This window comes from Rosa chinensis, chromosome 1 (genome assembly GCF_002994745.2).
Source record: "Rosa chinensis cultivar Old Blush chromosome 1, RchiOBHm-V2, whole genome shotgun sequence".
Taxonomy (NCBI): domain Eukaryota; kingdom Viridiplantae; phylum Streptophyta; class Magnoliopsida; order Rosales; family Rosaceae; genus Rosa; species Rosa chinensis.
Genome location: NC_037088.1, coordinates 53,850,829 through 53,954,369, shown reverse-complemented (window position 1 = coordinate 53,954,369; position 103,541 = coordinate 53,850,829). Strand labels below are relative to the sequence as shown.

General features: G+C 38.1%; 10 protein-coding genes across 16 annotated transcripts; 7 read left to right on the top strand and 3 right to left on the bottom strand.

Annotated features, from left to right (window-relative positions):
- Nucleotides 1-14,603: 14,603 nt before the first annotated feature.
- LOC112182291 (protein NUCLEAR FUSION DEFECTIVE 4) lies at nucleotides 14,604-18,216 on the top strand. 2 transcript variants are annotated; one of them, XM_040513281.1, is made up of 2 exons: nucleotides 14,604-15,081; nucleotides 15,745-18,216. In XM_040513281.1, exon 2 carries the CDS (start codon nucleotides 15,778-15,780, stop codon nucleotides 17,536-17,538), a length of 1,761 nt encoding a protein of 586 aa, XP_040369215.1. In that variant the 5' UTR covers nucleotides 14,604-15,081; nucleotides 15,745-15,777; the 3' UTR covers nucleotides 17,539-18,216. The 2 variants fall into 2 exon arrangements, with proteins under 2 accessions (XP_040369215.1, XP_024176496.1); XM_024320728.2 differs by having other exon boundaries at nucleotides 14,605-15,086.
- Nucleotides 18,217-19,078: 862 nt separating this feature from the next.
- Nucleotides 19,079-21,268, bottom strand: LOC112169726 (disease resistance protein RUN1). Its single transcript, XM_040512943.1, has 3 exons — nucleotides 20,334-21,268; nucleotides 19,925-20,203; nucleotides 19,079-19,837 (listed from the first exon to the last, which is right to left on the bottom strand). Exons 1-3 carry the CDS (start codon nucleotides 21,237-21,239, stop codon nucleotides 19,583-19,585), a joined length of 1,440 nt encoding a protein of 479 aa, XP_040368877.1. The 5' UTR covers nucleotides 21,240-21,268; the 3' UTR covers nucleotides 19,079-19,582.
- A 307-nt stretch (nucleotides 21,269-21,575) lies between these two features.
- LOC121049640 (disease resistance protein RUN1-like) lies at nucleotides 21,576-22,939 on the bottom strand. Its single transcript, XM_040507482.1, has 3 exons — nucleotides 22,342-22,939; nucleotides 21,750-21,891; nucleotides 21,576-21,608 (listed from the first exon to the last, which is right to left on the bottom strand). The coding sequence occupies exons 1-3, from the start codon at nucleotides 22,917-22,919 to the stop codon at nucleotides 21,576-21,578; spliced, it is 753 nt and encodes a 250-aa protein (XP_040363416.1). The 5' UTR covers nucleotides 22,920-22,939.
- Nucleotides 22,940-29,491: 6,552 nt separating this feature from the next.
- On the top strand, nucleotides 29,492-31,478 carry LOC112173224 (protein NUCLEAR FUSION DEFECTIVE 4). Its single transcript, XM_024310816.2, has one exon. It carries the CDS (start codon nucleotides 29,528-29,530, stop codon nucleotides 31,319-31,321), a length of 1,794 nt encoding a protein of 597 aa, XP_024166584.1. The 5' UTR covers nucleotides 29,492-29,527; the 3' UTR covers nucleotides 31,322-31,478.
- A 2,276-nt stretch (nucleotides 31,479-33,754) lies between these two features.
- On the top strand, nucleotides 33,755-43,878 carry LOC112182278 (protein RNA-directed DNA methylation 3). Its single transcript, XM_024320722.2, has 19 exons — nucleotides 33,755-34,059; nucleotides 35,158-35,411; nucleotides 35,536-35,691; nucleotides 35,806-35,964; nucleotides 36,035-36,115; nucleotides 37,609-37,676; nucleotides 37,753-38,196; nucleotides 38,285-38,336; nucleotides 38,430-38,585; nucleotides 38,695-38,838; nucleotides 38,934-39,030; nucleotides 39,115-39,264; nucleotides 39,366-39,417; nucleotides 39,511-39,575; nucleotides 39,863-39,932; nucleotides 40,719-40,755; nucleotides 40,879-40,939; nucleotides 41,045-42,133; nucleotides 42,443-43,878. Exons 1-19 carry the CDS (start codon nucleotides 33,873-33,875, stop codon nucleotides 43,585-43,587), a joined length of 4,467 nt encoding a protein of 1,488 aa, XP_024176490.1. The 5' UTR covers nucleotides 33,755-33,872; the 3' UTR covers nucleotides 43,588-43,878.
- Nucleotides 43,879-44,061: 183 nt separating this feature from the next.
- On the top strand, nucleotides 44,062-47,227 carry LOC112182281 (serine/threonine protein phosphatase 2A 57 kDa regulatory subunit B' beta isoform). The gene is made up of 2 exons (XM_024320724.2): nucleotides 44,062-45,349; nucleotides 46,699-47,227. The coding sequence occupies exons 1-2, from the start codon at nucleotides 44,300-44,302 to the stop codon at nucleotides 47,023-47,025; spliced, it is 1,377 nt and encodes a 458-aa protein (XP_024176492.1). The 5' UTR covers nucleotides 44,062-44,299; the 3' UTR covers nucleotides 47,026-47,227.
- Nucleotides 47,228-48,332: 1,105 nt separating this feature from the next.
- On the bottom strand, nucleotides 48,333-53,789 carry LOC112182279 (probable pectate lyase 18). The gene is given in 5 exon segments (XM_024320723.2): nucleotides 48,333-48,641; nucleotides 50,760-50,965; nucleotides 51,564-52,458; nucleotides 53,060-53,090; nucleotides 53,093-53,789. Coding segments are annotated over 5 exon segments (1,488 nt in total). The 5' UTR covers nucleotides 53,196-53,789; the 3' UTR covers nucleotides 48,333-48,388.
- Nucleotides 53,790-71,833: 18,044 nt separating this feature from the next.
- LOC112175917 (SHUGOSHIN 2) lies at nucleotides 71,834-74,848 on the top strand. 2 transcript variants are annotated; one of them, XM_024313663.2, is made up of 12 exons: nucleotides 71,834-72,015; nucleotides 72,555-72,727; nucleotides 72,824-72,861; nucleotides 72,954-73,062; nucleotides 73,172-73,195; nucleotides 73,308-73,376; nucleotides 73,469-73,513; nucleotides 73,616-73,709; nucleotides 73,812-73,869; nucleotides 73,969-74,055; nucleotides 74,132-74,218; nucleotides 74,313-74,848. In XM_024313663.2, exons 1-12 carry the CDS (start codon nucleotides 71,958-71,960, stop codon nucleotides 74,602-74,604), a joined length of 1,134 nt encoding a protein of 377 aa, XP_024169431.1. In that variant the 5' UTR covers nucleotides 71,834-71,957; the 3' UTR covers nucleotides 74,605-74,848. The 2 variants fall into 2 exon arrangements, with proteins under 2 accessions (XP_024169431.1, XP_024169426.1); XM_024313658.2 differs by having other exon boundaries at nucleotides 71,835-72,015; nucleotides 74,310-74,848.
- A 3,124-nt stretch (nucleotides 74,849-77,972) lies between these two features.
- LOC112182069 (regulatory protein MIG1) lies at nucleotides 77,973-79,425 on the top strand. Its single transcript, XM_024320498.2, has 2 exons — nucleotides 77,973-78,364; nucleotides 78,470-79,425. Exons 1-2 carry the CDS (start codon nucleotides 78,314-78,316, stop codon nucleotides 79,187-79,189), a joined length of 771 nt encoding a protein of 256 aa, XP_024176266.1. The 5' UTR covers nucleotides 77,973-78,313; the 3' UTR covers nucleotides 79,190-79,425.
- A 9,563-nt stretch (nucleotides 79,426-88,988) lies between these two features.
- Nucleotides 88,989-99,774, top strand: LOC112182259 (pullulanase 1, chloroplastic). 5 transcript variants are annotated; one of them, XR_002929370.2, is made up of 28 exons: nucleotides 88,989-89,259; nucleotides 89,597-89,738; nucleotides 89,824-89,876; nucleotides 90,029-90,137; nucleotides 90,225-90,361; nucleotides 90,444-90,643; nucleotides 90,821-90,970; nucleotides 91,398-91,458; nucleotides 91,758-91,878; nucleotides 92,511-92,601; nucleotides 92,699-92,792; nucleotides 92,964-93,059; nucleotides 93,209-93,349; nucleotides 93,692-93,742; nucleotides 93,825-93,895; nucleotides 94,051-94,143; nucleotides 94,572-94,662; nucleotides 94,940-95,011; nucleotides 95,428-95,484; nucleotides 95,829-95,897; nucleotides 96,548-96,604; nucleotides 96,685-96,759; nucleotides 97,616-97,704; nucleotides 97,961-98,038; nucleotides 98,163-98,301; nucleotides 98,869-98,978; nucleotides 99,064-99,263; nucleotides 99,393-99,501. XR_002929370.2 is itself a non-coding variant. In XM_024320704.2 (28 exons), exons 1-28 carry the CDS (start codon nucleotides 89,017-89,019, stop codon nucleotides 99,558-99,560), a joined length of 2,958 nt encoding a protein of 985 aa, XP_024176472.1. In that variant the 5' UTR covers nucleotides 88,989-89,016; the 3' UTR covers nucleotides 99,561-99,774. The 5 variants fall into 5 exon arrangements, 3 of the variants coding, with proteins under 3 accessions (XP_024176472.1, XP_024176473.1, XP_040367535.1); XM_024320704.2 differs by having other exon boundaries at nucleotides 99,064-99,163; nucleotides 99,393-99,774; XR_002929371.2 differs by lacking the exon at nucleotides 98,869-98,978 and having other exon boundaries at nucleotides 99,064-99,163; nucleotides 99,393-99,530.
- The last annotated feature ends 3,767 nt before the right edge of the window (nucleotides 99,775-103,541 follow it).

Below are 103,541 nucleotides of genomic sequence, written 5' to 3'. Positions count from 1 at the left end.
ATACGATTCTCGAGCCTAGCCAGGACGTGCTAACTGTTGAGCAAGCTCAAGCTTTGGAAGCAAATAGAGCAGCCTTAAAGGCAAATAAGGCGAAAGCCATCATCCTAATGACTTGTCATATGGATGATTCGCTCCAGTACGAGTGTATAAATGAAGAAGACCCCAGAAGGCTGTGGGTCTCACTCGAAGATAGATTTGGCAACGTCCGTGACCCCTTCTTCCTGACCTAGAAGTGAGATGGCATAGCCTCCGCTTCTGTGATTTCAAGTCAGTTCTTGACAACAACTCGGAAGCACTTCGCATTAAATCCTTAATGGAATTCTGTGGTAAAGAGATCACAAATGCGATGTTGATTGAGAAGACTCTGTCTACTTTATCCGTCTATGCATTGATGGTTGCTAAGAACTATCGAATCGATGTTACTGCAAGACGAATCACAAGGTTTCATGAGCTCATTGGAGCTATGAATGTCGCTGAAAAGCATGACAACATCCTTGTGAAGAACAGAGCATATTCTAGAATCCAATTATAGTTGCGCCCCAAAGAGAGGGCGCCAAGAGTGAAACCCTAATCTTAGGAATACATTTGGACGTTCTGGTCCATATAATCGCTCTACTTGGGAAGGTAATCGCCAAAATAGGCGAACACAGAACCGAAGAGGTAAACATGGAAAGAGAGAGGGAGGCAACGCCTCTGGCCATGTTGGTGGCGCCACCAACACTAAGAGCCATCTAAATGACACTTTCAAAGCGCCTCAATCAATGGAGTTTGACCAAAGACATATATGTTCTCGATGTGGAATATCTGATCATTGGGCACACATTTGTAGAGCTCGTGAAGAAATTGTCACCGCCTACAAAGCATATTGTGAAGTAAGAGAAGCTCACTATATGGAACAAGAAGATCAAGAAGATGATCTAGAGTGACGGGTTGAAGACTACAAATCTGGCTGGGATCAATAGATCGCCAATTCTGTTTAAGTCTTTATTTTTCCAAGAGATGTAATAGGCAATTGCCATATATTTTTGTAGTAAATGCCAATGGTTTAGCTTTTCTTCAAAGTAGGCTCACTCAAAGTAAGTGTGATGTCTAAGAAGGTTCTGAGATTAGTGGTACTTAAGCGAGCCTTGCTCCACCGACATCTCTCTACTCACCTGGTCACATTTATTTTGGAATTACCGAAAGAAGTTAGATGACTACCATTGTTTTACATTAGCTATCATTTTGGATTAGATTTTGTTTAGTCAAAGAGACAATGATGTAACTCCGTTGGCTTATGAATAAAATTTCGAGTTCTTTATGACTCCATTTTGATTCTGAGCATATGACTTTTGTGACTATGATGGCTGGGCCATCAATATTAATTCAAGGACATTGAATAGCCCAATTTCCACTTGCCAAATGACACCTTAATTACTGTCACAGAAACTCTCTACGCTTCTAGGGCGAATTACACCTATGAATAGCCGACGGATTCCATGCGAAAACGCATGTAGAGAACGGAAATGAGTTCCTTTGCAATACGTCTAATGATTGCGAATAAAGGCGCATCTTAGAGAAGTTTATGTGTCTTTTTAGCAGATCCAATAAAGTTACGAGAGAAGATCTCTTGGATTTAGACACATATTGGCTTTGTCACGACAGGATAGGTCATCCTGTTCATGATATGATGATCCGTCTACTAAAGGCTTCACATGGACATCATTTCTTTCGAGCGAAACGAAGCATAAATCAAAAGTCGATTTCTGGACTAAGTGTAACCGACGCAGCTGCCTAAGGCACCGCCTCCATCCACCCCCAACCTAGGGCTGGCGCAATCCCTATCCATAACACCATGGATAGCGTCCATCATGGTGATAGCGCCCCAGGTGATGTTGCAATCACCAACTTGCTTTAAATAGCGTTTCAGACGCTCAGGCCTAACCAAAATACTCATTGGTTGCTTCTAAAGCCTCTCGCAAATTTTACAAAGCCCGTTCCTTAGGGAAATTAGGACTAAGACCGTCCTATGCAAAGGAAATGAACATACTCATTCTGTTCTTACATAGAATCCATGGGGATTCTGTGGATTGATTCAACCAACTTGCGGATGCTTAAATATTTCATGATGTTGGTTGACACGCAAACACGCTGGCCACGTGTTGTGCATTGTCCACCTATAAATGCTGCTTCTGCTACACTCCTAGTACATATCATATGACAACGGGCTCACTCTCCAGATCATCCTATTCAGTCAATTGGATTTGACTATGCTAGAGAGTTTACATCGAAAGACTTTCGATGGAAGTTGCAATGGGACTGATGTTGGACATCATGTTCCTATATACAAACCCAAATGGTCTTGCGGAAATGACTACGATGATAGTCCGAACATTGGTAATGCGCACCAATCTCCTTATATCCGCTTGGGGTGATGCAATATCGCATGCAGCTATGCTAATTCATCTACGACCCACCACCACTCAATGTACCTCTGCGTTACAGCTAGTGACTGGGTACAAGTATCGTACTTACGCATATTTGAGTGAGCCATTTATGTGCCAATTGCGCCACCACAACGCTCTATGATGGGTCCTTACAGACGAATGGGCAACTACGTTGGATTTGAGATTCCAACAATCGTCCTCCACTTAATGCCCTTGCAAGGCGATCTCATTATTGCTAGATTTGCGGGTTGTCACTTTGATGAGACAGTCTTCCCGTCGTTAGGGGGAGATAAGAATGATACGCCCGAAAGCAAGCGCATAATTTAACCCTGAAATGTCATTAGTAGTACGTAATAAATAGGGATCGTTCTATTCCGGGGATTGAGGGTACACCTGTCATTGTCAAACAATTAAACAATTAAAATTAAAACAAAGTATAATATTTACAAAGATATTCACAAGTATAAACATTATTTACGAAAAGGGGGGAGATTTTGTTTTTGGGTTTTCGAAAATAAATTAAGTAAACAAAAGAATTAAAATGCAAAAACATAAATACAAAGATGGAATGAGAAAACAAAGATCAAAACCGAAACTTTTGATTGAAATCGATTCAAACCCTAATATTGTTCATCTAAGTCATGAGAAAGGAGTTGATCATGTGAAACATTCGAAAGCAAATGATTTCCCATATTTTACTTTTCAATGCTAATTAACCTAAGCGAAAGCACCTAGATTAATCCTATCAAACATGCAATCAAACCCTAGAAAGCTAGTCAATCATGTCATGTTTAACGCATTACACATAGAGAAAGGCTATCAACTCAAGTGTACAACTTAGTATGGAAAAGTCCACCTAATTGCAATTCTCTTTAATTAAATTCGATCTTTGTACAAAACCTTTACTACTTTGATTCAAGTTTACACAAAACGAAAAGTCGATTTCATGCTCTTAAACCTAGCATCATTCATATCAAAACCCTAAGTGTTTGCAACCACATAAGATTAAAATACAAAAGTTATCTATAACGCAAATTTAATTAAACAAACTCACATAAGCAACTCTCGAATCACAATATATGAATCTGAAAATTCTCAATTAATCATAAAATTCCAGAAATTAATATTTGTTCAAACACATATGTCAACTAGTTCATAACCAACGAAATTCAAAGCAAAGGTTACAAAGGAGAATCGGATTACACCGTGAGATGGAGATGGTGATGAACGATTGATGTGGTGGTCTCTTGAATCTCGAAAGCAAGCTTCAAGGTTGGAGATGGATGATGGATGCTCACGGCTATGCTTCTTCTCCCTTGGCCTTGCTTGAACTCGTGGAGATGACTAGAGGATGGAGAGAGGAGAGGAAAACCTCACGGCAACAAGAGCAAAATTTCTGATTTTTCTAAAGTGTAAATTGTGAAGGAAGAGGAACCCCTTCTCAACGTCAAAGAGGTGGGTATATATAGGAGCACGGCTAGGGTTCACAAAGCAATGAGAAATTTCCACATAGCTTCCACCAATAGGAATTCGCCAAGTAAACTTTGTGATGTGGTCCAACCAATCATAGAATGCCAAGTAAGCCTTGTGATGTGTACCAACCAATCATAATTCTCTAAAATACCTCCCTAATATTTAATTGCCGAATTTCCTTGAAATTATTCTGATTTTCTTCATGAATTTCGGCCAACATTCCTTTAGGGAATTTAGGGATGAATCTGGACGCCTTTTGAGCTTTTCCTTGGTGCACACATATTTTCCTTCTATAAATATCTCCCTTGAATCTCTCTTTGCGTCATCTCCTTGATTATTTCTGATTTTCATGTTGGCAATCACACCAATTTACTCCTCCAACAATATTTCTTTCCATAAAAATCTCCCAAGAAAATCTCCTTTGATTTATTCCACGTGAAATTCTCAATCAATCACCTTAATTCCCACGTTGTCACCTTGTTTTTCCTTAAGTATTACACGGCAAATTTAATCCCCAAGGAAAATATATTTTCCTTTTTTAAAAAAAACTCTTCCTTGATTCTCTCCTTGCCATGTCATCTTCATGAAGCTTCTCGTTCCATTTATGAACTCAATTCAGCTTATTTATTCCAAAAACCTGAAAATAGAAGCTTTCTAAAATAAGAAATGGAAACTTTCAAAAAAATGGAAAATAGAAACTACAAAACGGAAACTTTCTACAATTAGGAACTTTCCCATTCGAAGAATGGAAACTTTCCTAAACAGAGTTTTATTAAGGAAATAACGCAGAAAATATAGGGAAATAACAGTTAAAACGTCGCATTAAAATGCTCCTATCAAATTCCCCCACACTTAGCTTTTGCTAGTCCCTTAGCAAAATCACAAAAAGACTCAACTAAGACTCAACGAAAATTTAAAGACTCTACACAAACAATGACTCTATTGCCCTTCAACTTTTTGTCTCAGAAATCTTTTACTTTCACAACATCAAGATTAGCACTCCACCAAGAATCAATGTTTAGGCATTCGAGAGTTAATTAAAACACATAATTTACATATACACAAGTAGGACTTGGTTGGAACAATGGTGATGGTTTCTGTTAAGCATGCTTCAAACAAGTATGATTCAAATCCTCACAAGGTGTATCCACTCTTTCTTCTCTCAGAATTCAAGGCAATGCTTAAAAGCTTATAATCACTCAATTATATGTGAGAGAAAATATTTTGAGGCAATCAAATAGCTCACATATATAAGAAACGAAAAGCACTTTGTGAATATAATTTTTTTTTTTTTCAAAAGATCTCATGAAAGATACCAACTACTTGCACGGATGGACCCAAGCCATAGGTTCAACTCTTGTAACTCATCTCCACATCAAAGGTTGTCCCATCTTAAGGATCAAGAAGGTCTTCTCAAAGGTTGTAATGGGGCTAAGGCTCAAGGTTTTAAGAAATGAAAGATAAGGAATTTAACAAAGTGTTCTAAAAACCTAGTAGAGCTCATGCAACTATAGAGACTTCTAGAAATCCACCAAGATATATCCAAACGTCCCATCCCAAAGAGGTAATGTAAAGAGGCCAAATGTCTTCATTTTGGGCCCTAACTTCACTCTAAACTTCCTTTGAACTCTAGTGAATTGGACAAAGGCCAAATTTTTCTGTAATGGGCCTTCAATTTAAAACAAACTCCAAACTCACCAAGTATGGGGAACTAAAATCCATAGACATTTTTCTTTCTTTCTTTTTCTTTCTAGCCGTGTACAATTTTTTTTTTTCATTTCTTTTTCACGGCTTTCACATACATTTTTTTTATGGACAAGTCTACCCCCACACTTGAACTTTCACCTCTTCTCAATTTTCATTCTCAATGCCAAATCCTTAAGTAAAGTCCCCAAAAGATAGCTCCACTAAGTTTTTAGAACAAAGGGTAGGAGTGTAGCTATACTAAGGTTCAGGGTTAAGGATTTTAAGGGTGATGAAAGAAAAGGCTTTATGTAGGCTCAAAGGGGTTTATCTAAGGGAGTCTCACGACGGGCACAAAAGGGGACACAAGCTTATATGGCAATGGTGGTAATTCCTAAGATGCCTCTATCCTTTCCAGAATCAGGGCCATGTATTGATAAAATGTCTCAACAAGCACAAGAGCGAATTCTAGCATTCTCTAGTCCATCAAACTTAATCTATGGCAAGCAATCAATCAAATGAAAGAATAATGAGATCATCAAAACATCGCCAAGAAAATAAGAATATATATTTCATTTATCACTCCAAGAAAAAGGGACATGGCTCAAATATCTCACATGGGTTTTTATGAATCAAAACTCATCTTAACATGCTCATATTCTATACCAAGGTTACGAAATCCATATCCACTACTCATGCACACATTTTTCATATATCTCAATTAACCAAAGAATACCATTTTTAAATCATCTCAATCTTGTGATCCTCTCTTAGCCATAATTTCAGAGATATAGAATCATCCTAGACAGTTGAAAGGGCATCCTATGACTAAATAAAAGCAACAAATTTTTTTTTTAATTTTTTGACATTTTTTTCGATTTTTTGTATTTTTGAATATATATGACTCAAGACAAAAATATAAATCCCTTCCCCCACACTTAAATATTGCATTGTCCTCAATGTAATCAATTATAAACATGCAATGAAACAAATAAGCATAGATAGAAGATATTTACGAAAATAAAAACAAAGAAGAAAAATTAAAAAATAAAAATAAAAAGAAATAGGAAAAGAGAAAGCAAATCTGTGTTTGTAGTCTCCAACACAGCTACTTCTGAATTGGGTTGCCTCCCAAGCAGCGCTTGAGTTTAACGTCTTTCAGCCAGACGGAATAGATATTAAAAAGTTAGTAACTATAATTAACAAAGAAATACAAAAAAAATATAAACAAGTAACAAAGAATTACAAACTACAAATATAATTAACAAGTGTATTGTACACAAGAAACAAGTTAGGTACACAAGTGAGTAAAAAAAAAAACATGAAAAATATTTACACAAATGTTTTTTTTTTTTTTTTTTTTTTTTTTTTTACCTTAGTGTATCACAACATTTTGTTACATTTTCTTTTGTTATAAATATTATTGATATCAAATCTAATTCCAAGCGGTAAATCAAGTTGGACATGCGGCCCAAGTATAGTCGTCTAGACACAAAGTCCCTCTTACATCCTTTGGGCAACCTTACTGAAATGGCCAGGTGGGGGAGGACGAACACAAGAGGAAAAATCCATTTTGGCATGAGCTACTCCCACATAGTGGTTTAGGCCCATTTGTAAGCACTTCTGGATTCAAAAACCCGTCATGAACGTTGTCCCCTTCCTAGACACCATTCCACATAGGCTATACTTACTAAGATGAAAAAAATCCTAAGTGTGAAGACAGTTCAACAAGTGTTAATAAAGGCCGCCCTCAACCTTAAGGGACCTGAACTAGGTACCAATAAGGGGTTTAGGCCAATATTAACAAACGCGACTTCACCTATTCCATTCAATTTACAATTTACAATTAAAACTCGTATTCAACAATATAAAAAACAACCTAAGTAAATTAATTAATCTATGTTTCGAACAAAATATATACAACAAATATTCACAATTTAACAAGTGATTTTTCAATCCCCGGCAACGGCGCCAAAAATTGATGCGCTCGAAAGCAAGCGCATAATTTAACCCTGAAATGTCATTAGTAGTACGTAATAAATAGGGATCGTTCTATTCCGGGGATTGAGGGTACACCTGTCATTGTCAAACAATTAAACAATTAAAATTAAAACAAAGTATAATATTTACAAAGATATTCACAAGTATAAACATTATTTACGAAAAGGGGGGAGATTTTGTTTTTGGGTTTTCGAAAATAAATTAAGTAAACAAAAGAATTAAAATGCAAAAACATAAATACAAAGATGGAATGAGAAAACAAAGATCAAAACCGAAACTTTTGATTGAAATCGATTCAAACCCTAATATTGTTCATCTAAGTCATGAGAAAGGAGTTGATCATGTGAAACATTCGAAAGCAAATGATTTCCCATATTTTACTTTTCAATGCTAATTAACCTAAGCGAAAGCACCTAGATTAATCCTATCAAACATGCAATCAAACCCTAGAAAGCTAGTCAATCATGTCATGTTTAACGCATTACACATAGAGAAAGGCTATCAACTCAAGTGTACAACTTAGTATGGAAAAGTCCACCTAATTGCAATTCTCTTTAATTAAATTCGATCTTTGTACAAAACCTTTACTACTTTGATTCAAGTTTACACAAAACGAAAAGTCGATTTCATGCTCTTAAACCTAGCATCATTCATATCAAAACCCTAAGTGTTTGCAACCACATAAGATTAAAATACAAAAGTTATCTATAACGCAAATTTAATTAAACAAACTCACATAAGCAACTCTCGAATCACAATATATGAATCTGAAAATTCTCAATTAATCATAAAATTCCAGAAATTAATATTTGTTCAAACACATATGTCAACTAGTTCATAACCAACGAAATTCAAAGCAAAGGTTACAAAGGAGAATCGGATTACACCGTGAGATGGAGATGGTGATGAACGATTGATGTGGTGGTCTCTTGAATCTCGAAAGCAAGCTTCAAGGTTGGAGATGGATGATGGATGCTCACGGCTATGCTTCTTCTCCCTTGGCCTTGCTTGAACTCGTGGAGATGACTAGAGGATGGAGAGAGGAGAGGAAAACCTCACGGCAACAAGAGCAAAATTTCTGATTTTTCTAAAGTGTAAATTGTGAAGGAAGAGGAACCCCTTCTCAACGTCAAAGAGGTGGGTATATATAGGAGCACGGCTAGGGTTCACAAAGCAATGAGAAATTTCCACATAGCTTCCACCAATAGGAATTCGCCAAGTAAACTTTGTGATGTGGTCCAACCAATCATAGAATGCCAAGTAAGCCTTGTGATGTGTACCAACCAATCATAATTCTCTAAAATACCTCCCTAATATTTAATTGCCGAATTTCCTTGAAATTATTCTGATTTTCTTCATGAATTTCGGCCAACATTCCTTTAGGGAATTTAGGGATGAATCTGGACGCCTTTTGAGCTTTTCCTTGGTGCACACATATTTTCCTTCTATAAATATCTCCCTTGAATCTCTCTTTGCGTCATCTCCTTGATTATTTCTGATTTTCATGTTGGCAATCACACCAATTTACTCCTCCAACAATATTTCTTTCCATAAAAATCTCCCAAGAAAATCTCCTTTGATTTATTCCACGTGAAATTCTCAATCAATCACCTTAATTCCCACGTTGTCACCTTGTTTTTCCTTAAGTATTACACGGCAAATTTAATCCCCAAGGAAAATATATTTTCCTTTTTAAAAAAAACTCTTCCTTGATTCTCTCCTTGCCATGTCATCTTCATGAAGCTTCTCGTTCCATTTATGAACTCAATTCAGCTTATTTATTCCAAAAACCTGAAAATAGAAGCTTTCTAAAATAAGAAATGGAAACTTTCAAAAAAATGGAAAATAGAAACTACAAAACGGAAACTTTCTACAACTAGGAACTTTCCCATTCGAAGAATGGAAACTTTCCTAAACAGAGTTTTATTAAGGAAATAACGCAGAAAATATAGGGAAATAACAGTTAAAACGTCGCATTAAAATGCTCCTATCAAAGAACACCGATGTTCACCAGGAATGACAGGAATTGTCGTGGCATGTCCCCACTATGTCTCATCTCAATCCCTGTTAAAGTGATGAGATCACACAAATATGTTGTAAAGAAGCCTGCAAGGAAGGACGTCCCTACGAGACAACGTAGGCCACCCTACACGGAGGTAGGCATGGCGCCAACGCTAAAGAGAGTGGCACTCTGGCGTTACAGGCCATGGCCCCAGCTAAGATACGTGGGAGACCCGTAGCTTCGAAGGACACTTTGGCACATTCCAATCCATTGATCATCAAGACTCAAAATCCGTCTCATGAGAATCTTCCGGGTTAGGGTTATCGTTAGGGGACGCCTCAACATTAGAACCTATTCCCGAGAATATAGAGTTCTATGAAACTTACACTAGTGTACTTGAGACGTGGGATATAAACTTCATCATAATTGATGACGTAGTTGCACATGAGTTTGTTGAGTCAGATGATATCGAACCACGCTCCGTTGATGAATGAATGTCAACGTAGAGAAATTTGGCCTAAATGGAAAGATGCGATCCAGGTTAAGATGGATTCTCTAATGAAGAGGAAGGTTTTCGAGCTAGTGATGCCAACACCTCTTAACATAAAACATGTTGACTAATGGGTCTTCGTTAGAAAGCGTAGTGAGAAAAAGAGATGGTAATCTCTCCTTATGGCGCACCGCTTCTCATAAAATGCCCTGAAATCGACTACGATGAGACATATTCTCTCGTAATGGATGCCATTGCACTCCACTACCCTGTCAGTTTGGTAGTTTCCGAATAACTGAACATGTAGCTTACAAATGTGGTCACTACGTATCTCTATAGTGATCTAGATAGGGAATATACATGAAGGTTCATAGTGAACTTCATTTACCTAAGTCAAGTGGCTCTAGACCACGAAGCACGTTTACAAAGAGGTTGAAACACTCGCTAAAATGACTACTTGATTGGGAAGGGATATGCCCACGCGTTTCCATAACAAGTTTCAGATTCCATCGCGGTTCATGTTGGACATGATCTTCATTAGAAGCCCTTAAAGAGTTAAGGGAAACCGCTGAACACTTGAAATCAGATTTTGAGATGAAGGATTATGGGAGAACACGATTATGTCTCAGTTTGGAACTTGAGCATCGTGTCGATAGATGCTTAGGCATTTTGACAAGGTCAAACCTTCAAGCACCCCTATGATCGTCCGTAGTCTTGATCCTAAAAGGACCCTCTTCGTCTGAAGGATGATGACGAAGATGTGCTAGAGGCAGAAATGCCTTACTTGAGTACAATAGGCGCATTATTGTACTTAGCTCAATGCACATGACCAGACATCTCGTTTGCAGTGAACTTGTTAGCTAAAGTATAGCTCTGCGCCAACGCGACACCATTTTGATTGGTGTAGAAGATATTTTTCAGTACTTGAGATGTAAGATTGATATGGACTTGTTCTATCCCTATGGAGAGAAGATGGATTCAGACCCATCACACACGAAAAACGCTGCCAATGCTGGCCTGTGTTCTCTATCCCCATCCCAAAACGATATAAGTGTTTTGAAAGGTTTTGCTGATGCTGGGTACCTCTCTGACCCACACAAAGGTCGCTCCCAAACTGGTTAAGTGTTCACTATGGGAAAAGACAGTGATATCTTGGAGGTCTACAGAACAGACCGTCGCTATATCTTTTAACCATGCAGAGATTATTGCTCTTCACGAAGTGGTTCGTGAATGTTTATGGATTGGATCCATAATCACGCATGTTTGCAATTGTTTTGAAGTCTACCGAGCCTACGAGCATTTAGGATAATGCTGTTCGTTTTGAACAAATGAAGCAAGGCTACATCAAAAGCGACAACACCAAGCATAATCAGTAACAACAGACTCTCCTCAAATACCAAAGTGAACTAGGTTCGATATGAGGATAATGTGGCAGACTTGTTTACTAAGTCATTGCCCAAATCCACGTTCGAGAAACATGTGGCAAGAATTGGCTTGCGGAAATTATCTGAACTTCCATGATCGTAGTCATCAGGGGGAGACGCAGACATCAAAGGGAGATGTCTACATGTTCATCTCGAAACGTGAAAGGTGTGTTGTGCTCTTTTTCCCCTTCGACCGAGGTTATTTTTGTCCCACTGGGTTTTTGTTACTCGGCAAGGTTTTTAACGAGGCAACGAGAGAAGCACCGCGTTTGGACAACACAAGGGGGAGTGTTCAAGTAAACCCTAATTTGTGTTTGGCCCAAACTCTAGATTACTTGACCTAGTGGCAATAGAGTTAAATTAGAAGGATCTAGATTCCTATTCAATGTACGATTACTTTCCTTGTATGATTGAGATTCTATACATTGTAATCCTATATATAAAGAGGCCCCTATTATCAATGAGAATACACAGCGATTTCCTCTCAATTTCAGTTTCTCTACAACATGGTGTTAATTTTTGTAATTTTTTCTGATACAAGTTGCACAAAATTCAACAAAGGGTCGACCATTTTGTATTAGTCGATCCACAGCCGGACATGTGGTGGGCTTCAAGGTTGTCTGACCCACATGAATGCTTTGCGGGGCCCAGCTCGGGGCCAAAACTTTCAGGGTTGTGTCGCGTGTGGTGCACACGATATGCCCTTTCTTTTGTCTCATTTGCGCGTAAAGCTCATCCATGCCATGCATGCTTTCTTTCTCCCATTTGTTTTTAGTCTCATCCACCAGCTGTGGGCCTCGCAGTCTCAATTTGAGGGAGAGCCCATAATCAAAAGTGGGTCTCAAAATAAGATTTGGCCTTAACTGTTGGAGTTGCCCTAAGAAAGAAATCTGGGTTCGTCATTTTTTTTGTTTTGTTTTTTGAAATGGAATCTGGGTTCATCATTAACTAGGGCAAAAAAAGAAATGGACAGATTGATTGATTATATAAATTCAATTTTTATAATTTATAAATTTGATGGCAGTAAAGTTTAGGATTTGCACGGTATATTTTCCTCATTTTTTTTTTTGAAAGGGCTATTTTCATATTAAGAGTCTTATTCATCTACTCAATAAATTTCATGTTTAGTTGTGCTCAGTTCTCATTGGATCTAAATCACACTTTGATAAATCAAAATATATCACTAGATCGAGTACTCGCAATAAAGTTAAAGACAATGAAATTAACTAATAGATTCCAAATCAATTTGCTTGGCGTTTAAGCACAACGAGAAAGTTAATCGCCTTTGTTGGGTCAAAGATAGAAGGCTTCTCTTCAAGTTTTGTACGGTACAAATCAAAGAGCTAGCTCATCTAAGATTTCATCTCCGAATTGCTGCTGGAAGAGAACCTCTGTGACAGCTCTAACGTGAGATGCAATCAGTTGGGGACTTTCAGTGACATTGTCAATTGTGGAGAGACGAGGTAAATTTTCCATACACTCTATGGTAAAACGTCCATTTAGTTCTACAGCAGCTTTCAGTTCTTGAGGAGACATGTAAAACATAGTTTTGTGTGCCTAATCAAACTATGAGTAGTATAGGAGAGAATGTTCTAGAATTCCTAGTTCTATTCGGATTAGATTTCCTTGTAACATTAGAACATGTACTTTGTAATCCTTATATATAGGGTTCCGCCTATTCTCAATAATGAATGACAATTCTCTCATCAATCTCTCTCAATTCTATTATTCTTAAACAGTATGGTACTGCCATTGGCAAGCTTTAACTGATGATCGCTTGTGATGCTATTCTACACTAAAAGCAGCTTGAAATACCATTCATCGACTCTTGTGTGTCAAAAGTTTGTGTAGAGTATTTACCTTGTTTCTAGAAGCGTAAACTATTTCAACTTGTAGAATATCCCCCATGAGAATCCAACTATTGAAATTAGATTGATTTTGCTTCAAGAAAGAAAAAAAATCTATATTGACTGGTAGATTGCAATATATGTAAAGTAGGTCAAAGATAGCAAAGTTTAATTGCTTGATTGAATAATAGATAATGGAGTTTTTTATTATTGTTGATCACACAAAAACAAGATATTTTTGTGTTGTGATTCTAACACTAGCTAGCTATATGTAGGGTTTGAAATATCAGTTGCTATTCTGTTTACAATATATTCAAATTTTGTCCATCACATGAACCTTGTATGAGATTTTACTAGCTAGCTCGGTGCACCATGCATCAAGCTCAAGTTAAATCTCATATCATATGTACATGAATGAAACTTAACACCACCTTGTGTGTATGAAGATCACCACCTATTTACAATTGTCGCATACAGCGTCTTTGTAAAAATAAAAAAATAAAAAATTTGAGCACAGTCAGTCGCCTAGGCCTGTTGTCTTTGAGAGTGACCGCCTATCGTTGGTCAACACTCTAAAGTCAGGTGAAGAAGATATGTTGATCCCACATTGGGAGGGTGGTTGATGAAATTCCGATCCAGCTTACTAGACTTCCATGCCAGGTTCATTTTTCCAAACATGCCTATCGAGAGTCCAATATGGCTGCACATAAAATGGCTAAGCTTGCCATTTCTTCTGGGTAGGCTCATTAGAAGGGACCTCCAGTCATTGGAAGTTTTGTGGTTTCCCATTGTAACGTTTGAAATCTTTGAGTAATAAAATTTCTTTCGTCTTGCTGTAAAATGAAAAAAAAAAAAAAAAAACTTGTATTGCTTTGAAAATAATGATAATATCCGTAATATTTAAACTTTTCACTCATTAATTTTTATTTATTAGTCAAAATTTCTCTTAAAAGAATTATGTACATTTTATATTAAACTTAAAGACATTCTAGGAAAGCTTTGAATCTAGTTCAATCGATGTAAGTCGGTCCTCCTTAGCTAGCTGAATTAATTGATGCAAACTATAGTGTAAGAGCTTGAAGGGGCAGCTCTCCAGTTTGGGGACTGTTATTACCTCAATCACTCAATGCTAGTATTAATAAAGTTCATTTTTAATAAAAGAAAGAAAGAAAAAAACTTAAAGACATGCTCCTCCAAACTTTGACTGTAAGAAAGCGAAATTATGCAAAAAAATATACTAAACTTCGACAAGGTTCGTATATTCAGGAATCATATGTAATTGTGCAATCATGGTGACAGTGGTGATGCTGGTTATGACTTAAGAGTAATTACTCCAACCTCACACGTCTTCCAAGTTCCGAGTAGATAGAGACCATTCAAACTTCAAAGAATACCACACATATGCCCAAGAGGCAAAGAAAACAAAAACAAAAGGAAACGACACCATTCAACTGTAGTCCTAAAGTCCAAAGAGACGTCTATTGATTCCAAACACTCGACAAGCTAAACCTCATATATTCTATATATAATCTTCATCTTCATCACCTCAGACTCAAGCAGCTGAAACCCACCACCTTAATTACCACAAACCCAAATCCAAAGAGCCTGAGGCAACCGCTGCCACTGCCTCGCCATATATCGCTGCCGTCGAAGACGGAGAGCCAACGGCTCCTCCGCCGCAGTACATATATCTTTGCAGTGTTTGCCACCGGAAATTAGTTGCCTTGATTCACAAGTTGGGTAAATTCACTGCTCTCTGACTCTCTCTATATTCCTTTCACTTTTCCTCATATTCCTTATCCAAAGTTATAAAGTTGCCTGCCTTTACAGACTATGAAGGTGCCAAAAAATTAAAAATAAACAGATGTACTTGCATGTATCTAGTTTACTTTCTGGTGTTTGAACCGCTTTAACCATGACTTCATGAACCACATACATCAACAACCATAAGTTCAACACTCAAAAATATAATGCAAAAAGATTGGTCACTTGACCCTGACACATCTATATGTACGTAGTCTAGCTAAAGAGAAAGATAGGAGCATGAGATTTATTATTTTTTTTTTTTTAAAGAGAACGATAAAGATAAATTTTGACGCCTTAGACAAAGTTACCTTTGATTAATTTGAAAGATTAGCATCAAATAATATATCTCTATTACATAAGGGGAAAAATAGTCAATACATGGTCCAAGTAATTCTAATTGTGAAATAGATGTTCTAAACACAAGTTTATTGTTTCCAGTTTTCGATTAGTTCGTTTATCATTTTCTTAAGTCGCCATTGTCATTTTACGTCCATTAGGCTTGTTTATTGGGTAACCCAGCTTGATACTAAAGGAAAATATAAATCTTCAAGGTTCATGTGTTTCACAGATACTAATTTCACTTAAAAAGCAGGCTTTGCTCCAGAGGTACTTCTAATCGAGAGGAATGGGTAGTTGGACAGACATGAAGGGCTTCACCCTCCAAGTTCTTACAGGAAGGTGGCTCATGTTGTTTGCCTCATTTCTAATGATGGCTGGTGCTGGTGCAAGCTACAGCTTCGGCCTCTACTCAAATGACATCAAGTCCTCGCTCGGTTACACCCAAACAACGCTCAATCTCATCAGCTTCTTCAAGGACTTGGGCGCCAACATTGGCATAATTTCGGGGTTAATCAACGAGATCACTCCCCCATGGGTAGTCTTATCAATCGGTGCAGCTTTCAACTTCTTTGGCTACTTCATGATTTGGCTTGCCGTGACCAAAAAGATAGCCAAGCCCCAAGTTTGGCACATGTGCATGTACATAACAATGGGGGCAAACTCGCACACTTTCATCAACACAGGAGCTCTAGTCACATGCGTGAAGAACTTCCCCCGAAGCCGGGGACTCTTGTTAGGCCTTTTGGAGGGGTACATTGGTCTAAGTGCAGCAGTAATAGCACAGATATACCATGCTTTTTATGGTGATGACACAAAGTCCTTCACATTGTTCGTCGCATGGCTTCCTTCTACTCTTTCTTTGATATTTCTCCGAACCATTAGAATCATGCCGGTTATACCAAGCAAAAATGACCGCAATGTGTTACATAAATTCTTTTTTATTTCACTTGGACTTGCTATGTTCTTGTTGGTAATAATCATAGTAGAGCAGCAAGTCGACTTCACACAAAGTGAGTACGCTGGGAGTGCTGCTGTAGTGGTTTTCTTGCTCTTTCTCCCACTCGCTGTTGTTGTAGCCGAAGAGCAAAATATTTGGAGGAACAATCGACTAACTAGTACGGCAGAATATATCGATTCATCAGGCCAAAACCAGCTGAGTATAATTTCGTCCCCAGTGCCATTAGTGTTAACCAATGATGACAAGAAAGTTTCTTGTTGGAATTGGAATCACATATTTAGTCCGCCACAGATAGGAAACGACTACACCATACTCCAAGCAGTGTTCAGCATCGAAATGTTAGCTCTGTTCTTGACAACACTATGTGGCCTAGGCGGCATGTTAACAATGATGGACAACTTGGGTCAGATTGGAACTGCATTAGGATACTCATTGGGAAGTGTAACCACATTTGTGTCACTCACAAGCATATGGTGTTACCTAGGGGAAGTAATGGTGGGTATGCTCTCAGAAATCTTCGTCACAAAGTACAAATGTTCTAGACCTCTCATGTTCACTCTAACCCTCTTGCTATCATGCATTGGTCACCTTCTGATTGCATTCAATGTCCCCAACGGTCTCTATGCGGCTGCGATAATCATTGGGTTTTGCTTCGGTGGACAGTGGCCACTGATATTTTCAGTAACTTCTGAGATTTTCGGGCTTAAGCACTGCTCTACTCTGAACAATATTGGGGTAATGGCTTGCCCACTGGGGTCATATTTGCTCAATGTGAGGGTTACAGGGTTTCTCTATGATAAGGAGGCAGAGAAGCAACTGAAAGCTTTGGGATTGAAGAGGAAGATTGGGGAGGGGTTAAATTGTAGTGGGGGACAATGCTACAAATTGCCCTTCATTATAATCACTGGAGCGACAATGCTTGGTGTGCTTTTTTCACTTGTTTTGGTACTTAGGACTAGGAAGTTCTATAGCAGTGACATTTATAAAAAGTTCAAAGATGAGACCAAAGCAGCAGAGTATGAAACTGTGGTGGCCAGAAACCCAATTGGACTAGAAAAGTCGAGTGAAAAGTTAGAAGTTGAGACTTGAGACTTGAGAGTGATTCAATAAGTATGTAGCAGAAGAAACCAACCTCAAGACTTCTGAGGTTAAAGGTGTAAGGTAGAAATCCCGGGGTAAATAATTCAAGTAAGCAATTATTAGGAAATAATTGAATTGTGCTCAACTAGAAGATGAGTGTTTAGTGAAAGTTAGTTAGATAATGAACGGAGTGTGAGCATTCAGCATAGTTATGTTCCTGTTTCTTACTGTGTTGTGAACTGCGGATAGCAGATATTGATGCCTTTTCAAGTCTAATGAATTTCTATCTTCCTATTGTTAAGTGTATGGGATTGGAAACTAAGCACAATTCTAATTTAGGATTGAAAACTAATATCAGTCCTAATACAGGACTCAAGACCTGAAGAAGAATTCCAGCATATCCAGCAATCTGAGCAAACATACAAACAATGCAGTGGACCATCAGACAAGATACCATACCATATCTGAAGCACCAAAATAGACTGAAGCAATTCTGCACTGTACTCACAAGCATGCCACTGTCCATCCTTATGCTACGAGCCAAGACAAATATGGAGCAAATACATCAAGACAAAAACCTTGTCTGCCATGCCTTGTTTGGCATCTCTATGCTTGTAGTAGTTTAAATATGTGTTCTCTTTTGTAATCAGCTATCCACTTCAATCAAGCAATTTCAATTTCTCTTCACCTATGAAAACCAAAAAGTATTCTGGTGCCGGATGGATTGATGAACAACCTAAACCTCAAACTAATCATATTCATTGTGTTAAATAAGGTTCCATAATGGAAGCTATGAGAAGTTGAGAACGAACCTACACAGGCTATTTAACAAAAGTGAATATGAATCATCATTTAGTCTGCGCGCCAAGCTTAATTAGCATGGTCCCTCGTCAGCCATGATTTACACTGCCTTATTGCAGTACTAGTTCAGCTCCAATCAAATGGCTAAGCGTTTCCGATACACAGCTAGTATATATGTGTCTGCCGTAAATGCATGCAGATTAGTCTCACACCCTAGTTCCCTCATATCAATTACCAATTGCAGTTGTTTGGTAAGTGCACAACTGCTATTGCATTTCCATTTCTCAGTAACATCATTCAGCTATGGCTTCTTTCAACCCGGGTTATGATCAGAATGTGCTATAGTACAAGAGCCTAAACAGGCCTCGACAATTGAATGTTCTTTCCATCAAAATGGTCTCTCGGTTGACTGAACTGTTCCCTGCCTATATCGACTAATAAGACTAAATAAACGTTCAAGTCCAGTAGACTATACAAACGTTTTTGAGAATTTCTATCGTGGTATAAAAATTAAATAAAGGTATTCCATTTCAATCTAACCAGGTTGTGTTGTGCTAGACTATAAACGTTTTCTAGAATTTCTATCTTGTTATCAAAATAAAAAAGTATTCCGCTGTCAGGAGTCGAGCCTCAGATACGTACTTGAATCTATTTTGTTGCTTATTTAAGCCCAGTAGACTATATAAACGTTTATAAAAATTAAAAAGTCAACGTATAGAAAGCTCCGACTATTTTGAAGCTAATAAAATTATTTTTATTGATGTTGATGAGGTGTTCAGGAACTTCAGAAATGCTGCAGCCACTATGATCCAGTTTTCTTATATAATGCAAACCGGGTGAGTAAGAAGGGTAATGACAAAGCCTTGGGATCAGTAGAAGAAGGTGGTGGAACACTTGCATCCTTGGAGAGATAAAACTCTTAAGATTTCTCAAAAGAGAAAGGCTGGAAGCTAGGCGGTTCTCTTATGGCAGTTCCACTCATATCAAGCCTCTCCAAACTCTCTGCATGACCCAACTCTTCCGGCAGTTTCTCAAGCTTCGAACAACCAGAAAGATTAAGAACTTTGAGAGATTTTACGCCTGATAAACTCGTCGGGATACTCAAAAGTTCTTTGCAATCTCTCAAGTTTAGCAAAGTAAGACCTTCAAGCATTCCAATAGAGGATGGTAGCTCTCTTATGCCAGTGCCACTCATATGAAGTTCCTCCAAGCACTCTACAGAACCCAAATCTTCTGGCAGCTTATTTAGCTTTCAACAACCGGAAAGATTAAGAACTTTGAGAGACTTTAAGCCATATATGCTTCTTGGAAAAAGCAGTAAGTTTCTGCAATCTTTCAAATTCATCAAACCAAGTCTTTCTAGAGATTCAATTGATGGATCAACCTCATATAACCGTGTACAACCTTCAAGAATCAAAACCTCAAGGTATGGCATAGCTCTGAAGTTCGGCATGCTGAGAAGATTCAGAGAGTGACTGAGATTGAGTGTTTTCAAGTTGTACAAAGGCTGTCAAGTAAAAGTTCAAGAGACATATTAGCTTCAATGCTCCGGCAATTCTACAGGTAGTAATATTAGAGTTAAGTCACAAGACACCTTTATTCCGGTCCGAAAATGATAAATGCAACTATGACGCATGCTAAGTTCTTGTAGCTTCTCTGGGTTGAAACTGGATGGGAGTGAAGTTGAGGGATATCCAGTCCATTTAAAAATCTGTACACTGTCGGGAAGATGCTCAAGACCATTAGGAAGGTTCACATTATCAATCTCGAGGAACCTCAAGTTCTTCATCATTGAAAAGGACTTGGCATTCGCATGCACATTTATTCCTGGCTCAGCTGGGCGCAGAACTATCCCTTCTATTGCTTCTGTTTCCTAGTAAAACATGAATACAGAATAGTGAAAGCTCATAACTTGTGAAAAAGGGTAAGTAGAGTACCTTGTGTTACAATACATTAGCTGATTAGCAAATAGCAACTCAAAAAACTTATGCCTATTGACTTACAGTATTTTTGCTCAAGACATGATTGGCATCTTCGCGTAACCACAACCTGCTGCGCCTGCCTGGTTCAAAAGGAGATTCGCGGATGACAATTTCCCGACCCATTTCTTGCAGGGCATCATGCATGTATAGTTTTCCATTCAAAATAGTTAGGAGTGATCTCTCGATGAGAACTTCTATTCCAATGACTTCAGAGACATCACAAGAAGCTATTACTTGATCTGTGTCCTTCCCATTGAAGAAACATGCAATGTCAAGGAATATTTTCTTCTCATCATCATTTAGACCATCATAACTTATTTCGAGTGTCTTCAAAATTTCGACACTACACACTTTCCCTAGTTTGTCCAACACACTCTTCCATTCACTTGTACCTTTTCCACTCAAAAAAGACCCCAAAACTTCAAGAGCTAATGGACAATTGACATAATTCACAACACGATTAGACAAAACAACATAAGATGGTTCAGGGTAATCTTTTTCAAAAGCTTTCCGACTAAAAAGTTGAAGAGCATCATCACTATTCAGTCCCTTGACCTTAATCCTTCTCTCCAGACCATGCTTGAGTAATATATCTTCATCTATAGTTGTTATAAGAACTCTACTCCCACAACCAAACCAAGTTTTGTTGCCAACCAAATGTTGTAATTGATCCAAATGGTTCACATTGTCAAGAACGAGAAGAACCTTTTTATGACAAAAGAATCTCCTTATCATTGTGGTTCCTTCATGGAGGTTTGATATGTCATTTTTCATATATATCCCAGAAAGAAGTTGCCTTTGTAGGCTAACTAGTCCACCTCTTTCAACAACATTTCTAACGTTGTCAACAAACATACTAAATTCAAATTCACGAGATATTCTCTCATAAACAACTCTAGCAATAGTTGTCTTACCAATACCACTCATCCCCCATATCCCAATAAAGCGAACATCATCCACACATGACGCAGTCGGATTGATAACTAGGTTTACCAGCAATAAACCTAAGCAAAAGATTCTGGAGTCCACCAGAGATAAAAGAGAATAATCTCAATTTAATTGATAAAAGATGAAAGATGCGTTCTGCAGCCGCTTGCGGCTGCATAAATAAGAGAAAAGTACCCTAGGGCGACTAACAACGAAACCCTAAGGCCCATGGATAAAAACGAAAACAATCCAAAATTAACTAAGAAAACCAAAAACGGGTAAAATAGAAAAATGCAGTTTTGAGGCCCTAAACGACCCCGAAAGCCCGAAAAAAGGTCACACGTCGTGGCATAGCGACGAGTTTGATTTCTGGCGCGATTCCCTTTCCGAAAAGCTAAAGTGCGTCCCAATCGGACTCCGGAGGCCCATTTCACGTCTACTAGTCACTTTTCGGTTTCCACCTTTAGCACGATCCAATTGTTCTTGAAATTGGACCGCCATCTGTTCTACATCAACACATCTGCCTAAGAGTGAATTGATTTGTTTCAGTCTTGAATTGATTCCAACTAGGTTCTCAACTGAATGACACTCTGTAGAGCGCAATTTTGTCCATATCACTTCAGCAATATCTTTGACAAGCTGTGATTCATAACTACAACAACAAAGAACATATGGTACAAATTATGTTATTCATAGGATTAATATTCAGTACCAGTGCAGATATGGCTGTACTACTTTATACTTGTAGACAAAGAAATCGCGTCTTAGTAGGTTTCTATCATGAGGCCTGAAATCTGGTGAAAGTAAGCCAACATCAATCTTTGCCTCAAATCAAATTATTTCTATGACTTTGAGCTTCAGATTGGTCATCTTTCTTACAATACTACTTGTGACTTGAAACAAAATAAAGCATATCATATCGAATTCATCTATAACATTATGCAATTTAGCATTATCACCAGTAATATTCTTTCAACTACAACTTGCAAAGATAACTGGTTCTGTTTTCTTTGACATACATTTGAAGTCCCCAATAGTATTATATATAATCATCAACTCTGTAACCATTTTTTTAGTGGAAAGAGTAGAAAGAGTATTATATCTCTCCTTTGAATTCCACCCAGAGAGATTTGCCACTCTTGTTAAAGCATCCCTCCACCTTTGCACCTTCTTTTTCTCATCCCTGAACCTTTTTTCATGTTTGATAAAGGCTTCCGCAAAAGGTCCAGTTTGTTTTCGTACATCAGAGGGATTGACATGATAGAAAATTGGCAGCACTGCTTCTTTTGCTTCCATGCATTCAAGAATTTTTTGAAGTTCATCCAAGCACCATGTTGATGACCCATAATTTTGTGAAATAATAATCAGAGCAAACCTTGATTCTTCAATTGCAGTTGAGAGTTCTGGAGAAATAGCTATCCCTTTTCCAAGTTCAAGGTTATCCCTGAAAGTTATTATTCCTTTATCTTCCAATGCAGTGGATAAGTGGTCTGTAAAACCCTTCCGAGTGTCATCACCTCTAAAACTGAGAAAGACATCATATTTCATTGAGGATTTGAAGAAGGGAAAGAAGTAAAGGTGCTGCGTGTGCTCATTGCAACTGGAACCCATATATGTTCTCATTTGTGGCAATGTATCGAGGATTGTTTCCAAGGAACATAAGGGTAATCCAAAAGTCATCCATTATTGTTTTAAGGTCTGGCACTGGCATGGGAAGCAATTAAGGCAATTCTTTTGGTTTTTCTACCTGCATACCAACCGCAGAATGATTTCCTAGCTAGTGAACTAAATATATGTATATCATATATAATTCATTATGGAAAGAGTCTCTAGTCCCTACTATGTTGCAGCTGAAAATTGCAGATATCTGGTACAATATCTATGAAGAGGTGAAGAATGAGGGGTACAAGTTATTCATATGGTAAGATGTTGAGAATATATACATCCCACATGGAAAAAATGGGACCAATTGCCTATGAATTTATAAAGGTTTGGGCCACTTCATCCATTGCCAGTTTTGGATGTGAACCCCAGATTACTTTAGCATAAGAAGTTTCTAATTCATGATTGGAATTAGCGAATAGCTGGGTTACAATGAAAAATGATATTGCATAACGAATGTTCACACAGTATAGGATACATATCATTTTCCCGGAATGGTAATCACCCAAACACACAACAATTACTATGAATCCAAAAATACATGCAGAAATCTAACAGAATTCAAAAATAGCTAGGCTAGCTGAAGTAGATAGACCTTAACCTGGTTTCTACACAATTTGAAGTGCCATAAGTGTGAATTGGAACTGCCATCAGATATGTGAATTACTGAGCATGCAGCTAAATAGGTCTTGAACGTACAGACCATTTCATTGATTTCCAAGAAGAGAGGTTCAATAGGAAAAAAATAACAAAGAGAAGGGAGGATTTGAGAAAGTGAGCTACGATTATACTAATAGTGGAGACTAATAAGAACCTACATATAGGCTAGAATTGTACAGATTGAAATGTCCTGTTTTTCGTCAAAGGCAGAAGGATTCCATGTATCTGCTGCTAGCTAGTTGGACTTTTAATCTGCAGCTGTTAAAAAAATTCTGAATGCATGCATGTTCCTATAAACTAGGCCCACAGTCCTGGACGGCTGGACTATTGTTGTTATGTTGATTAAAGAATAAGGGGGTGAAATGAGTTTTTCTATTGGAATCTTTAAATTTACTCATTTGACCTCTATATTTTTTACACTTTTTATCAAATTTTCAAATACTAAATTTACTCACTAAATCTCACTAAATTTCCTCAAATAACCTCACTCATATAATTTGCAAATAAATTATTATCTTTAAAATAAAAAATTTAGTTATTTCAATGATTTAATCACTCTATAAATCTTAATTAAATATATATTTCTTAATCAAACTTGAGTTTTAAAAATTAATGTCTAATCAATAAGAAAATGCCATGAACTATTCTGTTTTTTTTTTTTTAAATCTATTTTAGCTGTGCAAAAAAAAAATGAAGAAGTCATTTGTTTTTATTCTCAAAAAAAAAAATTTGTTTTTTAATGTTTATTTTTTTTTCTATATTGTTTGTACCACATGATTAATTATTTAAATATAATTATATTTTTAATTATTATTATTATTATATATGAATGTTTTAATGAGTATGTAGTGAAATTGGAAAATGAAAATGAGTATGTATTAAATATATATATATATATATATATATATGAATGTTTTAATGAGTATGTAGTGAAATTGGAAAATGAAAATAGATAAGGAAAATAATAAGAAATACAATCTAATATTATTGAATTGGAAAGTCTACATAAAATAAATATAATATTTTTTGGTATAATTATTATCCTTAATAGTCATTTTATAGTAGGTTATATATGTCATTTAATAATTCATAATAGAGTGAGGTCAAGTGAGTAGATTTGAAGGTCTCAATAGAAACTCTCGGGTGAAATTTGCACACCTTATATTGCAAACCACACACCCTTATATTATTTTAATAATATTTTACCTCACATCTTTTTTCACTTCCTAAAATGCCCTTGAGTCAGAATTTTTTTTTTTTTTTTTTTGGTTTTGGTCTTTTTCTTTTCTCTCTCTCTCTTTCTCCTCCAAACCACAATCCTTGTTCTTCTATTGCTCCGTCTTCCTTGGTAAACTGCAATTTTGCTCAAGGCTTGGTTTTTTCCAGTTTTCTCTTTGGTCCTCCCCTCCGGTGGGGCCCCGGTGCCCGCATGAGCCTCTGGCCTCACTAGTGCGTGGTGGTTACTGCCAGGTGGGTGGTTAACGGTTTCTTCATGGTGGAGAAGAAGCAATTGTGATCCATGGCTAACTGCTTCAAGGGAAGTCGACGGCGGCACGTTGGGTTTGAATTTTCCAGATTGGATGGGGTGTTCTCATAGGTTGTTCTCAAGGTGTCCAAATTAGATGGGGCGTTCCCATGGCGGGTTTGGTTGGGATAGTGGTGGATATCTCATGGTGGTTTAATTATGGGGTATTCTCTACTAATCAGATCTCGTGCAGGAGAAATTGCGGGTACGAATACCAATCTGGTGGTGGTGGCTCTTCGTGGTCCAATGTCGGCTTTTTCTGGGTCGAACTCAAGCAGCAAAGCAACAACGGCACAAAGCATAGATGTCCTAAAGCTTGGTTCGATTTTGGATTCTTCAAGGTTGGTTCTGATTTTCCAAATTCAGTTACTTTGTTCGATTTTCTGGGTTCCAATTGCATCTGTTTTGCCTTTTGCCAGTGTATAAATTCATTAAATTGAGATAAGAGTAAGGGACATTTTTATATCAATATATGAGATGAAATTTGTATATGAGAATTGAGATGAGAAATTGTATCGATTCCTGGTTCCGCCACTGCTGCGCCCTTGCTTCGATTTCTAGGTTCGACTTTCTTCAAACTTGGTTCGAATTGCATCTGTTTTGCTAATACATATGAGATGAAATTTGTATATGTAGTCTGTTTTGCCTTTCTGGGTTTCGAACCTCACGGATGCCCCTTTCTATTTCAAAATTTGAAATTGAGTTGCATTTGTAGTATAATCTACCTGGCCAACATCATAGCCAAGAATAGGATAAAAATCCCTGTCGTGGTTTGGAGGAGAGAGAGAAAAGAAAAAGAAATCTGACTCAAGGGCATTTTAGGAAGTGAAAAGAGATGTGAGGTAAATATTATTAAAATAATATAAGGGTGTGTGGTTTGCATTATGGGGTATGCAAATTTCACCCCCCAAGAAGAAACATTCTACTGTATTACTAGTCAACTATCTTGAAAATTGGTTTTGTCCTCTTTTCCCACGACAGAAAGCAGAAGATTAATTAACTTAACATGGTTAGCATGGTAAAATAGCTCATTCATCTCCAACTATTAAAACATATAGCTAGGGATTTTGACCAACAATTGATAAAATAATCTGGGGTTCATATTCAAAACAAATTGGCAATGGATGGAGTGACCCAGACCCTTATAAACCAATAAGCAAGTTATATTCTTCCAATGTAGGAGTTATATTTTATCACATTCTCAACACGTCCGTGCACGTGTGGTGATTTCTCAAGTCATACACGTGGACAAGTTATATTGGATGACGGTGAGTACGTGTGGTCATCGCTGAAATCAAACACATGGGTAACCCGCTCTGATACCACGATAAAGTAATTTGGAATTCACATCCAAAACCAATTAGCAATGGATGGAGTGGCCCAGGCCCTTATAAACCCATAAGTAAAGTTATATTTTTCCACTGTGAGAGTTATATTTTATCACATTCTCAACAATGAACCAACCTGATATTACAATTAGAAAAAACATTAGGGATGAACTTTATACCTCTTGTAGCACTCTTAGATGAGGATCTGAGCGAACGAGGATGTTTTCTCCCGTTGGGCACAAGCTCTCCAGATTACAATAAGGATTAGAAGAAATGGAGAAGAGACATGCATCATTGATTTGGGTTGCAGGTGTGGAAGGAACCGAATGAGAGGATGACCCTCTTGGCCGTCCAACTTTTGAAGAAAGAGACATTTAGCGTCTTCATTTTCTTCTTCATTTCACCTCATCCCTCTGGCTTTGCTTCCCTCGAATATTCGGCTCCACCAAGTGAGGAAAAAAAATGGTCAGAAAGAGAGGACTGGGAGAACCTTCTTTTCGGCGTCCAAGTAACTGCTGACCATTTGAATGAGTAGGGTCGCTCACTCGCCCGCTCAAAGTATTGATTAGTTTTACTGTAGCAAAATGCCAAAATGGGGAAGGGAAGACTGAAGAGGGTTTGGATAAATTATGCGATTAATTTTGTTGAATATAAAAAAGAAATAGAAAGTAATTGAACATTTTTTTTTTGTCAATTAAAAATCCGTGAATAAATTATTATTCCTCAATTTCTTTTTTCATTCTCCGGAGATCAACAAAAACAAGTCAATTATAATTCCCAACCTTTTGCCGGTCCTCTTGATCTCCAAAGTGAAATGTAGGAATAGACTAGGGAAGGGGAATGAGCCTTTGGATGAATTACTTGATCAATTTTGTTAAATAGACAAAAGAAAAGCAAAATAGTAGTGAAACAACCTTGGTCGAAGACTCATTAGTTAGCTGAAAATAAGATGTTCCCTAATTTCTTTTTTCTTTCTTTAAAAATCAATCAAAAACGATTCAATCCCCCCTTTTAGTTGGTTTGCACGAACTATATAAAATTAAAAATCGGAACATAATGGGAGAGGGAAGAGGCCTTTTGCACGGATTGTGTGATTAGATATGTTTTTCTTTCTTTAAAGATTAAATTTTCAACCGTTGGTCGGTCTTATTAATCTCTAAAATGAAAAGTAGGAACGAGACTGGAAAAGAGGACTTTAGATGAATTATGTGATTTATTTGTTGAATTTAGAAAAGAAAAGAAAAAATAGCAATGGAACTACATTTGCCCATGTACTCATCGGCAAAAGGTTGTTCGATCCCTAATTTATTTTCCCTCTCTTTGAAGATAAATCAAAACTAGTCAACTTTTGACCATTAGTTGGCTTGCTTGAGTTCCAAAATGAAAAATAAGAACAAAACAGGGAAGGAAGAGGCCTTTGAATGGGTTATGTGATGTTGTCAACCTTTTTCTAGTCCCCAACAAGTAGCATACTCACTAACACAATAATGAGACTTTGGAATCTCTTTCCATTTTTCAAAGATTGGTCATAGCTTAATCAAGAGCATTGCATAGTGCTAATTGTTCAGCAAAGATGACATTGCTATTGCATAAGATACATGTCACAACAATAAGGAGAGATGAACCTTGCTGGGAGTCACAGATGACAATTGACAAATCCAAATGGGAAGTAGCCTCGTTTTTGTTGACTATTGAGCCATCAAATTTAGCATATTTTTTTTTCTTATTCTGGACGACAATTTAACTCCCCACCCCATCTCTGATGTCAATGAGATTTGAACTCATAACCTCTACGGTGTTAGTTAGCCATCGAATTTAGCTTCATGTTAGATGTGGAGTAGATTGAAGTTACAAGAAAGGAGGTGATGAGCTTTATGTTCCCCCGTCTTGATGTAATTATTTTTTCCTTTTTAATAAAATTTTCTTGTCTCGGTAAGGTTCATTCAAAAAATAAAAAATAAAAGAAGAAGAAGAAGAAGAAGGAGAGAGAGAGAGAGAGAGAGAGAGAGAGAGAGAGAGAGAGAGAGAGAGGATTTTCTAATTTCCAGTAGCCATGGAATGCTTTGTCTTGTGTTTGTAGCAAATATCACCCTACTTCTTACGTTACGTAGTTTTTTACACCTAAAAGGAGAACCAAAATCCTCTCCTTTCGAGTTCAACTTCACAGCTCTAGATCTAGCAAAAAGAAAGACCGAAACCAACTTCATCAGCTTTGAACCGCCGTGTGAGGTGCGATAACCGATATTTTGGCCGGCCAATGAAAACAACTATGCCACAACGACAATGGTGATAAAAAGGAATGCCAGGTTAAATTTGAAAAAGATCATACATAGAAGAAGGTATACTCATGCAATTTCTCCAATGGAAGCCTCAACTTTTGTAGAACTCGTGGCACTAGGGATGATAGTGGTAGTGTAGTGGGTATCACTTTATGTATTAGTGATGAAACAATTAACACTTTAACAGTAGGCCTACCAATAAAGGTGGTAATCACTATCATGACCATAAGAACATAGTGTTCGTGGTACACGTTCCATTAGTAAGTTGGATCAGGCCAACTAGGTTCCTCTGTTTTTTGTTTTTTTGTTTTTGTTTCTTGTGGTATGAAGGAAATAAAATAGTCACCGAATCAAAACGTTTGGAGGCCAATTAAGCTAGAGCTACGGATGGAAACTAAAATGTTCAAGTTAATATATTATTTTTTGAGATATGATACTGATTTGCAATTGGAATTAGTTCACGTCTTGCAAAAGAATTTATCTTTTAATTTAAAGAAATATTTTTTGCGATATATATGAAATTGATTTGCAATTAAAATTAGTTCCCGTCTTGTAGAAGAGTTTATCTTTCAATCCAAAGAAATACATTAGAGATCATTTACAGATGAAATTGAACAACTCTTTCCTATTCCTATCACTTTTAATATTGTATTTAATTTTAAAATTGCCGCACCCTACTCCTAAAGCTCTCGATTCTTTATATTTTCATTATTTTGACTTGAAAAAAAAAATCCAAAATAGATATTCCACTATGAATCTTGAGTATCCACTATAAACACATATATGTACTTTGCATATCATGCACATATACTACTGTAAAACAACCGAGAAGAAATGGGAGCTGCTAGTATAGAAAATTGGGTGGACATGAAGAGCCTTATCCTGCAAGTCCTGAAAGGACGATGGCTCATGGTATTTGCTTCATTTCTGATGATGGTCTCAGCCGGTGCCAGCTACATGTTCGGCCTCTACTCCAACGACATCAAGTCCGTCCTCGGCTACGACCAGAGCACACTCAACCTCATTAGCTTCTCCAAGGACGTAGGTGGCAACATCGGCATCCTCTCCGGCCTCATCAACGAGGTCACACCCCCCTGGGTGGTCATATCCATCGGTGCAGTCCTCAACTTCTTCGGACACTTCATGATTTGGCTAGCAATAGCTAGAAAAATCCCTAAACCCCAAGTTTGGCACATGTGCATGTACATGGGTATAGGGGCTAATTCGCACACTTTTACCAACACCGGAGCTCTGGTTACCTGCGTGAAGAACTTCCCGGAGAGCCGTGGCATCGTGCTAGGGCTTTTGAAGAGCTATACTGGTATAAGTGCAGCTGTGGTGGCACAGTTGTACCATGCTGTCTATGGTGACGATACCAAGTATTTCACTTTAGTTGTGGCTTGGCTTCCGACGGCTATTTCTTTCGCTTTCATCGGAACTATTCGGATCATGAAGGTTAGTCGTAGTGGCTCAAACGAACTCAAGGCTTTTTATCATTTCCTTTATTTTTCACTTGGTCTAGCTGCATTTTTGTTGGTTATAATTATAGTGGAAAAAAATGTCAGCTTTAATTCAAGTGAGTATGTTGGAAGTGCAGCTATAGTCCTCTTTTTACTCTTTTTACCTCTTACAGTGGTAATTATGGAAGAGTATAAGGTTTGGAAGAGCAAGAGATCAGTAGTAACCAATGCCCCGACACATTCTAGCCGTGCCGAACCTGAGACTTTGGGGCACCAAGGTGAACCGTTAGAACATTTTGTTGTTGTTCAAAAAGAAGTTTCTTGGCGGAAAGACGTATTTAACCCGCCGGAAATCGGGGAGGACTTCACCATACTCCAAGCCGTTTTCAGCGTTGAGATGGTGACTTTACTCTTTGCAACAATTTGTGGCCTTGGAGGCACCATGACCATGATGGACAACTTGGGGCAAATTGGTACATCTTTTGGGTACCCTCTGAAAAGCATAAGAAACTTTGTGTCCCTAACAAGCATATGGAACTATTCGGGCCACATTGCTGCTGGTATAGGCTCAGAAATATTTATCACAAAGTACAAATGGCCTCGCCCTCTAATTTTCACAGCAAATCTTTTGCTCTCCTGTGTTGGTCATCTTCTAATAGCATTCAACGTCCCATATGGTCTCTATGTTGCTTCAGTGGTTACTGGGTTTTGTTTTGGTGCTATTTGGCCTTTGATCTACACCATTATCTCCGAGCTTTTTGGCCTCAAGTACTACTCGACTTTGTACAATATTGGTGGATTGGCTAGCCCTATTGGGATGTATCTACTCAATGTGAGGGTTACTGGGCATTTGTATGATGTGGAGGCTAAGAAGCAAATGGTAGCTTTAGGGCTTCAAAGGAAGGTTGGGGAAGAGTTGAACTGTGTTGGGGGGGAGTGTTTCAAATTGTCTTTCATCATTATTACTGTGATAACTTTTTTTGGTGCGCTTGTTTCTTTGGTTTTGGTGATGAGGACAAGGAAGTTTTATAGGGGTGATATTTATAAGAAGTTTAGAGAAACGGTTGTTGTGGTTGATGAAACAAAAATAGAGGTTGCTAAAACTTCAGCTGGAGTTGAAACTACTAATCTTGAAAGGGACCATTCCCAACCCAAAGGTCAGTGTTAATTAGAAATGGAGAAATTGTGTGTTATGTTGTAAATATAATAAATTGTGGTTGTCTACGTAAATTCTCATATTTCATGTCTTTATGATGTAAACTTAACTCTTATATAAAGGGATCCATGAGAATGAATAAGACACACACATCTACATTTCCTGCTTACTATCTCTCTATATTCTCTGATTCCTATCAACATAAGTTTCTAGTTTATAACATGTTAACTATTTATTCAAATTCGGGTATCAAATTTTACTTAGTGTAACGTTTACGCCTTTAAAATTATAGGTCGTGTAAGGAATACAATAAGCTAAATTAGTGAATGTATGTTCATGAACTAAAATATTGTAGATATATCGCACATATTTTATTTTTAATTCTCATAATAACTTTTAACATGCAAGATCATGTCCAACACAATAAAACTATAAAAAAAATTAGAGTTTATTTATTTATTTGACGTTTTATAATGTTATGAAAAATTATGATCACGATTTACACTATTGATAATTCAAACTAATAGTGATGTAACTTAGTGAGATAAAATATATGTTTTAACAAATATCACAGTTACATGAAATCATGAATGAAGTGCATGCCTCCCTATACGTTTGGTTTCACTAACTGTGCATAGTGGCACGGTGGGTGTATGTCACGTAGCAATGATGATGTTGATCTTGTCATGTAACAATGATGATGTTGACTTAGCCTACGGATAATGGGAATGCAAAAGGAACAGGGAAAGAGAATGGCATGGGAATATTACATGTATACACATATGATTCGCATTTGAAACTTTACAATAATTCTTTTAGCATGCTATATTTTCTTTATGTTGTTACCTAAGAAAGGAGGATAGATAAATATTTTAATAACACCAAGACCTAATCAATCAAAGTTATAGACAAGGTAGTCTTCTCAAGAATCATATGAATGAAATCATTCATGAATATCTTCCACAACAATAATCTTTCTATGAGAATATATGATTAAAGTTAATTGACTCAAACTAGATGTTTACAGTGAGTGTTTCCAATTTCCAAAGTTGTCATGGCCTCCACCCGGCCTTTATAAAATCAAATAGATTGATATCTCATTTCGAGTCATATTAGTCAAGAATAGTAATGTATTGACATTACATGAATGAGACAGACCAGCAAATTAAGACACAATCCCTTTTTCGTTTTCTGTGACATGGGAAGAAATCACGCTCAGCAAATTAAATTTGGCCGCCAAAATATTAGTAGCTTGGAAGACTTGCCAGTAAGTAAGGCCTTCAATTTTGCCATCTCACTTGCCAACTTTAGCTTCCAATTCAGCCACTTTCATTTCATCATTTGTCTACATGGCATAACCAAACAAATGTCAAATAATTAGCATATGTTTCTCATCGTAGACATAATTCATTTTTGAGTTTAATGCAAAAACAGCCCACCTGAAGGGAAAACCAGCAGATGGTTATACCAATCCTACATAATGACGTCCCCATACACCGATGTTTCCCAAATGGCATCAACCACGTAAGATAAACCAAATGATCCAAACACAGGAATTATAATTTTTAATTTGTAAAACTGGATCTTTGAAAGCAAAGGGCTCTCATCAATATTACAATTTATTGAGAGAGAGCATCTAAACAAACCTCCCAAGTAGATAAACAAGAAAAACGTAGAACCTTGTCAAAATTACAATTTATTTCATTTTCACAAAATTCCAATTTCCGTTTTTTTTTTTTTTTTTTTTTTTTGTAGAAACAGATCGATTGGATTGTACTATTTACCCTTACAACAGTGTATCAAAACCAAGCACAAAATAGGAGAATTTTGGGCTTGGCCCGGTGAGCTCTAAGTCTATTTTCTATGCCCTTTCTTCTTCGGCTTTGGGCTTGGTCCTCTATGTCATTCCTTTAGTCGTCGTCTTGGCAAACTACTTTGATGATTTCATAATTTTCCGTACCACAATTGTATGTCTTGGCGAGGACTGTGGATATCGGGGTCGTTCGTGTAGGAATGTAGGATTGAGAGTTTCTTATATTCTCTTACTATTCTGGAATAAGTGTGCAAGTCAGTTCTTTAATGAAATTTACTCGCAAGGGTCGAATATGCTAACACACTTTCATACTTCAAGAGTTTAGACTTCGATGCATGTAATTTTTCTGACAGTAACTCAGTACAGTTCTGCAAATATATAAGTATTCATTCTTTAAACCACAAAAAAAAAAAAAAAAAAAAACGAACACTAGGGTAAAAAAAATAAAAAAATCTAAAATTTTAAAAGCCGAAAAGGTGAAAAACCAAACGGGTGAAAAAGGGTAAGGTAATTACGGCACTCGCCCAGAGTAAATGGCAAAGCCATTCCAAAGCACACCGAAGGGCAGAGTCGTAATTTCACGCACAGAGCTCACTGGCACCAACATACAATTTAGCCTGCGACCCCGTCACTATTCACGGTACGAGAGAGAGAGAGAGAGAGAGAGAGAGAGAGGAGCTCAGGGAAATTCGAAACGTTTCGCTTTCTCTGTCTACATGCAATTTGAGCTCTGAAACCCTCGCATTGCTGATGGCCTCGAAGGAAAAAGGGAAGGCGATCGCCACAAGCGGATGGTCCGCCGCCGGCAAGCGGAAGCCCGGCGATGATGACAAGTCCGGCGGCGGCGGTCGGAAGCGGAGAAACCCCGGCGCTCTCCAGTTCTTCGAGCACTCCGCCGCCGAAGCTGACGGTTCGGACGACGACAGCGACTTGGACGGTATATTCTCCCTCTCGCTCTCCGACGTCGTTTCTGGTTACGCATTTCGGATTTCAAGGGTTTTGGAAATGGATTTGGTTTAGTGCTTGCTTTGTTTTTGTAAATGTGGCTAGCGTTTTCTGTAGGAAATTTGGTTAATTTTTTTTTTTTTGGGGTGGTTTTTTTGGTTTCTTCTTTCTTTTCAAGTTTGAAAGGCTGGGTTTGTGTGGTTACCTGGACCTGGAATAGAGATTTTCTTTCCTTTTAGAAAATTAGGGTCTGTGTTTTGTAAATTTCGAGCCTTTTTAAGTAGAGATGGTAAAAAATGACGGTTTTTGGAGACTTTGTTTGAGATTACTGGCGGATATGGATTTGAAGAAACTCTCCTGGTGATTGTTGAAGCTTTTAGGGCTTATTTTGCTCAATCCAGGACCATTTGAGGCTTTTGAGTGGTTTTACTTTGTTTCTGGTGTGGCCTTCCTTTGGGTATCTGTGTTTTTGTTGGTAGGAGTGGTGTGGTTTTTATGTAAATGGTTGATTTTTCTGGTCCTTTTGGGCTGTGTGTGAAGGTGTGCTCAGCATGCACTACTGAAGTTGCATGTTGTGTCAAATGTGGTACGATACTGCTGTTGCATGCAGTGCCTCCGGTAATATATATACAATGCTAAAGGGTTAGTGATGACTGTAATATGATTGTTGGCTGTGGTCGTTGATTCCATGGAAAAAAGTCGGCGCCTTTGTGGTAGATTAGTGAAACTTTGTCTTGGATTTATGTGGACAATTGTGTGATGGAGTTACTAGCTGCATATAAGGCTGTTGTATATGAAGATACAACACAAAAGTTCAAGCCTGGATGGTTGTTTTGAATTGCAATATAAAGGATGATTACATCTATGGTTATATATTTCAGTAAAGTGTCTTATATTAGTTCTTGCCTGCTGTTTTATGTCTTAGCATGCACTTTATGAAATGAACCTTGCTTTGTGGTGATAAGAGTCCTTCTTACCAAAACAATCCTTTAATATGTGATGTGCAAAAGTATCATCATAACAGAAGTTTTATTTCATCTTTGAAATCTGTATTCACTTTGGCATTTTCTTTTAAAATTATTGAGAACAGATTTTATGGAAGAAGAACTTGAAACAGAACCTATAGTCAAGAGTGAACCGGGGAAAGCCCATAACCTTCCATTTGTTCCCAAAGAGGAGGATATCGATGGGGACGAATTTGAAAGAATGATGGAAGAACGATACAGGACTGGTTCTACATATGTTACCTATGCTGAAGATAATTATGAAAACAAAAGATCGGTTGATGGAATTGTGCTTGAGCCTTCTGCTAAAGATCCTGTTATCTGGAAAGTAAAGTGTGCGGTAAGCATCAGATGTTTTCTTACTTATTAGTGTTGTATATCGAAATTTCTTCTAGAGCCATCTATCTCTTCTCTGCCTGTAGAATAAACGACAATCCTTTCTCACTTAACATTTTTGGCCGTAGGTTGGACGCGAGAGACACTCAGCTTTCTGTATGATGCAGAAGTTTGTTGACTTACGATCAATGGGTACCAAGCTGCAGATAATATCTGCATTTGCTGTTGATCACATCAAGGGTTTTGTTTTCATTGAAGCTGATAAGCTATGTGACGTTCAGGAGGTGATCTATGTTTCCAATGTTTACAAGTTGCTTGTTGTTAATTAGTACTAGTAAAGTAGCCCTTTCGGGTCAATAACATTCTTAATAACTAATATATAACATTGTTTTTCTTAGGCATGTAAAGGACTTTGTAATATATTTTTATCCCGAGTAACGCCAGTTCCCAAAAATGAAGCTCCTCATTTACTGGCTCCTCGGACTAGAAACAGTGAAATTGCTGTGGGTACATGGGCCCGTGTGAAGAGTGGGAACTACAAGGGTGACTTGGCACAGGTATGATATATCCTAAGTTGGGCAGGTGATCTTTGACCAATTTACACTTATCTGAGTTTTGTTTTTGTAGGTTGTGGCTGTGAACGAAAAGAAAAAAGCAACAGTAAAGCTGATACCAAGAATTGATCTACAAGCAATGGCTGCAAAATTTGTAAGGAATTGCTTGCCTCTCTAGTTTGTGTTTGTGATTTTTATTGTTATATTTGCCAAACCAACTTCCTCTTTTAATTGGTAACTGCTAACTATCATAGAACAACATGGGGAAGTAAATTTTTATGTTATTGTTTATTTCAAGGAAATGGTAGCACCGGTGCATTCCATACATATTTTGGTGAACTACCTTTGACAGTTGTACCCTAGATGCGTGATTTCAGTCCTTGATGCAAATTTATTGTTATTGTTATTTTTATGTTATTGTTATTGTTTATTTCAAGGAAATGGTAGCACCGGTGCATTCCATACATATTTTGGTGAACCACCTTTGACAGTTGTACCCTAGATGGGTGATTTCAGTCCTTGATGCAAATTTGAATTATTTTTGTTCCATGCTGTTCATTTTTACACTCGATAACAATTTTTGTGCTGACTTGTTAGATCAGAATGCAACTGTCTAGCCTTAAATGCTTCTTTTCCCCCATGAAGAACTGGTAGAGTTTATTTTGTAAAAGTGATTATGTACATGTCATACCATGACATAATTGCTATGCTTTCAATTTTTTTAGTTCTTCCTAAAAGCTGCTTCCAACAACTCTTGCTTAACTTTGCTAATGAAAGCATCGTTGTTTGCAATTTCATGCCATTGATCTCCCAGTGGGAGGGTTCTGATGCTGTAGATGCTCATCCACAGATTTCTTCCTTTCAACCATTCCCTGTAATGGGCAGGAAGGTTGTAATTGAAATGGTTGAAGGGAATGTGGTTTGGGGTTCTTCCTAGGCGATTATATTCTCTGCTATGCAAAAAGCATTCGATTAGGTGGGAAGAAGGCCAAAGTCTTTTTGGTCTGACAGAGTCAAGTTTTGTACTTCCCTTTGGCTTTGGTTACTTTTGAGTTCAGCGAGTTCTCTTTAGCTACTTTAGGGACTGAATACTGCAGTACCCTGGTCTGTCTAAGATCTGACTTTTTCTTGCTGTAGGCAGTTTGCTTGTTTTCCAGCTTTTTAGTTTTCCTGAGATATCTTTTGGTGTGGATTTCTTTCTTATCCACTGCTGTGTATCCTCTCTTACAATTCTTAGCAATAAAGTCTTGTTTCTCTGAAAAAAAAAAAAAAAGATTCAGGATGGTTTTGACCATCATTTTGATAATCTCTTCAAAATTTTGTTGGTACTTACAAGAACATCTTGGCAAAAAAAACTGTCAGTATTTTGATACGTAAAGTAAGATGTGGATTATGAATGGTGTTGTTCATTGGTAATTTCTCAATGGGATTAATATGAAATCAACCAATGCAAGTTCTAAGGTAGTAGGTTTAGATTTTGAATGCAAATTTTTAACCTTATATTTACACATTCTTCCATTTATAGTTAACCAGTAATTAGTTTCCTTTACTGCTGGTTTGGTTGGATCTATTGTCTGTCATGTTTCTGTGGACCTGCACCTTTGCAAGAAGATGTTCTTAAGAATTTTCATTCCTTTTACTCTATAGGGTGGGGGAGTTACTAGAAAGAAACTGCCTACTCCAGCACCAAGATTGATCAGCACAAACGAACTTGAGTAGGCCACAACATTTTTCTCTGGTAGCTCATTATTTGATGCCAGCTTCTGGTTCACTAATTTATTTTACTTGTAGGGAGTTCCGCCCTCTCATTCAGGACAGGAAGGATAAGGATACCGGATTGCGTTTTCTCTGTCTTGATGGTTTGCTCCTTAAGGATGGATATTTATACAAAAAAATGCCATTAGATTCATTAAATTGCTGGGGTGTCATGCCATCAGAAGAGGAGATACTGAAATTCAAGCCTTCTGAGAACAATGAATCTGCTGATCTGGAGTGGCTTTCGCAGCTTTATGGTGACAATAAGAAAAGGAAGAGCATCGGCAGTGATAAAGGGGATGGCAAAGGAGAAGGTTCAGCAGGGTGTGGTGGGAAAGGAGAAGGTTCATCAAAGGGTAACGGGAAAGGAGAAGGTCCTTCAGGTGGGAAAGAAGGTTCTTCAGGGTTTGCTGGGAAAGGAGAAGGTTCTTCAGGGTGTGGTGGGAATCTCTATGAGCTGTATGATCTTGTTTGTTTCGGGTGAGTCCTGTACAAGCTGTTGTGGCCTTGGTCTTTTCACAACGAACTGATTAATATTTAAATGATATTTGCTTATTATATATTGCAGCAAGAAAGATTTTGGTCTTGTGCTAGGCATTGAGAAAGATGATACTTACAAGGTACGTAATATAGTTAATGTGCTCAGATTACATATTCTGATCAATGTGCTCATGTACTTAATATTCTGACTTACATTCTTTTATGTTTCCTAGATTCTGAAAGAGGGTGTGGAAGGATCTACTGTTGTGACAGTTCAGCAGAATGAGATAAAGAATGTACTTTCTGATGTAAAATTTACAGCTTTAGATCAGCGCCTGAAGCCCATTTGCGTCAATGATACAGTTAAAGTTTTGGAAGGACCATTGAAGGTGCACCAATTTGAGATCATGTATCATAGATATTAGAAATTTTTTTACTGAGAAACATGTGCTCCTAAAGGCTGTGGAACACTTAAAACTGGTTTATCTCACTTTTCAGGATAGGCAAGGAATAGTGAAGCTAGTCTACAGAGGCACAATATTCATGTTTGATGAGAATGAGACAGAAAATGGTGGTTATTTCTGCTCAAAATCTCAAATGTGTGAGAAAATCAAGCTTTCCATTGACGTTATCCCAGAAAAGGTTGGAAGCACTTTTGAATTATTGGGAAATAGTCTTTTATGTCTATTATATGTTAGTATGAGTATACTAACGATGATATTCTTTTCTACATTCAGGATGGGGATTCGGGTGCTTTCGGTTTTGAAGATTTCACATCATCACCTAAATCCCCTCTATCGCCAAAAAAGCCTTGGCTAGGAAGGGAGAATAACTGTATGTATGAGTTTTTAGTATTGTAAGTTCTCTACTGTTATATCAAGGTTTGTGAGTCAGGCTGATAAGTTTTTTGGGCTGCAGTCAATCAGGGCGATACTGACGGAATGTTCTCAATCGGTCAAACTTTAAGAATTCGTGTTGGTCCATTAAAGGGATACCTCTGTCGTGTCTTGGCCATACGCCGTTCTGATATCACAGTTAAGCTTGATTCTCAGCAAAGGGTTCTTACAGGTTAGTCAATCTCAATTTAATGCCAAGTGTATTTTGGTTGATTGATCCAATGAATGTGAATCTATTGCTGTTATCATTTTTTGTTTGTCAACGTTCTGCAGTTAAAGCTGAGCATCTTACAGAGGTTCGTGTAAAGAGCGCTGCCATGCTTAGGTACTTCTTACATTCAATGAATCATTTATATCAAGATGTTGGTTACCTACCGTCTTTTCAATAAGTTTACTGATGTAATCTTTCTCCTGATAGTGAGGATCCGGAGTCCAGCTCTCTTAAACCATTTGATTTACTTGGAACTGAAGGAGGCTCTAAAGGTGTGAATCTCTTGGAAAGAAGTTCTCTGCTTCAACTGATTTGCTATTTCAATTTGAGCTAGTTATAGGACACTGTTTTCTTGAAGACAGTCTGCATCCTATGCTGTCTAACTGTGAATCTCGACCACTCAATAAAATCAAAATCTAATAGAATGGATCAGAATGACAGTTTAATCTCAGTATGCTATATTGTCTCTTTGTCTCCTAGTCCTTTTCACATTCATTTTTTTTTTTTTACTCTTCAAGATGTATCTTTATGAGAATTGATGTGGTTGTTGTACTTGCAGATTGGACAGATGGAGCTGGGACATCAGCCGGGGGTGATGGGTGGAATGTTGGAGGGTCATCTGGTGAAAGGTAACATTCTGTTCCTGTCGACTAATGCGCTCAATATATATATATATATATATTATTTTTTGATACCTTTTATGCACCCAATATCTTTATGCACAATATTAATCAGTAATTGAATGCCTTATATTTCATTGGTTGGGATTTAAATGAGAAATGTGGATGTACTAGTTTTACTCAAGGATCTCAATATTTCCTTAGAATTGTTAACAGAAGTCAGGCATAATTCTTTTGTATTCAAATATCTACGCCATAAGTTAAGTAACTAAATGATATAAAGTAGTTTTGGATGATAAAACATTAAGATCCCAACATAATACACTTGTTATTGGAACTCTTGCAAAATTCTTTGTACCTTGCAAATGTTCATACACTAATTACGTAGGTAAGTAGGAAAAATTACTGGTGGCTGTGGGGATACCCTTTGAACACTTGACTTTCTATTATATTCAAAACTGTTCTTGACAAATGGTTGCAGCAACTGCTCATTCAGCTGATATATCTCAAAGCACTTCAATGTTTTTTTTTTTATATATTTTGTGTGTGTGTTTATTTTGATGTTTTAAAATCAACCTTATTATTTAATTAATATTAGTCTTCATGTATGTTGAATGTCTCATTTGTGGGTAAGTGCTTCAATTTTTCATAGATAAAGCCACATTGGTAAATAGACAAATTACTACATCTTGAAAAGTGCTTCAACTCTACTCGCGATACCCATCCAGACCTAGTTCTGTATACTTTGTTTGATTACTTCGACTCTGAAAGTATTAAATGACCACTTCCTTGCAGGAATGCTTGGCCTAGTTTCTCTGCCTCGGGCAATTTGGTAAGTCTTGATCCCACACAATTCTCTCTCCCTCCCTCCCTCCCTACCTACAACAAACAAAATCATCTATATGTGTATGTATTTGGTCTGTAACCTAATCAGCGAGTCTTTTGATGCTTCCAGCTTCAGCCTGAGTCCAGCTCTGCGAATCCTTTTGAATCTGATGGAAATGGTGCTAAAAAAGGTAATTTTCAGTTCTCCAAGTTTCAAAAAGGCAATGCCTTTAGTGATAAGTTTAACCCTTGTCCGGAGATGTTCATTTATTTCCTGTCATAACCTGTGGATGTAGAGGATAGTTCTTGGGAGAGGAACGTGGCTCCAAATAACAACTCATCCTGGGGTGTTGCAGCAGCAGAAAACAAGGATCAAGTTGCTGGCCGGGGAAAAAGCAACTCTTGGGGCACTAAAGTTGGAGATGACAGCACTTCGTCAGATACTTGGCAAAAAGCATCAGAACCTGCCAGTTCATCCTGGGGTGTTGCAGCAGCTGTAAATAACAAGGATCAAGGTAATGGCTGGGGAAAAAGCGATTCTTGGGGCGCTAAAGTTGGAGGTGACAGCAGTCTGTCAGATACTTTGCAAAAAGCATCAGAACCTGCCAGTTCATCCTGGGGTGTTGCAGCAGCAGTAGATAACAAGGATCAAGGTACTGACTGGGGAAAAAGTGACTCTTGGGGCGCTAAAGTTGGAGGTGACAGCACTTCGTCGGATACTTGGCAAAAAGCATCAGCGCCTGCTAGTTCATCCTGGGGTGTTGCGGCAGCAATAGATAAGAAGGATCAAGGTATTGGCTGGGGTGGTAAGACTGGATGTGACGGCACTGCATCAGATAGTTGGAAAAAAGCATCAGAACCTGCTAGTAATTCGTCCTGGGGTGTTGCAGCAGCAGCAGATAACAAGGATCAAGGTTCCGTCTGGGGCGGTAGTGGTAGTCAAAAACCGAGTGTTGCAGATGATAGTGGTGACAAAGGTTCTGCTTGGAATAAGCCAGCTGAAGGTTCTTGGAGTAAACAAACTGGAGGATCCTCATGGGGTAAGCAAGCCGATTGGAGCACTAAAGAGGGATCAAGTACTGGTGATGCAGGGTGGAAAAGTTCAACGCCTTCAGTAGAGAATCAGACTGGGAGCAGGGGTAATGCAGGTGGCTGGGCAAAAGCTCAAGGCATATCTGGTAATGAGAATCATAAAGACAGTTGGAAGAAACCAAGTGGTATAGATGACAATAAAAATGCTTCGTGGATCAAGGAAGATGGAGGTTCTACCTGGAATAAACAAGATGGAGGTTCTACTTGGAATAAGCCTGCTGGAGGTTCTTGGAGTAAAGGTGGGGATCAAGGGTCTGGTGGTGGCTATGGTGGTGGTGGTAGAGGGGGTGGAGGTGGGAACTGTTTTAAGTGCGGTGAGTCTGGACACATGTCTAGGGAGTGCCCTCAGGGCGGCGGTGGTGGTAGAGGGAGTGGAGGTGGGAACTGTTTCAAGTGCGGTGAGTCTGGACACATGTCTAGGGAGTGCCCTCAGGGTGGTGGTGGTGGTAGAGGGGGTGGAGGTGGGAATTGTTTCAAGTGCGGTGAGTCGGGACACATGTCTAGGGAGTGCCCTCAGGGTGGTGGTAGAGGGGGGAACTGTTACAAGTGTGGTGAATCTGGACACATGTCTAGGGAGTGCCCTCAGGGCGGAGGGGGTGGAGGTGGTAACTGTTTCAAGTGCGGTGAGTCTGGACATATGTCAAGGGAGTGCCCTCAGGGCGGCGGTGGTGGTCGAGGGGCAGGAGGTGGTAACTGTTTCAAGTGCGGTGAGTCTGGACACATGTCTAGGGAGTGCCCTCAGGGCGGCAGTGGTGGTAGAGGGGCTGGAGGTGGGAACTGTTACAAGTGTGGTGAGTCTGGACACATGTCTAGGGAGTGCCCTCAGGGTGGCGGCGGTGGTGGTAGAGGGAGTGGGGGTGGGGCTGGGAACTGTTTCAAATGTGGTGAGTCTGGACACATGTCTAGGGAGTGTCCTCAGGGCGGCGGTGGTAGAGGGGCTGGAAGTGGGAATTGTTTCAAGTGTGGTGAGTCTGGACACATGGCTAGGGACTGCTCTCAGGGAGGTGGTAGCTATGGCAACTTCGGTGGTGGAGCAAAGTCCACTGATTCATGGAGCAAGCGTGCTTGGGGTACTGGAGATGGTGGAAGTGGCGGTGATGGAGCAAAACCAGCAGCAAGCTCTTGGGGTACCACAGATGGTGGAAGTGGCTTTGGTGGTGGAGCAAAGCCCACTGATTCATGGAGCAAGCGTGCTTGGGGTACTGGAGATGGTGGAAGTGGCAGCGGTGGACCAAAACCAGCAGCAAGCTCTTGGGGTACAAATGGTGGAAGTGGCGGAGCTGGTGGTGAAGCAAAACCAGCAGCAAGCTCTTGGGGTAAGGGGGATGGTGGAAGTGGTGGACATAGTGATGAAGCAAAACCAGCAGCAAGCACTTGGGGTACAGGAAGCTCTTGGGGTAAGGCAGATGGTGGAAGTGGCAGAGCTAGTGGTGAAGCAAAACCAGCAGCAAGCACTTGGGGTACAGGAAGCTCCTGGGGTAAGGGAGATGGTGGAAGTGGCGGAGCTGGTGGTGAAGCAAAACCAGCAGCAAGCACTTGGGGTAAGGGAGATGGTGGAAGTGGCGGAGATGGTGGTGAAGCAAAGCCTGCTGATCCATGGAGCAAGCCATCAGCAAGTGCTTGGGGTAAGGGAGATGGCGGAAGTGGCGGAGCTAGTGGTGAAGCAAAGCCTGCTGATCCTTGGAGCAAGCCATCAGCAAGTGCTTGGGGTAAGAAAGATGGTGGAAGTGGCAGCGGAGGGTGGTGATAACTCTTCAAATTTTCCAAAGCAAACCAATGAATGGTGGTTAAGTGCCTGTAGATATATTTCTTTTGCTCTAATGCACAGATAATAGGGCCCTAATCCCTGAATCTGATGACAGTAGTTAATATTTATCTTGCTGCATCTTTTTGAATCCAGATCCTGGTCTTTTTGAACTCTGAGCATATGCTTCCGACTCTTCTATCATTAGGTACAGAGTCAGAGTAGAACTCTGCAGTTGTTGATGCTCAACTGTTTTATCTAATGAACTAGTATAATGCTCTTTTGAGTTGTGAAGTCCTAGGCATTCTGATCCAAAGTATGCACTTCTTAGTTTGCTTTTTAGTGATCTTTTTTTTTTTTTTACATTAGCCAAGTAGACATTACTGTTGTTTTTGGTTATGTATGTCAGTCTACTTGGTGCTCAAAATAGCCAAGCTGGGACTAAAATTCAATATCTGAATAGGGTAAAGGTAACTGACAGTTGCTGCAGATAAGTGAGAGCTTCAGCTACTACTACAAAAATAGTCTTCAACTTTTTGAACAGAAAGTCGAAAACTTTCCATTTCTGTCCACGACTCCCTCTCTCTCTCCTCTGTTTTCTGCAATATTCTCTCATAATGATCTCCAAGTCTCTCTCTTTTTCCTATTCCCACTAAAAAAAAACCCATCTTTTTCTTCCTCTCCTCTCCGATTCCCTCTAGGGTTTTTCCATTCCATGCTCACCAAAATCATCAAACGCGGCCACCGCAAACCCTCCAAGCCCGACGACCCTTCCGACTCCAAACCCGACCCGCAACCCGCCGCCGCTCCGAACCCAATGGAGCCCCTCCCTCTCTTCCAAAACGTCGCCGTTTCCGACCGCGCATCCCTCTTCCTCCGCAAGCTCCGCCTCTGCTCCTGCCTCTGCGACTTCTCCAACTCCGGCAAGTGGGCCCGCGAAATCGAGCTCAAGCGCCAAACCCTACTGGAGCTCGTCGACTTCATCGACTCCTCCGGCAGCCCCAAACTCCTCACCCCTCAATTGCAGGAAGACTTCATCCGCATGGTCTCCGTCAACCTCCTCCGCTGCCTCCCTCCGGCCTCCGACTCCGCCGACCTCGGCGACGACGACGAGCCCTACCAGGAGCCCTCGTGGCCGCACCTCCAAATCGTCTACGAGCTTCTGCTGAGGTACATTGCTTCCTCCGAAACCGACGCCAAATTGGCCAAGCGCTTCATTGATCATATCTTTGTGCTGAGGTTAATGGAGCTTTTCGATTCCGAAGACCCGAGGGAACGAGACTATCTGAAAACGCTTCTGCATAGGATATATGGCAAGTTCATGGTGCATAGACCGTTTATAAGGAAGGCCATGAACAATGTGTTCTATAGGTTTATTTTCGAGACGCAGAGGCATTGTGGGATTGGGGAGTTGTTGGAGATTTTGGGGAGTATTATAAATGGGTTTGCTTTGCCAATGAAAGAGGAGCATAAGTTGTTCCTGGTCAGGGCACTTATTCCTCTGCATAAACCCAAGGGGTTTTGGGCATATCATCACCAGTTGGCCTATTGTATTATACAGTTTGTTGATAAGGATTATCACCTTGCGGAATTGGTGATCAGAGGGTTGTTGAAGTATTGGCCGGTTACTAATTGTCAGAAGGAGGTTCTGTTTCTTGCAGAGTTGGAAGAGGTTTTGGAGGCTACTCCGGCTTCGGAGTTCCAGAGGTGTATGCTGCCACTCTTTAGACAGATTGGACGATGCCTGACTAGCGCACATTTCCAGGTGAATACAATGTGTTCTTGTTGGTAGTAATATTAGATTATTTGTGCATTTACAACTCATCTTTAAGATAGCGTGTGATTTTGCTAAATTTGATGTTCTTGTTGTTTTCTCGAGTAATCAATCCTTTAAGCATTATTGTGTGAAAAGGAATTATATGATGAAAACGTATCATTAGTTTGTTGCATCTGTCAAGATGAAATAAGTTTATAAGCTCCCTGTCTAGTGTATATTGATTACTTCTACTTGGAGGGTTTTCTCTCTCCCTTCCATTGTTACTGTAAGACTGCTTAACATGATGAGAATGAATTCATGTAAATGGAATTTTGTAAAGACTATGTTGCTAATGAATAACTAATGCCAATGCCCTGTACATAGTCCTTAAGTGGCCAATTCCTATGACTGGTATGCTATTCCAAGTTGGACTGAATGCTTATGTTCAGCCATTTGTCAAAAGAATTGTTAAATTTTGTTTTGATGTTTCTATGCCTCTCTTTTAGACAACAGACTTCAGTAGTCTATGCATTGTTATTGTGTTTACTTTGCTGGCTGTATACGACATTACCACTGCTTGGTGATCCCTTCTGATATGAGGAACTGTCTGATAAGAAGCGATAAACATGCTACTGTTAGTAATTGGAATTAGTTCATGACAAGTTCTTTGAGTAGTCTTTAAGACTCAGTTGTGTCTCCATATGGCAAGTTTGTTACAACTATAGTAATTGATAAAGAAAAAGGTTTTGAGGTATTTGTAAATGCTTAATTGCATCTAAATTGGCAAGTCGGTAAAAAAAGAAAAGAAAAGAGCAACCTTCTTTTTGAGTTTGCCTCGATCTTGCAGATCAGTATGAAAGCTGGTTAGTGAATAGACCAATGAAGATAGGTTGTTTGGGATGTCATTTTTGCTTTAATGTCGGCGCTTGTAAAACTTTTGTTTGAATCAGGATAGCTCTTGCCCGCGGAGAGGGTTAGCCACCATCAAATAGCTTTGCGTACTGAGTGTGGTTCAACCATGGTTTTTCTGCTTGGCAGTATCTAGCTTTCACATTGTTCTCTCATCTCTAGTGGATATATGTCAAGTGGATAAGTTAAAGCTTTGCTGTACTACTGCTTGGTAGTGTCTAGCTATCACATTGTTCTCTCATCTTTAGTGGATGCATCTCTAGTGGATAAGTTAAAGTTTTGCTGTACCACTGCTTATTCTGTTGTTGAAATCTAATGTACTTATGCATCTTCCTTGAGACATCATGCAACAAAATCTCTTCTTAGCCATGATTTTGAAAGTATAATAAAAATGTTGTTGTACTTCCATTCTATTTGAATAGTGTTTCTAATATATAGTTCCTTGGCAGGTTGCCCAACAAGCTCTATACTTGTGGAACAGCGAGCACGTTGTAAATTTAATAGCTCAGAACCGGAATGTGATATTACCATTACTCTTTGACGCGTTAGAGAAGAACACGCAAGGTCACTGGAACCAGGGTATACACGATCTGACAGCCAATGTGCGAAAGATATTCCAGGAAATGGACTCCGAATTGTTTGAAGAGTGCCAGGAGCAATACTTAGAGAAAGTAACCAGGGCTAGAGTATTGGAAGAGCAACGAGAATTGACATGGAAGAAAATAGAGGCAGTCGCCGCAACTGCAGGGGCAGAGGATATGGTTTTGGTTAATTAATTAAATATATGACAGAAATAGCAAAATTTTCCACCTCGGTGGCTAATTTTTCCCCAAACTTGTTCCAATATCGAATTCCTATCAAGGCCATAACTTGGAACTTGAGACGGAGAAAATATAGATATTGTAGCAAGGTGTAATATAGATATTGATGTTTTGTTTTCTTGATAAGTTTATAAATGTCTTCTGGATTTGGTTGCCTTCCAAGTTGTCAAGTGAGGGATCCTTGTTGGGTTGCTCTACAATATTTTCAAATTCGAAAAGTCCATTTGTTAGGTACCTTTATACATAAATATTTAGTGACTTCTTCTACTTAAATACACGGATACTCTCTATATTCCCATATGCAATGATGGAGATGGAGTCCTTGGGATCAGCAGAATTACGGTGGTGTCCTGGAAGAGCAAATGTTTATCCATGGCCGGAAGACTAACCTTGATCTAGTCTGTAACTTCTTCCATTCCCACCTATGTTATGCAAACTGCTTGGCCCCCTACTACTGTTTGTGGGGAGTCATCTACCAGACTACCACTCCTTTCTCCTATACTATTTCTTGTTTCTGACCAGGCAATCTTCATAGCTTTCTCGATACACATATAAGGGTATTCGAGAGATGGATAGATTTTGCAAAGTCGCGGCCTTAGGCGATGATCAGATAGGGAAAAAGTCCGCTTTCGTGCTGTACTATCATTGACAATGCTGGCAGATGCATCATAATCTACGATCGATACGAGCGATGACAAGAACCGGACTCTTATGTTCTACCAGTGAACTATTCGTTTCTTCTGTTTGCTTGTGTTTGAAAAGATAGAAGAGGACCTGGAAGCTAATCAGAACTTGGTATGAAAGAAGAACTGGCCTCTCACAAGCGAGATATTCAAGGAGCAAAACAACAACAATTTTCTACGACACTGAGAGACATGCCATGTTAACCACATATTATTACTCGATGAAAGGCACTACAAATCAACGAAAACGGTCGATGCATAAGAAATCAAATAGCGAAGGCTATGATTCAATCCGAAATGGCCATATCAGCCAACCATATCCTATTCCTAGATTCTCTCCACAAATCTTTTCCTCCGTATATCTTTTTCAACGTATCCACGTTTGCCTACCCAAAAATGAACCAATTACACACCCTAAAACATAAGCTTTCCAAGTCGATTTTGCATGAAAGTCAAGATCCAATACCTGTGTAGTGATTAAACCCTGAAAAGAGCTAAAAGCTATGAGTCGATCGTAAGAAGTTAAGAACCTATAATGTAGTTATGTAAAGCATATGGGCACCAACCAAGCAATCAAACTAATGGAGAAAGTTCTTTTCCTTTGTCTAATAATGATATTTCCCTCGAATTGAGTGTTATAATAATAATGTTAAGAATAATGGTAATGATAATACACCACCATGGCTGGTGGTAACATACAAAATTAAGATAATTAGAAGAGACAACAAGAATGCGTTTGCAGATGATGATGGTTGAGCAGTGTTCCCGAATATCATTCCAAAATAGTCATCACCGCCGCTGGACCCTCCACTGCCGGTGTTGGTGGTACCATCGGTTACGGTCCCACCGCCGCTGTATCCAGGGTATGATTCGCTCCTACTACTGTCCCTACACACAATGACAATAGTTTGAAAAACCAAATTAATAAAGTGAATGAATTGCATAGAGACATGAATGGTGACATGTGATTTAGCAGAAGAATCCGCGTAAAATAATGGAACTGAAAATGAAGTTGCAACAGATTAAGATCCCATGACAAAGAGCTTGTTCCGAACAGTTACTTGCCCGCATGAAGACGACCCCCATTAGCACCGGAAAATAAATGAACTTAGCAATGGAATTTTGGGAAGGAGTTGGTCTCACATGGGGTGAGCTCACTTAATTTGGCAAACCCTTTTTTCAAATTGCTAGAGTTGGATTTGCCATTTTAAGATGAAAGGATTGGTAAACATTGGTAGTGGAACAACCAAGGAAAAGTGAGATGAGAAATATATCGAAAACTTTGACAGATTGAGAAACAATCTCTATCTGAAAGTGTACAAAAACAGCTGGAGACCCTGTATGCACTACCAGTTTGTAGATGAGTTTCCCAGAGTGTGTGTGGTATTGAAAAAACAACATATCTATCTATCTGTTGGGAGCTTCCACTTAAATGAACTGCATGCATGGGAAGCATACTGTCACTATCCAGCAAGTTCAGGAATAAGAACAACAAAATAATATCCAGAGATTGAATCAAAGTCTCTTTCTTTTCCAGCTTAAGATTTACTCCGCCTTTAGGAAAACTTACAAAACAGTGGTGCCAAGCTTAGGAACCCCCACACCTCAACCCCAATACAACCAAATTGGATCTGTTTGTAACCCACAATCCCTTGACCCATGACCCGTGACCCATGGAGTTTACTCACTTGGGGAGTTGGGGAGACACCAACTAGGTCAGTAAAGCCCTTGGTCCAAGCATGGGCACGTTGTCTAGTTCAATATAAAATATCTATCTGCGAGTTGGGGCCCACATATTTCTGAAAAATTGCAAAAAAGGACCCCACACTTACTGGCTTGAAAAAAGCAAATGTAGAGGGGAATAAAAACTGAGTCACCTTCCCAATGCAAAAAACACACCAATCCATGACCTGGGGTAGGGTCCCTATCTCCCCTCCTACACTGTCCTACAGTACAAGCCATTCCCCCCACAAGAAGCCCTACTTGCAACTTTTTCAACCTTTTCTCTTTACAGTTTACACACACATGCACTCCTTGTATCACATCACAAACTCCCTAAACACTGTCAACAGTGGCAATCTCCCACGCCACAAAGACAAACCTACCCCTTGTACAACCCTACTCTGAGCTACACTCCCATCAAACACAATGGGCAAATGAGACATTCAGGGTAGGTATTATGCTATAAACCCCATTATCTATAATAGTAATCTAGGCTGGAGCTGAAGCTCTCTGTTTTCCACATCCTTTGCCCCATTTTTTAAGGTGATTTTTCAGTCTATCCAGGCAGGGGGGTCAAATTAGTCAAACCACAACAAACAAACACACAAAGAAACAACCAAATGCTATAAACAAATAATGGGTGAGATATACTTAATCTAATCCCAAGATCATAAATTTAAAATTAGAACAAAGAAAATAAAACACAGATTTATATAAGAATGGACAAAGCAGAACTGGAAAGACAAAAAAAGACTAGACTTCCTACTGTAAGAGCATCTCCAACAGTAATACTTATATTCATAGTTAAAAATAGCTAAAAGTGAAATATAACTAGTAAGTTATTGAGTTATGCTTCAGCAGAATACTTAAATTTCAAGTTAAATTTAGGTTTTAGTTAAATTTTCTCTCATCCTAGCTAAATATAGCTAGAAAATATAGCAAAAGTTAAATTTAACTTTTGTTTAGGTATTCTGCAGGAGTAGAATTTTAGCCTAAAATTAGTTAAATATTAAATTTATTTTGAAATAAGTAGTCTGTTGGAGATGTCCTAAGGCTGCAGTGTCAGCACAAATGTTCATCACGTGAACCCATGAAAAAAGCTACCATCTTTTCACTCTCCACACCTATTTTATTGCTAAAATCCAGCCCCGTATGTCCTAAAGGAAAGTCCCTAAAGAATCAATCTTTTTTGTTAGATTTAGATTTGCCCTCATAATAATGACAGTTAGGACGCGACAGGTAATACAGTTGAAGGGGGCAGAATCGTAAAAGCAAAGAACATACCTTGGGTCGCCGAAGACACCGGCGGTGACGGTGAGGCGGTCAATGAGACCCACCGACTTGGGCTCGAGGCTCGAGGCCTTAGCGTATTGGGTGCTCATGCCCGCACCTGATGGCACAAAGAAGGCTCCATTTACCATTATGTCCCCCTCCGTTCTCCAGTTCCAGTCCGCCCAATCCCCTTCGTTCGTGTCCACGCGCTTCGTCACCTGTGTTGTTCACAGCTCATGGTCAGTAAAACTCACTCACTACACACTACTCTCAACCGGCACCAAGTCGTGCCAAAAATATACAGCTATAAAAAAATGCTCCCTGTCAGCCACTACAGACTAAAGTCTCTGTCACTGGCGCCATTATTTATTCAATGTCCTTTTCAATTTTCAACCCAAAAGCGCGTGAAAAATCAACTCCACGCGCCGCCATTGGACCCCGTGATTATCACAGCCCCATTTCATAGCTAGTGTTTAGGGTCATTGTCACGAATAAGGTCTAATCGGAAGCGCGAGAGGAAAAAAGCGCCACCAATAACAACACCGATAATGTGATAATGCACACCCATTTTATCCATAAACTATTTCGGATCATGTCAAAACGAAGGAAAGGCACAGATGGTGCGCGTGAACAACACGCGCCGCCGAGAGCGAGTGAGGCCGAGGAATGGGGAATCCGGTCTTTGACATACGTCAAAAAGTGTTCGTTGGGGCGCGCAATATCATGCAACCAATGATATTTTACTTTTTCACGCCCCAAAAAGAAACGTAAATAATTCCAAACCAAAGGCTAAGTTAAGTAAAATTACGATTTTACCTCCTTGGCGTTCTGGTTCATCGGAGCAGTGTACCGATTCCCCTGGCTGTTAATGGTGGGGTTGGCGCTGCCGCCGATGGCGTACATCTCCCACTGCGTGAAGTCATTGTTCACCACGTGAATATACCCGAGCCTGCACCGAGGCATACGCTGCACCAGGGCCTCCCCGAAGTGGTTGAACGCAATCGTCACCTGCATCCCGGTGTCCGGCGAGTACTTATCGTTGTGGCCGAGAAGCATCACCTCGTCGTGGTGCGCAAAGTGGTTGTTGGAAATCGTGATGCCGGTGGACCCCATTATGGCGTCGATGAGTCCGTCGGTGCAGTAGGACAGGGAGCAGTGGTCGATCCAAATTTTGCGGGCGCTGAAGAGGGAGATGCCGTCGCCGTCGGACTTCCCGCGCCAGCCGACGTGGGTGGGGCTGGAGGCGACGTTGGTGTTGCCGGCCGGCTTGCAGTGGTGGACGTGAATGTTGTGGATGATGACGTTGGAGACGTACTGGAGGGTTATGCATCCGCCGCCGGTGACGTGGACGCTGACGCCGCGGCCGTCGATGGTCTTGAAGCTGTTGACGATGAGCTCGACTTTGAGCTTGATGGTCATGTCGGCGGAGAAGATGATCCAGAGGGGCTCGGTTTGGATCACGGCGTGGCGGAGAGTGCCCGGAGTTGGGTTGGCGGGGTCGCGGTCGGAGGAGTCGGTGACGACGTAGATCTGGCCGCCTTTGCCGCCCATGGCGTCTTGGCCGAAGCCGATGCCGCAGTCGGCGAGCTTCTGGCGGTCGTCGGCCCAGTTGGAGTTGCAGCGCCAGCAGTCGTCGATGGGGTTGCCGACGGCGCATTGCTGGTCCTTGAGGGACAGCATTTCGCGCCGGGAAAGGGAGGCATTGACTCTCCTGTGGAAAAAAACAGAGTGAAACAGAGTAAGAAACAGAGCGAAACAGAGTGGAGTGAGGTGAATGGGGATAATGTAGAGGAAATTGGAGCTGCTGAGGTGAAATTTTTTGCGGGGAAAGATTGAAATGGTTGATTAATGGAGAAAAGGAGATGAAATGAGGAAATCTAGATGGGATTTTTTTTTTTTTAAATTTTAATTTTGTGTTGAGTGCGTTTTCAAAAGCAGAGTGGCCCAGGGCATCAACACTGAAATGTGCAAGAGGCAGAAAGCGATTTGAGCTGCGGATGACCTAATAATTGAAAATGGAGGCAATGCTTTTTGTAAAACTGGAAAGGAAGCAAAACCCAGATGAGATTTTGAGTGGTTAAAAATCGAAATGCATGAACAATGGACGAAAAGATCAGAGCTTTGAAGATATTTTTGATTTAGTGCTTTAGAAACACAATGGCCATGGCATTACATCTGAAATGTGGAAAACCCAGACAGCGATTTGAGCTGTTGAGGACCTCAAAATTGAAAATGGCAGCAACCCAATTTGCAAAACTCAAAAAGAAGCAAAACATCTGGGTTTTGGGCGTAAATGGTTTGGGACTCCTTACCTTTGTACTTCTTGAGCCACAGCTTCAGGGTAGGGTGTTGATGAGGGAGGGTGAGGTTGAGGTTTAGAGAAGCTAAGGTGAGGGAACAGAGAGAGCTCAAGAGGCATATTAAGAGAATGCAGGTGGTAGGAAGCATCCTTGAAGAGACAATAATGAGGGGAAGAGGCAAAGGGTATTTGTTGATGGTGTCTTTATGCCTCTTCTTCCTCTGTAGAAAAGATTCTTATTTGAGATTTATGTCTTTGCTTCTTCAATGCCCACCGACCCAGTAAAACAACACCAACAAACTTAGGAAGCTGGCTGCAAAATTGGGAAAATGTGAGGTGGGTTTATACAAATAAACCAGGATTATAATAATGAGAGTTGCAATAATTTATATAGGGAAGAGTATTTTCTGCTTAGGGTGTGGAGGGTTTTGGCATAGAGACATGAAGAAGATTGGGTTGGCTGGGTTGCGGCTGAGGGTCTTATCAGCAATAACTCTGGCCAGGGAGTTGAGGAGGAGTAGGAGAGCTAATGAGACTCTCTCTCTCTCCAAGTTTCCCTTGCAGACACTTTCAGTCACTCACATTCTTACCTTGTACCTTAATTTAGGGATTGATATAAATTGTTGCAAAAGGTGAAAAATTTAGAAAGAAAAGGGGAATAGCTTATCCAAAATGCTAAAAGACCCTTATTTCTTTACTACTCTTTCTTGTTCTCTAAAACTGGATTTGCCTGCGGATTATTGGATTAAGATTCTTTGCTGAAAGGTATGAATGTTCTTGTTCTAACTTATAAACCTCCTTCAGGTGTGGGCAACAACAACTCTCTATGCATTTGGTGTGATTAGGAGGTAATCAAGATTGCAGTTTTCAGTAATTTTGTTTTGGTCAAGTGAAAGCGGAGGCGCCCTGCAGTTATAAAGTGCGGTGTCCCTTTCCTAAAAGAGAAGCAGCCGGACGACCAAAAAGGACCTATGAAGAAAAAAGATATCTTGAAATCTTGAATTTTACAATCTACTCCTTGATGAAGGATCTACATTTTTAGAGCAAGTTCACCCGTAGTCAAGAATAGGCAAAGTCGAGAAGTCAAGAATTCGACCAGTTAAGTTACTATTCACGGCTACTTGACATATGTTTGCACCCGTTTTTTTTCTTGCCCAGTCAACACTGTTCACTTTTTACTGTGCATCTCCATTGTTCACTACTTTTCACTGTTCACCAACGGGTTTACTGTTTAAAGTCACTGTTCATCCGTGAAGGTTTGAAACCGCATCCTCCTGCTGTGAAGGTTTGAAACCGCATCCTCCTGCTGTGATTCGTCCGTATTCTTCACGCCCTCTCTCTGGCGCATCTCTCTCTGCGCTGGCCCCTGTGACGTCAGCCACGATCGACTGCGGGCCGAGCTGGCAGCATGCCAAGCCTGGGCAAGACAAAAGGCATGGGCTTGGAATTTTTCTTGCCCTTGGTCAAACAAAGCCAAAGTTTGCCAGGGCAAAACAGGCCCGGTGGAGGGGAAAAAAGGAGCACGCCCAGGCAACACATCGGATTGTTGAGGTGGTGCCCGGTCAAGTACCGACCGCTGCACTTGCTCTTAGATGGGAGAATATCACAAATGATCACTTAATTTTGACATATTCGATACTTTGGTCATTCACCTTTTAAATATATCACTTAGGTCACTCAACTTTAACTATGTTATTCACTTTAGTCACTTCTTTAATTTTTTTCATTAAAAAAAAAAATTATTTGCCACAATATTAATGATATTTTCGTCCAACCAATTGTGAAAAATTGAGAAATATGTATTAGAAATTTAGAATGATTGGAAAAAGTGATCAAAGTGAGATAAAATGCCTCTTGGGTGACCAAAGTGATATATTTGAAACTTGAGTGACCAAAGTGTCGAATAAGTCATAATTGAGTAACCATTTGTGAAATTCAACATTTGTTAGTATTGACACAATTTATACCAAAACCTTATAAACTCATAAGTAAGGTCCTATTTTTCCCATGTGGAATGTATATATTTTGAACACGCCCCCGCACGTATGGCAAATTTTCAAACCATACAAGTGGACAACTTTAGATGACGTGGAGCCCGTGTGACAATGTGGCTGTGAGGCATGCACACGTAAGATAACCCGCTCTGATACCATGAATCCATGATAGAATACTAGCATATGATATGAAAAACTTGAAGAACACAATGAAAGAACTTCTAGTAATCCTTGATCATATATTAACTCAGAACACAATCATACTACAAACAATCACACTCTTTTCTCTCTTTCTTTATCTCTCAATTACAACAATCTCTCTCTATCTCTTAATTACAATGATATCTCACTTCTTCGCTAAGTTCACTCTCTTAGAGTAACTCCAACAGATTCCCTATAATTTTTGTATTATGGAGAAACAAAAGTCAAACTTTTAGCCTATTTTTCTTCTCAAACTCCAACAGATTCCCTAGTTTACAGTAATCTATAAAATCTTCATATTCTTCTTTAAAATTTGGAATTTGCTGTAAATATAGGGAATTTGGTTTTCTCTCTCCTCACTTTACCTAAAATAGAGATAGTTATAGGGAATCTGTTGAAGCAAAAGAGGCTCATTTTTCCCTAAAGTAGAGAAAAATCAAAATATAGGGAATCTGTTGGAGTTGCTCCTATTCACACATAAAATAGAACCAGTAACCTCCCTTTTTCTTTTTTTTTGTTGGAAAGGGTAACCTCCCTTTTTATATAATACCAAATTAATAACTTCCCTGTTTAACCGACTCCAATCTTCAACAGATATTGCCATCTGGCATAATAGATAGCACCATACAGTTACATCTAACAAAAAAATCACAAATGAATCCACAAAAGCACAACTTACTAACATGCATTTATGATTAGTTATAGTTGTTACTAGGGCTGGGAATTCCAAACCGAGATCCCGAAACCGATCCCATCTGATTCGAGCCGAAACCGATCGGGTCGGTATGATGAGTTGTTTCGCCGGAATCCCGATCCGAACCGTACCGAAACTTCTGCAAACGGGTCGGCACCGGTATGGATGAAAAGCATACCGAATTGACGGAACCGAGCTGAAACCAGATCATGACGGCGGTTCCCGTGGCGGTTCTGTCTCGGATTGAGTTGCTGGGATTCGTGGTGAGCCATGGGTATGGGTTGACGGAGACGGCAGGGTGGTGGTGTCCTGCGCGTGGTCAGATCCAACTCCAGAAGCAAAGCGAAAAACAGCTCTTCATCTCCATCTGCAACTGTTGAAACCGATTGAAGCCGAACTGTACCGAATCGATCGGTTTCGGGACCAATCGGTATGCCTGCGAAAATTCCGGTATCGGTCTCGGTATAGGCTCATTCCCGACCCGAGCCAAACCGATCCCACCCCTAGTTGTTACAAAGTGCAGGGTCTAATTGCCTCAACTATTTCATCAAAATAAAAAATGAGCAGCTCATAAAATTCAACTGGATCATCCAAATTAGACAACCCCAAATATAAGATGAACAACAACTGCATCAATAACAAATTTCTTTGTACAACGTATTGAAAATGCCAGTCCTTATCGAACGAAATGAGCTTGATAGGTACGGTCAATGGGCAATGCATTGGAATTGTTTGAATTGGTATATGGTGAGCCACTTTATGCCACTTCCAGTGACTATATAGCTCCCTCATGCTCCCGTCTTCAACCTTCTTCCCAGCTACGTGCTTCTTTACTGCTTTGGAACAAGAACAACCCGACAACTTGTAGATAATCCTACACCATCGATCGTAACTAGTTCTTCACAGGTCTTTATGAAATTAATCTACTAAAGATTAAGAAGATTTGAAAAGTCTTTTGTAGTCATGAATTCAGACATTAAGCAAACTAAGGCCTAGTTTGGTGTAGCTGTGCTTTTTAAATAATTAGTTTTAGTTGTGCTGAGAGAATAATCGGCTTACAAATTAAGTGGCTGAGCGTTTGGCAAAATATACTTTTAAAAGTGTCGTGAGTGGAGAGGATTGTATGCACTGACAATGCAAGTGCACTGACGGTTATTTTAATCTCTAAAAAAATAACAGTTACTCATCTAATCCACTCCTTTATATATTTTAATATCAAAAAAATTACATCCATTCATATTACAAGTACCCATGCACTGACAGTACATGGAATACACTCCCCAGTACAAAAAGTAGTGTTTAATTGTTTGGTAAACTTTAATACAAATACTGGGAGTGTATAAAATGACCAAAGTCAATCATCTTTTAAAAGCCCAGCTTATAGAAGCATGGTATTTGCAACTTCCATAAGTTGCATAGGAAGTTGCTGGCTTTTATTTTACCAAACAGAAATAGCTGCTTAAATTTTTTATAAGTCACAATCTCACAATCACCTCGGAGCCAAACTGGGCTAAATGTCTTGTTTTTCTAGAAAGTGCAAAGTTAAATTTAATTTTGTACTTATAGCAACTCCAATAGTTTCTCTATAATTTTTTTATTATAGGGAAGCAAGAGTCAAAGCTTTCCATAATTTTTCTTCTCAAACTCTAACAGATTTTCTATTTTACATTAATCTCTAAAATTTTAGTAATTATTTCTTAAAATTTTAGAGATTGCTGTAAATTAAGGAAATTTTGTTTTATCTTTCCTTTAGGGATGGGGATAGTTATAAAATAATATGTTTGAGCAAAAGAGACTCATTTTTCTCTAAAATAGAGAAAAATCAAAATATAAAAAAACTATTGGAGTTGCTCTTCAGCGACTTAATTATTAACACACTGCTCTGCAGCCTAATATTATTTTTGGATAAAAGTCTAAAACAAAGCGATTTTATAGCTGCATGTGTATAATCAACACTGAAGAATAACACAGTACAATATTTCCCTTTCAAGTATTGCATTATAAAATATAACTCATGGAAAGCCTTGCTATCCTTGCAATCATGTTGGAATAGGCTGATTAATTAGCTAGACACCGGGAATATTTGGCATGTTGGACATTCTTGATGATCCTAAATAACACCGTCAAATAATGCATGCATATAGTATATGAATTATTAAATCAAGCATTGCAAAATTATCTATATATATCTAGCAGGTTGGTGTATTTATTGGTGTGTACTATTTTATCATTTCTCGGACCGACCTGTTCTCCTGAATACTAGTTTTGTTTGTTAATGCAATTTTCAATTTCAAATATGGAGATTCAAGCAGGTCGGTAGAGATTGATTCCCTTTATTTTCATACCATTGTTTGTATACAATATGGAACATATATTTTAGGGATCTTGATCAAATACCCAAATTTAGGTTAACATGAACCCACTTACTCCAGTAAGAGTTTAGTGCGCCCACTCACCCAATATTAAATAAAAAGACTGTTTTAGACAAATCTCAAATATAAAATTATAACCATCGTGCCACACACACACTCTCTCTCTCTCTCTTCTACTGTCTTTGACGCCAACAACCTCTCTCTCTCAGCCACTGACCTTCGGCGCTTGATCTAGGCCTCCGACGACTCAAGAGAAGATCGCCACTGTGCCCCGAACTCCAGCGACGTCACCTCAACCCTGTACTCATACCCTCTCAATTGGCTCTTGACGGTGGTACGCCTTTAGTGGAGGCCGGCACAGAGAATTCCGGTGGAATCCATGGCGGCCCTAAGATTGTTGAGGGTCTCCTGATGGTACTCGTGGGATCAATGGAACAAGTTGAAGCGGGTCACGTTCATTCCGACCGGAAGGAGCTTCTCCACCATTCGCACCGATCTGGGTGCAGGTCCCAGGGTGCACAGGATCTTCGTCTTCAGCTTCTGATCTCTCTCTCTTTCTCTCTCTCTCTTCTTCTTCTTTTTCTTCTTCAATCTGTGAATTCGTCTTTGATGTGAAGCACTTGTGTCAATAATGAGAATATGAAAGAGGAGATCAGAAACAGAAAACTGAGAAATGGGTACATAATTAAAAGATATTAGACTCAAAAAGTTTTCTTCTACCTTTTTACATTTGTTTTTGGATATCTTTATATACACACCTTCTTTTTTTATTCGATGCCTTGGGTACCACATGGTTAAGACCCACTAGGTCAGCTCATACCATATATACAGATTTGCAACCAAATAAATTCGAGGGGAAGTGTGTTTTATGTACAAGAATAGCATATATTTGGTAGACTTTGTAGAATGGTGACTGACTGTACTAATGTTTAACTGTTGTAATCGTCTTGTTGCAAGTTTATTGAGGGGCAATAATAAGATTACTGGGAGGCAATAAAATGTTTATTGGGACAAAAATAAGATTATTGGGGGCAATAATAAGATTACTTATTTGGATAAACCTCCTAAAACTTTCAAAATTAAAAACACCTTCATTTTTCGCTAATTGTTGATTCCCAGTAAACTTGTTATTGGGGAGCAATAACTTTTTTATTGGGGGGCAATCATATGATTACTGGGTATTATTGGGGGGTGATAAAATCAGATCCCGGAATCCGGTCACCAGTCTGGTAGCTGGATTCGGGATTCCGGTGACGGGTGACCGGATTTCGGTCACAGGAGTCCACGGCCGGCCACTGGTCACCGGAGTCTCGTAGGGTCTCCGATGACTTCTCTCTCTAAGTGACAAAGAAGGAGAGGGCAAAATTGTCCAAAAAATAAATAAAAAATAATAATAAAATACTTAATTGGGTATTAGGGAAATAATCTCTTAGAGTGTTTGGTAAGTGGGCAATCTCTTAGAGTGTTTGGGTAAGTAGGGTTAATTAACCCCAAAATTGGGTAAATGATCATTTCCCCTATATTTTATACCCTCTTGTTTTCCTTGAATAATGGCCAGTTAATTCTTAAAAAAAAAAAAAGAATAATTGCTTGCTGATAAATATATATAGCTAGCTGTTACTTTTGGCAAAATTGAAATTTCAGAGCGAGGTTGGGGTTTAGGGCCACTTTTCGGTCTCATATACACATCTCGACCGTTCAGTTTTTAGGTACTAACATATAGATCATCTCTGCAAAATTTCAGCTAAATTGATGGTCGTTAAGGTATCTAACTCATTCAAACCAATGGACGAACTAAATCTGTCCAACCTGAACCGTATTAGCTTTAAGGCAGCTATCAATGCCTTAACGACCATCAATTTTACTGAAATTTTGCAGAGATGATCTATACATTAGTACCTAAAAACTGAACGGTTGAGATGTGGATATGCGATCGAAAAGTAATCCTAAACCCTAACCTCGCTCTGAAATTTCAAAGCGAGGCATCGCTCTGGATAGGATCTGTATATATATATATATATATATATATATATATATATATATATATATATGCTGTGACTTGTGAGGAGCCCAAAGGTCCTATCTATTGGGTCAAAAATATATACAAATATATATTTTGTGCATATATATATGAATAATGCTATGCAGATGTTGAAACCGAAAAAAAATCACGAGTCCAAAAATTGGTCTTTTAAATCAAGAGCCCATATTGGTGCGCAATTATATGCTTGTATAAGCTATTGCGAGACCAAAAAAACAAAACAGAGAAATACATTCATACATATCTGTTGATAAGCTTAAAAGTTTGAATGGATAGCTATTTGGATATTTGCATTCCAATTTAAATTCATGGTCATCAAACTTCAACAAACAATGGATGCTTAGTTGAAAAAAGGATAGGCGCGCAGATCACGTCCAAGGTGATTATCTGGATATTTTGAATCATGATAAGATCAAAGTCAGGCTAGCTATGACCAATCCAATTTGAATCCCAGTCGGTTGCATGGGAATGCACTAAGGCCTACAAACTTGGTCAAACCGATTGATATGATTTCAAATTCAAATTGGAGTCATCTTTGACTCTACCTAATCCATTACTTCTCTATAAAAAAGAAATATAGAGAGCATAAAAAGGGGGAGAGAAATACAAAAGATACACGCAGCAGAGGAGGAAAAAGGCTACAGAGCAGAAATACAGAGAGTTGAAGAGAATACGCAGCACAGAGAGGCAGAAAAGAAAGGTCCAACTACGAGTTTTGCTACCGGGAAAAGAAGAAAAGCTGCAGGTATTCCATGGTTATTCTTTCCTACATAAGATTTTACCGATGATGCTTATGACAGGGAGAAGAACTCTACCTTCCTCCATGGTGCAACTTTCATATGGTGTCAAAAGACTCTAATAGGCCGTTCATGCAACGACCCCAACCATTAGAGCCTTTCCAGGCCTCTTTGCTGCTCTCTAAAGCTTAAAGCATCGAAACAAAGTGGTTGTTCATGAACAGCCAAGTTTCGTGCCCAAAACTCCTCCAAAAAGGTGCTGCTCCTGCAAGAGTTAATGCATACAAATGGTTGTTCATGAACAGCCGTTAAAATGCTAAAAACTCCCTCCAAAGTGACACGACCATGGTCGTCCTACAGAATCTACTAGAATTGAGGTTGTTCATAAACACGACCAAAGTTTTCTCCATAATTGACCAAAGCTTTCAGTTGATCATTACTTGAAGCTGACAAGAAGTTAATGCTGATCATAACGCCACAAAGAGAAGAAACCTGCAGTCAAGTTGTTTCTGCTCCAACCGATACATACAAGGTCAAAGAAGTACCATAACTGGAAGGAGACAATGACATCTCGACACCAAAATGGGATTCTGCAGGACTCATGATGTTGTGGTGCAGAAGTAATACAAATGGGTGGACGTTTTGGTCATTGGGGGCTTACATTAATTAAGGAAGGTGATGACAAAATACTTTTGAAGCTGTGGAACACAATAAAGAACAATTGAACTTGAAGCGATGGTGATAACCAAGACAAAAATTGGTGGCACATTTAATTAATTGATCATCTATTTTGAAGCGGTGATCTGATCAGTAAAAGATATGGAGGCAAAGCTTAATTGTCTAATCTAAACAAGCATTGAAACTTTGAACATGCTGAGCTAGAAGACAAAATGAAGGGTGGCACATTTAATTAACAAGAATCCAAGTTTGCTTGATATGGTGCTGTATGCGTTAAGCAAGAAGACAAATGCAAGTTTATTTGATTTGGTTAGTGAACAAAAGAGTTCCGAATGAGTGAGCTACACCAAAATTCAAAGAATGGGTCGCGTTAGCTCTATACACCAATTGCTCATCAAATTGCCGCCATGAAAGCTGAACCCAACGCCAAAAACGCAAATGAGAATTCCGATTAATCGAAGTCCCCCTTTATGAAGAGATGACAAAGTTCAAGAAAGGAGAAGTACTCCGTGTTCCCTTCTCCAATACAGACTGAAGATGTTGATCTCCATCTCCTACTTTGCTCTCTAGTTCTAGTTGCGTCTCTGATGAGTTAGAGGAAAGAAATACATCTGGGCTCGATTTAAACCCGAAGAAGAAACATGGGTGTACGGATCACTTTCACACTCGGGCTTGCAGAAACTAAAGCCCGAGTATAAATATGGGTGTCCTAATCAATTTATTCGGGCCTGACGCGAAACAAAGCTAAAAGGCCTAGAACGAAAAGATGGGTGTCCAAATCAGTTTATGGGTTTGCCTACGAATTCCGAAGCATTACAAAGCCCACTTCAAGACAGTTTCCCTCAAGAAGTTCGGGCCCAGTCAGATTTGTTATCGACAAGTGGAGGAGACAACACAAAGGCCCATTTACATAACCCAGTATGAGATTCGACACATCAGGTGTCCAAAAGAAATACATTTTACGGATTCAAAAAAAATACATACATCCGTCGAACACAAAAGTTGGTACAAAACTAGAAATACAAATTTTATGAACTACGGTCGGTTTGATCCCACAATGGGTACGTAGGCAATCTAGCAACACCCACTAGATGCAACCACAAGTCCAAACAGAATCCCTGACTCCACCAGTCAAAATTCAACCAGTCCTAAATTGAATCATTGACTCCAGTCAAATTCTGCCAACACCAGAAATACAAACCCAAGAACTACAATGGTTTGATCCCTCCTCGAGGGTATGTAGGCAATCTAGCGACCCACTAGATGCAACCGCAAGTCCAAACAAAATCTCTGACTCCCTGGTTCATCCAACTCGAATCCCTGACCTCATCAGTCAAATTCTGTCAAACACCAGGAAACGTCGCAAGCCTTTTCCAAATAAAATTCATGACTCCCTGGTTCATCCAATCCATTCCTGATCTCATCAGTCAAATTCCACCAAACACCAGGAAACGTCACAACCTTTCCAAACAAATCCAAAACAAATCGAATCCCTGGTTCACTTACACCAAATTCGTCCAAACACTATTCACATTCCAAAAGCAATACCCTCCAATGGGTCATTCACTCATTAGAATTCTTGAACTACGAGTGGCTTGATCCCTCTCCAAGGGTACGTAGGCAACCCATTCAAATATCCGGGTGCAGCTGCAAAAACAAATAAACAAACACACATCCACAATTGGTTTCTTCATAAATGGAATCAAAGGGTGTTTCCCTGTAACAAGGGAATATAATTAAGAGGCACATTCTGTCTTGAATGGGTCGAACCCGAAATAATTAAAACTCTATTCACTAAATGAATACGAGTGAAATTATGTTGGGTGACATTTACGCTCACAGTGTGCAGATTTTCTCTCAACAGCAGAATAGAGATAAGATGGTGATCGGAAAGATGATGGCATGAGCAAAGTCAGCCATATATGATTCGCAGTGATGGCTATACCTGGACGTCTCATGGATGCTAGCTGCAGAATAGACTACGTGCTCGAGTTCATTCTAAAAAGAGAATGCCGGCAACTTCTTTCATATTCTTTTTTTTTTTAAGCTGATTTCGTAATATAATTCTATTAAACTTCGGAAAATATCATCCGACATTCAGTAATCAGTATTGAGTATGTAATTCTTTTGTATGAACTTAGTCGGGTGTCTTCACAAACAATTCTTTTCATTGCTAGAGTTTAGGATTATCTTCATTAATTAGTTATGTTGGTATCACAAATTGACAATTATGAGTCAAGTTAAGTGAGCTTGAACTATGATAACGACTAGGGCAGCAGCCTCAATCAGTACTGATGCGCGCATGCATGCATCGAAAACAAAAAGTCTAGCTAATTAATTATTTGTTTTATCACAAGTAAGTAACTTTTTTTTTCATTGAAAATCTTACGTCATAAAGATGGAGATAATACGAAATTTATTCGAAAAAACTGACTTTAAGAGACAAAATGAGTAAAGGATCCTATACTGAGAAAGAGTGTAGATGAAGAAAATGCATACTTTATATCCGATTCCGTATTTAAATTTTAAAGCTAAGCTTTTTAGTTAGGTTTTCGTCCTCGGTCGTGATCTTATTTACTTTTGTCTACTATTTAGCTGTAGTATATACCAGCAAAAGAAAATGCTTCTTTTGAATAATTGCTTTTAGTGATCAAATAGGAGAAGACGTTATTCTTTTTATAAAGATAGAATATAGCTCAACCTAATTACATCAAGGAAGGCTACTTTTAATTTTTCTACTTATACACGTATACAAACCATTATCATGTTGTTATCATTCTACTTTCGTTTTCTTTTCCAATCCCAAAATTGCGGAAATATTCAACTCATATTCACATTTCCTTAATCACCTCTTGGAATTATGTTGACTTAAAATGAAAACTCATTGTCAGTGTACCCCAGATGTTACATTTAGCTGATTAGAAAATGCATGTGATCAATGTATAGAGATAGTGTTATTAAGCTAGCTGATCTCGACATGCAGGAAAAAAGTCGTTATTGCTTTGTCGTTGATAGTAAGAGCCTAAGGGGGCATCCTAATTAAGAACCTTACATGACACTATCCAATAACAAGCAGATAGAAATGTAAGTGATAGTAGCTGAAGAAAATGGGGTCAAATATTTATCACTAATTTGACAATGGATGATTACACATGTATTATATGAACTTTCTTAGTCTTACTTCTAAGATATAGATTATTTTCTCTACATTCATTCACCTGTTATTCTATCATTCTATGTACTACATTTTATCAGATCTAACTTTCCATCATTCCTAGTTAAAAGAACAGAAGACAAAAAGATAAGTAGGTACGTGATCATTCTTAATATAAACACTCAAGTCGATCTTTTGGATAAAATCTCACTCTCCTAACAACATGTTTGGACCTGAATTTGAGGACAATATATATTGATACTGTGTCATTAATCATAGACTAAGTGAGCAACGGTTCTTTCATGTTTACGATTCCTCATACCACACACACACACTTGGGAGTGCATGTAAAAGGTTGAAATTTTTTAGTTTTCATGCCCGCAACCCTTTGTCATAAAACCACCTTCGTGGGTTAAAATAAAAGTTCGATGAGGACTATTAAAACAAATGTGCATTTTATTGGATGCAAGTAAAACCCTTATATAGCTTGAGACGTACTCAATCAATGTTTATTGTATGGATACAATTTTGGGTTTAATCATAAAAAGAAAAATGCAATTTTGGTTTTGGGATAATTAAAGATTAATGTGCAAGTTAATACTTGTATTTGTCTTGATAGGCAGAAAAGGTACGATCCATTGTGTTGAGATAGAGAAAGGAAAAGCCGAAGATTACTGGCTTTCTGAGGCTTCAGAATCTATAGCTTTCTTCTTTTGAATATTGAGAATTTCTCTCTTTTGCAATTTTGCATATATATGACTCATACAAAGCTTCTTTCCCATGAAATTAAGGAGAAAACAAACTGCTTTTCTAGCCAAGCCACATAATAAAACACAAAAACAAAGCTTTACGACAAATAAGCAATGAAATGGATTATTTTTGAGTTAGGAAAAGAAGGAATAGAAGCCTTTCCATCGAAACTGTTGGCCTTTTGAAGTGGGAAGATTCTAAAACCAACGAGGAAAGGAAAGAAAATAATAGTCTTGATTATCCAAGTGGGCCACAATAAAGCAAGCTAGAGTCAAATTGAGGTTAAGGTTCTTTGGCCCACGAGGTGACTTTATGACCAACCATGTCTTGCAAATCCCCATTTGTGCGTATTGCACACTTGGGCAATAACTGAGTATTTTTAATTTGAGAAAAATGCATCATCAGTGTCTCAACTCTTGTGCACCGGCCAATTTGATACCCACACTCTTAATGGTATCAATGTGATACCTGAACCCATATTTCACTATCGACGAGGTACTTCTGTCAGATTTCGCTGACGGCTGTGTGAAAAAAGTCACGTGCAAAGCACGTGGGCCCAAAAAAAGGGCAAACACGTCTTTTTACCCACACTCTCAAGCTGTTGAAGTATGAACTCTCTCTCTCTCTCTCTCTCTCTCTCTCTCTCTCTCTCTCTCTCTCTCTCTCTCTCTCTCTCTCCGATAAAAACCTCCACTTTTCCTCCATTTTCAGAATCGTCCAAAGCAACCAATTCTCGGCATAGGCTCTAGGCCTGGCAACAGTGCGGTCACGGGCGGGTTACGGGCGGATTTAACGGGTTGGCGGTCTTAACGGGCTCAACCCGTTATAACCCATTATCTTAACGGGTTGAGCCCGATGGGTTCACGGGTTACCCGTTGGAACCCGTTAAGACCGCTAAGGGTTTTTTTTTTTTTTTTTTTTTTTTAAATTTTAAAATTCTTTTCTGATCAATTACCCACTAAAACCCGTTAATACCTGTTAACAATAAATTGGCATTGAAACCCGTTAAGACCCGCTAACATAAAAATGAATTTATTATTATTATTTTTTTTGCATTTTTTAAAACTCTTTTTCACACCCATTATCTATTAAAACCCTTCTCAAAAATAATAAAAAATGTTTTTATTTTTTATTCTTTTTAAACCCTCTTCCAACTCATTACCCATTAAGGGGGGGTGTATTCAATTAAGAGTCTACAAGATTTTTTTGTATTTTAGAAGTCTATGGGTATTCAACTGAGATTTTAAACAGTCCTTTAAAATCTTGATGTATTCAATTAAGATTTAAAATTATCCATTCAAATCTGCTGATATTCAAAAGTATACATATTTTTAAAGATTTCATTCAATGCTGGATTTTAGAGGATTTTATAGTGCTTTTTATACATATCAAAACTCAAAAACAATCCAACCACTTCCCAAAAGATTTTGATGGATTCTTTCTCACTCAAAAAATGAAGAACCTCTTCACCCAAAAAAATAAATAAATAAAAAGCAGGTCTCAATAGGTGACACTCATTCATTTTGTCTTAGACCTATTTTCCCACTATATATCTTCCTCTGCCTTTGCTCTCATCTAATAATTTTTTATTTTATTTTTATCACTATAGCTCTAGAATCCTTAATCCTTCTAGCTAATGAAGCTCACTTTCAATGCTATTATTAAGATGATACATACACACATGATTCTTTTGTAAATTAGATATGAAATAAATTATGTCATTAGTTTACTACTTTATTTTTTGTGTAACATTTTGGCTAGTTAGTTTTCTCTTATTGTTCATATATCATTATACACAACATAAAGAATGGTAGATTGCCATACTTTCTTGTCATTGATATACCATTATAGTTAGATCCATACATCCATTGCTTAATTAAAGAAGAAGAAGAAAAAAATTAACCTATCAAAAACATCATAAGGATTTGTAAAATCTAAACAAATACTAGTAAATCAATCCATTATAATCAATCAGAGTCCATATAGAATTTAAACAATCCGTGGATTAAGTAAATCCATGAATTAAAAACTCAAACAAAGTCTTTTAAAATCTGAATCGAATACACCCCCCTAAAACTCTTTTTCATTGTTGATTTTCATTAAATCGAACTATCAAAAGTTAATACATATTGGGCTCACAATTCTCAATTTTTAATACATATTGGGTTCACAATTCTCAATTTTTTTTTTCTCTCTTCTAACCGGGCTCGATGGGTTCCGTCGGGCAGCCCGTTTCTGCCCGTTAACTAACGGGTTGTTAACGGTTAGTTAACGGGTTGGCAGCCCATTAACACGTTAAGTTATCGGGCGGAAATAAATGGGTTTTTAGCGGGCGGTAAATGGGCGGTTAACGGGTCATGGGCTGAATTGCCAGGCCTAATAGGCTCTCTCGTCAACTCCTCCTCCACTGCCGGCGACACATCCGCCTTCGCCCATACCCGAATCGACTGGAAGGAGACCCCGGATGCCTATATCTTCAACCCATGACCCTGCCTTTTTTCTCTAGTCGGCTACACCTACAAATCCACTACACAGGCGCAACCAAGTCTCCATCAAATCCAATACCCAAGGGGAAACAAAATGGATCTCAGGACCTCTCCTCCCTCCGACGCCGTTAAAAACTCGTCTTTCCTTCGACCTAATCGCTTCTGCAAAACCCACCAATTCTTCTGGGTTCGTGTATGGAAGAGAGAGAGAGAGAGAGAGAGAGAGAGCAGAGTTCGTATTTCTCTCTAATCATCAAATCCCGGCCGTGCATCCTGGCAGTCAACACATAAGCTTTTCTCGGTGACCAACGCCCAATCTCCTCTCGGTATCAGAACCCAGCGAGGGTATTAGTCATGTCAACCTCTTGGTCTCGACATTGGCACCAAACTCGACCTCGGTGCCCCATCCCTCTTCGCACCTCCCGATCTCGGATTCAATTTCAAGCGGCACCCTCGGCACCTCTGGATCTCAGTTTGTTCGATTGTTCCTAAACTCTTATGTTAAAGCTTGAAGCTTTTAATGTGGGTTTGGATCAATGGGTTTCTCTCAAATTGGAAAATATTCTTCCGTAAGTGATTTCTGGGCAAGCGTTGATTAATGGGTTTTTGATCTAGCTCGTAAGGAAAGAAAGCATAAAGCTTGAGTCTATGTTTACAAATGGTTTTTTGATTTTGAATGATGTCAAATGCCAATTGATTGGAAAATATACTGTTTTCCAGATTTGGTTTTGGTTTGTTATCGGATTTCAATTTTGGTCAAGACTTGCAAGTGGAATTGTTACAATTTAATTTGAACCTCTGAGATTTTTGGGATGGTGGAGCACCTGCATCTGTTTGCTTATGGTTTACAATGGCATTGCATTCATACCATCTGCGTTCTGGGCCCTTATCTTTATCTTTTTCAACCTCACTTTCCCTCATTAATTTGCTTTGTACCCTGTTGAAGGTTTGTGTACAATATGTTGGGTTTTGGTTGTGATTGGAGAACTGGGTTTTGGCTGTGATTAGAGAACTAGATTTTGGTTTAATGGAGCATTGCTTTAGTAAAGTTTGGAACTTTGGATTGAGCTGAAATTGAAATCACATTGAACATTTTGTATGCTTAAACTTAGAGTTGAGGTCGTGGAGGTGGGAGAGGCAGGAGTCGCAGCGGTTCTGGAAAACGACGACGGAGCGAATGGTGGTCATCCCCTATGGAAAATGGCGGGAAATCAAGGTCTGCTAGTCTGGGGTCATTTAAGTCATTTCCTGACATTTTTGGGGTCCACGTGCTTGCCACGTCAGACATATGACGGAGCCGTCAGTGAAATCTGACGAAAGTACCTCGTCGATAGCGAAATATGGGTTCAGGTATCACATTGATACCATTGAGAGTGTGGGTATCAAACTGACCGGTGCACATTAGTTGAGGGACTGTTTGTGGACTTTTCTCTTTTAATTTTGATACAATTTGTTCGATCTTGCTTGGACGGGTGCTAGATGCATTAGTAAGCTAAAATGTTTTATACGTACAATTCACATTCAGTTAGTAAGACGTGTTTTGGAGTGGAAATAAAAAACAAACCATAGAGGCGGAGTGAAAGTGGACAATAAACTGAGCTAGGAGCCTATTTCGCTTAAGAGTATCTCCAACAGTATAAATTGTTTCTTAGTTAAATTTAGCTAAAGTTGTGAAATATAGCTATTAATTTAGCAATGTTGCTCTAGCAATGATAGCTATTTGTAAATAATAACTATATTTTACCAAATCTTAAACTGACATGTGGACAAAAGAAGAGAGAGAAATATAAGTTTTGCTTTAGCTATGTAGGATACTCTAGCTAAATATAGCTAACCATTTTAGCTATATTTAAATTTAACTTACATATAGCTAGTCTATTGGAGCTGAATTTTGCATTAGAAATAGTTATATATAGCTAAAAATTGAGTTTAGCTACTCTGTTGGAGATGCCCTAAAGTATAGGGTTTTTCTAAATGTACCTAGCAAAATTCTTAATGCACCCAACAAATTAATTGATATTTAAATATACTTTTAAATATTGAATTAAACCCAACAAGTTTCCCAAAATACCCACATCTTTAACAAAACTATGCACCCAACACAAACAATCCCATAATTCCTAGCGTTCTTCACCAGCATCACTCTTCCCACAAGACAATGGTTTTGATGTAATGGTCAGGTGAGGCTGGTTTCGTTTAATTGGGTGTGTATTTGAGAGAAGAAAAGGGTATGGAAATGGTCCAATTCAACAATCTTAGCTTCAGAAACTTTTTTGGTTCTTTCATGCCCATGAATCCATGATTGTCTTATCGCTCCACTCTCTGCTCTTTCATTCATCTGTAGGGATTCGACAAGCGAATAGCATCTCTTCCATAGATTCAGGAGTTTGGAGAATACATTGTCGAACTGAAGCTTCATCCAAAAGTGAGTGCTAAAGTACCAGTGATTGTTTATGCTAATCAAGGATGCAACTTCTAGACTCATATTTGGAAGGCGACTTGGATGGCCAAAATGAAGTTATGATGTATTTTTGCAAGATGTCCATGATCAAGGTACTATGAGCATCAAATATTAGAATGGGTAGCAATCTATGGTGGCTGTAGTGAAATGCACTGAAAAAACGTCATACGCTTAGCTAGAACTACAAAGAAGTCTTTTGGCTACTGTAATTGTTGGATATGGATGTCTATCTTATTATAACGAGTTCATAGGCCTCCTTTCATAATAGGATTAACAGCCGTAATCCCATCTTTCCTCCATTATTGCAATTTTTTTTTTTTTTGAAGGGCTGCGATTTGTTTATATGTTTATTCAGTTTGCTGGGTACATGTAATTTGTTTGGGTGGGTATTTTGGGAATAATTGCTGGGTTTGGTTATAAACTTTGAATATAAATAAATTGCTGGGTATATTTAGAAATTTGCTGGGTACATTTAGAAAGATCCAAAATGTATTGACGAGGATGTCGGATCGCTAAAGAAGGTGAATTGTAGTGACAGATGTAGTGTTGAAATTTTCTTTAGTGTTCTTCGTATAAGTGTGGTATCATGTTTAGATAACATTTTCGCTCTTCATGTGTATCCTATGCAGATGAAAAAACTCTTTATTCACCTATTACCAGTCGGTGAGCTGTGACTTGTTGATAAATTATTTTAACATTGTAAAGGTCATTGGTTCGATTCTCATTGATATATGTAAGAGTGAGGTGGGCTATGTGTCTTTTTTTTTAAATGTATCACAATTTTACAGAATTAATGACAAACTTAGACCGAATAAAATTAATAACTCAATAAACACTTAATCCGAAACTGAAAACAAATATATACTTGCAACGTAATATAAAACACAAGAACAGTAAATCACAATTGCTCCATATAATAAGTTAACAACTACAAGCATAGGGAACAGACTAACTCTAAAGTTTAAACTTCTAAAGTCTCAAAAGAAAACTCTCAACATCACAAAACTAGGATTAGGCCCAACATAATCCACTTAATACACTTTACACGTTCCAAAGTCCAAACAAAAAGGAGGATCAGCCAAATCATAGGTCTGGACCATCCTTATCGGCTTCTAAAAAGAGGTTAGGGTCAGCTTGGGAATCTCCCGAGCCTCTCACCTAAATTTACGATTCTACCCTCACTTTAGTCTCTCTCTTTCCCTCCTTATTTCAATTTCCACCGACACCGACGACGCTAAGCTTCTCTATCACACATCTCAGAGCTACTGGGATTTGAGAGAGAGAGAGAGAGAGAGAGAGAGAGAGAGAGGCTCCGGCCGGCGGAGGAGAGCTAGGGTTTGGCCATGGACGCTTTCGTGTTTGATGAATCGGAGAACAGCGGAGCTGGAGCTGGAGCTGGAGGTAAAAATTCCTCTCATTTTGATTTCTTCAAAGAATTTTGTTTTTCATTTTCTTATATCTGGTTCGTCGTTTCGGTCGTTTTTAGGTTAATAGAAATCAAGAACGTGCTTAATTTCGTGTTAACTGAATGAAATTAGCGTTTGATTTTGTGGAATGGATTTAGGGGTTAGGGTTTTTGACGAAACTGTGGTGCTGATTGGGGCTTTATGTAGCTAGGGTTTGTTGTGGTTCTGAGAAGCGTGTGATATCCATTTGTGTTTTCAGGATTAAGTTTCTGTTGAATACGGCACGAATTTGTGGGAGATTGAGATAGAAAGTCTAGTTATGCACTGTGTTTGATTGCTTAGGAAATGAGAGGAAAGTAATGGAATTTAGTTACTTTGACCGGTAGAGCTATTTGGCTTAGTCTGGCAGAGCTTTCTGTAATTCGGAAACTTTTTTCTACCTCTGTATTGGTTTATTGGGCAGCTGATTTGGAATGTGGCTAGTTTATAAGGTTAGGCTGTGTTGAATGATTATGAATTTGGTGTTGGTGTCAGGGACTAAAACTAAAAAGGAGAAGAAGGCAAAGGGATGTTTAGTTGGAAGTGCAAGGAAGACGCTTGGTGATATAAGTAACATTCAGCAGCGGCCAAATAAGCAAGCTATCCAGCATGTGAACCAGCAATTTGATTCACTTACTACCAAGAAGTATGTTGAGAATCTAACCAAGGTGTGTTGCTAGTTTCTACTCTTTTGGTTTATCTCTGAAGTATCTGTAATTATGTAGTTGGCTGAGCTTAATTGGGGTTTTTGAATCTGTTCTCAGGAAAATGTGGCACTGATGAAACTTCTTTCAGACAGAAAGTATCCTTTGTGATTGATTTTGTTCGTTAAGCATTTATCTCTGGTAGATGTTTTCTGATTTAGGTCTGGACTTTTTCCTTAATAGTTGGTAGTAAAGTCATTGAATTGAGCAGAACAGAGTTAGAGAACTTGAGAGCCCATCTTGAGAAAGTACAGCAACAGAATTCTCAACTTGCCCATGCAAACAGCCAGATGTTGGCGGTATGCTGTAGCATGTTTTATTTGTTGATTTTTTTCTTCCAGAAATTCCAAGATGACTGATAACTTGTATCAACCATTCTTGTATTAATATTCTTCTTCAATTTTGTAGGAAGTCACTTCAAGTCGAGATAGGGTAAGTTAAGTTTCTGCTGCTGAAGTTGGAACAGTGCTAATTTCCCTTTACCTTCTATATTATATTTAAGTGAACTGACATGAATCAACAACCATTTCTTGTTTCTTTTCAGCTAAGGATACTTCAACATGCACTTGGATGCCAAAATGCCTTGCTCAAAGTGAGGAAAGTGGAGGAAAAGGTCAGTTTGGCTACTTTTGACTTCATCAGTGTATAAGTCCAAACGGTAATCACATTAGACTTTGTTGCTGAAATCTAAACCCTGTAATGTAGGAGAACGCCAAACAAGTAAGAAATCAAAATACGACAAATGAGAAGGTACTTATGCAGATATCCTATGTGATTGCTTAATGAATTCGGAAGGTGTGGTATGTTTGTTAACCTCATGTAATCTTTACATAATTTATTTCAATACTTCAGGTACGTTCAGCTCGGTGTGTTGAGCCAGGGGAATCCTCACAAGCTGTCAAGGAACATTTTAATACGAACAGGAAACGCCAACCACAAAATCTAGGTAATAATAATAAAAAGACATTCTATTTGAATTTTTGGTGCCTCCTTTTATCAACTGTTTCACATATACTGACCAAGAAAGAATTGTTTCCTTTGCATGCAGCATTAGGCCCTCCTATTGTTGAAGTTGTCCAAAACAACGAGAAGGCTGACAACAAAAGGTTTTTTTCTTTTGTCCATCTTTACTTTCTTTAGTTGTACATGTTTGCTGTGGAATTTCACTTTACATGTGCTGATGTGCATATATGGGTTCCCAATAGACGCTTGAGAAGGCAATCTGCAATCTTTGAAACCGAAGACCAGGAAACAACTGAAGACTCGTTTGAGATTAAAGATGACAATAAAAGGTATTTTAATTCACTTTACGCAATCATGTGTTTTCAGTGAGTTTTCACTTTATTGTGCATTATGGTTTCCTGACAGATGGTTGAGAAGGCAATTGGCAAGTGCTAAAACTGAAGAACTACAAGCAAGTGAAGACTTGTCTGAGAGTAAAAATGAGAACAAAAGGTTTATTACCTTGTGTTTAATTGCTCTCTGCAAGTACATGTTTTCAGTGAGTTTTCACTTTATTTACATGTGCTTTGTGGTTTCTGAATAGAAGTTTGAGAAGGCAATCTGCAAGGTTTAAAACTGAAGAGCCAGAAGTAACTGAAGAAACAAAAGTTACTGAGGACTTATCTGAGATCAATGATGATAATTTTCCTGTTTCTCTTTTGCATAATGATGGGGTTCATGAAAGTGATTCAACATGTCCATTAGTAAAAAAGGAGGATGGGGGAAGATCTGAAGAACAAGAATTTCAAAGATCATCTATAAGGCCACTGCGCCGAGCAGCTGAGAAGGTTAAGTCATACAAGGAAATTCCAATTAATGTGAAGATGCGCCAAGGTTAAGTCATTCTCAAATTAACACGACATTATTCTGCAGCAGAGAAAGTAAATAGGCAATGTCCATGTCCTGTGTTATGTGCTTTTTAGTGTAGCTGCATTATGCTACTACTTCCTTTCCAGGACAGATGCTTCTAACGATGTAAAGATTGAAGATGATAGTTGATAGATGATTTGTTCATTCATAATATTGAAACAAGCTAAGCACTGATAACACAACTCAGTTGTTATACATCTGAGTCAGATTTTCTATGATCTCCTGTCTTTTTTTTAATTTTTTTTTATAAGAGTCTCTCTCTCTCTGATGATTGTTTATTGCTAATCTGTTCCATTGGTTACCCGGAAAGGATGTTACTTTTTTTCAATTGCTTATAGTGATGTGTAGTACATTCTCAAAAAAAATAGTGATGTGTAGTAATCTGGATGTGTTTCACTGTGAAAGCTAGAATTTTGTGATTTAATGGCATTGATCTCTTTCGTGTTTGAAGAAATTAAAGTGGATATGTTTTACTCTTATGAGCATCTCCTTAAGTTGCTTCCAGATATTCAAATTCAAGGTGCATGTAATTGTATTCTGAGCTTCTTTGTTTTTTGTTTTTGTTTTAAACGCTCTTGTTGTAGAAATTAATTTTCTTCTACTTGAATTACATCTGAGCTACTTTGGTTATTTCCAGCCTTTAACAGATAGAAACTTCAGGACATTGATGCCTTACCATAGTATTCATGCTACAGGATGAAGATATTCCTCGTGTTTATAATGCAAAATTTTGTAAGTGATTCTTATGTTGCAAAGGAATGTAAGCACATCTGAGGCGATTATCAAGCATGGTAGGTCTTAGGAATGATGACATCATCTCGAGGTTTTCTGTATCGCTCGATGTGATCTTTATTCTGTATCGTATTTGATGCACACAAACAGTTGACAATATAGCTGGAACTAGCTGCACAAAGGAAGCTACAAAAGACCAGGTAGTGTAGGCCACTGTAATTCTGCCAGAAGTCCTATGTTGTACAATAATTAGGGACCTGGGTTTTACCTGAACTGATTAACAGTTCATGCATTTTCTTATCGTTGTTTTGAGCTGTTCATACTAGTGGAACGTGTCGAAGTTATGCTGTAAATGCAGTAAATAACTGCAGTTAGTTTGCTTGAGGACTTGAACCCCTGTTAATGCTTGACAACTTGAAGTAGCTGTAAAATCTGTTTGATTAGTACTTTAGGAGTTACCTTTCTACAGTTATAACGGAAACGCAAAAAGTATAATCCCTGTATCAGCATCTAGCCTACGCCCGATGTTTCGTTTTTAACAATAATTTCAATTATGACATAGCAGAATATTGTTGTCTATTGGTCTTTAAAGATAAGATTCTGTTGGTTCGTGACTGAAGCACCGGGCTACCTAGAATTATTTGTAAGAACTTCTTTCTTTGCATGTGCAGATCCTAGTGGCAATCTCAATAATAACAAAAATTGCAGCTTCTTGATTAGTACTGCGATCCCAGTCAAAAATAGTTTCCAGATTGGAATATCTCTTTCCCATTTCTTCAATCCAGGAAGCTGTTTCGAAAGCGGATAACAATGTATATCATACTTAGTACTTAAACTGAATAAATGAAATATCGAGAACTATTAAATAAAAGTTCGTATACCATGTTAGACAATCACCGAACTTTTGCGAGATCTTCAAAGTAATGTTACGAGAATGTGAGGCTATGGCCCAGCACCGATCACTTTCTCATTCTCACATGCAAAAGAGAAGCAAATGACAAAAGAGGTCGATTCTTACATCATAATCATCCTCTACAACTCCAATGCCGCGTTAGTGCACGAAGGAAATTGGGAAACAGAGAAAGTATAAATTAAGTGACCAACAAGAGAAAAACAAGCTTGGATTTGACAATAAGTTTGCTTTAGGCCTTTAGATTTAGAATTGTGAGTACCCTCTTGACTTACACAAAGCATATTTTAAACCATGAATGCTATTTCAAAAGAGATCCTACAGAGATTGGTTTAAGTAATAGACCATGTTAGTTTTCACATCTCAAAATTGCTCCAATATATGTGTGAGAATCTAACCCATGATAAGAGGTTGCAACGTAGGATTCAAGTTCATAATCTTCTAGATTTGGAATAGAGAATTCCTTAATCGTTATATAAAGAAATATCACTAGTTTTATACATATAATACTCTTAACTTCTACGTTATTTCTAATATTAAAAAGAGGGATATGAAAACTAATTATTGTTCGTTCTATGTGTGCATGTGAATGTAGATTGAAGCATATGGATGAGGTTTTAAAGATGGTGGACTCATCATTATATGAAGACGCGCAGGTTGGACTATTTTCCAATTTAACAAATAGGAATTGGGAAGCCATTCTCGCTTTTATCTTTTCAAAGAATGGATGGGAACTTGTTACCCTAAAGAGGGTCTCTAGGACCCACCATTATGTCCTTTGCCCATTGTATCTGAAGATCTTTTATGCTCCCTTCTCTGACTGTAAATATGAACTAGGAACTAGGAACTAGGAAGACGCAGTAGATATGCATGCACACATTGTCACATGCTCAGGAATCAGGATTCAGCACAATAAAGAAAAATTGATTTAGTTTTATGACGTAAAAATGACATAAAGCGTTGCCAATTCTACCATCTAGATTGAAGGTTAAATTATCATTAGAAATGAAAATGTTAATAATAGGAGTGCAAATTATTTTTAGTCATTAATGAGTGCAAACTCATTGTTTATCATTCAAAAATCGTAAGAGATTCAAATTTTTAATGTAAAAGTATTAAGAATATTTATCTAATCGTTCTGTTTTATTAAGGAATATTAAAATCCAACTCGGACTTAATTTTAATATGACGTTGCATTGTTGATAATCCAACAAATCCCCACAGCCTAATATTTTTCTGGATCTGTTACTATAAGACAAATACAGCCTAATCCACACAAAATATTCTTGATTATCATGGCCGCAACTTCTTGATTTAGATACTGTTACTAGTTAGTAGAATCAAACTTTGAGGCTTGAGCAATGGTGTGGCAAGTGAAAGAGACAATACTAAATCCTGTCAAGTCTACTATAACAGCACATGCATACATGATACATATACATAACCCATCAAATTTTCCTCCTTAAGAGTCAAAAAGAACACCTGAGCTAAACTTTAAAGAAAACAAAGTGATATAGATCATATGGCTTTAATCATTCATCAAACATGACTTTTCCTTTTAGGCTGAATTTGTGAATGTAGTACAATAGAATTATTTATTTTGAGATTGTAGTTAGCTATAGCTATGTAATCGGTAGTAAATATGTAAATATGGTACATGTGCAATGTGTCCTACTTCTTTTGAATTCGTCACATACGCTCACATGTTACAGAAAAAGGTGGCAGTTTAAGAAGACAAATGAACACCCACTGCAGATTTCCCATTCCCTCCTACAAGGTATGGTCCTGTGCAGAAAGATTCCAATTGTAAAAAAGATATCACTTGGCGCCAATTTGACCTTCTATAAATGCTTTTGGCCTTTTCTGTTTTGTTCAACCTCAAGTTACATGAATAGAAAGACAAGGAGAGAACAAGAAGGAAAAGAAGTAGCTAGAAACCAGCTTGAACCCAAAAAGTACTTGTAAGCCAAGATCCCCACATTACTAGCCTTAACCTTTGAGCCTTTGAGCCTTCGGCATTTCAATCTCTGCAAGTAATGGAAGATCAGTGCAGTCCTTTTAGTTGGGATTTTTGCTATCAGGAAGAGGTAAGCATGTTACATTCTTATGTAAATTCAGGTTCTGCTTAATTTCTCAGGTGCTAAACCCAATTGGCCTTTAGTTTCTGATATTAGTTCTTGAACTGTTGGCAGGGAATAGAAGATCAGTTAAGGCATTCTCTTTTGTACACAACCTTGGAGCTTGAGGCAACAATTGTATCAGCAAAGGAGAAGATTTTGAGGAGAGACGAAGAAGTTGTTCATTTCCAAGATCTCCTTACCAGAGTCCTCAAAGAGAGAGATGAGGCCAGAGCCAAATGCCGAAGTCTAGTGTTGGAGAAGCACATGCTCCAACAACAACTGCAAAAACAACAACAACAACAACAACAGCAACAAGAACAACAAGTGATTGCTCCTCAAAATCATGAGGTTGAGTCGAAAGGCAGTGACTCGAGCAAGCACTACTTTGCTGCTTCGTCCGACTCCGATGAGAACATCATTTCATCTTCAAATGCAGCAGACCCAGTTATCTCACAAGATATCTTAACAAAACTATTAGGTGATCAGAAGCCATTGCCAGAGAAAGGGAAGCTATTACAAGCAGTAATCGATGCTGGCCCGCTCCTCCAAAATCTTCTGCTGGCTGGACCTCTGCCTCAGTGGCAACATCCACCTCCCCAGCTGAAGTCAATTGAGATTCCACCAGTGGCTATTTCTCCTCCAACACCACATCTTCTGCAGCCCCAAGACTCTTGCATTAGTACTAGTAGCAACACTACTTGTTTCGGTAACAAAAGAAGCCTGGTGCATAGTGATGGTTCTGGTTCTGATTCTTCACCCAAGACCAAGTATCAAAAGGTTGTTCTCTATTGACCAACTTGAGTATATGTACTTTTACATGATTTTCTAAGGCTCCCCATCTTTTCATACTGTCAAACAAGCAAAGGTATCAGCATGAAATGGAGGACTACTATGCATGAGCTAGAAATTTTCAGACAACAACCATGTCTTAGAAATGAAATCCTAACTTCTGTAGCATTAGTCGACGAATCAGATGGAGATTTAAAATCTTCTTTTTCATAATTTCTATTGAGTTGCTATAATTTTAATTGGGATCCATAATTGTGCTCATGCTATTTGTTCTTGCTTTATTGATTTTGTGATGCATAAAAGTAGCCTAATGATTGTTAAAGTATAAGCATGACAAACAATCATAAATCTACCCAGAGATTTCCCTTTTGTGAAGCATGCATACCTACCATTCACAATGTCTCTATAATGCTTTTAAAGTCCTAATTAGATTTATGATCAAGCCCTTCATAACTCATCACCAAAAAGGTTTAGCAAGCAATAAGTTCCCATTGCAAGATCAAGTGTATCTGCAATTATATATGATTGGCATAGAGTTCACCCTGCATAGAGGGTTTGGCTAGAGTAATTGCAGTAAGTAAACAAATTAAAGAGGGTAAAGCAGATGTTGCTTTCTCTGGCTTTAGCCATGATAGATGGCTAAAGGTAGGCGTGGTAAGTGAGGCTAACGGTGGACATGTCAAGTGAGGCTAACGATGGCCACATGGTAAGTGAAGCTAGAGGTGGCGTGGCAAGTAAAGTGAGGCTAATGGTACCCACACGGCCACACCCATTTAAACGAGTCTAACAATGTTTCTTCAAGTGAGGCTGAGCACACCAAAATATTCCGTATGTTTTTCCTTACCTCTGAAACCAATTGCGAAATCTTTTTCCCAAAAAAAAAAAAAAAAAAAAAAAATTGTCCCAGACCAGCATTTCCTACCTATAACTGTGACTATACCACATCATTTTTTTGGCTAAATTACATATTCTTATTTTCTCACTCCTAAATAATTGATTTTCAAGCAATTATAGAAATGACAGAACTCAAAAATCTCAAATTTTCTATTTTTTATTTTATGATTTTCTTGATTTGCAACATTGAAAAATCGTAAAAATTAGAAAATTTAATATTTTTGTGAACCTTCACTTGGTACACGTCGCCAAATCATACTCTACCAACAATGAGATTATGACACCAGATAATATCAATAAGGGTATGGTAAAAGTTATAAATAGTCCTTGTGGTTTGGAGTGATGCTTAAAATTAACCCTGTGGTTTAAAAATATTTAATTTTACCCATGTGGTTTGCGAAACTAATTAATATTGGTTCAAATACTATTTTTGACAAAAATCCCTCATATGCAAGAATAAATTTGTCATTTCAATTTAAAATAGTAAAAGAAATTAAATTAAATAGTATTTGAAAAATGAAACTGAAAAAATAGGAGGTTGTGGAATTTTGGTTTTTATTTATTTTAAATTTCATTTCCTATAAAAAAATTTAATTTATTTTGTTTTCGTTTTATTTTTTTATTGAGATAACAAACTTATCCCTACACATGACTAGCACATGGCAAAATTTTTGTCAAAATTAGCTTTTGGACCAACTTTGATCAATTTTGCAAATCACAAGGGTAAATTTAAACATTTTGAAACTATAAGGTTAATATTGAATATCATCCTAAATCACATGGACCATTTGTAACTTTTACCCTATCAATAAAAATGAGTGTTAACAAGATTTGACATGCCACAATTATGAAACCATGTCAAGAGTCAAGACTCCCATTTGACATAATTTGATCTTATGTAAAACATGATTTTTAGGACCTGTTTCAAGTGACTACATTCAAAAACTCTAATTTTGTAATTTTTTAATGATTTTCTTGGTTTGAGACCTTGGAAAAACATAAAAATTAGAAAATACAATACGTTTGTGAACTGTCACACAGAACACTACCTAGAAATCATGTTCCACCAATGGTGAGATTATGGCATAAGAAAATTTCAATAAAATGGGTGTTGGCAAGATTTGGCTTGTTTTCACATGTCATGGCATACAACGAGTGCCAAACCGACCACTTTTTATTCAAAATGACACATGCCATAATTTTCACCATAGATAAAGCATGAATTTTAGACTTGTTCCAAGTAACACACTCAAAAATCTTGAATGGATATTTTTGCTTAATACATGTCCTAAAAATCATGCGCATGCGATACCAATGGGAGATTATGGTACGAGATCATTTCAATAAAAATGGGGTTGACAAGATTTGAAACTTTTTAATATACAATCAAGGCATATCACAAGTGACAAATCATGTCATGACCACTTGTTATTCAAAATGTCCCAAGTCATAATTTCACTAGGGAAAACAAAGAAATGTTGCTAACATTTTCTTGCAATCAGGCTATAAGGAGGTGGGAGATACTGATGCATCACATCACTCCAGAGGAGATTCAACATGCAAGGTCACAGTCTTAGCCAAAAAGGGGATTCGAGGAGGAAAAACACCATGCATCTGTTGAGGGTTTCTCCTATCTTGTGTGGCAATGCCTTGATAGTGGATATCAATTCACTTGCGATATGACACATAGCTTAGTAGATGTAAAAGAAGGAAAGTTTTGTTGTGTCATTGCTAAATTTGACTCCACAAGTAAGATATAATTTCGTACATATACATGACCAGAAATTTATAAGCACGTCCTTACTATTTTTCCTGCTATGACTTGTGTTTTTATAGGTGTTCAATAGATACAACGAAGTGCAGTTAAGACCGATGTTGATAGTGAGCCAATTCGGACCAATGCAGACAGTAAGGCTTCAAAATAGGCGGTAGGTCGGACCTGGGGTCAACTAGTGTAGCGGTGAAGAGACTTTGCTCTCATTTTAAAAAAAATGTCAAAAATTGCAAATGGAATTCAAATTGTTATATGAATTGAAGCATGAAAATCTCATTAAATTGTTAGATTTTCATACTGAGAACTAACAAGTTTCGGAGGCTTTTATACTACATTAGCTATCCGATCTACCTCTATATTGAAAAGGAGACTAGTGATAAGGAAGAGGAAGAGGATGAACCGAGAAGAACGAGGAATGAGCTATTTAGGAAGGATGTAAGGATCAAAACAATGACGCTAATGTCTAGTTTTATTAATTCATACCTTGCTTCGAGAGATTTTTTTTTTTTTTTGAGGTAAAAGGTACTGAAATTTCATTAAGATGAAATGGAGTTACATTCTTTCATGACCAGATCATGAATACAAGCAGGAGGTAAGACCTCCCATGTTTCACGATGAGGTGCTTCATAAGCATAACTAGCAATTTTGTGTGCAATACTATTGCACGATCCGGGTGCAAATAAGAGTTTCACACCTTGCATAGAACTAATATGGGTTCTAATGTCTAGAACCATATTACTAAGTTCAGAGAGATCTTCAGCATCATTGTTAATATATTGGACTGCTAAGAGACAGTCCGTTTCCACTTCCACCTGCTGTTGTTGCAAATGTTCAACATATTTAAGTCCTTTCATAATGGCATATAGCTCAACTTGCTGTGCAGAATTTACATGAAGCACCGGTTCTACAAAAGCAGCCAGAAACCTACCATGTGAGTCTCTAAGCACTCCTCCAACTCCCTCATGAGAAGCATGTGCCCCAAAAGCTCCATCAACATTGAGCTTGGGGATGCTTGCCGGTTTCCACCTCTGCACAACCTTCTGGACCGGACCATTAGGATTGTCTCTGCTTCTAGAGATAAATTAGTGTAAATAGAATGCATTTTAATTCAATTTTTTTTTCTAGGATTTATTTGCTAAAAAAAGAAGAAGATATTTTATTGATTCAATTAAGTTGAGATAGCCTATTGATAAAAAAGAATTAAGACAATCCAGATGCAACATTGTTATATATATATTTTTTTCAGCTCAAAGTTACTGCATTCAATCTTCAAAGTTTAAAATTTAAACATGTTGCCCACAAATTAAGCTCACTAAGAATTACAACATTGTTTGACTTAAAAGTCTTTAAAAGAAAATTTGAAAAGCAAAATAGAAAACAGATGCCAATGCCACTATCTTGTCTTCAACTCTTCATCCACTTCATTAAGATGCCATAACAAGAGTCCCTTAGGCTGCTAATGATTGGACAACGGCAATCTGAGAGGTTTTTGAGGTTTTGAGGCTCCCCAGCTCCATAAGCGACTCACAAAGTTGCTATTTCCCTCTCCTTGCCTCAATTCCCTCTCCTCGACTCTCATCACTCTCAGCTCAACCCTCTCTTCATGATCCAATCGTGCCACTTCTGTGGTGACCATAATCGTGCTTTTTACAGTCGAATGTACATTGAGATAGCCCGTTACCACCGAGCCCACCGTTGAAATGCTGTATTTAACCCGATCAAAGTTTTTGTGCTTCTGTGCTGCCGACGAAACCTGCAAAGGTACAATCCGGTTGACAAACTAGGTGGTCGAAATGACCACTCTCACCGCCATGTTCTGACAATAGCGCATCAGGCGCATTGGAGATGGCCGAGACATTTTCCGAAGCTTTCGTTTCTTGGTTTCTATGAATGTGCATGGATTATATGATTTTAGTATAAGATATAACTAGAATCACCAAATTATAGTATAAAGTATTACCAAAATCATGCTGGTGAATGAATGAATTTCATTTTGTTTACTGTGACAATGACTTTCTTCTTGCCCTTCAAGATATCATCCTATAGAGTAAATCGAGACTTGAGCAGAGCATAGGCCACTCAAGGACTAGACACCTTCAAGCTCCTCCAAACCTTGTAGTTTGCACAATATCTTAGGAGGATTTTTTGCGTGAAGACTGAGTGAAGAAGACGTTGACAAATTTATTCTTACTTAAAATGAAAAACGAAAATATAAAATGAGTTTCAAATAATAAATTTACATTGTATAAGTATTTCCATGACTATTTACCATGAAACTTTACCGTTTCATTTTATTCACACTACTTTTTTTTTTGAAATAGAAGTTGAATTCATTAGATCAACAGCCAAAAAGCTAGAGTCTACTTAATTTCTCGAACATGGCTTGAAGATCATCCTCCTGACACTAGATTTTAGACCACCAACGTACAAAATAGTCATCTTTTGGAGGAGAAAATTTTTGTTGCTCGAAAAGTGAGTAAAAAAAAAAAACGATGACAATTTTATAATTTTTTAAATGAAACATCAAAATATAAAAAAGAAAAGAATAAGAAGATGGTGACGTGATCACACGTAATTGCAACACGTTTATGTGCCTGTAGGCTCAGTATAAGCCACATATTAGGATTCACAATGACCAAAATTGCTAGTTGGTAGAAGATGAAAATGGTGGAATAGTGTTGTATGTGACTAACATCTTGAAAAGTACCATTTCTTTGGGGGCCAAGCTTTTGAAACTTTCACCAATGATGTTTCTATCGATTAAGTTCTTAAACTAATGAAGCATGGGTGGATAAATTGAACTCTCTAGTTTACATGTATTGAATTTTTTTTTATGTTTTTGGTCTGAAATGATACTTCATTAAGCCACAAGGGCAAGAAACAAAGAGAAAACAGGAAGCAGAAACAAACAACACCAGTACATATATTGCATATGTAGGAGACTTTGTGTTACCAATTGCAAATATGAGACTAAAGAGTCGCGAGCTAGTTTATGTTGAACTTTGATTTATGTCTTCTCTCTCTTTGATACTTCACTCAAGACATCCGACTCACCAATCAAAACTCGAAATATCACCTCTCCACTCCGACTTCCAAAAGAAAACCCTCTACCTTGACTCCATTGGCCTTGACCTCAATTACTACCTCCCCGACCTTGTTTACCTCCCTCCCAGGCCTCAAATCAACCATTCTTACACTGGTGGAGGCATGTCTATGTTCACATTTATACAGCAGATTGAGTAACAGATGCTACTGTTGAAACAAAGAGAGTAAAAGACTGGTATGCAGAAATATATGACACTTTCTCAGTTGAATGGCATGAGACACAAGTATTTTTATTCTTCGTTAAAAATAAACTTCATGACGATTATTTTGAGAGATGGATCAGGCAATTAGGAGTTAAAGGTGTGAAGTACTTGACCATTGGCTCAACAATTGGCAAGATTTACAGGAAAAAAACCTCTTTTTGGTTCAAGTAGAGACAACGAAAACTCTGCGACGTGCTATTCTTGCGAAAGGAGCTCAAAACATCAAGTTATTCCAGAAGCTTCGATTCCACATGGGTATTTATGGACTTAGAGAGTACAAATTTGAGGGTGAGACATTTTATATCGCTACATCATCTTAGGGCTTGTTAACGAATATACAAATGGAGCTTAATATCGAAGAATCAGAGATTATTCCAAGAGCTGAAAGAATTTACACAAAATATTTAGTTAATAAATTGTAATTGTGAAATTGATTGCTTGTTTGAACTGAATATGGGATTTTATTGCGAGTTAGGTAAATGATTTGTGGTATTTGGGGATTGTTTGACAAAAAAAAAGAATTAAGACAATCCAGATATAACATTGTTATATGATTCCAAATACTAATGGTATTTCACTACTACAAAAGCTTTCGATCCTTGGTTTCTATAAATGTGCTTGGATTATATGATTTTAGTATAAGATAAAACTAGAATCATCCAATTATAGTATAAGATATAACTAAAATCATGCTGGTGAATGGATGAATTCCATTTCGACTGCCTTCTTGCCCTTTAAGATATTGAGCAAAGCATAGGCCGCTTAAGGACTAAGGACACATTCAAACGCCTCCAAACCTTGTAGTTTGCACAATATCTCTGGAAGATTTTTTGCGTGAAGACTAAGTGAAGAAGACGTTGGCAAATTTATTCTTACATAAATTTAAAAACATGAATATAAAAAGAGTTTAGCAAATAATAAATTTACATTGTACAAGTATTTCCATGACTATTTACCAAGAAACTTTACCGTTTCATTTTTTGGGTATGTTTACAGAATGTGGATGTCGAATTCTTTGTGAATCTTAATTATGTATCTCTGTTGAACCATTAGAATGTGGATGTTGAATTCTCAGTGAATCTTAATTACGTATCATGTTCAAAAAAAAAAGAAAAAGATGGTGACGTGATCAAACGTGTTGTTGCAACACGTTTTTGTGCCTGTAAGCTCGGTATAAGCCACACATTAGGATATTAGAAATGGTAGGATTAAAAATCAAATAAGAAATTGCAGTCACAATGACCAAAATTGCTATTTGGTAGAAGAGTAAAATGGCGGAATAGTGTTGTATGTGATGAACATCTTGAAAAACACCATTTCTTTGGGGGCCAAGCCTTTCAAACTTTCACCAATGATATTTTTATCGATTAAGTTCTTGAGCTAGTAAAGCATGGGTGGATAAATTGAACTCTCTAGTTTACATATGCAAGAGACTTTGTGTTACCAATTGGGAACATATGAGACTAAATAGTCGCGAGCTAATTTATGTTGAACTTTAATTTATGTCTTCTATCTCTTTGATACTTCAATTAAGACATCCGACCCACCAATCAAAACTCAAAATCTCACATTTCTACTCCGACTTCTAAGAGAAAGCCCTCTACCTCGACTCCATTGACTTTGATCTCTATTACTACCTCCCCAACCATGCTCACCTCCCTCCCCGACCTCATATCAACCATTCTTACACCACTCCCTAGTAGGGCTGTAAATAGGCTTGATACAGCTCGTGTTTGATTCGTATTCGACTCGATTTTAGCTCGTTTGGCTCGTGTTCGTAAGATAAATGAGCTAGCTTGAGCTCAATATTAAGCTCGACAAAAAAACGAGCCGAGCTTGAACAATGATATATTCAGGCTATTAGGGCTGGGCTCGGGTCGGGTCGGGCCTGAAAATTAGTGAGACCGAGACCGAACCCGATACTGTCAGTTCGGGCCTGTTCGAGCTTTTTCTGAAATAAAAACCGACAGAAACCGAACCCATTGGGGCCGGTTTGGTTTTCGGACTTTTCGGGCCCAAAATGCCCTGTTCATCAGCTAGCCTATTTTGCCAGTTTTCCAAAGACAGCTTTGGAACTTTTGGACTTCTAGCAGATTTCCCACTCATTTTGGCCCCTGGAAGACTGCAATGCATATCAAATTATAATGCTGTGAAATAAACTCATAACTGTAATCAATTTGCAATAATCAAGTTTAGCCACAGTTTACACTTTACAACACTCAAGAGTCAAGAATACATAATATACATTGTCCAACAGAAAGCAATCCAAATTCTTCACACTGTGGGATGAATTTTGAGAAGCCATCAAAGATTCAAAGTATAGGACTTGCCTGCAAAAATGAGAACACATCCAGTCCAGATAATCAGATTCAGTAGGAGAATATGGCTTCATTCAGATTCAGTAGGAGAATATATAATCTAGCATCAAATTAACACAATAACACAAGAGATTGCAGAACCAACCAAACTTCAATGGAAAAAATTAACCACCAGTCGCCGACTCCAAAGTCCAAACACGTCGTGACCGACTCCAAAGTCCAAACACGTCGTGACCGACGACTAGACGAGGTCCACCGCGTCTTCAAGAGCTTCGACTCCAACGGTGACTGCAAGATCTCAACCTCGAAGCTCGTCCCTGTCCTCAAGGCCCTGCTCCTCTGCTCCAGTGCGTGATGGTCGACCTCGGAAGTCTCTGAGAATCTGAGACAGTCTGAGATCTGGAGGGAGAGTGGCTGATTTCACAGACGAAGACTGGCGGAGGCGCGGAGCCGCTGAGGAGTGAAGGCTGAGAGAGAGAGGAACTGATCAACTGATGGAGGCTGAGAGAGTGAGAGACTAAGAGGCTGAGATCGGGTTCTCTTTAGGGTTAGTCTTGAGTTTTACCGAATTTTCTTTTTCTAAAAATATTTAATATATTAATATAACACCCAATCATAGATAGACAAGTGGCAACTCAGGGTATTTCGGGTCGGGTTCGAGCTTTCGGTCTCTACAAATTTGAGGCCCGAGACCGAACCGATATTTTCAACATCAAAACCGAACCGATTCGGGCTTTTTGGCTCTGTTCGGGTCGGGTTTCGGGTTTTTCGGGTTCGGACGCCCACTCCTATATTCAGCTCGTGTAGCTCGTGAGTAGCTCTAAGTTGTTAAAGCTTGGCTCGTTTGTTAAAGCTCGATTCATGAAAATTTATAGTATAAATAAAAATAAAATTTTTCTAATCTCAAATATTTAATTCTTTCTATTACGTTGGAAAAGAATATGAGAATTTAAGTAAAATATATTGCAATAAAGAACAATAAATCCAAATTTGATGGTTAGACATCAAATTTGGTTTACTATTATAAATTTTCCTTCTTCCTTTTTTTATTTTTTAAATTTAAAGTCAAATGAGCCAAGCCGAACCTATTCAAGCTCGAACTCGTCCAATAAATTGAGCCGAGCCGAGCTCAGCTCGGGCTTAAGAAAAATATTCAAGCCGAGCCGAGCTTGAGCATGGAAAAAAAATTCAAGCTTTAGCCTGACTCAAGCTCGATAAAAAACAAATGAGCCGAATATAATGACCTTGATATTCGCTCCGACTTAGCTCATTTACACCCCTACTCCCTAGAACATCCGAAATCATCACGCTCTTCCCACTGCCTTTGCATTAAAGGAGTGGAGAGTGGGAACACCGTCGTTCAACTTGAAAAATAAATAAGAAATAAATAAAAATTGAGTTCAAAACAAATCGACATATGTTGCATCGTTATTGGACCACGTATGGAGAGATCAGCCCTCCAAAAAATCCGAAAAAGCTACTCATTAAGTAACTGAGGTGGAGCAGCAGAAACAGAAAAGCAGAGAGGCCATTCCGATGCCTTTATGTACTTGTTCTCCGCTTCTTCCTCCTCCTCCTCCAACGGTCGACAGTCATTCCCTTCCTCACCGCCGCGCCTATTCTTCATCCTCCATACGCCGTCGTTTCACCTCCCAAGCCAAACCCATTTTCTCCTTCCCGCCAAATTCCGCCAAGTTTTCCACAACACCGCTACTTCAATGCTCGTCCTCATTGCCCATGACTGCCGAACAAGACTCCTCTTCAACCTCACAACCCCAGGTTTCTGATTTCTCTCCCCAAAATCTAATCCACAATTTGAAGAATCAAATCAAATTTACTTCAAATGTTAATAGTGAAATCAGTTGTGATGGTAGATTTGTAGAAACATAAGATGAAGGAATTCGATTTGGTCCTGGTTTTGGGTTAAAGAATCGAACTTTGTTACGATTATTGATAAAGACTGAATTTTGGTGAATGTATGCTTGAGATGAGAAATTGTGTGGCTTGGCTTACATTAGCTTTGGTCTATTTGAAATGGATAGAGAATTTGACAGGATTCCCATTTCTCCGATCAAGTTGTGAGTGACCTTTGAATTTGTGAACAATGGTGGGTCAGGTGCAGGGAAGCTTGTTGAAATCAAGGGCATTCTGGGTTAGTGAATCAATCATTGCCTGGAATGTGGATGCTGGAAATGATTCGTGCTACTTATTCGCTAGTGGAACTGCGGCGTTGTCATTAACCGGTGATGGAGTTTTGGGTATAGTCTTAGTAACTCTAAACCTACAAGTTATGATTATGTTGAATTTGAGACTTAAAAGTTAATGTGAGTTCTGTACTGACAGGTGAGGATGTAAAAGTTCAGCTTCAAGAGGATAGACATGGGCTACCGGAAAATGTAGAGAGCAGTGTGAACTTTTTTATTTTTTTGTTTTGAACCTACCGATGATTGTTGTCATTGTCTTTAGTTTTTTTTCTTGGATGTGACCTCTTGAGAAGTTTTGAAGCACTGCTTAGAACTGATCCATGTACCGAAATGAATGCTGTTAGGTGAAAGCAAAGTTTCCTCATATCAAAGACTACAGAGCGTTTAGGGTCCCCCCTGATCTGGATGTCAGACCTCTTCTCAAAGCTCAGTTGGCAGTTGCTACTTTCAGTTGTAAGGCTTTTGTTGCTCTTAGATTATGCAGTCAGGTGTTTTGAGTAGTCAATGAATATGTGGTTTGTCTGTGTTCACGTTGTACAGCTGATGGAAGGTGCAGCGATGCTACTGGTCTGCAGTTACCGGGTGTCCTAGATGAATTGTTCTCGTATGATGGTTCCCTTGGTGCAGTGTATTCAAAAGAAGCTGTGTCCCTTTACCTTTGGGCACCTACTTCTCAGGTATCTTATATTAGTATATTACCAACTAACCATGCTCTCTAAGTCGTAATTGTCTAAGCAATCACGCATGTCTTCAAAGCAGGCAGTATCTGTATTGATCTATAAGGAGCCATCGGGTGGAAATCCCTTAGAAGTTGTGCAGCTTGAGGAAGTTAATGGCATTTGGAGTACTAGAGGACCAAAAACTTGGGAAGGATGCTTCTATGTGTATGAAGTGTCCGTATACCACCCTAGCACCTTACAAATTGAAAAGTGCTATGCAAATGATCCATATGCTAGAGGGTATGCTGGTTGTCTCATTTAGCCAACAGTTACGGAAAATAGCTAAGGTGTTTCCATATTCCAAGTTATGCAGCAATACCATCTGCTAGTATATCTTTAGTCATGGAGATCCATCTAGATATGATATATGTGTATATATTGACACTTCCCTCTGATTAACTTTTTATTTTGGAATAGGCTCTCAGCAGATGGTAGGCGGACATTGTTCATCAATCTTGATTCTGATCATATAAAACCAGAAGGATGGGATAAATTGGTAGATGAGAAACCTGATATACATTCTTCTTCGGACATAAGTATTTACGAGTTGCACATAAGAGATTTCAGGTAATCACTAGTCTCAGTGTTGATTAGATTGTTCTTGAGAACTTCTCTACCGTTCTTGTTTGAACATAAAACCATAAAGCAATATATAGAATGACAGATTACACATTATAGGCTTTTCACGTAGTTTGAAGCTACTAAATAGAGTTTTTGGGTTAAGGAGAAGTCTCGCATGAAGTTTATGCCCATCACTTCAAAAATTTAAGCTGTTGTCTCTCTTTCTCACCCTCTCTCTTTGCCGCCCCGTGCTTTTGCTCCAACATAAAGTCCTGAGATCTGTAAAATGCCACTTTTTTCCGATTTGCTAAAGAGGGCTTTAAGTGATATAATTTAGCGTTACACTTTGACAAGTAATATGTGCTTGTTTTTCTTATATATGATTATATTTTTTTGGTATTGCACTGAGTTCTACACTGATTTTCCATTACAGTGCCAATGACCAGACAGTGCTTCCTGAATTTCGCGGTGGATATCTGGCATTCACTTCGCAGGTAAGATACTAAAAGAGAGCCCCAAATATATGTCACTGAAGTATTCTAATGTTAAAAATTGGAGTTAAAATATAGCCACACTTTTTTCATGAGTGGTAAATCTAATGCGTAACCTTTTCATACCAGAACTTATAATGCTTAGTTTCTTTTGTTTCTACATCTTGAAAAAGCCTATATATCACTGCTGATTATCTTCTGTAAGAACTTCTGTTCAGTCACATGTGGGTCTATACATAGTAGACAAATGCTTTGAGATTATAGTAAATTAGAAATTAACAATATGCATGTATGTTTTGAAGGACTCGGCTGGCATATCTCATTTGAAGAAATTATCAAATGCTGGTATCACTCATGTCCATCTACTGCCAGCCTACCAATTTGCAGGTGTTGATGATGAGAAGGGGAACTGGAAGAGTGTAGGTAAGAGAAAATTAACTGCCAGCCTTTGTTGTTCTCTCTCACTCATCCCCATTATCGCTTGAAAAGAAAGAAAAAAAAAAAAACAGAACCAAAGTTATTTTCTTTGTAGGTTTGTAGGAATGCTTTGAGCCTTGATACAATTACATGAGTATGATTATTCATCAAATACTCTTAGAAATTTATTTTGTTAGAGTTTAATGTAGTACTTGGTGATATCATACAGTAACACATGCTAATATGTTACTCAGTATGTTATTATGTCTCGGTATGTTATTAGTATATGTGGATGCTGCACAGATTATTATGTATCTGTGTGTGTTATGATGTTGATGTTGGATCTGGCTGTTTGAAGTCCAAATGGTTAGGATCTGTTGAGATATGGGTCATTCCAAGCATGTGGGACTTGTATGGGTTGATCCAATTTAGGGGCTTCCACAGCATATAGCAGTTAGCAACTGGGCCAGCTTCAAATGGAGAGGATACTTATCCTTTGATGTTGATGTAAAACAGAATAGCATGTACTGGTCATGTGTGTATATATAAACATTTCTAAAATATAAAATGTTTGCGCTCAAAGCAGCTGAATTGTTATCTGCTTGGTTACTTCATGTGTGTGTATGACATATGGCCAGATTCCAAGATTCTTGAAAAGTTTCCTCCAGATTCATCCGAGCAACAAGCTCTAATTACAGCAATCCAAAATGATGATGGGTATAACTGGGGGTATGCTCCTGCTGATTTGTTTTTACATTATCATTATAAGATACTTTGTGTTGGCTTAATTTTATTTTGTTTCATTTTTTTTATTTTGTGTTTGAAGGTACAACCCTGTCCTTTGGGGGGTCCCTAAAGGAAGCTATGCAAGTAATGCAAATGGTTCATACCGGGCAATTGAGTTTAGGAAGATGGTTCAGGTCTGGTATTGTATTATCACTTCACTAATTTGGGCCAAATATCTTGTGTTTCATTTGTCTTGTGAGATGAGACTTACATAAAATGAGAATCTCCTTCCCTCCCTTGTCTGTCTCCTGTCTACTTGGGTTACAACTTACAAATGACTAAAAAACAGGTTATATTGGTTGCAGGCACTTAATCGTTTTGGCCTTCGTGTTGTCTTGGATGTTGTCTACAATCATTTGCATGGAAGTGGGCCATTTGATGAAAATTCAGTTCTTGATAAGGTCATGGTTTGTTATTATTGTTTATAAGATCCCACTATATATAGAATATGCAGTCCGATCTTAGATGTTATCCTGAGGGGCTTGTGTATTATAGAATTCTTCCCGTCTTATATGTCTTCTTGAATTTTGTGACTTAAATTTGGTTACAGATTGTTCCAGGTTACTACTTGAGAAGAAACACTGATGGTTTTATTGAGAATAGCACATGTGTAAACAACACTGCTAGTGAGCATTTTATGGTAGAGCGTTTAATTCTTGATGATCTTTTGCACTGGGCAGTTGATTTTAAGGTAATTATGTACTCTTCAAAATGGTGTCTCCAATACATCAAAATAGTCTCTTGAAGTCACATTTGAAATGAAAACTTTATTAACTAGCCTGTGGCCTCCTCATACTTCTCTTCCCTTTGTGTGAAGAGGTCCCAAGTTCAAATCCTTCCTCCCCCTTGATCAAAAGAATGAATATTTCTCTCCCTCCCCCTTGATCAGAATAATGGACATTTTTCTCATCTCTATAGTTCACAGATTCAATGTTGGATTAATGATCGTTGATGTTTCTACATCAACGAAGATATGCTTTTAGGTTTGAACTGGGGGTTTCCATTACTAACAATTTTATGATTATTTTGCTAGGTTGATGGATTCCGGTTTGATCTTATGGGTCATATAATGAAAAGAACAATGGTATGTAATCTCAGCCATTTTGCATGGTCTACTGAGGGGATGCACAATAGTCATTTGCCTAAAATTACTAATGTGTGTATAGGTGAAAGCAAAAGATGCGCTTTACAGCCTAACAAAGGATAGGGATGGAGTTGATGGCTCAAGTATCTATATGTAAGTTTGGAGATGCCAAGCGTTTCAGAGATTATTACTACATCTTTGAATATTGATGCGTGGATTTTATTTGTGGAGCTGTTTTTCTGCTTATGATATACTTAAATTCTAGTATGGTTTTGGCTCAATGTTTCCTTTTATTCCCTTTTATCTAGATATGGTGAAGGATGGGATTTTGGTGAAGTGGCCAACAATGGGCGTGGAGTAAATGCATCGCAGTTCAATATTTGTGGTACTGGAATTGGGAGGTACTCCTTTTCTTTTCCATCTTATGGAGTCGTAATATCTATTTACCTTACTGTCTTAGAAAATTGGAAATAGGATTCTATGCAGGATATAGACTAGGACTGGTTTTAGTTTCAGTTGTCGACTATTTGAATACATATATACCTGCTTCCGATTAATTTCTCACCTTTTCAAATATCCAAGAGACACAGAAATAGACACATGTCACACACTTAAACTTTGACTTTTTGCTGCAGCAGCTTATCTTAGTCAAATGCGTGTGAGGGAACTGCACTGACCTTTCCTTTTTCTTCTGTATCATTTATTACTGCCTATAGTTATGATTGGTTTTATACTTCTATCTTTGAGGGAATCTCTTTGTGAAAGTGTTTTTTTTTTTTTTTTTTAATTAAAGGCACAAGGCATTAAGTTTTTGGGAAATTTAATGCAGTTTTAATGATCGAATACGGGATGCAATACTGGGTGGTTCTCCATTTGGCCATCCTCTTCAGCAAGGATTTGTGACTGGTCTACTATTACAGGTATGTAATAACTTTTTTCAAAAGAATCTGTATATATTAGTTGATTGTTTCTCTAAGAAATTAAATGCTAGCAAGTCTTCCAGCGCCTTTTTGTTGCCTACAGCTGTTACTATGGTGAAACTATAAATCTTTGTATCAGTGACGTTGTAATCTGTATATTACTAGAGTTTTGATCATCATTATGGGGAAGCTTTCTTTCTTATGTACAGTATCTTTGATTGGTAAATTTATTCAATCTTTTGTTCTTGTGACAAAGGTTCTATTCTTTCTTTTATAGCCTAATGGTTACGATCATGGCCCCGAAGTTGTTGCAGAACGTATGCTTGCTGAATCAAAGGATCACATTCAGGTTTATACCCTTGATGCATTTCTTGTATATATAATGCTTACCTTTTGGGCATATGTATTTAGTATTGAAAACTTGTAGTCAGACACTGGACTCCTGCTCTTCCCTTCCATTATTCATTCCAGTTATGAAAGCTTCTTTTTGATGCTAATAAAACTGAGTTTGAAACGCTCTTCCCTTCCATTATTCATATGAGTTCTTCTTGGCTGCACTAGGACTAAAATTCTTAAGAAATATTGTTCTCTGTGGTTGTGAATTTGACTTTTCTTCTTCGTGTCATTATTTGCATCACTTTTAAATGTTTCTTTTGTCAGCCACGATTTAGATATTGTATAACTGATAACTCTACATCCTATTTCTCTTCTACTTTTGGCTTCTTCTTTTCTGCAAATATAGCTGATTGGAGTACAACAATTCAGGTTGGTATGGCTGCAAACTTGAGGGACTTTGTGCTAACCAATTATGAAGGGAAAGAGGTATACCTTGATTCTATAGGATAACTCTGGTCCGGTTTTTATTATCTAAACTTGCACTTTGCATCTGTATCTATGGTTTGATCCAGGTTGCAACTGTAATATTTACTGAAACATTAATATTTAACAATATCTTTATCAATATTATTCAGTCGGTATATATTAATGTTGTGTGGTGCCCTTTTAAGCATTGATTATGCGATAGTAACTAATGGGTAGCACCCTTTTTATAGCTATCTCCTCATATCAATGACTAGTTAAATTACAACTCAATTATGTTGACATTTACTAGAACAAGTTTTGGGTAATAGGTATAAGTTGACATGTTTATATGATGATTTCTTCAGGTAAAAGGATCAGAAGTATTGACATATGGTGGGACAAGTGTAGCATATGCTTTGGACCCTACTGAAACTGTAAGGATCTCAATTACACTTCGTAAGTTTGGTTCTTGTGACTTTTTGTTTATGATCACCAGTTCTATGAACTTCTATTTCTTTTTGAGGATGATATTTGTTGAGCCACAGTTTAATACCCTCTGGAAACAAGTGGAACGGTTGAGTTTAGGAAGTTCAATATCTTTGAGTGCCAGTGGTTGAGTGGCTAAGGAAGTTAGTGTGTTATTTGATGCTAGCTGGTGAGAAATAAAAACATTGAGGATCAGGTTAGAATTAAGGAATTCTTGGAGAATATGGATCTCAGAAGTACTTTTATTAAATCAAGAGTCCCATATTTAGAAATTTAAAGATACAGAAAGTGCAAGACTACCTTACTTGAAAGATGATTGCAACTCTGCAATAATTAAGGTTAATCGGAAAGCCAACTTCTAGTGGGGTTGGGAGATCATGAAGCTCTAAAGGGGTCATGGCTAAATGTACGACCTCTTAACTAACCCAACTCTGGACACTATTTGTTTCTTTATTTGTTATAATTAGGATTCTTTAAGTCATATGTTGATTTATTGGTTGACATTGTTGGTACTACTGTAGACACTAATGTTTCAAAGTTAGAATAATGATCTCGACATAAAAAGACCATGCATTTGACCACTTCTGTTGCTTTTCAGGTTAATTATGCTTCAGCTCATGACAACGAAACTCTTTTTGACATCGTGAGTCTGAAGGTATGCTCAACATACTTCCACAGTGTCTTCTCTGACATCAGGTTTTTAACTTCTGATCTAACTCTATCCATTACTTGTAGACTCCATTTGAAATTTCTGTAGAAGAGAGATGCAGGATAAATCTCTTGGCGTCAAGCATAATAGCACTATCACAGGTATCAAATGCTATTTTATGATATAAACTGTTCATGTACTCTTTTATTCATCTCTAAGAGTGTTTGTTTTATACAACTACATTCATCATAGATTATGAAGGTATGTAGTGCAGTTACAAAGTGACTTATGACAAGAAAGGGGGGAGTTTGTCCTATATCCTTATCAATGGTTATAAGAGAATTTCTTAACAGCGTAATTAGGTAGTCTGTAGTCAGGTCATGTTGGGGGAACAGCCTCTTATGGGTAACAATGAAATGAATGCCCTATCTCGTTCGTGCTGCTCTTCTTTGAGCAGGCCAATAGCATCTCTTTGCATTTTCAAAATGGAACGAGTCTTCTCTAAATCTAATCAGGAGAGAGCTGCATATTTCCTTTCATTTCTTTTTGTACCTTCTATTCCTAGAGAGGTCTACTGGAGGATAGTGCAAAAGCGACTAAATATGTCAGGCCTCAATAACTGCACATGAAGTTCGTATCTCGTGGCCTGTTATTTTTTCATGATTCATTTTGTATCAGGGTCATTGTCTTCTACTTTGTTATCACTGGTATAAGTAATAGATGATTACTGAGTGTTTGTATTCTGTGTTAATTAATGGAGAGATCCATCTTCTAGGATTTGCTTCATATGTTGTGTACTTGCTCCAACACTTTAGTATAATACCCTCAAACTAACTATTTCCAAACTCCATTAATTCACCATTTTGAATTAGTTTGACCAACCTTGGCTGGAAACTTGGGACATTAATTTTCATATCCCCGCATAGGAAGGCTGTCAGTGTTATTATGATTATCATATGATTCACTTTTTTGGTATATTATGTAACCAATCAGTATTTAATGATTTCCTAATTACAGGGAATTCCATTTTTCCACTCCGGTGATGAGATGCTCCGGTCCAAATCACTTGATCGCGACTCATACAATTCTGGTGATTGGTTCAACAGGTCTTCCTATTAGTCTCATTCTCAGATAATATCATAATTTCTAAGTCAGATTTTTGACAATCATAATTTAACTGGTAGAATGAGTAATTGAGTATGTGATCTCCATGACAATACTAATTTTGAGTGACAAGGTGGAACTGATCTTTTGCGGTCATTAATAGATACCTTACTCCTACATCATCATGGCGATGGAGGATTAATTGCTAGATGTAAGACGTCTTTCTCCATTTTAATATTTGGTTGTTTTGATTTCTAGGATTGACTTCACTTATAATTCCAACAATTGGGGTGTTGGCATTCCTCCAAAGGAGAAAAATGAAAAGAGCTGGCCACTGTAAGAACTTATGTATATATCTTAGTCAGGTTGAAATGTGATGTATAAACCCTTCCTAGTGGTGCTTCACAGACTCTTCAGAATGATATGGCAATTGATAATATCTGGCTGATTCTTTTTCCAGAATGAAACCAAGATTAGCAGAGCCATCCTTTAAGCCTCAGAAGAGTCACATCCATGCTGCTGTGGAGAATTTTTCAGATTTGTTACGTATTAGGTACTCTTCACCACTTTTCCGTCTGAGGACAGCAAATGCTATTCAGGTGAGGGGCTTCCTACACACCCTTATTTCTCCCTATAGTATATGGTTAATATGGCCAACTCCTGGTAGAAAATATTATGCTCTGAATGACTTTGTATATTGGGTTAAAACTTAGGTCGGTACCGAAATTAGAGTAAATCACTAAATCTAAATCAGGATTCAGGACCCACCATAAAGTGTGCTGCTTCGAATCTGGTAATGAGTCAAGTCAGCACTACATCCATCTCTGGCTTGACAGTAGTGATTTTAACTTGGTCATGTATTAGGGCTTTTGTTTGAGTTCAAAATATGCGCTTTGAATTCCTCTCTTACTTATTGCCTCCTCCTCTTGCCTAGTGAGCTATAAACTTCCGTTGGATCCCTATCTCAACACATAGATAATATTGGATAAAATTGAACATGCTGTCTTTTCACCCATAATCATTATTTGTTTCTTTGTAATTTCCTCTTCAGTCTTGCACCATTTCTACCTTTTATTTATATTAAGGCTTCAACTGTCATAAAGTACTTGCAATTGGTTACAAATGACAAGAGAAACCAAATTTACTCCCGGATATTTAAATTCTAGGAACGCGTACGTTTCCACAATACTGGGCCTGCATCCGTCCCTGGCATCATAGTAATGAGCATTGAAGATGGTCATGAAGGACTACCAGGGTTATCTCAAATGGATCCAATGTCGGTATACTTACATTTTAGTCCTTAATTCTGATGATGCCAATAATGGAAGGAATAATGCATTTGTAAACATTTTGGCGCACAGCTACTCCTACATTGTGGTTATCGTCAATGCACGCCCAACTGAGGTGTCATTTACAAGTTCTTCTATTCGTGCTAGGACCCTTCAATTACATCCTGTACAGGTAATTGTGTTTTGTGGAGTAAACTCTTAATTTTAGAGGAAATTTGCCTAAATTTGAGCCATCAAAGAGAGCATTGTGGATTTTCGGGAGGAAAAAAATGGTGATGAGTGAACTCTTTTTTTTTTTTTTGATTCAGTATGTTTGATGCTGTGGTCATATCTCTTGAAGTCGCTTCAGATATAGACATTGTTTTCTTTTCTTATGGCTCCTTATTATGAACCTGGTGCAGGTTAAGTCCAATGATGAAATAGTGAAGAGATCTACTCATGACATAGGCTCGGGATGCTTTACTGTGCCCGCAAGGACGACATCTGTGTTTGTCGAGCCTCGGGGGTATGAGTTGCTCTCTGCTGCATGGTTCACTAAGAATGTTATAAATGCGACAATTGACCAGTGATATAATAAGTTCCCCAGCCAGTGGAGTATGGCTCTTAAAGTTCTTATCCAACAAGAGGACTAGGAGTAATACTTGGGGTTTAGTCTGGTCTTTGAGATGGCAGAGAAGCATAACGGAATGGCTTTCTGATGCACTTGTATATATGTATTACGCAGTGGAGTATGTTTTGAAGAATCAAGAAATACTCATTTCTGTACTCATTTCCATTTGTGCAGTCTTCATGCTTCTTCTTTTTTGTTTTATCCTAAAACATCTTTGGTTCTTTGCAAGGTCTTATCGCTTGTGATTTCGCAGGTTTGGGAATTCTGCAAAACCAATCCCTTTAAAAACATTGGACCAAACTTTTCTAGACTGCAACTTATATAATCTTGACCAAAAAAAAAAGATATATAACCACTCCAGGGGCGGTAGAGCATTTCTTGAGGGGGTTTGAGCAACACGAGAGCTTCAAAATTCTTCAAATCGGGTCAGGTTACTAGTTTAAATTCATGGAGTACATTCACTAAAAGAAACTGAGAAACATGTACGAAAACTCAAAACTGATTTTCAAAGAAATTCCACTTTCTAGTGTAGTTTCCAGATATAGTGTGTTAAGATGAGAGATTTCTCGTCCGAATTTGGCTTGCTTTAAAATCAACTACTCATGTGGTGACTGGAGTTCATTTAAGAACCCTACAGCCCCGGTTCGTAACTCACTAATCAACAAAACATTATTGAATGGAAGATCATGATCGACTTATGCAAAGAAAAAATCCAAGTTAAACTGATAGTTGGGCAACCGATCCAGTTACCTCTGATATATCATCTTTACCTTCATTGAAGAGTAAACGCAACATGCATGTGAGTACATCTGATGGACAAATCACAATTAGATCCAGTGATTGATGTTGAATTAGTTACAGTTTGCTTGAGTTTTACTTTAAGATACAAAGCACCACATCTCTTCAGTTCTTTTTAATTTTGACAACATATTAGGTTAGATCAGTAGTTTTGCTTAGGTATGAAGATACTGGTGGTCGATCTGGTAAGGTATATTAAGGGTGTTGTCGCTTGAAAGCAAAAAAATACACTTCAGATACTCATTAGTTTAGTCATAATCTTTCACTAGTCAAGAAAAGAAAATGTCATAATCTTTCAATTTTATGCAACACACACCTTTTTCCACTACCACTTAACTGTAATGAATAGAAGAAATCATATTCAACACTAGTTTCATATTGAGTTAATTCTTAATTTGGAGAATGACACTGTGTTGGGCTGTTATTTTCTTCTCCAAGTATATATTGCACACAAATTTCATATTGAAGCCCTCAATTTTGGACAATGACTTTGGTATTGTGTAAACCAAAGCAAGTTGATCATACAATGTCAAATTGAAAGGAAAATATTATACATTAATTTAAACATCTTCTTAATGTTTTTAAATATCAAATTTGTATGTGACCTACTTTGTTTACTATTTAGGTCCCCTACTGGCCGGTGACACCATCTTGCCTCCTTTTGAATTCATTATCATCATTTTAGTTAATCACACTAGATTGGTTTTTGAAGAAACCATTTTTCAATTTATAATAGTCAGCACAGCAAAAAAGGGAATGGTTTTTCACTCAGAACTTTCAAGTCTACAATGGAGTATTTGAGAAAAGTGCCTAGAACATTGCCTTATATATCACATATCTCAGATTTCATCACTTATCTGTCAGCCGTCCGATTTCAATCAGACGATAATTGACCAAATAATCCATAGTCAGTGCTGACCAGGGGATCATGAGTGTATATGATTGTATATCTCATGTTGATACTCATGGTGCATAAAATTTGTATTAGCATTTAGTTTCAACTTAATTCGCTTTGCACAATAATAGAAAAGAACGATCAATTTCTCATAACATGAAAAAATCATTATAAAAAAAAAAAATTAAGGGTTCCAATTTCCTCGAAACATTGTTTTTTTTTTCCCTTTCTTTTTCCTCAATGTCTCAATCTCAAGTCTATAATTTCTGGAAATTCTTTAGAGTATTCTTATGGAGTATATAAAATATAATATCCCACGATACCCTATCCAACTAAGTATGAGCGTACGACTGGTTGTTGTATCTTGTAAGACACACAATTACAAGGTAGCAAGTCTGTCTTGTCTTGTTTGTCATGGAGAAGGGGAGAGGGGAAGGATGTCTTTTTTGCATTAACTAATTAGTTATTAGTGTGGCATTAAGTATGCTTGGGACTTGGAGTAGTGACCTCACTAAGAATTGAACATACATATTTTAATATTTATATTAGATCTACCTTGCTCTCACCTCGATGTGGCTGTATTGATTGGTTTCATCGATCATGGGATTCTTCCTTATGCTTTCTACTGCCCTGACCCTAAATCGTACTCTCTGTAACTCGTGCTATACGTGAGTTTGCAGATGAACCTTCCTCCTGCACTCGATCAAACTCTTGTACTATATCAGAAAACTACTCGACCTCAAAAGTTCTTAACAAGAAATAAGTTTAACAGTGCATAACAAATTAAAGTAAAAAATTAGAACAACTATGTGTAGCATAATAATTTGATGGATATATACATTGATTTTTGTTATACATTTAATTGTTTTTGGTGTCTTGGGTCGTTTAGTTACAACAAACATGTTCCATTGAGTGGCTCTGAAGCTACAAAACCTCTCTCTCTCTCTCTGTGTGAGGGGTGACTTGTGAAGTAGTACTACAGACGGATATGGTATAATATTGGCTTTGGAAAAGTGGGTAATATTCATTCAGAGGCATAGTTGCTGGGTACTGGTTAGCAGGCAATTTCCCAGTCCAAGCTAGCTAGCTAGCTATATAATGTAATATTGTATGTTGCCGCACTACACGTATATAGTTTAATATTCTATGGTTATCTTGTCTTGTACACTGTATGCTACTTAGAGATGAAGCCATGGAGAGGTAGCCATGATCACAAGTGATCCTTTGCTTCTCCAAATTGAGCTAAGCTAGCTAATTAGCCTAATAAGGCTGCTTTTGTATGGATCTTTATATACGTGCCGCACACAACCCATGCACTAGCTAGCTTAATTAGCTATATATTCTTTTGAATCTTTTCTTCTTCAGTCCATGGATGATTGGTGTTGGTGCGAAATGACAACAATAAATTAAACCTTGCATCATGCTATGGTAATACGAATAATCATGAACCAGCTTTAATTTTAAGTAGATATTGTAAGATACACGAAACCAAAATTAAAAGAAAGGAATAACAAGTATTCAATGAATAAAGTAGTTAATAGTTTACGCATTAGCATTATACATAGATGCCCTATTATACGAAAAATTGTTGTTAAAAAGTAAAAATTAACCATATCAGGCAAATTTTTACTTTCTTTTAAGTAGAGATTTGGCAACAGTATCCTCTCACAACAGGGATATTAGGACAGGAGAGTCTGTCCACCCTCCAAAAAGGATATTAGGAATTACTATACGGTTACTATACGGCTTAATGAAAGTCAAACAATTATCCCAAACAATCTAGTGACGCCAAGGAAGCCTGCGAGCGAGAATGAAGAAATTAACTATGAACTAGACTCGAGTTTGCTTCAAGCCAAATGTAATGTCACTTTTGGAACCGAAAAACTACACAAATAGTCTCAATGACGGCGAACAACCCCACATTCATTGCAATTGGAAGATCAATATGAGCAACATAGACGCCTAAAAAGAACCACTATTGTTTAAGAAAAGACCTCCAACTCATTCAAAATTCCCCTTCGAACTCAAATTCTCCGCCTACAAATTAGATGGAAACGATTCTTGCCCTAATCACCCAATTACCATGTACGTGCTTCTCCTGAAAGCATATACCAAAAGTACTTATGTACATACAATATATAAAAAAGAACTTACAATAAGATAAACTGACATTTTTAGTTACTTCGAAAGCATTTTCAGTACTGGAGAAAGCTATGTCAAAGTACCTAACGTATAATATCGAATATC

Coding starts and splice junctions, on each gene's coding strand:
- LOC112182291 (XM_040513281.1), top strand. CDS start 15,778: ATGGGTAGTTGGACAGACATGAAGGGCTTCACCCTCCAAGTTCTTACA.
- LOC112169726 (XM_040512943.1), bottom strand. CDS start 21,239: ATGAGTGGTATTGGTAAGACAACTATTGCTAGAGTTGTTTATGAGAGA. Junction 20,204..20,333: donor ATGTCTTGAGCAAAAATACT/GTAAGTCAATAG, acceptor ATGTTTTACTAG/GAAACAGAAGCAATAGAAGG. Junction 19,838..19,924: donor ATTTTCGGACCGGAATAAAG/GTGTCTTGTGAC, acceptor TTTACTTGACAG/CCTTTGTACAACTTGAAAAC.
- LOC121049640 (XM_040507482.1), bottom strand. CDS start 22,919: ATGACTTTTGGATTACCCTTATGTTCCTTGGAAACAATCCTCGATACA. Junction 21,892..22,341: donor GGGTGGAATTCAAAGGAGAG/ATATAATACTCT, acceptor TTGTTGTTGTAG/TTATGAATCACAGCTTGTCA. Junction 21,609..21,749: donor TCTTAGGCAGATGTGTTGAT/GTAGAACAGATG, acceptor GAATCGCGCCAG/AAATCAAACTCGTCGCTATG.
- LOC112173224 (XM_024310816.2), top strand. CDS start 29,528: ATGGGAGCTGCTAGTATAGAAAATTGGGTGGACATGAAGAGCCTTATC.
- LOC112182278 (XM_024320722.2), top strand. CDS start 33,873: ATGGCCTCGAAGGAAAAAGGGAAGGCGATCGCCACAAGCGGATGGTCC. Junction 38,586..38,694: donor TTTTGGAAGGACCATTGAAG/GTGCACCAATTT, acceptor CTCACTTTTCAG/GATAGGCAAGGAATAGTGAA. Junction 38,839..38,933: donor TTGACGTTATCCCAGAAAAG/GTTGGAAGCACT, acceptor TTCTACATTCAG/GATGGGGATTCGGGTGCTTT.
- LOC112182281 (XM_024320724.2), top strand. CDS start 44,300: ATGCTCACCAAAATCATCAAACGCGGCCACCGCAAACCCTCCAAGCCC. Junction 45,350..46,698: donor TGACTAGCGCACATTTCCAG/GTGAATACAATG, acceptor GTTCCTTGGCAG/GTTGCCCAACAAGCTCTATA.
- LOC112175917 (XM_024313658.2), top strand. CDS start 71,958: ATGGACGCTTTCGTGTTTGATGAATCGGAGAACAGCGGAGCTGGAGCT. Junction 73,063..73,171: donor CAAACAGCCAGATGTTGGCG/GTATGCTGTAGC, acceptor TCAATTTTGTAG/GAAGTCACTTCAAGTCGAGA. Junction 73,870..73,968: donor GAGAAGGCTGACAACAAAAG/GTTTTTTTCTTT, acceptor GGTTCCCAATAG/ACGCTTGAGAAGGCAATCTG.
- LOC112182069 (XM_024320498.2), top strand. CDS start 78,314: ATGGAAGATCAGTGCAGTCCTTTTAGTTGGGATTTTTGCTATCAGGAA. Junction 78,365..78,469: donor ATTTTTGCTATCAGGAAGAG/GTAAGCATGTTA, acceptor AACTGTTGGCAG/GGAATAGAAGATCAGTTAAG.
- LOC112182259 (XM_024320704.2), top strand. CDS start 89,017: ATGCCTTTATGTACTTGTTCTCCGCTTCTTCCTCCTCCTCCTCCAACG. Junction 90,362..90,443: donor TTTGGGCACCTACTTCTCAG/GTATCTTATATT, acceptor TCTTCAAAGCAG/GCAGTATCTGTATTGATCTA. Junction 90,971..91,397: donor TTGCACATAAGAGATTTCAG/GTAATCACTAGT, acceptor TTTCCATTACAG/TGCCAATGACCAGACAGTGC.